General features: G+C 33.5%; 13 protein-coding genes, 1 long non-coding RNA gene and 3 pseudogenes across 23 annotated transcripts; 9 read left to right on the forward strand and 8 right to left on the reverse strand.

Annotated features, from left to right (window-relative positions):
- Positions 1–4,662: 4,662 nt before the first annotated feature.
- Positions 4,663–11,603, forward strand: LOC111022768 (non-specific phospholipase C3). The gene is made up of 4 exons (XM_022300012.2): positions 4,663–5,461; positions 7,878–8,287; positions 8,357–8,527; positions 11,078–11,603. The coding sequence occupies exons 1-4, from the start codon at positions 4,803–4,805 to the stop codon at positions 11,416–11,418; spliced, it is 1,581 nt and encodes a 526-aa protein (XP_022155704.1). The 5' UTR covers positions 4,663–4,802; the 3' UTR covers positions 11,419–11,603.
- A 1,638-nt stretch (positions 11,604–13,241) lies between these two features.
- LOC111022786 (AMP-dependent synthetase and ligase family protein) lies at positions 13,242–25,381 on the forward strand. Of its 7 annotated transcripts, none has more exons than XM_022300043.2 (18): positions 13,246–13,716; positions 13,938–14,396; positions 14,921–15,117; positions 16,659–16,862; positions 17,484–18,197; positions 18,332–19,050; positions 19,608–19,683; positions 19,803–19,889; positions 20,166–20,209; positions 20,413–20,521; positions 21,865–21,924; positions 22,556–22,640; positions 23,427–23,491; positions 23,604–23,663; positions 23,909–23,953; positions 24,371–24,480; positions 24,694–24,931; positions 25,114–25,381. In XM_022300043.2, the coding sequence occupies exons 1-17, from the start codon at positions 13,434–13,436 to the stop codon at positions 24,923–24,925; spliced, it is 3,549 nt and encodes a 1,182-aa protein (XP_022155735.1). In that variant the 5' UTR covers positions 13,246–13,433; the 3' UTR covers positions 24,926–24,931; positions 25,114–25,381. The 7 variants fall into 7 exon arrangements, 6 of the variants coding, with proteins under 6 accessions (XP_022155736.1, XP_022155735.1, XP_022155734.1 ...); XM_022300042.2 differs by having other exon boundaries at positions 25,119–25,381; XM_022300041.2 differs by having other exon boundaries at positions 24,694–24,921.
- Positions 25,382–27,606: 2,225 nt separating this feature from the next.
- LOC111022772 (COMPLEX 1 LYR-like protein) lies at positions 27,607–29,174 on the forward strand. 2 transcript variants are annotated; one of them, XM_022300018.2, is made up of 3 exons: positions 27,607–27,962; positions 28,142–28,296; positions 28,378–29,174. In XM_022300018.2, exon 3 carries the CDS (start codon positions 28,386–28,388, stop codon positions 28,656–28,658), a length of 273 nt encoding a protein of 90 aa, XP_022155710.1. In that variant the 5' UTR covers positions 27,607–27,962; positions 28,142–28,296; positions 28,378–28,385; the 3' UTR covers positions 28,659–29,174. The 2 variants fall into 2 exon arrangements, with proteins under 2 accessions (XP_022155710.1, XP_022155709.1); XM_022300017.2 differs by having other exon boundaries at positions 27,626–27,962; positions 28,142–28,286.
- Positions 29,175–31,457: 2,283 nt separating this feature from the next.
- LOC111022828 (transcription factor bHLH91) lies at positions 31,458–35,300 on the reverse strand. Its single transcript, XM_022300101.2, has 4 exons — positions 35,031–35,300; positions 33,860–34,919; positions 32,767–33,201; positions 31,458–31,685 (listed from the first exon to the last, which is right to left on the reverse strand). Exons 2-4 carry the CDS (start codon positions 34,883–34,885, stop codon positions 31,605–31,607), a joined length of 1,542 nt encoding a protein of 513 aa, XP_022155793.1. The 5' UTR covers positions 34,886–34,919; positions 35,031–35,300; the 3' UTR covers positions 31,458–31,604.
- A 3,180-nt stretch (positions 35,301–38,480) lies between these two features.
- LOC111022797 (large ribosomal subunit protein eL43) lies at positions 38,481–40,479 on the reverse strand. The gene is made up of 5 exons (XM_022300058.2): positions 40,357–40,479; positions 39,387–39,426; positions 38,993–39,081; positions 38,810–38,892; positions 38,481–38,733 (listed from the first exon to the last, which is right to left on the reverse strand). Exons 1-5 carry the CDS (start codon positions 40,357–40,359, stop codon positions 38,670–38,672), a joined length of 279 nt encoding a protein of 92 aa, XP_022155750.1. The 5' UTR covers positions 40,360–40,479; the 3' UTR covers positions 38,481–38,669.
- A 2,791-nt stretch (positions 40,480–43,270) lies between these two features.
- Positions 43,271–47,034, reverse strand: LOC111022798 (uncharacterized). Its single transcript, XM_022300059.2, has 3 exons — positions 45,692–47,034; positions 43,981–44,242; positions 43,271–43,866 (listed from the first exon to the last, which is right to left on the reverse strand). The coding sequence occupies exons 1-3, from the start codon at positions 46,795–46,797 to the stop codon at positions 43,684–43,686; spliced, it is 1,551 nt and encodes a 516-aa protein (XP_022155751.1). The 5' UTR covers positions 46,798–47,034; the 3' UTR covers positions 43,271–43,683.
- Positions 47,035–52,411: 5,377 nt separating this feature from the next.
- Positions 52,412–56,619, reverse strand: CKB4 (casein kinase II beta subunit 4). Its single transcript, XM_022300060.2, has 5 exons — positions 55,981–56,619; positions 55,515–55,733; positions 54,815–54,924; positions 54,576–54,741; positions 52,412–52,876 (listed from the first exon to the last, which is right to left on the reverse strand). Exons 1-5 carry the CDS (start codon positions 56,249–56,251, stop codon positions 52,746–52,748), a joined length of 897 nt encoding a protein of 298 aa, XP_022155752.1. The 5' UTR covers positions 56,252–56,619; the 3' UTR covers positions 52,412–52,745.
- Positions 56,620–62,050: 5,431 nt separating this feature from the next.
- Positions 62,051–65,089, forward strand: LOC111022794 (cytochrome P450 714C2-like; annotated as a pseudogene). Its single transcript, XR_015792132.1, has 5 exons — positions 62,051–62,595; positions 62,670–62,895; positions 63,532–63,748; positions 63,968–64,332; positions 64,658–65,089. The product of XR_015792132.1 is annotated as a cytochrome P450 714C2-like (transcript).
- A 3,901-nt stretch (positions 65,090–68,990) lies between these two features.
- On the forward strand, positions 68,991–72,663 carry LOC111022789 (cytochrome P450 714C2). 2 transcript variants are annotated; one of them, XM_022300050.2, is made up of 5 exons: positions 68,991–69,446; positions 69,538–69,764; positions 71,007–71,248; positions 71,461–71,770; positions 72,100–72,663. In XM_022300050.2, the coding sequence occupies exons 1-5, from the start codon at positions 69,152–69,154 to the stop codon at positions 72,535–72,537; spliced, it is 1,512 nt and encodes a 503-aa protein (XP_022155742.1). In that variant the 5' UTR covers positions 68,991–69,151; the 3' UTR covers positions 72,538–72,663. The 2 variants fall into 2 exon arrangements, with proteins under 2 accessions (XP_022155742.1, XP_022155741.1); XM_022300049.2 differs by having other exon boundaries at positions 68,995–69,446; positions 71,461–71,830.
- Positions 72,664–73,175: 512 nt separating this feature from the next.
- LOC111022795 (agamous-like MADS-box protein AGL29 pseudogene) lies at positions 73,176–74,137 on the reverse strand (annotated as a pseudogene).
- A 5,217-nt stretch (positions 74,138–79,354) lies between these two features.
- On the forward strand, positions 79,355–81,637 carry LOC111022796 (uncharacterized protein At1g28695-like). The gene is made up of 3 exons (XM_088126683.1): positions 79,355–79,589; positions 80,143–80,544; positions 81,058–81,637. The coding sequence occupies exons 1-3, from the start codon at positions 79,434–79,436 to the stop codon at positions 81,571–81,573; spliced, it is 1,074 nt and encodes a 357-aa protein (XP_087982809.1). The 5' UTR covers positions 79,355–79,433; the 3' UTR covers positions 81,574–81,637.
- A 2,478-nt stretch (positions 81,638–84,115) lies between these two features.
- Positions 84,116–84,793, reverse strand: LOC148210473 (L-type lectin-domain containing receptor kinase VII.1 pseudogene; annotated as a pseudogene).
- Positions 84,794–88,944: 4,151 nt separating this feature from the next.
- LOC111022771 (uncharacterized protein At1g28695) lies at positions 88,945–92,771 on the forward strand. The gene is made up of 3 exons (XM_022300016.2): positions 88,945–89,286; positions 89,775–90,179; positions 92,185–92,771. Exons 1-3 carry the CDS (start codon positions 89,131–89,133, stop codon positions 92,698–92,700), a joined length of 1,077 nt encoding a protein of 358 aa, XP_022155708.2. The 5' UTR covers positions 88,945–89,130; the 3' UTR covers positions 92,701–92,771.
- LOC148210474 (uncharacterized) lies at positions 92,084–93,190 on the reverse strand. The gene is made up of 2 exons (XR_015792217.1): positions 93,062–93,190; positions 92,084–92,687 (listed from the first exon to the last, which is right to left on the reverse strand). It is a non-coding gene; the product is annotated as an uncharacterized LOC148210474 (long non-coding RNA).
- Positions 93,191–93,554: 364 nt separating this feature from the next.
- Positions 93,555–95,848, reverse strand: LOC111022788 (adenosylhomocysteinase). Its single transcript, XM_022300048.2, has 2 exons — positions 95,033–95,848; positions 93,555–94,526 (listed from the first exon to the last, which is right to left on the reverse strand). Exons 1-2 carry the CDS (start codon positions 95,741–95,743, stop codon positions 93,780–93,782), a joined length of 1,458 nt encoding a protein of 485 aa, XP_022155740.1. The 5' UTR covers positions 95,744–95,848; the 3' UTR covers positions 93,555–93,779.
- Positions 95,849–115,547: 19,699 nt separating this feature from the next.
- SHM4 (serine hydroxymethyltransferase 4) lies at positions 115,548–118,086 on the forward strand. Its single transcript, XM_022282906.2, has 4 exons — positions 115,548–116,321; positions 116,966–117,356; positions 117,451–117,552; positions 117,650–118,086. The coding sequence occupies exons 1-4, from the start codon at positions 115,644–115,646 to the stop codon at positions 117,892–117,894; spliced, it is 1,416 nt and encodes a 471-aa protein (XP_022138598.1). The 5' UTR covers positions 115,548–115,643; the 3' UTR covers positions 117,895–118,086.
- A 16,499-nt stretch (positions 118,087–134,585) lies between these two features.
- GAE6 (UDP-D-glucuronate 4-epimerase 6) lies at positions 134,586–136,456 on the forward strand. The gene has a single exon (XM_088126697.1). The coding sequence runs from the start codon at positions 134,704–134,706 to the stop codon at positions 136,084–136,086; it is 1,383 nt and encodes a 460-aa protein (XP_087982823.1). The 5' UTR covers positions 134,586–134,703; the 3' UTR covers positions 136,087–136,456.
- The last annotated feature ends 5,763 nt before the right edge of the window (positions 136,457–142,219 follow it).

A 142,219-nucleotide genomic window follows, 5' to 3' on the forward strand; every position in this document is an offset into this window, starting at 1 on the left:
ATAAAATATAAAATTATAGTTTTGACACGTGCAAGATAGACTTAATAAATTTAGAATTTTAATTTATAAAACTATCAACTAAGATTTTAATTGGCTTGGAACCTTATTTGCATAAATTGAATTTATTTTTTAATAAAAATTTGATTTGTTTCCAAACTATAGTTTTTTAAAATAATGAATCGGGACATTTGGAATGGAAGGCACGAGCAGGTCGACGTCAAAGCACGCGCCTGAGAGTACAAAAATACCAATACTCGCTGTGGAGGCAATATAAACCGAATAAAGGACGGCCGGATGACGACAGTCACGATCACTACCAAACTCTCAAGTCTCATGTCCAATTATTGGAGGCATTTTTAATATTACAGAAATTTATGATTTGCCACGTGTTGGCAAGCCAATAAACTGATTAGAAATTGATCTATTTGCATAAAATAAAAATATCCTTTCTTCTTGATCTTTCTTTTCATCTCAGATTGACGGATCTTCTTCATCGAAAGATCCATTAGTCAGAGGCGAATCCATTCATGGTCCTTGGGACCAACAACTGTTAGTGAAAATAAATAGAATTACATACTTAATCTCATCTATTAGAAGTTCTCTGACGATCCCAAATGAAGCTTCCAAAAGTGACGGGTATGTTTTGCCTTTTTTTTTTTTTGGCAAAATACACTTTTAGTTCTTGAAATATGAAGTATGCGTCTATTTGGTTCCTGAACATTTTAAAATGAATACTTTTACTCACTGAAGTTGGTAAAATAGTTCTAAATAGTCTCTGAGATGCTTTTGATCGTTAGTTGACTAACTTTATTATGACTTGATTGTTAAATTGCTTACTCTAATAATTAGTTTAGCAAAATATATTAATTTAATATTGTATTATGTTTATTGGACTATCTTCTCCTACTTCTCATCCCCTTCTCCGATAGACTTCAATGTCAGTTGCTGATCGCTCGTCCACGTCTCCTCTCGCTGCCGCTCGGCGTGGTTCAAGCATGGGCGTTGTATGGTATTGTCCAATGTTCCATTTTTGTTTCTGGGCCAAAGTTTGCTCAAATAATTGCCCCAAAATCAAATTCAGATTCGATTTCTTTCCCCCTTTTCTGCTTCTTTAACAAAATCAAGACATGGGTGTCATAGAAATCTCAAGAACTTAGAGAAGGGGAAAGAGAAAGATAGAAGCTCGTCCATTAAATCTAATCTAACCAGTTGCATTCTGACTTGATTCAGTGATGTAAATTACAATTCCAATTAAAGAAAGGAAAAAAAAAACTAGGTATGAGAGGAATTTGAAATTAGGAATATCATAATCTTCTCTACGACCCATAAATTTTGTTGAGGGGGCTTTCATACTACTTACAGGTGATAATTCATAAAAGTAATTTTGAATTTAGTAAGAATTGCCAATAATTTTTCTAAATTTTATGTAAAATATCTATCGAACGTTAATTTTTTTAGTATAATAAGTGAGAGTAGAAGCTTCAGACTCACCACCTCTTGATCGGAGATAAGTTTCACATGATGTTGACTTTACAAGAACATTAATAATAGTAAGATTAAAAATTAATTTTCAAATAGTGAAACTAATAATATATAAAATGTAAAGATAAAATGTACCTTTGGCATAATTAAAATTGACAATTTCTATTAAAACTTATATATAAAATAAGAAGAGTTGAATATAAAAAATGATGATTTAAAGAGGAAAGAAATATATTAGTAGAAGAATTTATAAAAAAATTATTACCCATCTGACAACAACAATGTATAAATAAAAAAAGAAAAAAGCATTTGAATTGTCAGCTGCAATTAAATCATAAAGGTCCCACCAACTTTTATATATATATATTTTACATATTTGATTGTCCAAAAAAATTTGACATAGGAAATTTACAATTTCTCTTAATTTTTCATTTTTTTTAAATTGACCTAATCTATTGATTTCTTTTTCTTGTTCAAAAATAAAATTGATGATTTTATTTTCTTTCATAAAACCCACGGCAATATTGGAGACTAAGAAATACAAAAGACACGTATATGTTGGGGGTAGCTAAAAAGTTGGAGGGGGCTCAAGTCCCCTCGGGCCCTACGTAGCTCCATCTCTGATTCAAAGCAAGCATTGATTTAGCACCTGATGTAGGAATTTCGTCCCACATATAGGCTAAAATTATGGATGGCAACAAGGTGGGGCGGGACCGAGAGGGTATCCTCATCCCTATCCTTGTCTCCGAAAATTTAGGGGTGGGGAATCCCCGATCGGGGATGGGTCCCCGACCTAACTTTATTATTTTTATTTTTTTAAAGATTTATTAATAGTTTATTGGACTTGAGACGTTGAGCTTCTTTTAAAACAAATTATAAAAGTTAATATCTTAATATATATATATATTATAAATTAATTTATTCTTATTATTACTTTATTATATATAAAAATATAAATACTAATCCCGACTCCGATCAAACCTGGGAATCTCCAACCTGATTAGGTCGGATACTAAAATTGTTCATCATATATCTTCCCTTTGGTTAGTTACTCTTCAATCAACTCAAATTTGGATCTTAGAAGCAAAGTTATTATTCTTGGCTTTCAAATTTTGTTATAAAAATAAGATTTCGCATTTAAAGTCATCTCAAATCATGAACATCTTTCTCTAATACTTTAATAATTTGCCTACTAATTCATGATAGTCAACAAGATAAAAAGAACAATCATTTTAGTGACTTGTGTATCTTTTCAAAATCGACCATCATTTGCCATTTGGCATATATTTCCACATGTTAGGTATGATTTCTTTTTCCCAAAACTTGCACATAAATTTGTAATCTCAAAAAAAAAAAAAAAATTATGAGAAATTCCACGATGTTTTTTAGTACAACATGTGGGTGGAGATCAATTCCACAACCTTTTAATTTGAAATATATGTCAATTACCACTGAACTTCCTGACCGATTTTTGTTATTTAAAGTGACTAATAATACTGAATATTAAATAATATCAATCCATTTGTTTTTACTTTTTTTGGTAATTAATAATTGACCTAAACCCTAAAGGTGTGGATTAAAAATATATATATATATATATATATATATATTTTAGTTCTACAATATCATATAGTTTATGCTATATTGATAATAACTCTTATTTTTCGTCATTTTCTACATCAGTAATGAGTTCATTTTAATTATCTTAATAGTAAGGTTTTTGTACTTTATGCTATATTTGTAATCGACTTTCGCTTTTCGTCATTTTCTATATTGGTAATGAGTTAATTTTATCCTATTTGAAAAAGTAAGGTTTTTTCTTTCTTTAATAAGATGGAATTGTTGATAAAACTCCATTTTCTCTCTATTAAAAAACAACAACATAGAAATACGAAATATTATTCAATTAGTTTTTTTTTATTTCAAATTTTGTTAAGGCCATTAAAAAATATGTTTTGAATGCTGGTTAATTAACTGTCAATCGGTTAGTTATGAATTTTGATGACTTGAAAACGTACGTGAGTTATTTTGCCATTAATATATATATATAATTATCGAAGGAATAAATAGACATCTTAAATTATTTAGAAAATTATAATAGTAAAAAATATAGATGGTACGCATTAATGTGAAAAAAAAGCAATTACTTAAATGGAAGGAAAGGCACGCAGTATTAGATTATATATTTAACATTACTCTATTTTTGGTCACAAAGTTTTAAGTCTATTTATATTTTGGTTTATACACTTTCAAAGAATCTATTTTTGTTTTCAACTTTATAAAAGTAATTATTTTAATCTTTTTATCTTTATTTTGTTTTCAACAAATTGATATGTAATTTTCAGTATTTATATTAGTTCACGTGTTAATATAAACATATATTCAAACTACATTAGTTAGAAGCATTAGTTAGAAGTTAGAAGGGAGCGTTGGATAATTCAATGACATAATAATATAAACAAAATAAAATTTTGAAAGTTTAGATTAAAATAATATACATTTTAAAAGTTTAAGATTAAAATGGAACGACTTGGAAATTCATGATCTTTCCTTTGAAAGGATGACATATGCTCTCTTAGGGGTGGATTTCATGGAGAGCTAAAAAAAACTACTCCTTACCCACTTCTTTGACATCGGTAAAAAAATATTTTGTTTGAATAATAATATTAAGGTTTTTTAAAGTAAGCTAACAAATAACTTTTTTAGCTAACTTGAATATAGCTCACCTGTTTAAGACACTTATTTCAAAAAAAAAATAAAAAATAAAAATAGTGAGTTCGACCATTCTTATGTTGTACTAAAAATAATACTTTTTTTGGTTGACGATATTAATCTATAAATTACTAAGAGAAATAATTCTAACCTATGTTGTTTAGAGCGTAAACAACAAAAATAATTTTGATTACATCACCAGGGTTGTTATATAAACGATCTATTAAGGTGCGGGTGAGAGATCTATATATATACCAATTATTGCTGAGTATGTTCATTTTAACTTTTAAAAAATAAATTTGAATATAATTCAACGAGTTAAAACATATATTATTTTCTGAACAAATTTCTCCCGCATGCCACATCACAGGTTGAATTATATATTTTGTTAAATTAAAAACTTAAAATACGTAATATTATTAATAAAGAAAATTATTTTTATATAACTTCAAATTCAGTATCCAAAAGCAACATTTTTGTGTGATTACTTTTTGCTCATACGCATAACCTCTCCAAGAAGTCCCTCTCTCTCAAAAAGATCATGAAAATCTCTCGCCAGTGAAGCTCACGTACGGCGCTTCTTCTTCCTCTCTTTCTCTCTCTTCGAAATGGCTCCGGAGATCGGCGGCAGCGACGGCGGCGACGCCAAATCCGCATCGAATCCGATCAAGACGATCGTGGTTCTAGTTCAAGAGAATCGATCCTTCGACCACATGATCGGCTGGATGAAGACTCTAAATCCAGAAATCGACGGTGTCTCCGACGAAACTCAATTCTCGAACCCTATCTCCACCTCCGATCCAAATTCCCCCTCTCTCCACTTCGGAAACGCCTCCGCCTTCGTCGATCCCGATCCCGGCCACTCAATCCAAGACATCTTCGAGCAGATCTTCGGCCAGCCGTGGTCCGCCGCCGCCGCCGCCCAATCATCGAGCGCGACGATGCGCGGATTCGCACAGAACGCCGAGCGGATCGGGAAGGGAATGTCGGCGACGGTGATGAACGGATTCCGACCGGAGGCGGTGCCGGTGTTCAAGGAGTTGGTGTCGGAGTTCGGATTGTGCGACCGGTGGTTCGCGGCGGTGCCGGCGTCGACGCAGCCGAATCGGCTGTACGTCCACTCGGCGACGTCGTTTGGACTGAGTAGTAACGATACGAAGCAGCTGATCGGAGGACTTCCGCAGAAGACGATCTTCGAATCGTTGGATGAGGAAGGATTCAGTTTCGGGATTTACTATCAGTATCTTCCGACCACTCTCTTTTACCGGTATGTTCGCTCTTTTTATTTATTTATTTATTTATTTTAAATCACTTTTTTCTCACGGTGCTTTCTTTTGGACTTGTTCTACTTCTTCCGTCGTAGCAGTTTGAAATATATAGAATTTGGAAGTAATGTTTTATAAAAGAGATTTTTTTTCAAAATAGTTTTGGATCGAAAAAAATTAATAGATACAATTTTAACATTCTGACATTTAATTTATTATTTTTATAAACTACTTATCTGTCAAGCTCAATTTATTAAATAACTTTAAAAAAAAGCTTAAATACTATTTTGATCATTTGATTTTTTTTTTAATCTTATTTCTTTCCATTACAATTCTATAATAATATTTCACTCACAAAATTTGTATTAAAGGGATTAAAATATACCTTTTGAGGGTAAAAGGATATTTAAACCAAAATAATAATAATGGCAAGAGAGGTATAATATTTTTAGGCTAAATATATGTCTTTTTGGGACAAACCTGTGGACTGAATATATTTTTTAATTTCTAATGAATTTAGTCACTTGTTGAAGATTTTATGATAAACTTAATTACATAACATGAATTTTAGTGTGAGTTGGCATAAATTTTGAAGAGAAATTAAGTTAGAAGGAATTTTCTAATAAATCTCTCCTTTAAAAATTCAAATTTTGATCTTTTATTTCTTATGTAACTTAATTCATTCTAGTAAATACATTCATCAATATGATGATTGAAAAAAATATTAAAATGACAAAATTTGAACCATTTGAAAACATTAGGGACTAATTAAATTGAAAAGAACGCTTAACCTTTAGGTAGTTTTTTTCCCCCTTAAACGACCTTTAGGGTAGTACTAAAACTTTATTTAGCTAAATTTTTATTATGTTTATAAATATGTTTTTTATATAAGTAATTACAAATATAACGCATATAATGATATAATATAGTAGTTGTTTAACCTAAATCGACAAATACTATAGGTATTTATTAATATATAGCCATAACAATTTATGAATAAAATCACTGTATATATGCTCTGATTTTTGTACTTTTGTTTTTATTTTTTTTAAACTAGATTTTTGTTTTAAATTTTATAATATCTTATTAGAGTATATGATAATTTGTAAATACATAATTAAACCACATTTATTTTTCAATCATGATTAAGTAAAAAATTTCCACGTGTTAAAAGTGTGGCAAAATTTCACAACTAGGTGTCAAGTGGAATCTAATTAGGATATGTTTCTTTGCCACAGTGCAAAAAGTACATACATATCCGTACAATTTATAAAATAAAGTTTTAATTACAATAATGTTGTTCTCATCAGATAATTCCACGTAAGGTAAGAGATAACGTATAATTAAAGTGAAGAATTATTCAAAAGAAAATTAAATTAAAGTGAAGACGCTAACTTAAACCTAATTTAAGTAGTCAAATCATTGATAACTTTTCTAAAAAGAAATTTGTTAGTACATTTAAATCTTCACCAATTTTTTAAACTTGGAAAATGACACAACATATTTGATCTATAATAGTATAAATTAGGATAACTATTCAATTTTGCTGTATTGGTAAAATGTACAAATTAGGAGAAAAAGGTATATCATCTTTTTATCTATAATGAGTAAAAATTATTAATGTAATACAAAATATATATATATATATTTAGATAGTGATGATCAATCCTTAGATTTAGATATCTATTGTTGGACATCATTAAACTTTTGACGAATAAGAGAAATATAAATACAAATATTTTAGTAAGTATCAAATTTTTAATAGTGATAATGTATTAGCATTTAGGTATTAATTATTATTCTTAAGACCAATTAAAAAGTAGAGTTTGAATCAAATTCCTCTAATGAGGGATGCATACCAAAACCTCCCTGCCATTGAAATGTTGAAAAGAAAAAACTTTCATACCTAATGTCTTGATTCATAATTTATAAACTTTGAAATGATTTGTTTGTATTTTTTAACGGTTTAGATTTTGGTTCTTAAATTTTTATGGTTTTAATTTTTGATTTACTCTTTAAACTATAGAATATTTTATATTTCGTCTTTCGATTTTTAATGTTTATTCTATTTTTGTCCTTATAATTATGTCTTAATCTCAAAACTATGCGAACACGATTTTAGTCCCCACGTTAATTTTCACTAATTATTTAATATAAATCAAAACAAAATTTAAAATGGTCTTAAATACACCTTTTAAAATCCAATTCATGTTTTTTTTTTGAAGAGAAATCCACTCCATCATAAAAATGAATAAAACGTGTGCTTTGCTAGAATTTTATCGAATAATTTATATTAACAAAATTAATAATCATAATCCAAATGATTTTTATACAAAATTATGTACTAGACTAAAATTCTTTTCTGTAGTTTATAAATTTAAACCATTCGGAAATGGAAATGACTTTTGGTTTTGATAGGAATCTAAGGAAATTGAAGTACGCGAAGAACTTCCACCAATTCGACATCGATTTCAAGAGCCATTGCAGAGAAGGAAAGCTCCCAAATTACGTAGTGATAGAACAGAGGTACTTCGATTTGGCCTCAATTCCCGGAAACGACGACCATCCTTCTCACGACGTTTCAGAAGGCCAAAAATTCATCAAACAAGTCTACGAAGCTCTGCGATCCAGCCCTCAGTGGAACCATATCCTGTTCCTCATCACCTACGACGAGCACGGCGGTTTCTTCGACCACGTCCCGCCGCCGCTCGCCGGCGTCCCCAATCCCGACGGCCTCGTCGGTCCTCCGCCGTACAATTTCAACTTCGATCGCCTCGGAGTTAGGGTTCCGACTCTGTTTATTTCGCCCTGGATCGAACCGGGAACTGGTAGGTAAATTGATCAAATTTGGGATGGGTTTGCGATCGAGTGTAATTTAATTTTGTGGAAAATTGCAGTGTTGCATAGGGCGGAAGGGCCGGATCGGACGTCGGAGTTCGAGCATTCGTCGATTGCTGCGACGGTGAAGAAGATTTTCGGTCTGAAGCAGTTCTTGACGAAGCGCGACGAGTGGGCGGGCACTTTTGAGATTGTTCTTAATCGGCAGAGTCCAAGAACAGATTGTCCAGGTCAGAATATTCTTTTCCCAAAGTCTTACTCTCATCAAATGAAAATATATCCAGAATGTTTTCAATTAAATAGTTTTAGGCCATTTTAGTTTTCGGTTTTTTATTTTTGTTTGTTTTTAGTTTTTGGTCTTCTGTTTTTAAAAAACAAAAACCATATATGTCAGAGAAAATTAGAGAAAATTTTATGTAGAATAGAGATGATGTGAGTGCGAGTAAGGATGCTCTCCCCCATTATCAAACTCGTGAAAATTTTTAGTCTCCGTCTCCATCTAGTTTTTGGATTCAAGAGATGTTCTCGAGAAAAATTATCGGTTTTATAATTGTTTTTAATTATTTTTAGAATTTAAATATTAAAAAGTGTAATAAATATATATTAATTATTTAAAAAATGGAATCGGGGACGGGACGGGGTTGAGACATGCATTTTCTATTTTTGGGACCCAACCCTAAGGGAAATCTTTGTCTTCTCCTATGAAAACAGAGATGTTGAGAAAAGTTAAAGACAAAAAGCGAAAAATTTTGGAGAAAAAAATAAAATCGAGAGGAAAAGATATGTTAAAGAAAAAAAAATTATAAAGAAAGACAAAAATTATGGTGGAAACATAAAAAACAAAATTCAAAATATAATTTTTATATAAAATAAATAAAAACAAAGATAAATAAAAGTTACCGTGAAAGAAAATTGAACGAGAAAATAAAATATAATTTTTAAAAGAAAAAATAGATTACAGCGAGACAGAAAAGTTATAAATATGAAATTTTTGAGAGAAAAAAGTTAGGAAAAATATTAATTTTTTAGAGAGAGAAGTGAAACTGATATGTTAGAAAAAAACAAAAATACAGAAAACGTTGGAGATGGGCAAATACTGTTTGTAGAGAAAAATTTAGAAATAAAAAAAATTTAGAGTGAAAAATAAATTTTTTAGGGATAAATATGAGAAAAAAAAGTTGAGTATTAGAAGAAGGAATTTTTGAAAATGGCTGTTTTTTTTTATTTTTGAAATTTACCTAAAATTTTAAAATAATTTTTGAAAAACAAAAATCAAAAAATTGAATTGGTTTTAAAAAAACTAAAAACCAAAAACGAAAAACGAAATCGTAATCAAACGGGTCCTTAGTTTTTTTTTTAAATATCTTTTTTAATTATGATTTGAGCACAACATTATAAATAATCCAATAAATTTCTTGAAATATATGCTTGAATTTCACCCAAAATTATAAAGTATATGGACCACAAACTTGGAATTATTTAATTCTCATCTCTAAACCTTTTGGATATTTTGTTTTAAATTATTCATTTTAAAACGTTATATTATCATCTCTCTCTATTTTTTTTGTTCAAAACTATTTAAATTATATAAATTTAGGTTTATAAATTACTATGTCTTTTTAGGTTTGATTCGTTTCGATTCTCACCGTATACTTTCAAAATGTCTATTTGATCTATGTACTTTTAACTTTTGTTCATTTTAATTATTGTATTTTCAAAACGTCCAATTTGATTATTGTATTTTTCAAAATGGACTATTTTGGTTCATTTATTTTCATAGTTATCTCATTTTTTCTATTACAATTTAGCTATGACATTTCACCGATTAAATTTTTTGAAATAGTCATAAATTTTGTATTAAAGAGTTTTTATTGCATAGAGACCAAATTGTTCGTCACTATTTAAAAGTATATAGACCAAAATTGATGTTGTGAAAATATAAGAATTAAAACAAACAAAAGCTGAAATTTCATAAAGTAAAATGAAAATTTTGAAAATAAAAACTAAAATGGATTGAATTGAATTGTTCATGGACCAAAATAGTATATTTAAACCTAAATTTTACTACATATCATAAATTTTATAAATTTAATATGAATTATAATAAATGTTATATTTTTAATAAACATGATATTTAGACCTTTTTTAGTGGGTTTAAAATTAAATTTGAGTTTTTTTTTTACATTTAATAACATTTTAGTTTGAGTTTGGTTTGGATTAGGTTATTTTTGTAATTTTTGGTTATATTTAAAAATACATATTTATTTTAAGCTATCTTTATAATAAATGCCCCTTAAATAATAAATATTGTTAATCTTCTTTATCAATAACATATTAAAAACATTGAATATATTTCAAAACTAACGACACTGACCTTCAATCCTTTGTTCATTGGGAGGCAAAAAAGAAAAAGTCAATCGGCTAATTGACTTATGATCATTAGTAACATCCTTAAAAATTTATAAGTTGAAAATAAAATTCTAGTATTTAGTCTATAGATTTTGATAATCAATAAAAGTACTCAACAATACCAACCTTTTTTCAATCCTAGCTAATTGAACACATTCTCAACTAATTATCATATAAAACATATTATTTTAACTTTTTACCTCATATATGCATATACAATTTCATATTAAGATTCATAGGATTCCATTTTGAAATCAATTGACAATAAGAGGAGTAGTCCATAATGGAAGGTCCCTTCTTTTATCAATGTGGAATCCTTAACATTTCATTGTTAAGATATGCAAGTGAGGTTCTATTTTTGGTGATGACAGTGACGTTAAACGACGCGGTGAAATTACGGGACGTTGGGGCGAATGAGACGAGGCAGATCAGCGAGTTCCAGGAGGAGATAGTACAGTTAGCAGCAGTACTGAAAGGAGATGCCGATAAGGAAATATATCCCTATAAACTGGTGGAGAAAATGTCAGTTTCTGAGGCAGCTTCTTACTGTGAAAATGCAATGAAGAGTTTCTTGAGAGAGTGTGAGAAAGCCAAGGAAAATGGAGCTGATGAGTCTCAGATTGTTGTCTGTGGAAGCCAACCTCAGCTTTCTAATCACAAGCCCAAATCTTTTGCTCGTAAGTTGGTTTCCTGCTTGGCCTGCCATCATTAGATTGAAAAATATTGTTCATTTTTTGGTTGTTTTGGAAAGTTAATGCACCATATTTTGGTTTGATTTTTGTTGGTTGGTTGATTGTTTTTAATTATAGGTTGGATAGGTTGTGTGTGTGTGTTTTTTTAATTTAAAAAAACAAGTTTGATAATTTAATGTATATTTCGATATTTATCTTGTGTTCATCTTAATCTGATTTTAGAATGATACTTAGTATTTTTTACAAATAAGGAAAAACGAATGCAAGAAAGAGGGAGGAGAGATACTTTTAAAAGAAAAAAAATTTGTCGAGTTTTTAACGGTGGTTAGTAGGAAGACTTTTTTTAGTTGCTAGGTACTATTCTTGATTTTCGTTATTGGTTTCATGCTTGTCATAGCAAATGATGGAGTTTTTTTTTTTTTTTTTAATTTTTAATTTGTTCAAGGCACTACCTTACAAAAGATTCGAAGTTCGAATATTCCCTTGCTTGAACTTGAAGAAAAAAAGATGAAATTTTTGTATATATTAAAAGTAAATTTGAAACTTTTTTACTTAGAACAAATTTAGTATTTCCAAGAGATAACCTTATTGATAAGTGTTTGCAAAAAGTTTGGAGATACCTCTAAAGTTTTGAGTTTCAGCTTTTTGAGTTTCAGCTTTAGTAGAAAATGTAGGTACGATAATGATTTGGTTTTAATTTTTACCTTCTTAGAAATTATGCTTAATTTCTTTAATAAACAATAACATGTGACGGTAGAAATTCGCACCCACCAACTTTTGGCTAGAGATAAATTAACCAGTTGAATTAAGTTAAAGTTAGTGAAATCGAAATTACTTTCTTACTATTTATTTCATAGGTTTTCACGTCTCTAAATCTTTGCTAAACTTCAAAACTAAAAATAAGTTTTCAAAAATCTTTTTTTTTTTTAATTTTCAAACTTTTGCTTAAAATTACCTCTAAAAGCAGATATAAAAAACAAAAAATAAAAATAAAAATGGTATTTATAAGTTTAATCGATAAATAAAAAATAAAATAATTATGAAATAAGAACTTTTTTTTTAGAACAAATAAGAACTTAATAACTTAAAAAGTACTTGTGTCTCTTCAAATTGGTTGAAGATAATTTTTGTTATAAGCTTTTGATTTGAACAAGAAGTAAACGTGCTGGTAAATATATTTATGTAAACAACATTGTATATGTTTGAAGCTAAAAGGGACCACAAATCCATTCGACATCCAAATAAGTTTTTAAATTAACCTCACAAATTAAAAAAAAAGACTTATTGTAGTAATATTGTTTTTTTTATTAAACAAATTAAACACGTGAGATTATTTTTTAACGCTCCAGATGAAATCTAACTCAACCAATGTTTTAAATGTCGATGTTGATGGAGATATCAACGTCTCAATTTCATGAAAATATTGATAAAATGTCAATGTCCATGGATATTTCTATAAAAGTTAGAGAAATTAAAAAATCGTAAAAAATATTTAAACTAACACATAAATATTTTCTTATTTCTAAATAAATTAAAAATAATTAATATTAATATTATGTATATATTAATGTGATTTTGTTGATATTTTTTATATTTTGTCGATTTTTTTATACTATGGTAGAAATATCGATTTACTTCTTACGTCGATGTTGAATCTATAAAAACATGGACATGTCGATAGAAACGTCCATCCAATTGAAGGCGAGTTCGAATATTTATAACCATGAACTCAAATAGTTAAAGTATTTATTTTGTTCCAATCTCCGTCCATCCAATTGCAAAATTTATGTAACCTAAAATTATGATTCATGAAATTGAAATTTTACCCACGGGATTTTCCCTTTCTAACTTTTCATTATAATTTACAATTTTCGCGCGAAACGAGGAAGAATTTCCATTTCTTTTTCTTCGTTGCCAGAACGAAACAATTATTGAAGCAATGAATCCAGAAGCAGCAATGGTAGATTTGAGGTAAACTTGTGAGCCGCTGCAGCAGCACTGCTACTGCTATGGTTCAACTTCAACGAAAGAGACCATGAAGCAGCCTCCTTGCTGCATATTCCACGAGTTTCAGAGAGTTTCATCAGCTCATCCTCACAAAATCGCAGTGATTCACGCCTCTGGCGGAGTCCAACTTTTCCGGCAGTTACATGGCGGCGGCGGCGACAGCAACATTATCTCCGGCGACGGAGCCGATAATTTCTTCAAGGAGCGGGCCATATCGGCTTTCCCCTCGATGTACGAAGGCGACCGGTTCTTCACTTACTCGCACTTGCTGGCCTCCGTTGATTCTCTCAGCTCCCGTCTTCTTATTCGAGGTTACTGCTTCAATTTGAACCATTCCCTATCTCAATTGATTATCAGTTTAACAAGGAAGCTTTTAGAGTTAGCTGCAAGATTAATAGAGAAATAATTTGAAGACGAATCAGAAGCTAAATATTCCTATGATTCTGTAAATTAGCGTACTGTCTTCGTGTTACTACATGAGGGAATCAATGGGCGCTCTAATTAATTGGGCAATTGAACTCCAATTTTGCAGCGAATGATGGGAACGGATTTTCTGAAGGCTCCTCAACTGGGCTTGAGGGTGCTAATATACCAAAAATTTTTGGAATATATATGCCACCTTCAGTTGAATACATAGTTGCTGTTCTTTCTGTACTGAGATGCGGAGGGGCTTTTATGCCCTTGGACCCTGCATGGCCAAAGAGTAGGATTCTGTCTGTTGTTTCGTCTTCGAAAGTTGAACTTATTATCTACTCTGGATCTTCATTTTGTGAAGATGGCTATCACCTGTCTGATGGATTACATTGGCTCTTGCAAAGCAGTGGCTGTCCAACCTTTTGTTTTAATATGGAAGAAAGTTTCATTCAAGAGCATAATAGTTCAGTTGATTTAGTTTTTCCTTGTGAACATGGGAAAGGGAGGTTGTTCTGTTATGTCATGTATACATCTGGATCTACTGGAAAGCCTAAAGGCATATGTGGCACCGAACAAGGTACGCTATTACCAAGATTAGATTATCTAGTCAATGGAAACATCAAGTTCTCAATCTTGTAGAAATATCGATATCAAACAAATGTTCTTGAAAACTAAGAAACTTGTAAAAATTTATTTCAATTAATATAGAGTTTTTTTTCACTTCTTAAATAAGTTTTTCTTTTCACTGTGCTAGTGTGCTCTTCATAATCACAGTGATTTTTTATATCAACCTTGATTGGAGATGCTTTATAATAGTATTTTCTTGGTGGGGTTTTCTTACCCCCAACCATTAGGTTGTTCATCTTTTTGGGCTTTTTGAACATATTTCATTCCTTATAAAAAAATCTGGTTAATTGTTTAGGTAACTCACAGTTTCCTTTCTTGGTCATCTAATAGGGTGATCTATTTGAAAATTTTCTTCTTTCCCACGTGAGTATAATATAAAGTAAGATCTATGGCTTCTTCACTCCTCTTCATAATATCACTCACAAAAATGATTGGGGTGTTATTTCTTTAACAAAATTGGTTTAAATTTTGTAGGTCTTCTAAATCGCTTTCAATGGATGCAAGAATTATTTCCATGTAGTGGAGAGGAACTTTTATTGTTCAAGACACCTATTAGCTTTATTGATCACATTCAAGAATTTCTTAGTGCCATACTAACATCTTCTGCCTTGGTTATACCTCCAATGAAAGAGCTAAAAGAAACTTTATGTTCTGTTGTCAATTTTATCCAGGTAGGCTGATGTAGAGTTTTTAATCAGATGATTGGTCCATCCTGCCTTTTATTCTGTTCAATTTTAAATTACACATATGAACCGAGATTAAACGCTCGTACAAGGTACAAGGAAAACAAGTCTAAATATGTTCTTTCTAGTTTTGAATATTCATATTAGTAGCTATGGATATTTTTCTCTGGTCATTACTTCTTTCTTCGTGTGAAAATGAAGCTTGCAGATAGATTCAATGGATTATACTAACTGTTGTTTGGAAAATAAATCTTTATTTATTAGATTAAGTAGTGAGTCAAGGGTTTTTTTGATTGAGATTGAAGAGAAAAGAAAATCGTCATCTTTTTGCATTGGGCTGCAATGGAAGAACTGAGATGGTTGGAACAAGTGTTGGTGAAGATTCTCCAAAATCCTCTGATTCTCAAGAGCTTCAAGAATGATGATGGAACTTATTGGGTGCAGAAGAATTAAAATTAGAAGGGTGGTTCGTAGAACTTAGTTCATTATCAAATGAAGTGAAGAGGTGTATCAAAGTTCTAGCAGGTGCTAGTTAGGGGCTGGAGGGTATTTAGGGAAAGGGAGATAGAAAAACAAGAGAAAGGAAGATGAAAGGAGTTTAAATCTTGAACTTACTAACAAGAAAGAGAATAGATCCTTTATTCAAGTAGTTAAAGAAGAAAAAGGACAAATATATTGGTCGGTTCAAGAAAGTTTTGAGAGGAAGAAAAGAAAGCAGAAAGTGATGCTGAAAAGGAAGCTGAATTCGTTGAGATACTTGGGATCTAGGATAGAATCCAAAGAAGAAAATGAAATTGTATTGGTAGCTTGCAGAACAAGAAAATTTAGAAATATATCTCAATGGCGCCTCCCTCTTGAGCAAACTGAAGCCTAAACAACCAAACATTTGCTTCTCATCACCTTTCTTCCTCACTCTATGACTAAAATATACCATTTCTACCCTAATAATATTTGTAACATCTATCCCTATGATGTTCCTAAGAATCAAACCATGTCTTGTGGCACAAATATACTAGCATTGTCCTCCTTTCCATGGGGCTGGGTCTTTGGTATGGTTTGCTTAATTATCATGCTCGGAGTCATTTGGCACGGTTTGACTTATATGTATATATATTGTAATTTGTCAGTTTGGTTTCAATTCGGGGTTATACAATGACCCAATCCAAGTCACCGACACCCCTACTGCACATCTTAGTATTCATAATAGTAACATCAGCTTTAACATTATAGAGTTTCTCAACTATCTATTCTTTTGTACTTGCTCACCTAATTCTCTCGGTTATATCTTCCTTGCTTTACTTCCCTCAAGTAAAAGAGATATTTAAGTATATAATCAACATGAACACTTTTGGTTTTGAATTCTGGATTCTACATTAGGATGTTTCATGTAGTTTCTTTACTTTAAGCTATTGCTGCCTCTTACTGCACTGTGGCAAGAAAATGTTCTACTCTGTTTAGTCGATATCAGCTCATTATTCATGCTACATTCTTATTTAATGGATGACAAAATTTAATCTCTTTTTGTGAAGGCATATTCCATTAGTAAACTTACCGCTGTTCCATCACTAATGAGGGCGGTCCTTCCTGCATTCCAAAGACTGTATGTGATGCAGAACAGATGTTCCCTAAGATTGTTAATTCTGAGTGGTGAAATTCTGTCAATACAATTATGGAAGGCGCTCCTCAAGTTATTACCAGAGACCACTATTTTGAATTTATATGGTAGTACAGAGGTTGGGATTTAAAAGTTAACAGCATTATGCACTCAATTTATGCACTCAATTTATGCAAAACATTTTCACTTCTTTATATTTTCATTTTGGAATGTCGTTTCACTTTTCCCGTTCCTTTTGTCTGCGTAGCATCACATTCTATTCATGATGCTAATCTATGACTGAATAATTTAAGGAAAGATGCTTGGACTTGTTTTTTTCTTTAGCTCCGTCTCTGCAGTCTCTCATCATCCTTAATTTTTGTTGAATGCAGTGCATTAATTTTGCCAGTGAATGATGGCTATTGAATTTAAAAAAGCTTGATCATGTTGTGTATTATACAAACCTTAATATTGTTCAATAATGAAAATTCTTTTTGTGGAAAACATTGAAATTCATCTTCTCTCTTATCCTTCTTCTCCTTTTTTTTTTCCTTTTTATAAATAAAATTAAAGTTGCAGCTCCCTTTTCATGCTTGGTATGTGTTTCATAATTTAACTTATTTAAGTTCACATCAAGATAGTGGTTAAAGATGTCACTATTCACTTGTATATGATACCCTCATTGGAACATATTGAGCCACCTTTTGCCTCATCACTCATATTTATTGGCTAACAACATCTCAAATTTCTGAATAAAAAGGTGTCTGGTGATTGTACATATTTTGATTGCAAGAGGATGCCAAGGATTTTGGAGACAGAAGCAATCAATACTGTTCCTATTGGTGTGCCGATTTCTCACTGTGATGTTGTGGTTGTTGGTGAAAATGATGCACCGAACCAGGGAGAACTGTGTGTTGGTGGTCCCTGTGTATGTAGTGGATATTATTCAGATTCTACTTTTCTCCCTTTGGATGGTACAAAATTATCTCAAGGCCTTGTTAATGGAGGTTCATTGAATGAAAATTGTAAAATTTATATCAGGACTGGTGATTTTGTCAGACGGCTTCAAAGTGGTGACTTGGTTTTCTTGGGGAGAAAAGATCGTAGTATCAAAGTTAATGGGCAACGTATTGCTTTAGAAGAGATTGAGGATGCTTTAATGGAACATCCGGATGTAGTAAATGCAGCTGCAGTTTCCAGTAGAAGTGACAGGGAACTTGAATATCTAGTAGCTTTTCTAGTTTTAAAGGATAACAAGAAAAGTGAAGTATTCAAATCAGTCAGAAGTTGGATGGTCGACAAAGTTCCACTGGCTATGATTCCTAACAGATTTATCTGCGTCGATTCAATTCCTATGTCATCCAGTGGAAAAGTTGATTATGAGCTTGTAATGCATTCATATCCTCTTTGGGAGCATGTGCATGAAAATTTTGATGAAACTCAGGAAAATGACTTCATGCAAGTCATAAAAAAGGTCTGATCCTCATCATCTCGATATTTCAGGCCCTGTTGCTTCGTTTTTGGTAGCTTGTAAAATGGATAATGGAATACGTTACCTATATTACATATTCTGCACACTTTTTCAACATCTATTCTCTTGCATTGCAGGTTTTTTCTGATGTTTTAATGGTTGAAGAGGTCTCCAGTAATGATGACTTCTTCATGATGGGTGGTAACTCTATAACTGCAGCGCATGTCTCACATAAATTAGGGGTTGATATAAGATGGCTGTATCACTATCCAAGTCCAGCTAAGCTTCTAACGGCTCTTCTAGAAAAGAAAGGATCAGATATCATAGATATTAGTAGAGATGTTGACTCAAGAAAGAACCTGAGAACTGATAAGTGGAACAAATTTTCTTTTGAGGGTTCTGAGATACTGAACCCTTTTGATCTTAAAGAGGGTGGGAATTTTGGAAAAAGGAAACAAGTCCAGTCAAATGAAACTTTGTCAAGGGTAGCCATACCAAGGAATGACAATTCTTCTATCTCAAAACACTATAAGGCAGTTTCTGATTTTTCTGTCAATTTGGAACACATAAGTCAAGTTGGTGGGCACCTGTGGAATTCTCTTTTAACATCCATGTCATGTGCATTCAGTCGATGCAACAAGGTTGTGTATGAACACAAGTACATTGGTAATAACGAATGTGCAGAAACTTTGTCAGTGAAGTCTCAAAGAGGCGAATATGGTTCTATGAAAAAATTTTGGCAAGTTCATATGGAGTCCTGCGTTGACGCTTCACCACTTCTTGTGTTTAAACACCCCTGTATCTACTTATTTATTGGTTCTCACTCACAGAAGTTTGTCTGTGTGGATGCAAAAACGTAAGCAGCATTAAGTATTCAGAACATGTGTATTACTTTTCTCTCTAATTCTAATTAGCCAGATTATTCCTTCTGCGTTGTCCTAAACATTTTCTTTCTTTATGTTATGCATATAGGTGTTTTTTTTTTAATTCGATAGACTTTTATCTCAGGCCCATTATCACTATTTTTCTTATTTTAGGTGGAAATATGTATATGTTAAATGTTCCTTTTTAACTTGGTAAGAAACCAAGCTTAAAAGTATCCTAGGAATGCATGCAACTTATCTTCCTTGACCGAAAAGCAAACCTACTAGTTGAAGAGAATGTACCGAGGAAGTATCCTCCCGAACAAAAGCCAAGGACATTACCACCAAAAAAAAAAAGTTTGAAGAAGAAAACTCCAAAGTGGCTAGAATAAAAAAAAAAATCTGTCAACTCTTTGGGTTGTGGGAGGGGAGCTTCCTTTTTCTTTAATTTTAATTTTAATTTTTTACTTTTAAATGTACACTCAATAATTACTAATTCATTTCTATTTGATTTACTGAAGTTCTACTTTTATTGCATGACTTTCTGTAGCGCTTCTCTTCAATGGGAAATAAGGCTTGAAGGACGAATTGAATGTTCCACGGCAATTGTTGGAGACTTTTCTCAGGTTATCTCATTATTGTGATGCACTTGGCATGACATTTGATTAACTATTTGTCTTAGATATATTTATTTACCATTCTTGGAAGCTAGATATATTTACTTACCATTCTTGGGAACTTATAGGTTGTAGTAGGTTGCTACGAAGGGAAGATATATTTTCTGGAGTTTTCCACTGGCATTATCCATTGGACATTCCAAACGTGTGGAGAGGTAAAGCTATTTGTTTATTAACAAATTGGTCAATGATCAAGCACGAAAGTTCTGTTGAATGTATTAAAAGGGGAATGAGAATTACATCTACCTCATACCTTTTGATTTGTGTCTATTTAGTTCGTACCAAAGCACTGTATGTTAAAGAAAGGAAACAAAATTGCACATGATCTCAGATTGTCATATTTGATACAGATTATTCAACTGCCAATGTTTAAAACATGTTTTACTCATCAGCTTCTCCTAATTAGTAAAGATTTCATTTTTAAAATGAAGGTTAAATCACAGCCAGTGGTTGACTCACAGAGAAATTTGATCTGGTATGGTTTTACTTCTGTACTTTAGCCTACTGCTTGTTCATTCTCCTCCTTTAGGATGTTTTTGAATTTTAATTACCTGTTGGGAGTTTTTTTTGTAGAAAACATTGCTCATTCCCTCGACTGTAAAAGGAAATGTATTGTTTAAATAGATCATTTCATGGTACACCAAATTTTTAGCTTATGATTTATAAATTATCATGCAGGTGTGGATCATATGACCATAACTTATATGCACTTGACTATGTGAGGCATACTTGTGTTTATAAACTTCCATGCGGAGGAAGTATATATGGATCACCTGCAATTGACGGGGTAAACTCTGTCAGTCAATTTTTTTTCCTGTACTTTGCAGAATGACTGATCAATAGTTAACATGATTATTTCAAGTTACCTTTTTATTTTTATTTTTAAAACTTTTATTTGTCTGGTGTTCGTTTTTCAAATGAGAGCATGGATAAATGGTTTTCGAGATTCATTCATGAGGAACTAGCTTTGTGGAGGAGGATCATTAGAAGTTATATGGTTTAGATGGCCACGCCAGGCTCACAAATGTTCCTAATGCGAACAAGGAGGGCTGCCCTTGGCCCAACATTACTAAAAATAGTGAGTTGTCTGGTCACCTCGTCATATGTAAGCTGGAAAATGGGCAGGAAATAAGATTTTGGGAGGATAGTTGATGTGATTTCTCCCGTTTGAATCTCTGCTTTCATGATATTTATGCCTCTCTAACCAAAAAGGTTGTATAGTCAATAATTGTTGGAACACATAGTATGTCAACTTGGGCTCTGGGCTTAGGAGGAACTTGTTGAAAGAGAAAATAATGGTTGGGTTCACCTCAAAGAAAGGTATTAGACTAGGTTTGAACAAAAACAAAGTCATTTGGTCCATAGACAAATTAGGCGCCTTCTCTTGTAAATCTGCCCATCTGAAGCTTGTAACTAGAGCCTCAAGGTTGATTTTTCTCCTTGTAGAGCTAGTTTGGGATGGTAAGGTGCCTGAGAAAGTATATTTCTCTTTTAGTCTCTTGCCTATAGGAGTAGGAGCTTAATACTCAAGATAGATTACAGGAAAAGAATCCTCATTGGGCTATCTCTCCCCGTGGTTGCTGCTTATGTTTTGAGGATAGAGTCTAGATCGTTCATTCCTCCATTGTTCTTTTGTGGCTAATGGGTGGGCCTTCATTCGGGAAATGTTTGGTTTAGCTTTCTGTTATCTCTTTGAAGAATTATAATTGGCTTCATAAAACCTCTTAGGTTGGTAGTTAAACAAACAGGCTAGGGTTTTGAGAAGAGACCCAAGAAAGCAAATAATCCATTTTACTTTTTGTATTTTTTTCCTTCTATTTTATTATATTCTTTTTATTTTTAGTTCATATTCAGCTCGTTTTGATGTGTACAAGTCTGTACCTACAATAGAAGAGGAGAGGGGATATAGGATTATGATATATGCACCTTCAACAGGCGCTCAAAAAGACATAAATATTTGAAGAATGTTCACTTTTACAGTTACATTGAATTGACTTAATTTTGAGTAATGGAAATTCTCGTTTCAATATTGCCTCTATTGCACATTGTAAAATAAAGAAGCAATAAGTTAGGAGTATTGAAGTTTTTCTATTATTAACTTGATTAAATGTAACTTTACCCTTTCTGTAGGTGCAACATAGACTTTATGTGGCTTCAACAAGTGGACGAATCAGTGCTCTTTTGATAAAGGCAATGGCAACTACTAGCATATGTTTAGCTCCTTTTGATGGACTATCTTTCCGTATATGCTCTTTTGTTTTCTTTCATTCTTTCAATGAAAGCATGACTTTTATTTTGTTTAGCTCTTCAGATATTGCCTGCGTACTGTTTGAAATGTGATTTGTTTAAAATATTCATGCATTAGAGTCACCTAGGTTGGCAAAAGGCAAGTATTGAATGGAAAGATATTAGGTGAAAAGATAATATCAAGGACCAAAATATTAAAATTTGGGAGTTATTAGACTAAAATAAACCTTTTGAAAGTTCAAGGGCCAAAATGAGATTTAAAGCTAAAAAATACTAGCTATTGATTCTAGAGGGATGCCATGGGTAACAAACGCAATGTATCATGTAGCTTTCTGCACTGTCTGGTTTCATCTCTTTCCTTCTTCTAGGAACTTTCAATTGAGCGCTTAGTTCCACCTTTTATATATTCGCATCTCCTTTGCTCTCCAAATCCTCCAACTTGCATTGTCAGCATTCCGTTCTTGTTAAAATTTCATGGAAGTTAGAGATGCCTTAGCTGTCTCCAATATAATATTCTACGATTCCAAAGCCATGTAACTGCCTGTTGACTATTTGCTTGTCTTAATAATTTCAGGCTTTTCCTTTCGGTACTTTCTGGCATTATGATCTAGAGGCACCAGTCTTCGGGTCCCTTGTGATTGATCCACTTAATAGAAATGGTATGTCTTTGTGATCTGTGTTTCGTGTTTTCTGTAAGTAAATCTTTCCTTCCACACATTTTCCATGTATGGTAAGTAAAATTTTTGTAGACAAATGATCTATGTGGTCTGAATTTTGGAAAACATTAGAAGTCTGGAATAAGGAAGTTTAACTCACTCTGCATCGGTTGGAGACAGGCTACTGAAGTTTTTCACTTTTAAGTAACTCAAGTATGGAACAAATGTTTTGGTTGCAAAAAGGAAAAAAAAAAACAACGTTCTTTACTTTTGACGGTTTTGCTGCAATTTTGTATGTTGAGTATCTCACTTTCTGAAAATTTGTTGTGTTTCTTCTATTTCTCTCAGGTATCTGACAATCTTCCTATACTCTTTTCGGGCATTAGTTTCACTTTGATTAAAAAAAAAAATGCTACATCCTTTTGTCCTTGTATTTCCATCTTCCATCTTGGTTGAACACCTCTGCTTTGCTTTTGTGCAATTCTCTAAGATAATTTAATTTACTTGCTTTTCTTGATGTTTCTCTAATAAGAAATTAGCCCAAGCTACGTTTGCCATCTATATTCATCTCATTTGCCCAATCTGCGTTTTTGATTAATTTAGGTCCAACTGAAAGTCCCTTGTACTGAAGCGGAAGTTTGTGAATTTAAACAGCCTCAGCAGTTTTCTGTATACAAAATTTAGTGCCTGCTAAAAACTTTAATTTTTTTGAATCTGTGGATTTATGATGTTGGAATACAGATTTGCTCAGATAATACTTTTCTAAATTTCTTGATTACCTATCTGTAGTTATTTGTTGTCTGGTGAACGGTCACGTTGTTGCATTGGATTCAAGTGGATCTGTTTTATGGAGGGTATAGTTCATTAGATCTTCTGTTCTTACAGTTGCATTCATTTTCTCTCAGTGTATTGTAAATTCTATGCAAATTTTTTCATTTTGTGCTCATCAACAATTATATCATTCAGTGCAAAACTGGTGGTCCTATATTTGCTGGAGCCTGCATTTCCTCTGCCTTCCCTTTACAGGTATATTTTTGCAATACCCTCGTAAGTCTTTATAAACTATTTCTCATATCTTTTTTTTTTGTTTTATTTTATAACTTCCTCTTGATCTAGCTTTCATTTTTCTTCCATATCTATTTCAGCACATCATGTATTGATGGTTATAATTATTTTCTTTCATTCTTTATCTATGAAAGTGTGATTTGATCTACGACCCTATACTCTGTTTTAAAGTAAGAATTATGCTTATTATAAATCTTGTGTTCCAGGTGCTCATATGTTCCAGAAATGGAAGCATTTATTCTTTTGAACTGGTAAATGCCACTGTAATTACTTTTTAAAGCTTATTTCCGGCCTCTTCATTTTCAAGTACTTCTCACTGGCATAATCCCCTATTTGTCCCTACTCCAGCAAAATTTTGGTACAATATCTTCATGGGAACCAAATAGATATTCATATTGAGACTAGGAAAATATTACAAGATTGAGTAGAAATTCAAGATCCCTCCCCACTCTTCCAATTGTAGTCTACTCGGAATACTCATTCAATAGTTACCCATCCTTTACTCTTTTTCCTTTTTTAATAAGAAACCGAGCTTTTAAAAGAAAATAAATCCCTGCGACACAAGAAACTTTTTGCATCTTATATTCAAATCCACACTTATATGCTGCTAAATCACTATTACTTGAAACTAATCTTGAAATGGTCTGTTCTCTCTTGGTTTTACTCAGGAAAGTGGAAATCTAGTGTGGGAGTACAACATTGGCAATCCAATAACAGCATCCGCTTGCGTTGACGAGCACCTGCAACTTGTTTCTGAAACTTCTGTCTCATCGGACAGGTACGAGGAAACAAAATTGAAATGATACACGAATCTACGCTAAACTTGTTAATAATATTTGTTGACATGGATGTAATGAAAATTTGTCTTTACCATCATGGCCATGGGGTATTCATCGAGTAATCGGGGATTCTGTTTCATTGAACTACCTGCAATTACTTTCTAATATGGACGAAAGCGGTTTCTGAGGGAAAAAACAATGCATTGTTCCAGGCTGATTTGTGTTTGCTCCAGTTCTGGAGCCATACATTTGCTTCGAGTTAGCTCAAGCACGACGCAGGAGGGAGGTTACCGAAATACAAACGTGGAAGAATTTGCTAGAATGGATCTTGAAGGAGACATATTCTCCTCACCTGTTATGATAGGTGGACGTATTTTCGTCGGTTGCCGAGATGATTACGTGCACTGCGTCGTGATTGGAAACCTTAACAGCATGAGAGAGTAATATATTGTAATTGAAAATTCATCATTTCTATTGCTGTTTTCATTCCCTCTCCTCACTCTCTCTCTCTCTTACTGTGATGTTAAATCAGAGAAAAGTTGTACATGTAAACTGTTAGTTATATCAATGTAAACAGTTGTACATTATATATCAATAATTCAACCCTTTTGTCTTGGTGGATTTTGGTATAGATCAGATTTGAGAAGCTCAGCATTGTGAGATATTTGATGGAAGAAAAGGAGATGCAAGAATTGTCATTATCTTCGGGTTGATCTTTCTTTTCATTGTTCGACGGTCTTGTTCTCTGCCTCTACTTCTTCCTCCCTCGATCAGAATCCAAAGATTGCTATTCGATTGTCCAGATCATTTTAGTTTTTGGTTTATTTGTATAATTGAAGATAGGTACATTAATCAGTTGGGTTATGCTCGGTTTAGCGATGTTTATTTGGAATTTGAGTATGAATATCCTTTAAAATTGATAACCATTTGTATCTTCAATTTTGAAGGTAAAATGTAAATAATATATACATATATATATATATATATATATTATGTGTGTATATATATAGTAGTAGTAATAATAATAATAAGCTGATCTAAAAACTTCTTCAGACCTCAGGCAATCGATAATCACCTATAATTTTTTTTGTTCTGATTCAATTTTGCTAACTTAAATGGTAATAATTTAGTTCTTAGACTTTAATAGATAACAATTTAGTCTTTATAGTTTAAAATTTCTTGTAGATCGATAACATGGTAAGGACCAAAATGTCTGTTTATAAACTTCAATGACTAAATCATTACATAACACTTAATTTAATTAAACCTTCTAGAACCAAAAAGTATGAGTTTAACATATATTATAACTGTCAACATGTTTTTAACTCAAAGATAACTGACATCTGAATGTCTCCGATCCCACTTGTACTTGTTATATTATAAGTTAGGAAATTGATAATTTGTATAGTTGTAATTGGCAATTTACAAGGTGGAGAGAAGGCCTATATCTCTTGTACAATGCAACTATGAGCTCTATAAATAGGTTATGCGATTCCAAAGGAAGTTTTACAAAATTTTCTCTCAACATTTGTGAAGAAGGTTTGATTTCGGGCATGAAGAAGAAGAAAGTGTTTGATGCGTGGATCGCCATGGATGAATAAGCAGCTGCAGATCTGAGGACTTTTTTGCAGCATGACATATTTGATGGAAGAAAGAAAAGGAGATGCAAGAATTCTAATAATCTCCGGGGTGATCTTCCTCTGCATTATCTCCGGCGGTCTCCTCCTCGGCCTCTACCTTTATCTCCCGCAATCGGAATCCACCGATTGGTATCCGATCGTCGGGATCGTACTCGTCGCTACTCCTTGGATCTTCTGGCTTCTTGTTTATTTGTATCATTGCTTCAAACCCGCTGCTCAGCCTCAGCCTCCTCGATTCAATGCCTTCAATTCCTCTACCAATCGGGCGCCGCCCGCTGCCAATCCATCGGGGGCAGAATCTCCAAATTGTGATTCTCCCGGCGGCGGGAAGCGTCGGGTGCATTTCGGAACAACCAGGGAAGAGGGTATGGATTCAAATACCAATGGAGGAAACAATCATGAAAAGTGCCCTAGGGAAAGTGAATTGCCATTAAGTCCCTCCATCTCGTCTTCGTAGTATTGGGTTGGAACAATGTATTTCGAACAGAAGCAGATAGATTTCAAACATGCATTTGAGGGGTCAACTACATTGTGATTCCCAAAGATTGTTGTACCGTGATGGGCCGAGGAACGTCGAACCATGGATTGGTACATATTTTTGCAACAATAAACGGGGAGGAGCAAAAAAGGTGAGTAAATGTGATGATCTACAAAGGAAAATTACCATAAAATTTTAAGCATCATGAGATTGATATTGTTTGCAACTTAGATACTACAAACATGAGAGGAAATAGGTAGGTTAAGGACTCGGATTGACTTTGTTTGTTTGTGATTCATATGTATTTCTCGATCGAGAGAGGAATATATATACATGTTTGATTAGTGTTGAATGATCTTCTTTGTTTATATTTTAAGTAGACATACTTAATTATTTTTACAACATTTCATGTTCTTTTCCTTTAAAAAAAAGTTCTTCTCTAATATTGATATTTGAGTTCTTCAATTTTGAAGAATATCTGTGAAAATTTTGCTCCATTTAAACAGCATTAATGCAAATCTTAAAATCCCTTTGTACATTTGTATTGTTATATTAAAAAGAAATTTTGTGTAAACATAATCATAAAAATATTCAAACTAGTGCACAAAATCAAACTGGTGAACAAGTGTTTAGATGGTAGATAACCATAAATCTTTGAGAAATGAGAATTTAACTAATTAGAAATACTAACCTTGTTATTTAGTCAAAAAGTTTAATTTAATAAAATTAAAAGTGTGAAGTTAAAATTTAGGTCAAATAACAAGTAATTCACCTTAAAAGTATATCGTGATTCTTGAATTCTTAATACTATTTTAGTAGCTGTATTTTCAACTTTTATTCATTTTAGTCAATATACTTTTAAAAAGTTTGTTTTGGTCAGTGTCATTTGATTCTTATTTACAAAATTTTAGCACAAATTCTATAAATATCAAAATGATTTAATATAAAATCATAGTTACATTTCAGAATAAGATTAAAAGTAAAATAAAAGTACGAGAATCAAAATAGTATTTTAACTTGTTTTTTTAATACTATGGAGCTTATTCACACAAAAATTTTAAATTTGACCTTTTAATTTTGTGTCTATAATAGGTTTGCATTTTAAAAATATTTAAATAAAATTGAGAATCCAAAAGGCTTATGAGACATTTTTAAATTTAAAAACTGAGTTCGTAAGTTTATGACTAAATTTGTAATGGAGTTGAAAATAAATAATTAAATTCAATTTAATTTTAAAAAGAAGAAAGAAAAAAAGGGTACCTCCTGAGGCTCTCCGCTCTGGGTAACTCCATTGTCATCCTTCTTCATTCGTGGATCCGCTCGCCCAGTGCTTCTTCGGCATCGCATTCTTCCGCACGCCAAGGTAAGCAAAAAGCCCATATCCTTAATTTCTTTTTAGTTTTTACTGCTAATCTTGTGAATGGGAATACACTGTGGTTGGCTTGGTGTTTTGATCCTCGATAAATTCCCAAAATCTTTAAGAATTTGGCATCGCTCTAATTTGTATTCTTGCGTTGTTTCTCCTACTGATGAAACGAGTAGTAATTACTGAAGCTTGAGAGAGGTTCGGCTAGATCAGTGACATGGGCACCACCTGTTTGATGAAATGCCACCAAGAACTTGACCTCTGATTGGCAACGGTCAAATCACCATTCATCAAGAAATTTGAGCCCACGGGTTAGATAAGGTCCTAACAGGTGACCATCAATGTTAATTTGACAGGAAAATGACATTACATAGGTTCTGACGTCTTGAGTTTTCTTACTTTTTATTTCCAGTGTGAGAAATGGCGAAAGGTATGATATGGGCAACAGCAGAGGATTTAGCGAGGAACAGAGGGCGCGTTCTATCACTTTATCGCCAAATATTGAGGAGCCTCAACTCCCCAATGTTGCCTCTCAGCTTCGCAGCAAGGTTAGCAAAGAAGGCAGAAGTTCGTGGCATTTTCTTGCTTGCTTCTGAAGAACGATCTCTTCACAATATTGAAGACCTCATTGATACTGCTGAGTACTCTCTCTCCCTTTTAAGAAAGGGAGAAATTCCCAAATATATTCAATGAGTAACTCTTTCTTCTTCTGTTTTGTCAATTTCTTTATTTTTGCAAAGGCTCTTTTGTCTATTTCACTAGTGAGTTTCTGAGTGATTCATACTTGTGCTTGCTCTTGGGCCACATTTCTACAATTTAGCTATTGGGTTCTGTTATAATATATGTTTGGCCCTTTTTACTTTCAAATGTTTTGTTTTAGTCATCAAACTTTCATAAATAGCTGTTTAGATTGTTGTGGTTAACTGTAGTGTATTTGACAAAATTCTTTGGCCACCTATTTCTGAGTTTGATGTTGAATTCAATACATGGTAGCTTAGAATTCAACTCTGCATGATACTACTCCAAAATTATATTATATCTAATATGGAGATTTTAGCAACAATCATTAAAACAAATTGTGTAAAGTTTAGAGATGAAAACAAAAACATTTGAAAGTATAAGAATGGAACCAAAATGAAAAAATGTAAGAGAGTTTCGAAACCTATGCAATCCAAACTTTTTACTGCAAACTCAAAAGGTTTTTTTTTTCACCTCTCTTTTTCTGGAATTCGGTGTCTTGAAATTTTATTTGTTGGAAATATTACATTGTAATAATGGTAGTAGAAGATTTTTCCATTATCATGGTGGATAGGGGCATGGGAACAGCAACAAACTTACTGGAGATGGGCTGCTAAAATTATAGGGAAAGTAACAGAGAATACTCAGTGGTTGCCTCCAAAAACAGGTAATATTACTGCTACAAACAATCTTATATGGCTGCCTGTTTTGGCCTTCCTTTTTGTATGTGGTAAGCTTCTTACTCTGCATTTGGGGCCACATATAAAGTCAATTATTAGGAGGAGCTCAGGGGAAAGGAGACAACTGACTTTTACTCTTGTTTCCTGTTTGCTTGATTTTTGAATAGTTCTGTTGTTATATATTCATTAGCAAAGAAATGAAATAACAATATTCTTTCCTGTCTCCTTTCATTTCCTTATTTGAGTTGTTTCTCCATCCAATTTTTATGATTCAAGCTCAAACAGCATATCTTAATTCCTACATTATTTAGATCTAAATGGTCCTTTTTAGGAGTAATTATTGTTTTATTGGGTTTTAGTTACATAGTGGAATGACCCTCGAGGGGTTTGGTCATACATGCTTTGAGGTTTTAAGATCGAACCTTCGAATCAGCTTGATACAAAAAAAACTTTGATGTCTCTTGAATCTGGACCTTGGGGCAGGTGCGGGCACCCCAAGTATAGGGGAGCAAGTTATGACTCTCAATTATTAAAAAAATGTTACATAGTGGAATGAATACCATAGTGTTGTTATTTAGAGAATATAACCTGCATTTTTTTGGCTTGGCAGTGTCGAAAACTGAGGAATATTATGAAAGATGTATTTATTTAATTATTTTTACATCTCCGTATAAAAAAAATGACTGAATTCAGGTAAGTTCCTTCCAAATGGCAATGGATTCTTGCCTTTCAGGTATAAAAGAATTACTCTGATATATGTACATATTCTACCATGAGATATTTAGTGCCCAAGATGATATTTTTTTAATTTTTTTTTACCATTTAACTGTAGACATTTGCTTTTGTTCCATTCACTTTGATTGTGACATAGGAGTTGGAGACTTCATCTGAAGTATAAAAGAATTACCATGGTATTCTACTTCTTCTATCCTGAGATATTATCTTTTTTGTTCAGAATCTTCTCGATCAGGAGGGACCTATAATTTCTTGGCTCGGTTAAAATATCGCTCGAACTCGGTCTGAATTTTTTCTCTAAGAGATAATTAGCGTACAAGGAACCTATCGGGGGTTCAAAAATTCCAATTCCAATTCTCTTTAGATTACAAGTTCAGTTCATAAAATTTAAAAGGTGTTTAATAGGTCGCTAACATGTCGCTGAGTGAGTAATAAATTCATAAACTTTCAATATTGTATCTAATAAGTTCTTGAACTTTCAATTTTATAATAAATAAGTCTTCAATTTTTTTTTTTTAATTCACAGACCTATTAGATACAAAAATTGAATTTTGTATTTAATAGGATCCTCAACGTCCTCTTATGTGTCTAATATGTTCTTGTATTTTAAAAAACGTTTTATAGATCAAAGATCTATTAGACATAAAATTGAAAGTTTACAAGTTTATTAGAAGTTTTTTTCTAAGTTCAGAGACTTGTTAAATACAACTTTTAAATTTTAGAGACCAAACTTGTAATTTTTTAAAAATGAAAAAGAAATATTCTTAATGTTAAATGATACATGACAATACGACCATGACAAATCGTTGGTAGACTTGTTCTAAACTAGAATACATGGTCCAAGAATTATTTTCCATCTTGCTTTGTTTCCTCACTACTTTTTTTTAGCTTTATCAAAGGTTTAATCAATGCATGAGCTTCCCTTAAATCAAGAGATTTATACATATCTAGCTTACATTTAGGAAATATATGTTTACAACAAATTTTCTAAAAATAGGTGGATAAGATATTATTACCCTCTTAGAGGTAACACGTACTTTACCTTACTTTCAACATGTCCAATCTAACCACCTAAACCAACTATCCGTCTCAAATTTAACTCGACCTTAACATTATAATGTCAACGATCCATAGAGGACACAATCAAAACTACTTGTAGAGTTTCATATAATCAAACAGATCCAATGTTGTAAGTAGAAGATTGAAATTCATTATTTTGAGCATTGAAATATTAGGGAAAAAAAAGTCCCAAACTTTGAGGTTCAAACTAGAATTAAGCAACAACTAAGAGAGAGAGAGAGAGAGGGAGAGAGAGATTGTGTGATGTAATATATGTAAGTGAAGAGTGAAGATGGGAAATTAAATTAAAAGTTGTTGGAATTAAAGAGTTTGTGTTTTTATTTAGAAAAAAAAAAGAGTAGTTAAGTTAAAGATAAAGAAATGAAGAATTAGGAGGGTAGGAATGTAAAATCATCAAACCTAATAGCTATTGGTGTGGGTGTCTGTCCACTGCCTCTATCACCTTGCTGGCTATGGCGCTTGCATACACTGATGAACCTTCATATATCTGATCCAAATTATCATCCAAAAATACACAAAACTTAGATTATTGTTGTATCATTTCATGACTAATTAGTAGTAGATATCATAAATTTAGCAAACTTCTCGTGCTAATTAAAATTCTACTGGTTAAGACATGTATTCTCGACTAAACGATCAGAAGTTCGAATCTTAACTCGTACATTTTGTTGAACTCAAAAGAAGAAAGAAGAATTTCAAAGCTAATTTAAACATAGCTTTATTGTTAAAGCATCTCCCACGTGTCCTCATATTTATCGTGTAATAAAAACTAAAAGAAACTACCAATCCAAAATATGAATGGACAAAGATATGATTACCAAATAAAAATCAAAATTTTGAAAACATTTTTATGGTAAAACAAATAAAGCAAACTGTTGAAGAAAATTTAAAAATGCTTCATGGGACCCATTTTTTAGAACTTTGAAGCCTTAAGGTTTGAAGGGGAAACAAAGAAAGATATCATCCTTTCTCTATTTAAAATAAACCAGTTAAAATTCAATTTTTTTGTCCTTGTATTTGAGATTTACTCTACGTAATTAAGTTCCTATACTTTTAAATAAACAAATTTATGTACAAAAAAAATATAAATAAATAAATAAATTTAATTATTGTACTTCCAATAAATCCTAAAATTAAAATAATCACCATCTAAAAGAAAATAAAAATAAAAATAAAATAAAATAAAAAACCTCCCTCCAAGGGAAGGACATAAAGGTGATCATGTCTCAAACTTCTCAAAGAAAATATGTATGGTGACTAGATTTTTTACTATTTTCAGTCCCTATCAGTATTTTTATTGGCTAAAATTTTTAATTAAAAATAGATGATCAGGTGAATAAGTATTTCATGCATCTTACCATTATCAAATTTTTAATGGTGGTTAGTAGAAAAATACTCGTCGGTACCTAAATTCATCCGATATGACTAAGAAGCACCTAAATATTTTTATTGTATTTTAACGAAAGAAATGAGTATTTAAGAGTAACCCAGGTCTATTGTTCTTTTCGGGATCCTTAACGTTCTACCAAACAAAAAAAAGAAAAGATTGTAGTTAGAAATAGAATTACCTTGGTATTGAACAAGAAGCTGTAGTAATCGCCGATGTGGCCGCCGGCGACATGGTGGAGATCAAGGTGAAGGTCGTCGAGCAATTTGGAGACAATCAACAAGCAGTTGAGTTTGCGTTGAACAAGTTTTATGGTCACTTCATCGTCAATTATTCTCACATCTACTTCTGTGTCTTTGGTCTTCCTCTGCAGCCACGAGCTCCTCAAGTTGTAGCTCTGGTCCTCTGCACCTGCAGCCTCCGCCGCCACCGCCTTCCCGTTCGAGCTCTCTACGTCCCACGCCCCGCCCCCCTCCTCCTCCGCCGTCGTCCGGTGCCTCTTGCTCCTCTCCCTGCTGCACCTCTTCTTCTCCACCAGAAGCTTCAGTTCCTTCACTGTTCTCAGAAGCTCTTTTATGTACTCTATGGCGTCCCCCACTATGGATGCTCTATCAGTCTGTGGTTTTCACAAAGAAAATGCATTTTCAAATGCAATTTTACACAAAATATAGCATAATCTAAATCAACCTAGGAACTTAAAAGTACGAAGCCATTCGACGGCCTATCCAACTGCTTATCGATCGGCACTCATTTTGTTTTGATCACCAATAAAAATTGGACAGTTTTGAAAAATATAAACAATATTGCTTTTTCTGCATTTATCTATCTTTATCAAAATTTTGATGGTAGTAAACAAAAAAGGGGTGCTGATGGTAAATGTCAAGTATTTTTCTATCTATATGTGAAGGGAGAGAGAAGAAAAATGGTGGGTCAGAGAGAGAGAGTTTGATTTATCCAAACTCAGAAAGCAAATTAAAGTTATATCCTCCCTTATGAACAGTCCAATTTGTTCTTTGAGATCAAAGAGAGAGAAAGATGGTGGGTAGATAAGAGAGAAATTGCTTAATTCAGCCACACCCAGAAAGAAAATTTATGTGAAAAATAGTGAACTAATCAGTCTAGTTTCTTGTCCAAGATCAAAGGAAATAGAGGAAAAAGACTGGCAGTTCATAGAGAGATGAATTAGAGGTTGATTCAGCCACACCCAGAAAGCAAAATCAAAATCAAAGTTCAAAAAACAGCGATGAATTTAAGTGAAGAAATATTATGTAAACCTTAGTAGGGTTAGGAACCAAACTCCTTAGAGCTTTGTATTTGTCATTCAATTGAACTCTCCTCTGTCGTTCAGTGGCAAAATGTTTGGTCATTTTCCCATCTCTCCCTTTCCCCATACAATCCGCCATATCCCTTGTGAACTCCAAAACTCCACTCCCGTCGCCGTCCTCATAAACGCCGGCGGTTCCCTCTCTCTCCATCTCTCCCTCCGGGAACAGGCTCCCTCCCCGCCCTCTGGAACTCGCCGCAGGCAGACCGTACCCGTGTGGCAGAGAATGAAACAGCTCCCTAAACAATGGCGGCTGCGGCGGCAGATTCAGGTGGAACAGAGGATCGTACAGTATAGAGAGCGAGGTCGAAGATGGGTTTCCACTGTCGACCCCGCCGGCGGGAAGGTCTGTGAGAAAGCCTCCCATGGCGGAGGAGTGGAGATTGGAGAAGGAGATGGAGGAATTGGGAAGAACAGGGGAGGAATTCGAGCATCTGGCCGCCGGCAGGTTGAAGAAGTTCAAGAGGTCCGGAGCTTGAGTACTGTAGGCGGCCATGGCGGAATCAGGAAATTGCTGCTGCTCTTGAGATTGAATCTGATGATGGTGATGATTAAACCCTAATCCCATTTCTTGAATTTGATTCCCAACCCAATTGGACTGATCAAAACACACCATCCGATTCGAATCACCAGTCCCTTGATCTTGAGCAAAATTGGGGTTAATAATGTTAATCCCACCATCATGAGTGCTGTTATCAAACCCCACAGCCGCGGCCGATTGCTGCTGAAACTCAAGTTCCATGGCATCGCCACCGCCACCGCCGCGGTGGTGATAGGAGAGCTCCTCCATGGAAAGATTGAGATTCTCTTCAAACCCGGCGTCATTTTCCTGGCTACCACCGGCGATGAGCGGCGGAGGAAACGAAGGCAAAGCGGCGATATGCACCATGGTTTGTGGAAACCCATTTTCTGAAACTTCTCGTACAGCTTCCGCTGACATGGAGTTAGGATCAGAACAGCCAGTTTCTTCATACATCTTACTTTTTCGTACCGAAACTCTGCTCCTTCTTCTGCCATTATATTAAACCAATCCAAAATCAAAACAACCAAACATGTCAGAACAAAAAGAAACCCTAAAAAAAGAAACCTACACGGATGAAGAAGAACAAAGCAAAACAAACCAGAATAATCCCTCAAACGGCCATGGAGTCTCCCAAATCCGCAGCAGAGCAGAAGAAACGGCTCTAGGGTTTTTCAGGGAATGAAGTTGAATGGGAAATTGAGGAAGAAAAATTTGTAGTGAAGGAGAAATGGCGATTTTATATATAGGGATGGGAGAGAAGAAGAAGAACTGGCCATGGCGGAATGGTTGCTTGTTGTGTAAGTAAAGTTCTGTTGAGGGGGAGGAGAGAGAAAGAGAGGAGAGAGAGAGAGTTTGTTAGTGAGATTCCCGTCGGTGGGGCCCACTCATAATCTCCGTATTTTCTGATACAGAGCTGCGTGATCTGTACTGTCACTCTACTCCCTTCGCTTTCTGTTTTTTCCCTCACCTTTTTCTCTATAATTACTAATATGCCATTCTTCTTCTTCTTCTTCTTTTTTTTTTCCATAATTTTAGGAATAATGCCATTCAAAAAAAAAAAAAATTACAAAATGTAACTTTCAGAGTAATAACAAAAAATGTAAATTAAATAAGAGAGATTATTGATGGTTGATGCATGTAGGTGTTGAGTTATGTTTGAATTACCTTCACAGCTACATGATACGTAAATTCAATTGAGCTGAATATTTTTTTAAAAAATTGTCATTGTGATATCTAACATGTGCTACTTTTAAATTTGTTCGCTAACTTAAACATGATATATTTTATTTAAATGTAATAAAGAGCCGGGAAAGTAAAAATAGTTAGAGGATGAGGGTTCAAATCATGATTATGTGAAGTTGTGAGGGGGTGTATATGGTAACGGGCTTGACCTAAAAGTTTATGGAGTTATCCTCTTTCCTAAGTAAGGGAAAAGATCTTACCTTTTTTTTTCCGAAGATGTCAGGATCAAAGCAAAGCAACTCTCTCAAAACTCTATTTTTCCAAGTTGCAGGTCCCGTCAATTCCTTTGAGTTTTGGTCTTACGACCGTAGTCCTCAGGCGGAGTGTTTCACACGTTAGCTGGGTCCCTGATCTGCGTAGACCAAGGGCGAACACTCATCGTACGACATGTACTACCAGGGTATCTAATCCCGTTCACTCCCCATGCTTTCGCACCCCAGCGTCGGTAGGGACCCAAAGGAGTATGGGGACAGTGTGCATACCTCCTAGGCATAGAGACAAAAAAGGTCAAAGGATCACCGACTCCTAGATAAAAAAAAAAATTGTTTCTCATAGAATTATTACAATAAACTTTCACTTAAACTTCCAAGACTTGACTTTTCTTTTTTTGTTAATACAAAATCGGAAGAACTTGCAATCATTGTGAAATTTTATTTGTCTACGCTGAGCAAGAAGTATCTCGATCAAAAAGAGAACAAAGAAGTAAGAGGGAAGGAAGATTTAAGAAAGACGTGAGACTCATAAAATAAAGTAATATATATTACTTAAATATGTATTTTTTCTATTATAATATGTGGGGTTGAGATATCGAATTCACACCGACCAATCACTATTGAACTATATTCGCTTTGACATTACTTTAATAGGAACTCTCGAAGTGTACTAAAAAACTTCCGAAGAAGGTAAGAGCGTTGTTTGTAAACCATACAATAATCAAGAAGTAGATAATATCCTTAAGTGGGGCCCACATTTGGGTGGGTTGTCCATGCAATCAGCTAATCCAAACTAATCCTATCCCAAAATGCAACTGTTTTATTACCCAAATTCCCACCGCCTTTGTTTTTCCCTTTCCTAATAATAAAAAATGTTTGGTTAAATAATAAAATGATTTTTAAAAATCCAAACTTAATCTATATGATTTGCCTCAAAACTTCCCGATTTCACACGTTGTCTAATAACATATAAACAAATGAATTTTCTAATTTTATATAATTTCTATGTGATCCACTTCTCTATATAATGCTGGACCACATAGAAATTCAAGAGGAACTCCATCGAAATTTTTTGATTAATTAACAGTCATTTACTAATCTTCTTGTTTCTTCTAAAACTTTTGATAACAAATTAAAGTTTAATGTTTTCGGTTTCTTTTTTTTGGTTTGAATTAGTCCATTCTCTTTTTCTAAAACATAGATAAAACTTACTTTTTGTAATATAATATTCTAGAGATCAATAAGCAATAAATTGTTAGGAAACATGTTTATGTTCTTTTAATTACAAATGCGGTTATGTTTTTTTTATTATTATAAAAGATGAGAAATCCACCTAACACGTCCATAGACATTTAAAGGGAAACTTTAATGCATAAGAATATTTAAAGACAAATTTGAAAATTATTAAGAACTAAATTGAAATCGAGTACAAACTATTTGAAATGAATACGATAATTTGGCCTAATCCAAACCTTAATTTGAAATGGAAAAAAAAATATTATATATATATATATATAGGTAAATTAGGAAGAGAGAGATGTAGAAGTAATTAGTGATATAATAAAAGGAAACATAAGAAGACGTTAGAGACAAATTCTCCTGTTGTTTGCTATTGCCATTCATCGAAAGTTGGTGTTCCTTTTCTTCCTTTTTCTTTTACGTCTAAATTGCCCTTTTCTCTCTCTTTTCTTTTGCAAAATACAACACAATAAATAAAAATGATTATAGAGATTGCGAATTTTCCTCCTCTAAAATGAACAAATACCATCTAATTACAACATTCTCACATTTTAACCAGATTTTTGTAAGATTCTAATAAAAATTTAAAACTATTGTTCAAAAATAAAAAATTTAAAATTTAAAATTATATAATTAACTAGTGAAAAAATTGAGGCCCAAAACAAGTTTCTTGAGGTTAGAACTACCCATTATATTTTTCTTCAATAAGAAAAAAACAAAAAATAGGAACAAATTGTGGTGAGAGATTTAGTTGCACTTCTTCTTTTGAAAATACATAGAAATCTTGAAAGCAATTCTACGGCCATATCGCCCTAAAAGCAACTTATAGTTTCTGAAAATTGAATAGACCCATTTGAAAAAAAGAGTAAAAAGAGAGTAAATTTGTAGGACAAATTGATCCTTATTGTAACAATCACTATAGTTCAATAGCTTTTACAATTTTCTTTAAAAGAAAATTATTATTTCAAATTAATTTCATATTCAAGATGAATTGTATCTTTTCATTAAAAAAAAATTGTATCGACACAAATTCATTCATAAATGATAAAACCATTAAGCAGGGTACAAGCCAAAAATATACTGTCAATCAAAATTCAAATTTCATAATTTTAGACCAAAAATATATCAATCTATTCAATTTTGATCAATCGAATAATCAATTCAATCTTCAAACCAGATTTGTAAACCATCAACACTTCACACACATCCAGAGGTTTGATCCATGCGACGGGTTGAGTTAGGTTGGGTTGGAGAGATTTACGATAAGGAATCAAAACATAAACAACCACCACCTCAGCTACAATATATAGAGAATTACTAGCTTATAATAAATATTAAACTGAAATTCGAACTCGTAAAATAAATATCCCTCATTCATTCAAGTCAATGATAGTTTCAACAAACCGATTAATTTCAGAACTTTTGTTTGAAGAGAAGATACAAATTCGGCCAAAATGTATGAAATTAAAGACAATTCAAGTACCTCGACAAAATCATTCCGCTCAATCTCATTGAAACATGGAATGACAAATCTAGCAGGTAATTTAGCTCTCTGTCTGCTCCCTCAACCTTCTTATGGTACTCCTCACAGTGACGGCACTTGCAGTACTGCATAATGAAATTAAAACATTGAGGAAAACTTGATGACAGAAAAGAAAATCGAGAGAAATTCAGATGTCCTTACTTCAAGGTGTAAGCGCCTCCTGCTTTCACTTTACCACAATCTTTGCAGCCCCATATTCCGACCGCCTTCCTCTTTACGGCATACTGAAAGGATACATATATTGTTCAAATATTTCAAATTCCCAGATTCAAATGACCTTCAGTCACGAAAAATGCAAGGAAATTCATTTAAAAATTAGAATACCTTTCCGCAAAACTCGCAGAAGTACTTGCTGTGCTGACTTACTTCCATCTTCTTGATTTGTTTCCTCAAACTAGCACCATATCGAGTGCCTGTAATCAAGAAAGCAATTTAACATGTTTGTAATAATGATAAGAAGGGAACAAGAGTCAGGATAAAGTTTTAACAGAAAGAGAACAATTTTTTCTTCTGAAGGTGGAGGCTGGGATGGGGGTTTTCAGCAAACATACTAGAAAATGGCTCAATGATATATGAGAACTAATGCAAATTTGGAATAAATTAATAAAATATCTCTTTATCCTTCTCAGTGCAATCATCGGGATATTCTCCACTATGAAAATCTTCAACCAAATTCTCTCAATCGTATAGTAGTAATATGTATGAAAGAAGCACATACCGTACTTGCCAACAATGCCAGCCTTCTTAGTTCTCTTTGTCTACACAACATCAAAAAAGGTGACGTGAAAGTTAGGCATCCAACCATAAAAAGAAAAGAAGAATCTACAAACATGATGAAAAAAATTGCATCCTGTGATTCCTAAATCTCCATTTATGAGTTCAAGACAGAAAACATAATCTACAACAACAAAAAAGTCTTTAGGAAGGATGTAATCTTCTAGCTAGACAATGTTAACAGCTCAAACTCTGGGTTCAAAAGGAGGATGAGCGAAAATGCACGGTACCTATATAAAATCCGGCTTCTTTTTTAATGAGAAGTCAAGCTTTCATTGAGAAAGCTGAAAGAAGCTACAAGGGCATACAAAAAACCAGCCCATCGAAAGGAGTCCGAACTAACAAATAGACTCCAATTCAATTAGTAACCGAACCCAATTAAATCTAAGTCCAAAAGACACGTTTGATCTCGGATTTATCATTCCTACAAAATAACCAACACTAACTGGATGAATTGAAAAGATTATTTTTATTAGTTTGAATAACAATATCAGAGTCAATTAAAGAATCAAAATGTAGAACAGGATCGATCATGTTTAATGATTTACTACAGCATTAGCATAAATCTTCTAGATGCTAAATCAAATAACAAAGTTTGGTACACATTGCAAAAAACCAATATCCTACAAACATCTAAATAAGGGAACTGCATTTTTTATATTAACAAGGCTGAGAAAATACGAAAACCATCGCGCCAAATTGAAAAATCGGTCAACCACATTCATGAAATCTTACATTAATCTAATCTCTTCAAGTTTTGCTGGAAACAGAATTAATTTGACCGCTTAACAGAAAAAATAAAACCAAACGTCGAAGAAAACCATGAATATAAAACATAATATCAAAGGATTTTCCGGTTACGAACATGAAGATGAAATTCAAACCAAATTATGAACAATAGGCAAAGGGATTACCATTTTGGCGAATTAGTGGGAGAGAGCAGAAACCCTAGAAATCTTGAGAACTTCCCTTCGCGGCTGGACGAAGGCTCTGGTCGTTTATTGGTTTTATAGGAGTGGCTAAAGGAACCTAAAAATCGTTATTTGCCCGACTTTAGGGCTGCAATAGAAAAGCCCAATAGGCCCAATAGGCCCAATAGAAAAAGATTCAATTTTTACCGTAAAATATATCAATTTCCACTCTAAATTTCAATTTCATCTAATGCGCTCTTTTTACCTTTTAATCAGACACAAGTATCACCAGTCAAATTAAGCTCGTGTTGACTCATCTAATTATACTTTTAACCTAATAAATATTACAATCTTTACCTTGAATTTGAATAAGTACTATAATTTTAAAATTCTGATAAGTTTTCGTTAAAAAAAGTACCCTCCCTCCTGTTGTCAACATTATGAAACATATGTTATTGGACTTTAAATTATTTTTTTATAGTCAATATTGTAGTTCTAAATTTTTTTAGAGTTTAGGTACGTTTTGATAAGTATTTTATTTTTTATTTTTTAGTTTTGAAAATTAAGCTTATAAATATTACTTTTACCTATATGTTCATGTATTTTGTTGCCTAATTTTTAAAAAACACTTTCAAAATCTAGGTTGAATTTTAAACAACAAAATAAGTTTTTAAAAGCGTACTTTTTTCAAAACTTGACTTTGATTTCAAAGCGTTTGAAAAAATATAGATAACAAGACGAATAAATAAATAGGTAAAAAATGTATTTGTAAGGTTAATTTTCAAAAACGTAAAATAAAAAACAAAATAATTAATATCAAATGGTGCATACACTTTTGTCATTGTCAAAATCAATTCATTTTCCATTGATTTTAAGGTTGAGATTTAAGAATAATTGATTTTCTAAAATTATCACCAAATGGTACATTCAAAATCAATTTTAAGTGATTTTATGTTTTCCTAAAATTAACCAAACAAATCAATGGAAAATGGAAGTGATTTTAATCACGCTCAAACACATCCTCAATATTCTTTTTTCAAAATTATTAATTCTATCCTCACTCCTAAACACACTCTTACTTGTGATTATGATAGCTTACAATTCAAAAGTAGTCCTTCACATGTGCCCTAATTTTATATAACCAAAGGTATACGAGGAAAAAAACTAATTATTAATTAATTTTGATTTAATAACACTTGTATTAACAAAAATATTAAAATTTCCTGATTAAATACGATTAAGATAATACTTTGCGATATGATTTGAGATTACTTGGAAGTTAAGTTTGAAACAAAACAAAGCAATCTTTTGCTTTCTCAAAAAAAAAAAATTTTGAATAAATGTTTTTTAAAAGCTATTTTTCTTAAGTTGTTCTGAGGGATGAAAGTAATTGAAAATATAACATTATTTTAAAAAGAAAATAAATATAAAAATGGCAATTTTTTTAAAACCAGTAACTTCTTTATTAAATATTTTTTTTAGTATAACAAATATGAAGATGAGAGATTGCTTTTTGAGTTCTTCTTCCATTAAAAAAATGCATTTGGACACTGTTTTTTTTTTAATGTTATTAAGAAAAACAGAAACATAATCCATATGCAACTTCAAGACACCTATCTTTTGATTGTAAGTATTGAGTTCAAATATAAAATTTTATTTTTTAGATTAAATAACAATTTTATCTATGTTTTGAGGGAAAAAAACAATAACTCAAAACAGGAATAAAAAAGAAGGGTAAATTGCAAAAATCACCCTAAACTATGGTGATAGTTACAATTTTACCCATAAATTTTCAATAGTAAAAATTAAACTCGTAAATTTTTTTAAAAAGGAAAATATTATACTAAAAAACTTTTAATAGCAGAAATTAAACCCTTAAATAAAAAAAATGAAAAAATTGGATCATAAACTTTTAATCGGTAAAAATTAAACTCTCAAATTAAAAAAAAAATATAGTGACTCTGTTTTAAAATTCACCCTCAAATTAAGGAAGATTCTGCAACTAGTTGGAATCATCATTAGAAATCAGACAACCATCGATTAAAGTAATTAATTAACTTCAATGTGAATTGTTGCTTTTTAACTTATTTGTTTATTTCTCAGAGAAAAGTATTAATTTTCGGTGTAATTTTTAGAATTTAAAGTTTATTGGTATAATAAAGGTTTAATTTTTACTATTAAAAGTTTAGGAACCTAATTTTTCATTTATAATGGGTTTGATTTTTACAAATGAAAATTTATGGGTGAAATTTTTACAACTAACATAGTTTAAGGGTGGTTTGTACAATTTATCCAAAAAAAGAATTTGAAACGTTAGCCCAAATTAACTAATATAGATATTAACTAACATATATATTAATATAGATATTAAGCTACCTATACATTGATGACCATTATAATTTTTCTATATTTTAATTTGACACTGCCAAATTTTAAAGCAAGATAGAACATACCAATATCAGCATAGCTAAACGTTAAACCATAAATTATCTCTCATTTTCTGCAGGTTAGAAGTTCAAATCCCTTTTTTTCAAAATTATCTTTTTCTTTTTGTTAATTAATTCATCCTTCACAGAATCACAAGTCACATAATTCTAACTGCCCAACGACCTCTTTTATCTCCCCATTTTTTTCCCAAGAAAAACAAAACTAAAACCAAACAGACCATCAAATCCATAGACCTATTTTTATATTTAAGAAGAAAAAAAACCAAACCAAACTAACCAACAGAGATAGTTTAAACAGATGAAACCAATTCGATTCAGTCAGTTATGTCGGTTATTTTTTTCGATTTCATAGCAAGTATATATAGGGATTGTATGAAAAATTTTCCGGTCGTCGCTGGTGGACCTCAGGACCTAAATTGCTACATTCACAGATAATGGGTAGATTTGTAAGCAAAGAGAAGAGGCAGATATAGTGTAACCTATAAACAATTTTATGATAGTGAAGAAGAACAATTCCAACAAACACAAATACAACATGGCTTTTGGGATGACACCTTCATCCATTTCCAGCACTGATTTTCATTCCCTTCATCTTACCTTCCTTTCCTCTCATCTTTACAAAAATGGAACAAAGTGTAAAATTAGTTTACCATATGCATATTTTATCCTCTCTCTCTCTCTCTCTCTCTCTCTCTCATTAGGCAATGTTAATGCAGTTCAATCCTAGCTATTTCAGCTCCTTTTCAGTTTCCCATATCCAATCCCTCTTCTCAACACACGAGCTAAAAAGTAAGGCGAGACAAACGAAACTGAACAGAAACTGGACGAACCTTCCTACGAGGTTATTAACCGATGAACTGCTCCTGCAGATATTCAGACAAACTCAGACAATTGGAACTGGAATGTTGTCGTGGTTGTTTCTGCCACGGTGCATTTGCTTTTGTACTGCTTTGACTGCTGCTACTCTAGCTGCATTGGCCGATCTATTTGCCGCTGCTACTGCCCGATTCACCCTTTCATCCACTTTGCCCACATCGTAGGCTTTCTCAGCTGCTCGTCTTGCTTCCTGTAGATAATGCAAATTATAAAGCAATCAGAAAACCATCTCTATTGAAGAAGAATGGAAGAGGACTGAATGACACGAGATGACTCGACACCTTGTAGGAAAGAAGAATTTTACCTGCACTGCATTCAGCACTTTGGAATGGTAAACAGCAACAGGGGATACTGGATAAGTGGAGTTCTGAGTGCTTGGAATGTCGAGAATCCCGTTGTGCCAGTGACCGGATTGGGTTTCTCCATTTCTATATGTATACATTCCAAGTCCTTGCCTACTGCCTTCGTGCCAGGCCCCCTCATACCGATGTCCATTGGCAAACTGATAGACCCCAAATCCATGCATTTTGTCCGCAAAATATTCACCAGCATATGTATCCCCATTTCTAAAAGTTTTGAAGAAGTTTCAATATCAATATAATAGGGAAGATAGATCAAATTAGTTTCAAAGAACCAGTATACAACAACGGAAGAGCAAGATTATAGTCTATAACGATGTGAGAAAAGATCAAAGATTGCTATAAAATGTACACGTTAGCATACAAAGGTTGTATCTGATGCCCTGTAAGGTCGAATTTCAATGCAGCACATGAAGGGAAAGTCTTCTCAGCTCTAGGCGGAAGAACTATTATCCTAAGTCTATCAGCATATGAAATATGTTTCAATAAATGACTGATAATAGAGCTTAAACTATATGCACATTCTGAACAGAGCTGCACACATCCTTACCAAAGCTAACACTACTATCTCAAGAGACAATCCGGAGTAAATCAAACTGAGGTCCATTCTTGTCCCGTGTTCATCGGGCACTTTTTTAGTGTGGTTTATCTAATACTTTAACTCATCTCAAGACATGAACCACTTATCAGTCACATCCAAATCCCCTACACAAGGTGTTCTTGGTCAAACGAAAGCCCAGTTCACGATAAACTAAGGGGTTGGCCTGGTAAGGCCTTAAATGTTGGGAGATACCCTCCTAGATCCTAGGTTCAAGCCTCCAAGTGAAAAAAAAACTTAATAATGGATTAGATTACAAGTTTAGTTCCAATGTTGCATCTAATATATCCTTAAACTTTAAAAAGTGTTTGATAGACTAACTTTCAATATTATGTAAACATTTTTTAAAACTTAAGAACCTATAAGATACAAAATTACCTATTGGATAAAACCGTGAAAGTTAAAGGATCAAACCTGTCATCTAACCTTAATATTTTATTACCCTAGTTGTCTTCTAGACCTGCCCTTGTTGTGGGCAAAACCTCCAAAGAGAGATTGGTAACATGGGCCATGAGCATAATGGAAGGAGTGGGTCCTCAATAAGTCAATATAATAGAAAATTAATTAGGATTTAATATTCAAACCAAATAAGTCCATGTAAATCAGCCAATGATATCACGCCTACTTCAAAACACAAACTAACCGAAAGAAGAAATGTATGCATTTAAGTGGTTCCTTTACAAATCGAAGCAGGCAACACTCAGCAGTACCTATATTGATGCCTATCACTTCATTTGAAGTTTAAACAAATGTGTGGGATTAAAGACCGGAACTAAAAAAACTAGAAGCAAATTAAATGAAACATTGCCATTAGACATCTTTGTTTATAAGAGCCTCAGCAATCCAGTAAACATTCAGTGACCAAACAAACCTCATCATGAAAGCCACAACTCATCCAAGTGATACTTACTCACTCACAGATTTCAATCAACACCCAATGCATATTGTATAATTTGATAAAACAGTTATGAAAGATGGAAACTATTGGAGAAAAACAGCAATGCGTAATTGGATTCTATTTTAAGAGTTAGAAACCTTTTGAGAAACACCTCAGATACCTGAAATGGTAATGGCCAAGCCCATGTTTGACACCCCACTTGAATTCCCCGACGAATCGGCTCCCATCATCGCAGGTATGAACTCCACACCCATGGCTCTGCCCGTTGGACCATTCGCCGGCGTAAACATCTCCGGTGTAAAACCTATACATCCCGAATCCATGCCGGAGGCCCTGCCTGTACTGTCCACGGTATCGGCTTCCTTTGGCCCATGTCTCAACTCCATATCCATCATACTTCCCATCAACCCAATCTCCTTCATATCTACCACTCATATAGTAATAATAAACTCCACTCCCTGAGCACTTCCCCTTATGAAACTCACCTTCATAAACGTCCCCATCGCTGTAGACCTGAACCCAACAACCGGAATTCAATCTCTTCTCGGATTTTGACCGAGACCCAATTGACCAGAAAACCGGCACATGCGTTCTAGTTGTTGAAGACGACGAAATGAGCTTCACCGGGAAAGAGCGGGCGAGGAACAAGCGTATGGAAGGAAGCCGAGGGACGGCGAGATTAAGAGAGAACAATAAAGCAGAAGAGAAAGCAAAAGCCGAAAGGAAATCGAGGAAAAAAGAATGGGTTGGATGGGAAACCAAGAAATAGAAAAACGGAAGAGAAAACAAAAGAATCAACCGCAAATGAACGCGGAGCCGGCGAAGCTGCTTGAGCCGCCGGAGCAACCGGAAAGCAGCACTCCGAACGGCCAAAGAGACGGAAAAGAAAGAGGGATTGATGGAATTGAATTGAGGGGTGGAAGGGAGACGATACAGAGTCGGTGATTTAGTGAGAGAGGAGTGATTATGGGTCAAGAGGGGTCTCTTATAAGGCGCAGTAGACGAAGAAGACGACGGCGAGGGAACAATCGGGTCATGATTCGGCGGGGTTTCAACAAGAATTTGAGGGGTCGTGAAAGACGTATAAGGAACAAAAGATTGATCCACCAATTGCTCCGATTGATGGGATTGCGAGTGCGATTGCGGTGGGTGTTTCTGATGAATCGAAATTGAAGACGGGAAAAACAGAGGAGGGGTTGGATTGAAATCGGAAGAGACGCCGCTGCTTTCTTTTCCGATCTGAACTTCCGATTTCTTCTGATGCATTACATAAGAAATAAACCCAAATAAACGAAATCGAAATCGAAATCAAATTGGAAAAAATCTCCCCTGGTAAAACTTCCAAATAAGATTCGTTTCTTGTTCTTCGTATGGTGGGTTATTGCGCTTATATCTTCGAATTCTGCGGAGAAAAACTGGACGATTTGAGAGCGAAGGAGGGAGGAGTGAGAAACGGAGGAGAGAGAGAGGGGAGCGGCGTGTTCGTAGAATTTATGGTATGAGAAAATTTCTGATCAATTCGAAACCCAAAAAAGCAACTCTGGTGGGGAAGGGAGCTGGTCTTTTACTATAATGCCCCTAACTTCTTACATAATTACTAAAATACCCTTTCTCGTATGCGTTGGTTTTAATTACTTGCACGGGCGAAGGGCATCTGCCGTCAATGGAATAACTTCTTTATTTTAATTCTCTTCGTAATTTTTTCTCATTTTTAATTAATTAAATTACAAATTTAATATATAATCTTTTTATTCTGTGTTTAATAGAATTTACTGAACGCAAAATTAAAATTGTATAGACTTATTGACATTTGTCAACATAAATCACGAACTCCTCCACAATCGTACATTTGTCGAGCTCGAAAAGGAAATGTTAGAATACTATTTTTGTCAATGTAGTTTCGACTCTAGTTCATTGTAGTTAGTATATTTTCAAAACGTCTATTTTGGTTTATGTGCTTTGAATTTTTTTTGTTTATTTTAGTTCACGTACTTTCAAAATATCGTTTTGGTCTCGATATTTCAAAAAGTGACCACTTTTATTTTTACCTCGTTTTTTCGATTAAAATTTTAGCATGACACTTCATTCATTAAATTTCTTGAAATATACCATATATTTTTGTATTGAGTGATTTCTATCATGTATAAAAATTTGTGTTGGAATTTTTCAAAATATTATCTTAATATAATTTCAATCCTACCAAATCATATCATAAACTAAAATAAATTAACTGGTCATTTTTCTAAGTTCAAAAGCTTATTAAATCTGTAATTTAACATTTTAATTTCAATAAATTGGATTTTAGAGTGAGACCACGTCTCTTAATTATTTTTCCCCCTCTTTTGAAAATAAATTAATAAGAACAATTAAAACGCATTAATGGAACTGCCAGGTTACATAGTGTCTTAACTTAATGTCTAATAATTAAAATTTTAATGTTGATTATGCAGAATATTCCCAGTGGTATTATTAAATAATCATCTTAGTTTTAAAAGATAAAATAAAATAAACGTATATAAAACTACAAAAATTACTTGGTAATTATCGAGCATTTTTAATTTTGACCTATTCTTTTATTTATTATACCTTTTGAGCTTGATTGTTAAAAATTCGAAAAGTGTTTTAAAGTTTAATTCTATATAAACATCAGAATCAAAGTACTAAATTTATAATTTAATCTATAAAGTAGAACGTTGAATTGTTTTTATTTTAATAAATATGTGAAAAATAGATTTAAATTTTGTTGAATTAAGAAAAAAATCCTCTACTTCTGATCGATTTTGTTTCAAACTACGATTTTCTATAGTCCGTTTAGGACTCGACTTTCATGAATTTTAGTTATCTTTATTATCGAAATTATGTCTCACTACGAGAAAATACTTGATAAACCAGCGCGGTACAGCTGTATTTGTGTAATTAGGGTAGAATATCGACTCTTCCCTTCTTAAAACACTAAATTTTCAAGTCTTTTTTTGTGGCATTTTTTAAAATTGCGTCAAAGGTATTAATTTAATAAATACCAAAAGAAAAAAAAAGGAACTTTAATTGAAATGAAATATAATATTTTTAAATGAATAATACTTGGAGAGGAAGAAATGAAAGAAATAGCATTTGAAGGGGAACAAAAAAATGGGAAACTTGATGCAATATAAGACTAAGCTCACAATTTTGACACAAAGTTTTTCAAAGCTTTGAAATTGTCAAACAAAAAGCTTCACATTTAAATAATGTAATGACTCAAAAACCCAACCACTTAAGGAAAAAGGGGATGGAAGAAAGTGATGGTTTAGGGCCCTATTGCCTGAAAGAATTGCCTTGAAATGAAAGGACTTTTGCTTTCAAACAGGGTCACGAGCAACGATTTAAATGTCAGCGTCGATTAAAATATCGAGATCACAACTTTGTGAAGATGTCAATAAAAGTATGTATTTCAAAAATCATTTTAGTTCGCATTACAATATTACATATTTTTGTATTTAGTTTAGAAATATACCTAGTTAACTATCAAAATACTGAATAGATAAAACATATTTTGAGAGTTTAAGAGCTAAGAATGTGTTTGGGAGTGATAGTAGAACGAGTGATTTTGAAAAAACAGATTTAAGTATAATGGATTTTTCAAAATCACGATATCTTAAAAATTAATTTTAAGTGATTTTAAATTTTCTTAAAACTTTTTTTTTTTAATTTGTCAAATATGATCAATGGAAATGGAAGTAATTTTGATAATGCCAAATTGACTCGATCATGTCAAAATCACTCTCAAACACACCTTAAATCATACGTTTTGAAAACTTATAACTTTTAACTCAAGGGATAAAACTATAATTTATCTTTTTTTTTTATTGACAATTTCATAAATTTTGTTGACATTTTTATTTATATTGAAACTATTGATTGAACTTAATGTCAATGTAAAACCTTTTCGTTCATTGAGATATAAATATGCGATACATTTTTTTTATTATATATTCATAAGATATATATGATCCTATTTTACAATTAAATAAATGTCATCATTCTCGAGATTGTAGTATGTTTACGATGTTATCATTAAGTGGGAATGGTACATTTATACTAATTATATCATGATTATTTAATTGAATAGAATCGAGCTCAAGTAATTCACCAATCTCTTAACAATATTAAGATTATTGATGATTAAATATGTCTTCTAATCACATAATCTATAATCGATGCAATATTTATTAGAGATGAAGATACGATAAATTAGTGATGTTGCGCACCCATACATTAATATTTTACATTGTTTCAAACTATATTTAAACAAAAAGAAAAAAACATTTGAAAGGATTAGTTGTGAGAATTTTGATGTAATGTTTGAAAATCTGTCACACTTACTTAAGAGGGAATGTTAATGTGGTTTTGTTGGAAGTCAAGACAAAGACAATTCAAACAAAATGTTTACTCATTATGCATTGAATTGGAACCAAATCTTGACTGAATTTTGCCTTTTTATCATACATATTTCATTTTGAATAAATCAGTTAAGTTGTTTGAATTAAAAATATAGATATCTCGAGATTTTGCTTTCGAGTTGCAGTTTTTTATTTTGTCTTTGTTATGTTTCTCTTGTCTTTAAGCCTTCTTACGATGTCGTTGACTGTTTCTTAGTCTGTCTTTAATTCTTAAATGGTAAGTTTGTAACTTGATTTGAAAATATAAGATAATTTCTATTACTATATACATTAATTTACTTATATATTCCAATTCTCAATCAATTGAAATATGATATATTTATTTAAAAACCAATTTGAATATTAAAATTTGGTGAAAAGATCAGAAGTGTCCTTGCAACAAATTGTTACTGAGAGTTTAAAAATTAAAGAAGCAAAATGAAAGGTAAATAAAAATTAAGAGACCAAATCGAATTAAAGACCATAATTGAGAAGTACATATAAGAAAATAAATATGAAAAATCAGATTTTATTCTTAATTTCTGTCATTTTAACAAATTTCTATAATATCAAATAATTCAAAAATATAGTTATTATGCCATTAAATTTCTACATTTAATAAAACCAACAACGGTCCCAAATTCCTATTTTGCCCCTTCAAACCATCTGAAAGAATAATAATACTAGCTACTGGTTACCAACAGAGTTTAGCTCAACGGTTTAGCATCTAACTCTTTCTCTAGAGGTTGGCGGTTCAATCTCTATCCTCACATTTGTTGTACTTACAAAAAAAACATCCACAAAGTATATTTCTTAATACAATCATTATAAATTCAACTAAATAGGCTAAACCTAGGCCAATAAAATTCAATTTTGTAGTTTAGAAATATAAATAAGTTAGTTCAAGTGTATTTAATACCATAATTTTTTTACATAATATCATAAATATTTACAATTTCATATTAATTTTTCATCTATATATATTTTTAAGTTTAGCTAGGTATGGTGAATATTTGAACCTGTAACATTTTAGTCGATAATATATGTCTTAACCAATTAACAATGATCAATATTAAATATAACAAAATACTCAAACACCCTAGCATACGCTACTTGTTCACCTATATCATTTTAGGATACGATCACTTCACAAGGAAAATCGCCCTCCCAATTCGGCCATGACAACAATCGCGGTTATAAATAAACTAACGATTATGTCAATCTCTCAAGATCAAAAGACGACAGCTCCTACGGTTAGGAATGACAAAATATTCAAAAACTAAAGTGCACCCTTATCAATAATCAAATATAGATTGTCATGATGCTAGTTTGGTTACATGGTCCTTTAATTCTCAATATTGATAACAGTCATTAAGATTAATAAATTAAAATACAGAAGAAAATTTTAATTGTTATAAATTTTAGGGACGAAATTATTATTAAGATCTATTTTCAAATTTATGCAACTTTCAGTCATAAAACTTGTTCATGCCTGGATACCTTCCAAATAATTCTGTGCAACTTAACATCTTACTGGTTACTACTTACTAGTAATTTCACACGTAGTTCAAATTATTATTATATAAATATTTAATCATTTATTCTTATTTATATTTTTAATATAATTTTTTAATTTAAAGTTAGAGTTATATGGTAGTGACTAATTAAACTGCATATTAAAAACATAAAAATAAATACGTAGATTGAATTCTAAATTTAATTTTAAATATTTACAATCATTTATCAAATTGTCAAATTTTTAAGTAAATTTTCAGTAGTTCTATATTATACTCACTGCTTTCAATGAGTTAGATTATTAGAACGTAATTATAGTATAATTTAGCATTCCTGTAAGAAAAAAAAAACACATTCATGGCAATATTTTAATTAACAATTTTAACTAACAATTTCATGGCAATATATAAAGAATGAATTTAAAAACTAAATTAATTTAAAGAAAATTACGGGTAAGAAAATTGAACAAAAGTATCAGCAAGCAGAACTTAAACTAAATAATCACTATTCATAATTAATTCATATGAGCAAAAAGAATGTGGTATATGAACAATACATATGCAACTCCAATTTCATAATCCAACATTATCATAAGAATCAATCACATTAAGAAAACCAAGCGTATACAATAATAACACTGCATATGCAAATATAAAGTGCTATACAAAAATACCGAGAATTTCGAGAGCATTTGGCAAAGCCATTAAAGTTACGTCTTTGATAACTATTTCTTTTCTAAATCACAACCAAACACATGTTATACAAACTCAAATCGTCAATCCAGAACTTCAATAAACTCAAACTTACTAAAACCACGAACTAAACATCCCAAGCACACAATCGCAACTAAACTTCAGGGGGTTTTGACTATTTATTACAAGTTAGAAATGGTAGCATGGGCCATAAAAACTAACGTGTATAAATGAAAGAAAAAGAATCAAGTACAATAACTTTAACAGCAAATAATTTGATTATCAACCCCATAAAGAGAAATAAACTTACAAACACCATTTTAATTCATGAAACGGAAGAAAATAAGAAAAGAAGACATGTTCTGCTACCATGACAAATTATGACAACTTATGCATTGTGAACATTTTTCTTTAATAATCATTTTGATACTTTTTGAACAACAACTGCTTTTTACCTTGATGGTTAGAACCATGAGTAAGCACGGATCAGCAGCATCGTGCATGTATTAGAAGTACGCACCGGGCAGTGCATTTGAAAATGGATGAATATCGAAGATCTCGACCCAACATTAATCTTTCCAACTCTCAATCATGCTTTGTGAAGCTTGAAGCCGAAAACTCTGGGAACATAGCCCTGTGTCGCCTTTTGTGGCTTAAGGTGTCCGTATGTCATCAAAAACAAGTGCGGGAATGTCGTTCCGAAATATGCTCCATCAATATCTTATGAGAGTGAAGGAAAACTCTTGAAAGAACAGAAGAAACTGAGAGGTGTACACAACCAAAGCAAGAAAAATTGAATGGATGCTTCATAAATAGACCATTTAGCAAGCATTCAATTGCAAAGGAGACAATAATGTGCCTAAGTCTGCAACATTGGCATGAGAGAACCAACCACAATTCCAGATTCATTGCGAAAAATAATTGAAAAAACAATCATTTCCAGCCCTTTAAGAGCCAGATATGTGTTCATGCAAGCTTTATAATTATGTTCCATATTGTCAAAACTACAAGACTAATTAATCTAAAGCCTCGAACATCTGAAATTACTGTTATAACTTAATAGCACATCTGGGAAAGTAAAAATTACTGATAATCAGAGACTGACTGCAGATTCAACATAACACTAAACAAAGAATTGAAACAAAAGTGGCAAATGACCATCATTTCAACGAGAAATTTCACTCTGTAGCATAAATTTAATATATATCTTTGAAGAATCTCAGAACTCATCATTTTCAAATATAGCACAAGTGCTATTCATATAAATGCCTCTTTTATTTTATGGCAATTGTAAAATACAACTTAGCCTGTTTATTCCACGAGCTTATAGAACCAAAAAGGATCAATTATCCAAGAATGCAGTGACCATAATGTAGCAATAAGGGACGACCTCCTTTGCAACGGTTCTAGTGTACAACTTCGAAATAATCAGAAACTACAGACGGCTACTAGACCAAAGAAAAATATTCGCTAATGTTCTACACATTAGCAACAAAAGATTATCAATCCCTTGCAACAACTTTTTTAATTATTCATTTTCTTATATATGTGATTAATAAAATAAAGAGGCATTTATATCAATAACATAACATAAAATAAGTTAAGTAGAAAGTCTGAAGTTTTACAAAAGTAACAAAATATGAATTAAATTCAAACTCAATTGTACATTAAAACACTAAAGTTCTACACATCGGAAACAAAAGATTATCATTTCCTTCCCACAACTCGTTTATATATTAACTTTCATATATTCGCCAGCTCGTATACACCTCAACTATCCTTACGAGACAACCACCTAACCCTACTATATTTGGTTGCCAAGGAACTAAGATAACTTGTAGAATATTGAATAGTATGTAAGTGAATAATATGGTTTGAACTCATTCCCTCTCAGCCTTTTGTTGTTTTACATAGGCCTTTATTGACCACTACGCCAACACATGATGGTGTTTTTTACAACAACTGCATTAACAATTGACAATAACAATATGCCATAACTGTGGTTCAATTTTATTCAAAATATGAACTCAAGTTGTAATCACGATTCAACAATATGCCATAACTGTGGTTCAATTTTATTCAAAATATGAACTCAAGTTGTAATCACAAAGAAGAATCGCATGGAAAAAAAATCACTGGAAGAATTGAATAAACCATAATTTTATTCAAAAAATTTCATCTTAATTTTCGATAGGAAAAACATAAAAAATCAAAATTAATTAAATATTAAAATATGCTTCTTGGAAAAATAAAGCACAGCCAAAAGAAACATAACAAAAATTTGGTCATGCTTCACTTTGATATCATTAACAAGCAGGTAAAGGTGCAGCAAGAATCAAAACAATTATATATGAGAGTAATGTTGAAACCAGGAAGGGGAAAAGAAAGCAGTAGACATGATAGATTATAAAAAGGATACTGCCTTGATACTTTGAACGGGGGTAATATATGTCTTCACATTTTGGGCAGTATATCTTTACAGTGCTCGACCGGGGAATATCTGACTGCCCAACTGGAAGACATGGTTGTCCACAGCAATAAACTCTCGGGCACCTCCCGAAGTCATAGTTTTTATACTTCTCCAGCTGTATTTTGCTAATTAGAAATTTAAACAAAGGGAGAAATTAAGCAGTTAAAGAAACCTGTATAGGAAATTACCATTGCAGATATTCCTTTGCCAGTGAGTATGTATCTGACATGAATAAGACCATACAGCATCTCAGCAGCTGACTCAACGAGTTCATTCTGTTCTTCGGTGAACATGTCTCCTGCAAAGGCCCATACACAGAAAATAGAAGGTCGAACACATTGTACGAAACAGCAAAAAGCATGTTGCAAAACCAAATTAAAGAAAAATAAAGATGGGAATCTTCAGCATTATTCATCATTGTATCAATAGTATCATTCTTATAAAGCAGAAGTAAACAGGGGGCTGAAACTGGTTAATGGGTAGAAAAAATATATGTCCTTGAGCCTCTTTTTAATGGTAGTGTAGACTAAGGCTAACTAGCTGCAAGGCGCATGTTAAATTGACATCACTGAAATAAGAGGAAAACAAAGTAACAAAAAGTAAAATTTTCACTAACTATTCCAAATTCAATCAATTAGAAAAAGAAATACTTTAGAAGGAACTCTAAACTTTCTAACACTAGATTCTAATGTCACTCAACCATCTTATCAATTGAAAATCAACCAGAATTCTTCTAGACAATAATTATAGCTCAGAAGTTAAATTCGTACACATACATTGAACTTTCAATTGAAATTATGAAATTCAGGAAGCTTTGAGGGCAGAATTATTAATTATTAAAACACAAAAGAAATAAAACCTCGGCGTGAGAGGACAAGAGAACCTCACCATGGGAAGATTCAACATCCAAAATAAGATCAAGTGCATAGTCGTAGTATGGAACTTGACTGCTCAAGCCACAAAGATTAAAATCATCTTGTATGTACTCGTCATCAACTTCACAAAAAAATTCATTTCCCCTCAAATTGCAAAACCACGAAATCCACGACGTATCGTCTCCGTCTGAACCACTGACATCTGACTCTTCGCTGTCTGTTTCAGATTCCTCTGCCATTAATGGAAATTAGTCAGATACACAAAACCAAAATTAATGACCAAGAGGAAGAAGAAGAAGAAAAACGAATCAAAAGTAAGAACATTCAGAATACAAAATGTAATTCCCAGTTCATTTCAGGACACAGATCACGTGTATATTAAAAGTAGAGCTCAAAGCTCTTCCAAATTAAAAAAAAGAAGAAGGTAGAAAAATGGCGAAATTTTCAAAACTGATTAAAGAGAAAAGAAAGACACTGACCATCGGAACATTTATTCTTAGATAGAGACGCGGAACGATGATCGAGCTGCGATTTACCAGCCGAAGTCGACGGCACAGAGAGCCTCTCCTTCTCCTTACTATGAAGACCTCTTGGAGTAGAAGGAGAAGTCTTCTCAAGGTGCTTATCGAGAGCATCGTTGATGCGCTTCCGATCCAAGGTACCACCTACGATCTCCGATTTCGACGAACCACCAATCCCCCCTCCCCCTCCTCCTCCTCCTCCTCCTCCTCCTCCGCGATCCCTATACATATCTCGGACGAATTAAACCACCTCGTGAATTCGGAATTCCACCCAGTGATGGAGGACGAGCAGGACCCCCAAATCCTGGATTCGGGAGGCTAAGAAGAAAGGGGAGATTAGGGTTTTTCCGTTTCAGGCGGGGGAATCAGATGAAGTCATTCAGATGAGGGAATTAGACGAGAGGAATGGTGAAGGTGAAACAATGGCGGAGGAGGAGAAGCGGGGGAAAAACGAACAGTAGGGTTTGGTTTGTTGGAGGAAAGAAAGATCGAAAAGAGGTCTAGGGTTTGAAGAAGTGTGGAAGATAACAGTTCTCTCTCTTCCTTGGCTTTCTTTTTTCGTTTCTTTTTTTTTTCCCTCAACGAAAATGAAGAGTACGGCAAAAGGCTTGCTTGAAAAAGGACGAGATTCAGACTAAAAATTATTGTATTATTGATTTTTGTTTTTTTATAAATACTTCTAGTCGTCGTAGTCTGGATAATAACGATTTAGTTCTTGAATTTTAATAGATAATAATTTAGTTCTTGTAATTTAAAGTTTATACTTACTGCTTATCGTGATTCTTTTTGTTAGGTTATATATATATATAGATTGATAAACTAAAGATAGACTAAATATGTTTATAGATTAGAAAGATTAAATTGTTATATGGGAAAATTTTACACTTCATTTGAATAAATTTTTTTACGAGAAATAATAAATTGTTACATAGACTAAATTGTTGTAAGCTAAGTTTATGGACTAGATCGTTACTTTAGTGAAATTACAAAAACCAAATGCATTTTTTAACCATAATTGTAAGCTGAGTCTCTCTCCCCAAAACTTTTTAAGCATAGGTTTGTATGTTAAATTTAGAATAGATTTTCAATTCGATGATGGTCACCTATTTTATGAGTTAATTGACAACGGTACCCCTAGTACCCACGTATATCCACAATGGTATGATATTTTGTCCGCTTTGAGCATAACTCTCACGGTTTTGCTTTTGGTTTCACCCAAAAGGTCTCGAAGATAATTGCCCCCTCTTATATACCCATGATCATTCTTTTCCCTATTCAAGGTGAGATTTTGTTTGTAATCACCTCACAAATCCAGCCATCCTTACGTGTAGAGGCAAACAATTGTTTCATGAGATTAGTCTAAGTGTGTGTAACTTGTTCGGACATGAATATGAAAATTATTAATAATAAAAACAAAGAATAAATTTGAAATATTAAATTTTAGTGGACACGTCCATTCGAAAAATGCAGAAGGGACATTTTTAAGGTGATTTGTATTTAGTTATTTCTAAAAATTTGTACACATCTCTCTCACTTTTAGTTTTGTGGGATTTGTTTTAATATTACTAATTTATGAATACAATAATATATAGAGACGCGCGAACTCTTGATTCCTTAACCAATTCAACTTTACTACTATTACTAAATTTTAAATTTATTTTTAAAATAATATATATCTCAAACCTATTTTAAGAATAATGCTCGAAGAATTGTCTTAACTATTACCTATAATACTTCGGCAACAATATGAGACAACCTACTTACGTGACATCGTAATATTAAATATAAGTTTGAAAATTATGCCTTTATTCTTAAAATAAGTCTCAGATATATATTATTTTGAAAATTAGTAGTTTTTTTTTAAATCCTAATTTTGCATCTTATATGGCAAAACATTTTGGCTAGACCGGAAAATCCCCCTACCCCGTCCCAATTTATTGCTCCATCTCAATTTTAAAACATTATATTTATATTTATTTATTTACCCTTCCAATTAAATTATTAATAGAAAAAACATGAAATATTTTCAAAACCATATATATTCTACTAAATATATATATATATATATTATATGTTTTTTTAATTAAATTTACATTTCTCTTCTTCTTTTAAGTCCGAGGTTCAATCATTCATCACCTGATTTGTTGTATTCAAAAGAAAATTTGATATAAAAATAATAAATGGGACGATAATTCCCACCCATCACCATCCTCGAGCAAGAAATCCCCACCCTCACCCTGATTTCCCAAATCGGATAATAGGTCTATGACAAAGATTAAAAACTCTTATATTCTTGTCTTTTTCCCTTGTATTTATCTCCCACTCTATTGGGAAAAAAAATTTATTTGATATTGTAAAAAAAAAGAAAAACATGAACATTAACTAACGGATTAAACACATATATTAAATCTAACATGTGATGAATTTGAACCTCTACCTCACGTTTGTAATAAAAAGATAGTTTGTGGCCAAATGATTTAAAACAAATTTAGTATTTTCTTGTAGAAAATTATTTGGTAACTATGTCAATTACCGTTTCAACTATGTATTTGAGTTATGCTTGTTTTGACTAATAAAAACGACTTAAATAATTATCTTTGATGCAAAACTAATAAATTAAAATAAACATATCAAAAAGCTTAGAAACAAAATTACGGGAAATTTGGAAAAAGAAGCGTTTTCCACACATGTTTTAGTTTTTTAATCATCATTTTCAAAACATAAGTTTTCTAGACATTTGATTTGATGATGTCAGTTTTTTGTGAAATGATGTATTTACCATTCTTCACTTTACCCCTCTTATCATTATTATTTCTCTTTTCCATTCTTCAACTTCTTCTCTCTCTATCTTTCTTCCCCGTGCCCCCTCCCCAATCTTTCTCCTCTTCCCATTTTTTTCTCTCCACCATCTCCCTCGTTTAGGTTTTTTTTTTCAATTTTTTGGTTTGTATTATACATAACTTTCATCTTCTTCTCAATTTTATGAAAAAAAAAATACTTTTTCGAATCTTCCATCTTTTCTTTTTCCGGTTGGTTTTACAAAAAAAAAAAAAAAAACATTCCTCTCAGATCAGCTCTCTCTTTCTCTCTCGCTCTTTGTTTCTGCTCTCAATTCCTGTTCTTTTCCCCTTTTCGATCCATTTTTTTCTTTTTTCCTTTTCTCTTTCTACTTGATGTGGAAAGTCAAATTGAGGGAAAATAATTAAAATTGAAGATCGTGCAATGGTAGGTTTTTTAACGTAATTTTAAGATGTGATCTTATTTTTTATTTTGAGTTTGCTGGAGTTTTATTAATTTAGAAAATGAAAGGAGAGATTTTAAGGAAGAAAAAAAATCATGAACAAATTTGATTTAAATTTCAAATTTGAATATGATTGAACTCAAATTAAGGAGAATGAGATTCTATTTTCCTTAATTCTAATTTTCAAATTTTTAATTAAAAAAAATTAAAAATCTTTAATATTATTTGTTAATCATTTTGAATTTGTATTTGACCCAATATTTTATTTATTTATATTTAATTTTGTTTATGTTTTCCGGTAAATTAACCAAATTTTATTAATAATTAATTCAATAATTTATGAAATTTATTCAATAATTATTCATTCTATAAATAGATTTTAAGTAATTAAATTAAGTTAGCAATTCAATTCTCTCTCTTCCCTCTCTCGCTCTCTCCCGTTCTTCCCTCTCTCCCTCATCTCTCGCTCTCTCCCGTTCTTCCCTCTCCCCCTCTGTCTTCCAGGCGTTTGGTGATATTCTTCTTCGACGGTGGGTCTCATGTTTGCGCCAGCAACATCTCCTCCCTCGTCATCGTCTTCTTTGAGATTTACTAAATATTTTGAAAAATCTAAACTTCTCAACTGGGATTTTGAGAAAAAGATAAATGAAAATCAAGGAGGTGGGAGGGAAGAAGAAAATTATGAAAAGAGAGGGAGGGAATAAGAAAGTGACATATTCCGTATAATTTTAGAGAAGAAGAATGGGGGAGGGGCACGAGGAAGAAAGATAGAGAGAGAAGTTGATCTTGAAGAATGAGAAAGAGAAAAATGAGGAGAAGAATAAACACATAATTTCACAAATATCATCAAATGCCTAGAAAACTTATATTTTGAAAAAGGTGATTAAAAAACTAAAAAAACCTGTGAAAAACGCTTTTTTTCCAAATTTCCCCCATATATTTTAGACACAAAGGATGTAGTTCAAATAATTCAATTTGAGTAGAGTGCATAAATGTTCAATCCTCCAACTCAATTTTTATTATATTAAAAAATTAATTAATTTTATAGGATGTATGGGATAACCTTACCATTTCTAGTTTTGAAGAACTATAAACATTCTAACTATTCCTATTTCTTATTTTCAAGAAACATTTTTTAATTGTGTATACATTTTAAAAATAACAAATCCAAATTTCATTGTTTTTTTTTGTTCATAGCTTTTTCATTTAAGTTAAATAAAAACATTATGTTGTACTTATAAAATACATAATAATAAAACAAATAGCTAACATAAAAAATTTGAATACTTAATATTAATTTTCACATAAATTTTGTATTTTTCTAATTAAAAAATTTGAAAAAACACGAACTAAAAATTAATTACCAAACATATATTTTTTCGTAATTCTATTTTTTATTATATATATAACTTATTTTTTTAACAAGTAAATTATGTACTTCATTCAACTAATTTCAAGTTTAGAATCGCATGTCGTGTTTGCTGACTCTAAAGATCCATCAAAATCTACCGCTCATTGGTTGGAAAAACTCATAATAGGAGAAATGGAAACCACTTTTTTTGAACTTATGTTTTCGAAAATAGATTGCGATTGTCTAATCAAATTGATCGAGTCATGTAGGAATAAAGTTCAAGTCTACTAGTCCGTTGATCGCACACTTGAACGGCCATAATCTTTTCTATTAAATTTGGGTCAAATCCATGAACACTTTTGACAGAATGCAACAATAGATGCACCTAGTATTTTGAATTATAAGGGAGGCAGCCCGCCTCCTCCTATCGACGGAATATCCCCTAAGGTGATAATCTTGCTGCTCTCATTGACGCAATCCATATTTGCAGAGGCGATAATTTTATTGCTCCCGCAGACGAAATCCCTCTCCGCAAAGGCGATAATGATAATGTCATTGTTCCTGCTGACGAAATCTCTCTATGCGAAGGTGACAATCTTGCTGCTCTCGTAAATAAATATATTTGGATATTTTTTCATACTATATATATTTAACAAGAAATTTAGGTACTCCATTCGACTAGTTTCGGGTTTAAAATCACAGGGTCGACATGGTGACCCTAAAGAAATGAGTTCAACCATTTAAGGATTTTCTTTTGCAACACTCCATCAAAATCTGTGTCTCATTACTTGGAAAACTGATAGAAGAGAAAAAATGGAAACCACATTTTTCATATTTCTGAAAATGGATTGCTAGTACCTAAAATGTGGTTCAGTGGATAAATTTATTTTAAAGTTTTAGTAAAAATGACTTAAATAATTATCTTTGATGCAAAACTACTCAATTAAAACAGAAATATCAAAAACCTTTAGAAACAAAATTACATGAACCAAACTAACATAGAATCAATACATTTTAGACTTGAAAATATTATTCAAGCAATTTCAATATATTTTAGACTTGAAAATATTTTTCAAGCAATTCCATTGGAGTGGAGTCCATATAAAGGTTGAATCCTCCAACTCAATCTTTATTATATTAAAAGAATAATTATTTTTTTAAGGCCTCGATTTCTAGTTTGGAGAAACATAAACATTTGGGTTCATATTTCTTATTTTTAAGAACCATTTCATATTAATTTTAAAAGTAACAACAAAGATCTAACATAAAAACGTGAGTATTTAATATTTAATATTAATTTTTGCATAAAATTTTGAAAAAACAAGAACCAAAAAATAATTTCCATACATGTTCTTTTTTTTTCTTCTTCTGTAGTTCTATTTTCTTATTAAAAGGAGGGAACGAGATGAAAAATAAAATAAAATAAAAAATAGTAACATTACAATAAACATAATAATCTTTGACAATAAAAAAAAAACATACATCTTTTATTAAAAAAAAATATATTCATCCGAATTTCATGCGAAAGATCTCTCTGAAATGAAAAAACAATAAATTTCAGTCTCTACAAATTCTAGATATCATTTAATATTAAAGAAGACGCGAAGAAGTCCGTGGAAGTTGGAACACATGCATTTTCAGTCGGAATCGAAGTCAAAATCGAGAGCGAGCAAAATCACAATTGCGATGGAAGCAGAACTCGGAGCAGGAGCAACAATGGCGCCACTCTATCTTCTGACGCCAGTTTTCTTCTCAATTTCTCTGCATCTCTTCGAATCGTTTTCATGGAAGCCGAAAAGACTAAGATCGAAGCTCCGGAGACAAGGAATCGACGGTCCTCCGCCCTCTTTTCTCCACGGAAGCCTCTCCGAAATCAAGAACATCCGAGCCCTAACTTCGAGAATCGCAGAGGCCGGATCAATCTCCCACGCCTGGCCTTCGAATCTCTTCCCGCATCTGGAGCAGTGGCGGAATCGATACGGTAATCGAGCGGAATCGGATCCGATTTTTCGATTTCTGATTCGGTTTTTTGCAGAAATTTGGGGATTTTTTTAGGGCCGATGTTCGTGTGTTCGAGCGGGACGATTCAGTTTCTGTGCGTAACGGAGATGGAGACGGTGAAGGAAATTAGTCTGTGAGTTCGCTGAGTTTGGGGAAGGATCGTGGGCCCTTATTGGGCCTGGGTATTTAGGCCTCGAGCGGCCCAATTTGGGTTCATCAAAGGAAGGTCATTGCTCCTCAACTCTACCTTGACAAAGTTAAGGTAATTTACCAAAGCTTGGTTTATTTTATTCATGTTTCGTATTTAAAAAATGTGTAGATTATAATTTTAGTCTCTGTGGTCGTTAGTTTAAATATTATTTTGATTCATATATTTTAAAAAATATTTATTTTGATCTTTGTATTTTCAATTTTTATTTATTCTGATCTTTGTATTTTCAAAACATCGGTTTTGGTTTCAATACCTTTTTTTTTTAAGTGACTAATTTGGTCCTTCCTTGCACAATTTTAACACAAATTTTATACCCAATAGAAATCTTTGAGTACAAAGTTCTGGCTACATTTCAAGAAATTTAGTGGGCGAATTGTCATGTTAAAATTATGATCGGAAAAAATGAGATAAAAATGAAAACGTAGGAACCAAAAGAGTTGTATTTTATAAATATATAGACCAAAATAAAAATTTTGAACGTACATGAACGAAATTGAACCAAAATTGAAAGTATTTGGACATGCTTTGAGAGTACAAAGATCCTAAAGAATCATAGTTGAATATACATAGATTAAAATAATATTTAAATTTTGGTAATATTATTAGAGCTCACTATTTACTCAAAGTCTATGTCCCAGAGCTCACTATTTACTCAAAGTCTATGTCGTTGCAATTCATGTCGGTAGTAAACAACATAAGTTCGAGTTGGAATTCAAGAAATTATATCTTAATGTAAGGGAAAAAAACGATGGAGGACGATCAGAAATCAACATCGATGCTGATTTGAGAGCCTTGTCTACCGATATAATCTCTAAAAAGCCTGTTTCGGAAGCGGTTATTTTGAAGGGAAAGAAATATTCCTAAAACTCAATGCTCTTCAAGTCTTCATGTCCAAAGAGAGCATCAGTGTCCTCGGTTTTAGGTATGGGGTGATGTGAACGATATCCGTAATCGTTTAGGCACAATGTGTTAATCTATTAGAAATTTGAGTCTATGTGTTTATACTTTAGAAACATGATCATGTCTATGAATATTCGTATAAATATATATCGTTTGTTAGAAATTTAATATATCATGTTTTTGATGAGTAATGTGGTACTAAGAACATTCTACGGCGTTGGATTAACTCTTTATCTTTCAGGTACATCCCCACCAAAAACAATAGGGACATATGGAAGTTAGATAAGGAAATCGAGTCGATGGTTTTAAAAGTTGTGAACCAACGAATCGAGCACTCCTCACATGATGAAGATTTACTGCAGATGATCTTAAGGGTGCCGATAGTCTTGACAAAGACGACAAGTCGTTGAATATATCTCGAGACAAGTTTATTGTAGATAACTGCAAGAATATCTACTTTGCTGGTTATGAGACGACTGCAATAACAGCATCATGGTGCTTGATGTTACTGGCAGCGTACCCGGATTGGCAAGCTCGAGCTCATTCTGAGGTGCTTCAATGTTTTCAAGATAGGCCTATCGATGTCGATACCGTTAAGAACATGAAGACTGTATTCCTCCCTTTTATTGCTACTAATGTCAAATTTCTGAATTGTTGGTTTAAAAATCTTGTTAAATCACTAGACTGATGAGGTTTGAAAGACTGAATTAATTACAAGGTTGGTCCATGAAGTTTGAGGATTGCATTTATTGAGCTTTTTTAAATTTTAGTCTAGTGCTTAGTAAGTCCTTAAACTCCTAAGTTCTAACTTATATCTTAAATTTTTCATTGTGTGTCCAATAAATTGTTGTCTTATGAGATAAGATTGAAAGTTTAAGAATCTAAACTGGGATGAAAGATATATTCACTTTTGCTATTTTTATGGTTGCCTACGGCTAACAATGGTGATTCAAGAGACACTAAGGCTCTACACACCTGTAGTTTTCGTCACCAGACAAGCATTGGAAGACATAAGATTAAAGAACATGACAATTCTGAGAGGAACATTCAAATCCCGATCCTAATGCTACAACAGGACTTCGATCTTTGGGGACCCAACGCACGCTCGTTTGATCCACAGAGGTTCGGCAACGGCGTGCTTAGAGCTTGCAAGAATCCGCTAGCTTACATGCCATTCAGGGTCGGATCGTGGGTTTGTGCAGGACAACACTTTGCAATGGTAGAGTTGAAAATGATAGTGAGCCTTATTCTATCAAGATTTGAGCTGTGTGTTTCACCTTGTTAGAAGCATTCCCCTACTTTCAGGTTGGTTGTAGAGCCAGAGAATGGAGTTGTTCTCCATTTAAGGAAGCTCTCTAATTAATGTCTAATGGATAAAATTCTTTTTTAATGTTGTCTTGCGGTCGAAAATCTTAAAAAGTTGAGTTATAATAATAGGGACAATGGAAATGGAATACAATGTGTTATTTAATCCACTGGCCACATATTAATTGAACTTAGACTCGTAATCTTACGTTTGGGAGAGGTGGTTGAGAGTTGAGATTCATAACTAAAAGAGTTTTAAGATTGAGAGATTTAGAATTCCTTTAAAGGTCGTTAACAGACTTATTCGTCAAGGTCTTTACTTGTTACAAAAACTACATAGAGATATTGGTTTCGTATTTAGTAAGAAAACTTCGCTTGCGCTCGGGAGAGGCAGTTGGGATTTGAGAGTTATCGTCCTATAGAATCGATAATTTGTTCAATTTTGATTAATTAAATAATTGGTCTATAGATTCATGATGAAATCTATTCCTTAGGATATGTGGCCCATTGAATTTACATTATTTAATAGTTTATGTTAATTTACCTTAATCATATTACAAAATTCCAATTTGATTTTCTAAATAAAAGAAGGTAAAAGTATTGTGGTACTTGAATGATCTAGAAACTCAATCCAGAGGACGATATCAATATTAACTTACAACTTTATTAAAACTTTACCCGTACACTTGCGATTAGCAATTTTTGTCATAAGTCTGCATGTTGGCCAGCATATCCAGATTTGCGGCTGGCACAAACTTCTTTGTGCTAGCCTTCTTAGCGGCCTCCTCCTCTCCTGGGTAGAGTAGGTAGGCACGCGAGCTAGAATGGGTGGGTAGGTTGTAGGTGAACGGGACTGGTTTTCCCAAAGGGCCGAAGTTAACTTAGGGGCAAGTCTAGAGGCACCCTCTTGGTGAGGATTGGGCCCAATTCTATTTATCTTCAACTCGATTGCTTGAGGTGTGTGATTTGGTGTTCATCATAGTATGACGGGTAGTAATGACTTAAAATGTCATTTCCCACAAATGACGTCAAATGTTTGTGCAACAAAATGAATCAAGGTCCAACTTGATCAGATGTATAAAATCAATTTCACTTGCTACGATCAAACATTCACGCACAACAACAATTTCGACCGCATCTACATTGATGTCATGTGGAATCATCTCCATTAAGGCATGCATAATTTCACCCCATAATTCGAAAAATAACTCCTATTCACCTTTTCTTTGATAACACGAATGACATCATCAGTATTAATTTTAATTTTCACTCTTTTTTTTTTTTCCTTTTTTAGTTTAAAAAATATCATTTTTTAGAGTTTGAAATCGATGTATTGTAAACCTAACATTAATTTCGAGGTCTATTCTCATCCTTCCCTTAATTTTCCACATTTATTTTTTGGGTAAATTGCAAAAACCACCCCTAAACTATAATAGTTGTTGCAAATACACCCACAAACTTTTAATTGCAAAAATTAAACCCTCCAACTTAAAATAATGGTTTAAATTAAACCTATGTTAGTTAGGTTAACCTTCCGTTAAGTTCTCATCTAAAAAACAAATTGATATTTTAAAAAATAAAATAAAACCCTTCATTAGGTTACATAATCATGCATAACAAACACAATCTTTTCGACAGGGGAGAGAGTTTTCATGATTTCTAGAAGAACACAAACGCAAAATCGATTTTAAACAAGATCACTACTTGAATTCTAGATTCGATCATAATATATATGCTCGACTTGGGAGTGTCCCCTAGTAAGTAATCAACTTGAACAACAAGAATCGTGCGTAAACAATGTCGTGACGTCGATAAACAAAAACTAATTTTGTGAGGTTTCTTCTATAAAAATTATATAAAAAAAACAGTAGTTTCATCTACTTCCACATATGAACCTCCATAAGTGAACGCACAAAAAAAATTCAGCAACCTTCCATCTCCATTTTTGCTATAATATCATGTGACTTAACAATAAAATTTAGAAGGAAAAGATAAAAACTCGGCCACGTTCAAAACTCTACCACCAAACTTATGAAAAGGGGATGATACTCCGATTCTGTATTATCCGAAGCGACAATACATATTATTATTGAAACTGGAATCCAAAAGAAATCTTCAAAAAAAAAAAAAGATTTTTGTTTGTCAGTGATTTTGTAACTGAAGGGCTTTATTTTATTTTTTAAAACATCAGTTTGTTTTTTAAAGGAGAACTTAACGGAATGTTAACTAACTACGAGAGAGAGGTTTAATTTAAACCACTATTTAAGTTGGAGGGTTTAATTTTTACCATTAAAAGTTCGTTGGTGTATTTGCAACAACTATTATAATTTAGGGGTGATTTTTGCAATTTACCCTTATTTTTTAATCGTTGCATATGAAACTATTTCGGCCTTTATTGGAAATTTTCGATTATCATTTAATAAAAGTTTTAAACATTTTTAAATAATTCCCATACCTAACCTAACATGTGCCCGCAATCAATTATTTGTGTATAAATGTAATGATCAAATAAAAAAAACATGGTTTTATTAAGTTAAATATTTTATTAAAAAACTAATAACAACAACTAATATAAAAAATAAAAAAAACTAAAAGTTGAGATTGGGGTAATGCCAAATAATTTTAAATTAAATAATAACATCCTCAAAACTTTCCATTTTGCATCTAATAGGTTTTATTTAAGTACATTTTGCATTTAATAGATTACTAAACTAAAAAAAATGTCTAATAAACGGTAGATTGTTAAATATATAATTAAAAAATTAAAAACTTACTAAATACAAAATAAAGGATTAAATGAGAGGTTAGGCACCATATTAAAGATTATTTTTAAGATTTATAAACCATTTAATCAACTATTTGATATATTTACCTTTCACAGTCAATTAGACGAAATCTAGAAATTTGGGCATTTGCTATTCAATCTCTTTATTATTTTTAGAATAATGAATTTAGTGAATATTGTTTTCTAAAACTGTTTTCCAACTTGTGATACAAATGGAATTTCTAAAAACAAAAATGGAATTTCTAAAAACAAAATTTTTATAGTTGTAACAAGTATTTTGCAAATTTGAAATTTGAAACTTTAAGGTAAAACTACATTAATTTTTTCTTTTGATAAATATACTATTTTAGATTATAAATTCAATTTATTTTTGTTGACATTAAAAGATATAAAATATAATATATTATAACTTACATAATATTGTAAAATAATAATCGAGATATTTTACGCTCTCAGAGCCAATCCCAGTAGAATTGTGAAGGTTCGATTCTCCAACTCCAGTTTTATTTTTTATTAAAAAAATTCAGTTTTTGTAACGTTTCTACTTTTTTTTATTTTTTGTTTTCAGTTTTGGAAAAACGTAAGTATTTGATAATTGTTCATATTTCACTCTCAAGAAACGTTTTCAAAATTGTGTATAAATTTTAAAAATAACAAAATAAAATTTATTGTTTTAGGTCTTATTTTTATCATTGTTGGTTGCATAAAAATTAAATTTCACATAAATTTTTATTTTTTAATTCGAAGTCTAAGATAAAGAAAAGAGATAAGATCAGTTACCCAACAATTTTTTTTAATTTTTATTTTGCAAGAAAAAGTATTAAACAAGAAATTGAAAGAAAAAAGAATATGAAAGAACGAAGAAATGTTACCTTAATATATTCAAGATTTTAAATATCGATGTCATGGAAACATTCAAATCTCAATTTCATGGAAATATCCATAAAATATTGACGTTGATAGATAGTTAAAGAAATAAAAAAATAGTAAACACTATTTAAATTAACAAATAAATATTTTTATATTTTTAAATAAATCTTTTGTATTTTATTGATTCTTTTATAGAAGGGTTGTGACCGTTTAAGTTGATGTTGAACAATGGATATGATTATCAACAAATATATATATTTTAAATAATCTTTTGACAAGAGACAAAAAATAAAAATAAAAAATAAAAAATCCATCGGAATTTCATGCAATGGATCATATCTCCTAAAACAAAAGTCCAATTTCAGTCTCCAAATCCATCCGACAACAGGAACACATGCATTCGCAGACGCTAAACAGAAATCGAAGTCAAAACCGAGTGCCAGAGAGAGCAAAATCACAATCGCCATGGAAGCAGAGCTCGGAGCAGGAGCAACAATGGCGGCACTCTCTCTTGCGGCGCTACTTCTCTTCTCGATTTCTCTTCATCTGTTCGAATCGTTTCTATGGAATCCGAAAAGACGAAGATCGAAGCTCCGCAAGCAAGGAATCGACGGTCCTCCGCCGTCTTTCCTCCTCGGAAACCTCTCCGAAATCAAGAACATCCGAGCCCTAACTTCGGGAATCGCAGAGGACGGATCCATCTCCCACGCCTGGCCTTCGAATCTCTTCCCGCATCTGGAGCAGTGGCGGAATCGATACGGTAATCGCGCGGAATCGGATCCGATTTGGCGAATTTTGATTCGGATTTAGGGAATTGAAAATTGATGACGAAAATTTGGGGGTTTTTTCAGGGGCGATGTTCGTGTATTGGAGCGGGACGATTCAGATTCTGTGCGTGACGGAGATGGAGACGGTGAAGGAAATTTGTCTTTCGACTTCGTTGAGTTTGGGGAAGCCGGCGCACCTGTCGAAGGATCGTGGGCCGTTATTGGGCCTCGGGATTTTGGCCTCGAGCGGCCCAATTTGGGTTCATCAAAGGAAGATCATTGCTCCTTCACTATACCTTGACAAAGTTAAGGTAATTTAATTTATTATTTACCAATTCTTACAAATCTCAAAGGAAAAAAAACAATAATAATATGGATTGATTTTAACTTGGTATAATTAACCATGTTTATTCATGTTTTGTATTTGAAAAATGTGCAGTGGTTAATTTTGAGCTCCATGTTTAGAATAGATTTGGTTGGTGATCTGAAAACATAAATTTGAAAATTAGAAAAACTTAAAACTTGTTTAGTTTAGTAATATATTTGTAAATTAGTTGGAGCTACTAACTAAATATTTAAGTTAATCTAAAATAACATTAATTAGTTTATTAACATTTTTTGTTATAGATTTTGTAGAATTGTTATTTTACAATATTGTTTAATTTATAATATATTATATTTCACATGTTTATAAAAAAATTAAATAAGTTTATAACATGAAAAGGCATATCTATCCAAGTTTTAGATTCAAAATTTTAAAAACACTAGAAACAGAAAAATTTTGTTTTCAGAATGAATCACATAATTTGAAAATAGTTTTAAAAATAAATCTACCAGCAAATATTCACCAAGAAATAGAATTCAGATGGCCAACCAAACATGCACTTATTTTTTGTTCTGGTTTTTTCAAATTTTTATTTTATTTTAATCATCTTATTTTCGAAACGTTGGTTCTAGTCTAGCAAAAATTTTAACACAAATTTCATTCACAATAGGAATCTTTGAATACAAATTTATGTTAAAATTATGGATCAAACGAAATAAGAAAAAATTGTTTTGAATGGACTAAAATGATTACTTTTTAAAAGTAAAGTATATGGACCAAAAGTGACGTTTTGAAAGTACATGCACTAACATAAACAAACACCGAAACTATGAGAGCTAAAACGAACATTTTGGAAATACATAAAATAGAATGAATCAAGGTTGAAAAACTTGAAAGTATAGACGTGGGTAACATTGGTAAGATTACTTATGAAATTAAGATTGAAAACATGAAAAAATAGCCGAGAAGTCTTATTTAAATATTTAATTCAAATTAAATAAGAATGATATTTATACAATTTTCATTTGATATAGCAATGTAATTAGTAAGTTGTCTATATTAATGAATGATAATTGAAAGAGATTAGGAATTATAAGTTTAGATAAGTAAGTAGGAAAAGAAAAAGTAATTTGATGGTCTAACAAGGTACTCGATTGATAGAGGGAACTAAATTTTTGGTCCTAAGTATTGAACGAAAAGGTAAAGTGGGCAAGTCTTGAATTTGCAGGGCATGACAAGTCTAATGGTGGAATCTACCAGCTCCATGCTAAGATCATGGGAAAGTAGAGTTGAAAATGACGGAGGACGATCTGAAATCAACGTCGATGGCGATTTGAGAGCCTTGTCTGCAGATATAATCTCGAAGGCCTGTTTTGGAAGCAATTATTCCGAAGGGAAAGAGATATTCCTAAAACTCAGAGCTCTTCAAGTTGTCATGTCCAAAGGAAGCATCGGTGTTCCCGGTTTCAGGTATGGGTGATTTGAACGATAACCGTAATCCTTTACGAGCAATGTGTTACTTCGTGATCATTTTACATCTCATTATGTGTTGATATTTTAGAAATATATCTGGGTGGATAGGAATTGTGTGTATCATGTTCTTAATGAATAATGTGGTACTGCTACTAAGAACATTTTTATTTCTCCTGTCTATGGCTGTGGATTGGCTTCTTATCTTTTAGGTACATCCCCACCAAAAACAATAGAGAAATGTGGAAGTTAGAGAAGGAAATCGAGTCGATGGTTTTAAAAGTTGTGAATGAACGAATCGAGCACTCCTCACATGATCAAGATTTGTTGCAGATGATTCTTGAGGGTGCTGAAAGTCTTGGTAAAGACGACAAGTCGTTGAATATTTCCCGAGACAAGTTCATCGTAGATAACTGCAAGAATATCTACTTTGCTGGTCACGAGACGACTGCAATAACAGCATCATGGTGCTTGATGTTACTGGCAGCACACCCGGATTGGCAAGCTCGAGCTCGTTCTGAGGTGCTTCAATGTTGTCAAGATAGGCCCATCGATGCCGATACCGTTAAGAACATGAAAACGGTTTTCCTCCCTTTTTTATTGCTACTGATCAAATTTCTGAATTGCTTGGTTAAGAATATGTTAAATCACCAGATTGATAATGTTTGAAAGTCTAAATGATTATAAAGTTTAGTCATCAAGTTTAAGGATTGTGTTTATTGAGCTTTTTGAACTTTAAAAAGTGTGTTTTTAGGTCCTTAAACTTACAAAAGTTGGAACCAAAGTTAATTTTAGAGTTTGAAATTTGTATAAAAGAGTTTCATTCTTACTTTCTTTCTGATGGCCTACAGCTAACAATGGTGATTCAAGAGACGCTGAGGCTCTACCCACCTGCAGCTTTTGTCACAAGAGAAGCATTGGAAGACATAAGATTAAAAAGCCTAACAATCCCGAAAGGAACGAATGTCCAAATCCCGATCCCAATGCTACAACAAGACTTCGATCTCTGGGGACCTGACGCCTGCTCATTCGATCCACAGAGGTTCAGCAATGGCATTCTTAGAGCTTGCAAGAATCCGCTAGCTTACATTCCCTTCGGGGTCGGACCACGGGTTTGCGCGGGGCAACACTTTGCAATGGTAGAGCTGAAAGTGATAGTGAGCCTTGTTCTGTCGAGATTTGAGCTAAGTGTTTCCCCTTGTTATAAGCATTCCCCTGCATTCAGGTTGGTCGTGGAGCCAGAGAATGGAGTTGTTCTTCATTTAACGAAGCTCTCTAATCTTAATTAGTGCTAATGGATCATTTTTCTATGTTGTTTTGTGGTTGAAAATCTTGAAGAAGTTTTGATATAATAATACATACAATGGAATATGATGTGTTATTTTGATAAAAGAAAATGAATCATATTATGTATATATTGTGTGTATACGTATATTTGGAAATATATTATTTTGAGCCAACAGGTAAATTACTCATTTACTTGTAGTCAAAAGTTGAAATATTCACCCACCCTTTCATTCATACTACTAAAAAAAAGTGTTATTTTGATTGTTAAGATGTGTCTAGTTAAGGTGTGTCTAGCTTAACGATAAAGATCGAGATTCATTTCTTTCCATTTATATCTCCAATTTCATTCCCTCTTAAGTTTTACGTGTTAAATCTTCCAACTCCATTTTTAATTTAGGCACGATTATTTAAACTTGTAATAAAATATTATCCACTATGATATGAAACCGAAGGCACTCGACAATCTTTAAAAATCAACCACAGACATTGATATTTTATCGGTACTTTCATTTACATGACTACAAGAAATAAGGTCCCAAGTCAACATTTTCGTCAACATTTCTCAATTATGAATTTTACATGTATAAAAGCCCAAAATTAAATGGATTTAACTAAAATAATCCTAAAAAGAAAAAAGAAAAATGATTCAACTAAAAGAATCCTACAAACAGATAATAATTCCTTATTTTTCCCGAACAGATTCTATAAACATTTAAAAATTATGGAAATTTTTATTAATCAAAATCATCTAACCAGAACTAACTTTAATCTAGAAAAATCCTAACCCACCAGCCAAATGAAACGGCGTCGTCTGGCTTCCCGCCACAGGAAACGACGACGTTGCAGTCAGCGGGAATTGGTGGTTTCCAGCGAGATTAAACGACGTCGTAGGCGGCGGAAATTGGTGGTTTTGAAACGACGACGTCGCAGGCGGCGGAGGCAGCGCCGGCAACGGAGGACCGCCGATTCTCGCCGCCGTCAATTTCTCCACTCTCTCCGCCACTTTTGCTCTCAAATCCTGCAACGCCGACCGGAACTCCTTCAATTCCTCCACTCTCATCCCTTCAATCTCCTCCTCCCACCAGAATCCGCCGCCGCTCCTCCACTCCTCCGCAGCCCTAATCACCTCCGCCGCCCGCCGCTTTTCCGCCTCCAATTCCCTCACCGCATCGGCAAATTCGCGATTCAACTGCGCCACCGGCACATAACTCTCCGCCGGCTTCGGCGGCGCCGAATTCCCCGTCAGAAACCGATCCAAAAGCAAATCCACATTCGGATGACCGAAGCAAAAAACCTTATCGTTGGGAGAAAAAACGATGATCGCCACCTCCGCCCCGCACAGAACAGAGAGCTCGCTGGCCTTCTTGAAAAGTCCGGTCCGGCGCTTCGAAAACGTCACTTGCTTGCTGCTCTTCTTCTCCAGTTTCTTGATTTCGATCTTCTGTCGGCCTTGAGTTTTCTTCATCGCACTCGATTTTCTCTGCATCTTCGGTTCCTCTGTTTTTTCCGCCATTGGAGATGAAGCGGAAGCTTTTTATAAACTTAAACGTTGAGAGTTCTTGTTATTTTATTATTATTTTTCAATTGTTTTGGGGGTTAATTTTGGGAAGTGAGGAATGTAATAATAATCCACATAACGAATTTTATGATTTTCCAGATTTCGTTGGCTGATTGATTGGTCGGAAAATATTTTGAAATAAATTTGATGGTGTGTGGTTTTGAATAATATAATAAAATAATATAGTTTCCTTCTACATTGTTTCTTAATGTTCCCCAAATTCCACACATTTTATGTTGTAATTTTTGTCTGTCTTTCTACATTCAAAAACTTTTCTAAGTTTATGATGCAACGGAGGTAAATTTTGGAGTTATTCGCGAGTTATATTGCATTGCGTCGGGTTAGAAGGGGTTTTGGGATCCACTCGAATTTCGAGTTGGCCATATATAGAAACGTCGGATTTGAACTGGATGGTCAACTCAACCCAACAAAATATTTTTGGGTTGGGTCAGGTTGGGTTGTCGGATATTTTTTTTTTAATTTTTAATTACCACAATGACGGGAAATTAGGATTAAAATTACATAGACAGCTAAGGAGATAATATGAAAAGCTTAAATAAAAGATTAGAATTAAAACTAAATGGATGATTGACATGAAAGATAAAAACTATATATATAAAACTAAAAAAAATACGCAAACATGCATAAATTCGGGTTGGATTGGGTTGACCTGATTTTTTAAAAGTTGAACCTGAGACCAAATCCAACCCGATCGAATTGAAAAAAATCATAACCCTAATCTTTATAGTTTGGGTTAGCTTCGTCGGGTTGTCGGATTTTTTTGAACACCTATAATAAATTTGAACTTTTCTTCAAGGAAAAAAAATCGAAAAGAAGAAATTTCCTTACAAACTATGATCATCAATAGAAAAAGAATTACTATCGATGAAATAGTCATTGGCAAAAGTCTTCTTTACAATTCGCATCGGCAATGGTCTCTCCCAATGACCCTATGTTGACAAATTTCCCGTGCAAAATTTTGTATCCGAAAAATTTCTTTCCGATGATTTTTATTTTTAAGGATGGAGGATTCGAACTCATGATCTCTTAGTCAAATAGATATATCATTTTAATTCTAAACTACGCTCAATTTAGTTAAGCTAAACAAAGCTAATTAAAAGTTTTCGTTATCAAAAGAAAAATAAAAAAGTTAACAGTTTCAACTTTCTAAAAGCATTAAAAGTTTAAATTTAATTCATGTAGTTCGTCGAAAATTCTTATCATTACTGTACATTCACAACATTTACCGATCTCTACCGTGTGTGTATATTTCATCCGAACCTGAAAGTTTTAAGAGACGGTTACAAATTTAACATTATTTAGGTAAGAAAAATATATATATTACAAAAATAGTAACTAGAAAATAATTATAATGTTTGTAAATATAAAAAGTTAGAATAGATGTAGATCAGTAATTCTTGTTAACCAATTAATTACCGTAACCAATATATAAGTTATAATTAATCAATATTATTTAGTCAATATTAACACACTTTACAATTACTAATTTTTCAGATGACAATGTTCGTGATTTGATAAGGTTGTTTTCTTTAATTTTTTCTAAAAAATAACTATAATTAAAATTGAGTAGCTATTTATTTAAAAATTAATGTTTTAGAAACCAACGTGAACATAATTAACGTTAATTGACACCTACTCCTACCCTTAAAATTCGTGATTCAATTTTGGACCTTGCGATTTTTATTTCCTTCCATTTAATTTTGAGAAGTATTTATTTTTATAGTACAGCATGTAAGGTAGGAATTCGAAATCACGCTTTTTTAATCAGTACCTTAACCAATCGACCTATACTCGAGGAAGTATTTGTTAAGTCCAAAATTAAAGGAATGTAGTAATTAAATCGGAGATTTTTCGAAAGGAATTAAATTGGAGATTTGATTGGCAACTATGGCATGAAATTTAGACGAGAATATTCGTATTTAATGAGGCTGTTTACTTTAATTTAAAAATTAATTTAACTAAATTAAAAGTGTGTCAGATATTTATTGTTTTGTTGATAGAAAAGGAAAGAATATAAACGAATCTCAATCAATTTGGTAATAAAAATTTTGTATGATTTTCCAGATTTTTATTGCTAATTGATATGTTGATTGGTCTGAAAATATTTTGGTAATAATTTTGACATTGTGTCTTGTTTTTTAAATGTATAATTAAATCAATATTTTATTGCACGTTTTTTTTTTTTTGACATTGTGTCTCGTTTTGAAATGTATAATAAAATTAATATTATTATATTTTTGTTAAGAAAAAAACTCAAAAGGAATACAAACAATTAACAAGAAGAAAGTCCATTAAAAGAAAAGGCAAAACAAAAACAATCAACCAGAATTTGATAGATTTCCAAAAGGTCACACGATTCAAATGTCAAACCAAATATATCTCAGTCAATTTATGCATTACCGTCTCATCGAATGAAACTGAAAGAAACTGAACTTAACCAAACACAATGTGATACCCGAGAGAAGGCAACTCACCTTCGAACGATCATCTCCATCCTGAATCAGAAGCCAAAGCAACCTAGAGAATCAATTTCTGTCAATAGAGGCCGAAATCCTCGACTGCGAGTCATAGCTAAACCTTCCTGAATGGCTGAAGATTCAGCCACATCAACAAAAAAATAGTGAGGAAAAAAAACAAAATATTACAAATAAAAATATATTTATTAAGACTAAAGTAGTGTCTCATATGACAGGGTAATCTCAAGTGGGATATCTCTATGTTTCGTGAATATTGAAGAAACTTTTCGGTACTATAGGAGTATGAATACTCCCTGCCATTCTTTGTCTACTATGTCAGCATCATATTAAAAATCATGTGAGATCCACCAAAATTACAAACTAATTTATAAATGCAAAATCATAGTGGAGTACTATAAATTTTCCTAACATATTGCGAGTTACTTGCACAAATCGATTGGTAGAGCTGTGGCTAACTTTCTAAGGTAGGATATCTTATTATTGACTAATTTTTATTTATTTATTTTTTTTGTAAATATAATTCGCATGTTAAATACAATAGAAATAGACCAATAAAAATATGCCACATGGGAAAACTACTGCATGTACGGGCAATTTATGGTTTATAGTTGGGTTAATTCTCTTGAATAGTTGTTATTGCTATTTTTTATATTTTTGACACTTTTATTTTGATGTGTCAACTCATTAGGAGATTATTGTAAATCTAACCTCATATAATATATTACATAAACGATAAATAATCATAAATATAAATAAATGAAAAAAACAAAAAATATATGTACCAATTTGTAAATTATGATTATTTCAGTTAATTAATTAATATCTAAGTTAATAAGTGGCTACATTTTAGTTTATCCCTTGGAGATTTGATTGAAAAGTATTGCATAAAATTTTGACAATCCTCGTGATTGGATGAGGCTTTTTTATTTAATTAAATTAATTTACCTAAAATTAAAATCGAGTCAACTATTTATTTAAAATTAATGTTTAAAAAAAAGGAAACAATATAAACAAATTTCTGACCGTAACGTAAAATAAAAAAACAAATAAATTTTAAAATTCTTTAGTATCATAGTGAAAATTATTTCGTGGTTCAAAACTTATAAAAGGAACTGACACATGTATAGGTAGATGTAGACATGGATAGGTTTTGGACGAACAATTTTTAAGAGAGGTTATTATAATAATGACTATATTAACTAAATTAAGTTGGTTAAAATATCTTGAAAAGTCGACAATGATTGAGTACATGAGAAGTTAATAAGGATAGGTTTATGGCCGACATGACAAGACCCTGACTGTCTATCACTTTTATCGCTTTGGAATCTATTTTATGAAAAATAAAGACAAAACGCAACCGATAAGATAGGACAAGACCCTTATGTTAACTTAAAAGATTAAATCTTAGATCAACCATTTAGTTAATTAGTTATCACATCACAGTTAACAAATATAAGACAATTTATTTATTTGATTTGTTTCTATATTTAAAAAAATAAAAGTTTATTATTTGATTGTTAGCAAAGTTTTAAGAATGGAAACAAACTTTGAAACTTATTTTATTTTATTTTATTTTATCTAGATTTTGAAAACCTATTTAAAGAATAGATAGTAAAATATAAAAAAAGTGAAAGCAGCGCCGTAAAAAAAAAATAGAAAATTTAAAATAAAATAATTGTAAAATGGACCTAAGTTAATTAGTGGTTACAATTAATTAATATTTTTTAGCCAGTATTAACATAATTTAGTGGTGAGTGGACTTTTACCTTCCCTAATTAAAAAAAAAAAAATCAATCATTCACCTCTACATTTATTGAATTAAAAAAAGGTTAATTATCAATTTAATTTAAGCAATGATTATCCTATAAAATAAAAACATACTAATTTACTTTTATTCCGGCTTATTAAAATTAGTGAGCTACTTTTTTAAAATAGAAATTAACTTTTAGAAAAATTATCATGGTTCGTTCTCAAAAGAAGGGGAAAAACTACTTTTCTTAAAAACAAAAACAAAAACAAAAACAAAAGCAAAAGCAAAAACAAGGAAACAAAAAACATGTGTTGTTTAAAAAAACCTATATATATAAATAAATATAAAAGTCAGTACATATCAATAATTCTGTTGTCGTCCAGCGGTTAGGATATCTGGCTTTCACCCAACGGAATTTTTAGAAATTTATTTTAGTACAAATTTACTAAAATTTAAAATTGTCAAGGTTTGTATGCTCACCGATCACTTCTTTTTGTTATTTATTAATCGTATCCTCACAAATTAATTAATTCTTATCTGGTGGGCCTACAACCTTATTAAATTAATGATCATAATATAAATAAATTAAAAATATAAAATTGGAAGCTAAATTTACAATTAAACTAAAATTTAATTACTCAAAGACTTGTAATCTCTCACAATAAAATTGGAGGCAAAAAAAAAGCTCTTATTAATTGTGATAGTGACAAAACTACATAAAATCATACTTTAGAATTTACTTTAACCATTACATTAGATTATATATATATATATATATGTAGGTATGTTTTGGCAGTAGAATGTGGAGACAAATTATAATTTATTTATAGTATATAAACTACATTAACGTGAATACTTTTTAGTCTATAGTTATAATTATCTTATGAATGATATGTAATTGGGGAAAAAAAACCTAAAACTCTCTGGCTTTGATAAAAATTTGCAGCGCTCAAGTTGACCTTCAACTCTCTCTCTCTCTCTTTTAACTTTTAAGAATGGGAATGTGCGAGAGATTTGTTAGTGTTTTTTTAGTTTCCAGACAAAATCCTAAAACAACCTGCATTCTTCTTGTTGTTCATCCACCGCATTTCCATGGATTTCCCGAAGAATTCCGTCGCAAATTATGTCATTCCGTCTTCCTTACTCCTCGGAATGCTCCTCTTTACCATCTGGTATTCCTCCGTCTCGATTCCTTTCGCTCTTCTCTCCGACGGTCCCCAATGCAGCCGCTACAAGTTTCAAAATCAGGTTTCCCATCGAATTTTCTCCATCTCACTCTGTTTTCTTTTGTGTAATTTTAGAATTGATTACGAATTCGTCCTGGATTAATTGTTGTGGAATACTAGAATAGTACTTGTGATTTTGATTTTGATTCTGTGTTGAACCGTGAGACGCGCTTATGAAGTTGTTCGATCGTCTTCTACATTTTTGTGTATTTTACAATTGATTGTGAAACTGTTCTGGATAATTGTTGCAGAGAAATAGTCGCGATTTTGATTCTGTTCCACCGCAAATCGAGCTTACGAAGTCGTCTATCTCTGACATTTTTGTGTGATTTAGAAATTGATTATGAATTTGTTCTGGATTAATCGCTGCAGAATAGTACTAGTGATTTTGATTCTATTCGTCTATCTCTGACATTTTTGCGTAACTGAGGATTGATTGATCATGAATTCGTTCAGAAATAGTAGTGATTTTGATTCGGTTGAACGCGAGATGAGAATATGAAGTCGTATATCTCTGACATTTTTGTGCAATTTCGAATTGATTATGAATTCGTTTTCTGGATTGATCGTTGCAGAGACATAGTAGCGATTTTTTTTCTGCCTCACCTCGAGACGAGCTTGAATCGGCTCTGGCCGGAGCTTCAATGGCGAACAAGACATTGATAATCGCCGTCGTGAACAAGGCCTACGCCGATCAAGAAACCGGCGGTACAACAATGCTGGACGTGTTTCTTCATAGCTTCTGGCTCGGAGAAGGCACTCGGCCTCTGGTGAAACACCTTCTGATCGTCGCCGTCGATCAGACGGCGTACGATCGCTGCCGGTTCCTTCGCCTGAACTGCTTCCGGCTGACGACGGACGGCGTCGATTTCGGCGGAGAGAAGCCTTACATGTCGGATGATTTCATCAAGATGATGTGGAGAAGAACAGAGTTCCTCTTGGAAGTTCTCAAACGCGGCTACAACTTCATCTTCACGGTACGTTCCCTCCTTTCCAGAATTTTTTGTTTATTTCTTTCTTCTTCTTCTTCTTCTTCTTCTTCTTCTTCTTCTTTTTTTGGGAGAAAATATATGAAGATCATATATTAAACAAAAAAAAAAGACAAAATTTTAGTTTTTATATATAGTATGAAATTGATAGAATTTAGACAAGAATATGTTAGAGGGGTTTTTTTTTTTACTTCTTTTTAAGTTTTGGCAAAATTATATTAGTAAATAAATTAGTAGAAATTGCAACTTTTTTTAGTTTTATTTTATTTTTTCTTAAAATAAAATTAAGAAAGAATCTTCTATTTGGTTCCTAAATTTAAAATTATGACAATTTTGATTTATGGTTCTAAAAAGGTTTTAGAGTCAAACTTCAATGAGCATCATCCGGTGAATTTTTCCAAAAACTTTTACGTAATTGTCACTTTGTTTCAGGTTCTGTCCATTTTTATTTACTGTTCTTGTTCTTGTTCTTGATTCTCATTACAAATTTACAATTTGCAGGACACAGACGTGATGTGGCTTCGAAACCCATTCCTGAAACTAAGTCCCAACAGAACGGAGGATCTCCAAATCAGTACCGATGGCTTCTCCGGCAACCCATGGGGGGAGGAGAACTTAATAAACACCGGATTCTACTTCGTCCGATCAAACAACAAGACGGTGGCCTTGTTCCAGAGTTGGTACGACCTCAAGGAAAACTCCACTGGGAAGAAGGAGCAGGACGTTCTTCTGGAGCTCATCCATGGCGGAATCATCGGAAAACTCGGTCTCAGAGTCCGATTCCTAGACACTCTATACTTCAGCGGCTTCTGTGAGGACAGCCAGGACCTCCGACAGGTGGTAACAGTGCACGCCAACTGCTGTCGGAGCATCGTCGCCAAGGTCGCCGATCTTCGGACGGTGCTTGTTGAATGGAAGAAGTTCATAAAGTTGAGTGAATATAAGGGACTGGAGAATGCCACAACGACGTTTCAGTGGTCGCCGCACTGGAGCTGTATCAATTCATGGAAGCAGTAGTTTTTAAACTATATATTGTAATCAAAATCATAAATTTGAAATTATTTGTAAGGTTGGGTAGTTTTAAACTTTTAACTCATTTTTTATCTGTTACTATCCCTTGTTAACAAAGGGATTTTCTCTTAGTAATTACTAAAATTATAACTATCTTTTAAAATATTTCAAATTCCAAATGGTTTAGAACATATTTAAGCATCAAAATTAACCAACATGATATCTATCCCTCTCGTTGAAAGATCACGAGTTCAAATTCCTACCCGAATGATTGTACTCAGAAAAAAAAAGTAGAACATATTTAACAGTAAAAAATTACCAAGAAACGTCCGTGCAAGAAATTAGGACCACTCTATATTCTTTTTAAAGATAAGAAATTAGGGCCATTCTGTAATCTTTTTAAAGACAAGGATCAATGTGTTGGGAAAAGTCTTTATGAAAATATGATTATTTATTTATTTATTATTTTTTGCCTTTGAAAGATAACATGATTTGTTTTGTTGTACAATTTCCTTTCAAAAAGACAAAAAACGAAGGAAGGCAGTAATTTCCTTTTCATTTTTGTGTTTCTACCAGTTTTACCGATGAAAACGATGATACAAATACAGTAAAAAGTTTAAACAATGTATTTTTAATTTGCGAAAAATATTTAACAAATTATTAAAAGCGACGGTCTCAATGTATTTTTATGTTTATCTTTTTAAAAATATAATATTATAAATATATGAGAAGAAACTTGTTGTTATAAACTCACGGGAGGAGACACTAATACTCTGTTTTCTTTTCTCTCACTCTAATGAAATATTCATTTCGGAAGCCTTTTTAGAAATAAGTTAATTAGAGTTCGTTTGGTAACGTTTCTATTTCTTGTTTCTATTTCTTTATTTTAGTGAAGAAAAATGTGTTGCATGGTTTCAACCTCCAAGAATTCAAGTAGGATAAAACAATGTTTTTTATTTATGTTTTGGAACAAATTGGAAATGAAAACAAGAAAAGAGAAACTTGTTTTGATTGTTCCCATAATTTCTATACAATTGTGAATGTTCCCAAAAAAAGGAGAAACAAGAAAGAGAGCTAGTTGTAAAATACTTGGATTTCTTAAGAAAATTGGAAACTAGAAACAAGAAACGGGAACGTTACCAAACGAGCCCTTAATTGCTTCATTGCTTTATAATTTTTCAAACTGCTATTCGTGAAGAATTCACATCAGAGAACAACTCGAATTAATAAACTTGTATTGTATTTATGCATGTAGTGTACAATCTATATATATGATCTTTTAATGTTTTCTCTCGAAGGAAAACTTTAATTCAAATATCAGCCTGTGAACTTGTTTTCGAATCAATGAGGTTGACAGTTTAGGCTTCTAGTTTTTTAAAGGTCTTCGACCTTGAGCTTGTTGAAAACTTCGACTTTTGATAAAGCTGTCTTATACATGTAGCTTAATGAAGTTCTTCGATTATGTAGTGTGATGAAGTCCTTCAACTATGGAGTTTGATAAAGTTCTTCGGCTATTTAACTTGATGAAGAGTTCTCCGGCTTGTAGTTTGTGAAGAGTTATTCGGCTTATAGCTTGATGAAATCTTCGGTTTTGTAGCTTGACGATGCAAAGTCTTCGACTTGTTGCTGACTAAGAGATGATTCAGTATTCTTGGAGTCTTAAGCTTTCAATACTTATAATGATTTTGAATGCTTTTGTGGCTCTGAATCTCTACTTCTCAATGTTTATGAATCTTTCTTAATCATTGTGAATGCATTCTCCTTCGAATAAGAAGTGACCCCATGGGCTTAATGGACGTGGGCCCAATCTCCTTATGGATTGATTCTATTAGCTTATGTGACGCTCGATTAGAGAGGATTGGTACATGAATGAATTGATACCACATTCAAATGAGAGAGATCCTGGACCATGGATGCATGGTTAAGAAATGCTCAAAAGAATTGATAGTTACTACCTATACCAACATGGTATAGGTAACTCAATCGTAAGAACTCAATTGTAACTCAATCGTAAGAACTCTAAAGTTAAACGTGTTTCACTTGGAGATTTATTAGACATTTTTTAAAGTTTAAAGATGTATTAGACGCAACATTAAAGTTTAGGGATCTATTACACACTTTTTAAAGTTAAAAACCCTCACAAGACAAAAACCTTAAATATTTAGTAACTAAATTTGTAAATTAACCAAATTAAAAATAATAATATAAAATCATTATCATTTTTCGTTTTTAATTACAATTTAATTACACAATTAATCTTGAAAAATGGAAGGATTCATGTAAAAACGAATTATTTAAGAAGTCTAAAATGTGTGCCAGAGTTGTTAAGGGACCTATCTTTGACTAAAAACTCATTAGTTCAAACCCTCACTTGTACGTGTTGTACTCATAAAAAAGAAAGAAAGAAGAAGTCTAAAATGAGTTTTTTTTTTTATTAATATTATTGTAAATCAAACTTATTTTAAAAATATTGTAGTTTAATTAAAAATATTAAAAGTATGGTAGGTTTTGAAATTTCTGGCTCTGGCTCTCCTCCGGTGCCCGACGATCAAAATCCACGAAATCGCTGCAAGGAAACAAAGGATGAGGAAATGTTGACTATCACACTGGCGATGAACCACTTCGATTTGGTGATCGGGTCTCTTGGGAGGACGAAGGAGGGAAAACCAGTGGTGATCAAACTCTCCCTTAACCAAAAATTGGTGTTACTGAAACTCCAGACCAAAATTTTGTGGTTCTGTACCAACTGCCCGGTGGCGCTCGTGAACCCCACAAACATTTCGTCCATGAAAATTTCAGAGAGATTGACAGAGACATTAAACAACAGCCGCCGCGACCTTCTCATCCCCGCCGGCGCCATGGTGACGTTCATGAGAAAATCGGAATAGTCGATCCAAACTTGGTAATTTTCGCCGCTATTAAGCTTGAGTCTATTGAACGAATCCCCTCCACTCCAGCCGCCGTCCGACCAAAACCCAGCCTCTTCGGTGGAGTTCATGGTCAGAGAATTAAAGTTGATTCCCACATGAGTGTCGTTGGGGTCCTTGAATTCTTGATTGGCAAACACATCGAATTTAATTCCAAAGACGTGGTTGTTGGGGTTCCCATTGAACGTAAATTTGAGAAAATCCAGATTCGGGGCAGAGCTAGTCCCTTCGATTCCCGCCGTTGGGACGAAGATGAAAACGAGGCCATGACCGGGCAGAATGTCATTGTAGGGAGCCATGGCGAAGACGAAGGAGATGGAGAAGGGGTAAACGCGAGAAGAATTGGGGTCCTTGGTGGAACATTTTTTTGATTTAGCCAAATTGTAAGAAGCAAACTAAAACTCTTAAAATATATACAATAATAAAATTAAACTAAACTCAAATGATATGAAACACAATTGTAACTTAACTTTTTACCCCTTTAAAATACAACTTATAAGATCCAAATATACGACTCAAATTATTAAAATTGCACCATCAAACTTTTTATTTGATCAATTAACCCTAAAATTATGAATAATTTCAATTTTAAGCCCTACTATTATTACTTAATTAGTGGTGCAACATAGTCTAGGGGTAAGTTTGCACATGTTTTTTTTTCTTTTTTAAGATTATAACTGTTATGGGATCGGAATTAGCCAAAGAAATGAGTCTCTACAGACTAGAGAGGCCCAACCAAGCAACGACAAAGGGAAGACCGAGCCGACAGGGCTCGGTCCCGACCCCTGCTCGGCCTGGGTCAAGCCCATCTTCCCTACTCTCTCGTTGGTTGACGTGCCCTGATCCATGAGTCCCTATGATCCAACAACAACAAATTAGATGGGCTCAACAATAAGGTTCTAGAAGACATAATTCTTATAAATAGAACTACCAGCTAAACCCTAGAGGTAAGCGAACATACCCTAATTACTTTACTGAGTAATTCTCCTATAGCTAACTTAATCATCGGATCCTGTATGATTGAAGTCACACCGATTTAGGGCTGCTCGATTTTGCAGGTATCCAGTCCCGTGATCATCAAGTTTGGTGGGTATTTGACAAGAACCAAGGAAGCCAAAATCCTAGCCTGAACGATAACATTATACAAAATTGAACCACATTTTTCAAATTAAAATTAATGAAATTATGACAATATGATTCAATTACAATTTATTTAATAAGTCAGAAAGAGTAATTGCTTAATTGAATTAGTTTTTTTTTAGTATAAAAATAAAATGTCACGCAGATTTAGAGAGCAGCCAGATCAAATTTAAAAATTATTAACCATTAAAATAACTCGAATGCTACAATGACTAACTGGTGATTTTTTAACCAATATAAAAATCTACATTTATTTAATTATTCGAACAATTACGGTGCAATAAGAAATAAAATAACAAGTAAACACCTATTTATGTTTTTATGTACTACAACGAAAAATACTTTTTTATGTTAAAATGATATAGATAATTAAATCGATGTGGTATGTCAACCGATTAGTAATATAAAAATATTCTCAATATATGTGTATTGAAGGTTCTAGAAATTCAGGTCGGGAGGGATTAATTCATATAAATATAACAGAAAATATCAATCTTAACGCTGAACTCGGTAATGTTTATCCTCAACTTTCAATTTCGTCGAATTGCACCTTGTACTTAGATAATTGTTGATATCTTAAGTTTTAAGTTATGTAGTAAATTTTACTCCATAATAAATTTTTATTTAAAAATTGGTTTGAAAAAAATATTCTCATATGTACCAAATTAGTTCTAAAAACATATATTTAGTATAAATTTATATGATTTAGACAAAATCGATAATAGAGTTGATTTTTTTTTTTTAATTTACAAGTTATGACAAAGTTATTTAATTATAAATTTTATACCTTGGATCAATTTAACGTGAGAAAAGCTTGATTTGATCATAACAAAACTCAAAGTATTTAGTAAAGTTTTTTAATTCAATTAACTTTTTATATAAATAGTTTAAAAAAGAAAGTAAAATAAAAACTATTATATGAGGGATGACTTTCAACTTATTATGGCCTCCTGTATAAACTTACTAGATATAAAAGTATAAATTATTTTAGAGGAAAAAAAGTACATTATTTAATTTAAAATGAAAAAAAGAAAATTTTAAAAGAAAGAGAAAATAAATAAATAAATAAACTATACAATGTAACGAAAGTGTCAGTAAATTAGCTCAGTTTTAAATTAATAAAATTTTCAAATAAATGACAGAACACAAATTCTCATTAATCGAAGTATTTTTTTTTTAATTTTGTTATTTTCATTTATAAAAAAAAATTGTTATTATCATTGTTGTTGTTGGTCAAGAAAAGGCACTTCATTGACTTTTTCAATAAAGACAACACAAATTCTCAAATGAAATTTCTCCATTCCATAACATCCAATTCTATGGACGGCTCAAAAGGATGGCAAGAGCATAAAGATTTATTGCAGTTCATTTATAGTTCGCCACGTGTTTATGCTACATCTTTTGGATTAATGCAAATCCTAACAGATCGATAGATGATAATCGAACCGAGCTACATATTATCTTTTGACCGACCTATACCAGGTACGAATCGATCTTGAAGAACATCTGTGGGCACGAAGGCAACGAGGATGTTGTTCGACAACACGCTGCATTTTCTGGGATGTCGAAAAGTCGTTGGAGTGCTTCAGAAGTCCTGTCGGGAATTCATTTATAAAAAGAGATTCATGCCTCCCACGCAAGGTACGCGAAACTATTTTCTCTAAGAACAATAGATCGGATTATGTACTAACTAAATCGTCTGAGTGCTAACTTTGTCTTGCAAGTACTTCAAACTTCAGTACACATCTTCCATGCTTCGCGGATCCAAGCTTGATCAATTTCACGATCAAACAAGGTAGTTGAAGGCCGAAATACAACTCCTCGGATTTTGAACTTGATGAATATCACTTCAGCAGTTCACTAAATCTCCAGTCTTGAAAAAGGCCGAGTCGAGGTAAATCGTGAAAATGCCCCTCAATTGCCATGCACAACCACAAGTCTCATGTCAAGAATCTCGAAGTCGAGCTAAGTAGCTTGGTGAGTGGGAGCCCACCAATCGGCGCCTATAACTCCAGATATAGCTTCCAAACACAGATACTCATAATCTAATTGTTTGTCCTCAAACAAATACTTCGAGCTCTTATTGACTCGAGGGTCGAAACTATTTTCTTTCTATGTGCAAGTTCCTTTGAAATTCTCTAAGTTTGTTTGTATTCTAAGGATGCAAAATTCGATAACAACACAATTCATCCATGGTATACAAATTCTTAATCATTTTCTCTTTATTTCCAATCAACGAAAGAAAATTCTTCAATTTAGAAAAGATGAAGTCAATGTAGTGGGTAAGAATTTTATTGAATCAAGAGATAAATATTATTCTATCGTACGTGTCAGTTTATTTTTTGAGTGTCCATTACGCTGAAATTTCTTAGTATTACTAGAGATATAGTATAAATCATCATTAATATTATTGAGTCACGTAATTAGTATGTATGTTGTTTTATTATATAGAGTTTACACTATTTGATTATTTTAGTCGGAGATAATATATAGTACAATATTGAAATTCTTTCCTCACTTATTTTTGTCACTTGTTCATGTTGCAATCTCATTCAAATGAAAGACTCAAAATGATACCATAATTCAAAATTCATAAACATAAATATATATTTTTTTCAATTCAAAAACCAACTTAACATAATGATCAAAGTTTGAGACTAAATTTCTAATTAAACTACGCAAAGACTTATAATCTCTTAAAACTTAGTTAAGTTGAATTTCAATTCTCTTTTTAAACTATGAAATTAGTAATAAGTAGAAAAATAAAATCTCTAACAAACGGTGATAACGACAAAACTACAGAAAATCATACTTTAAAATTTAAAATTTAAAAACTGATAAAGCTTACAGTTATTTAAGATTAATGGAGGTACACACAAGCTGGTCCAGACTCTCACGGCTATTAAAAAACATATTAGACTACATTAACGAGGACTACTTTTTATATATACTAGTATTTTTAAAAAGTTGAATATTTATCAAATATCATAGTCATTTATATATAAAACTAATAATATAAATAATAAATTACTTGAATTTTATATTTAAAAGTAATTTAATCATGGTTGTCCAAATAAATAGCTTAGCATTTAGCTAATTATTATTTTTTAAGGTAATTTAGTCATAGTTGTCAAAATAAATAGCCTACCATTTAGCTCTTTGAAAGGTAAGTCGTTTACATGTGTGTGTTTTGTAACAAGAATGACAAAAGTGGAGACAAATTATAATTTAATATATAAATTATATTAATGTAAATACTTTTTTAATTATAATTATCTTATAAATGATGTATAATTAAGGGGAAAAAAAAACTAAAACTCTTTAGCTTTGATAAAACTTGCAGCGTTCAGTTGACCTTAAATTCTCACTATATCTCTGAAGAATGGGAATGTTTAAGAGAATTTGGTAGTTTTTTCTTTTTCTTGCAAAAATCGAAAGATGAATTCCTGAAAAAACCTTCGTTCTTGTTCTTGTTCATTTCATCCACCGCATTTCCATGGATTTCCCGAAGAATTCCGTCGTAAATTATGTGATTCCGTCTTTCTTCCTTGCCGGAATTCTCTTTTTTACCATCTGGTTTTCCGCTGTCACGAATCCTTTCGGTCTTGTCTCCGACGGACGCCATTGCAGCCGCACCAAGCTTCAAAATCAGGTTACGATCGCATTTTCTCCATCTCTCTCTGTTTTAGGATTTTTTTCTCTGTGAAATTTGTCGGTCTTGATTAATCGCTGCCGAATAGTACTAGTGATTTTGGTTCTATTCGTCCATCTCTGACATTTTTGTGTAGTTTACAATTGATTGCGAAATCGTTCTGGATTAATTGTTGAAGAGCAATCGCAGTGATTTTGATTCTGTTGAACCACGAAACGAGATTACGAAGTCCTCTATCTCTGACATTTTTGTGTAATTTACAATTGAGTGCGAAATCAGAGCAATAGCAGTGATTTTGCTTCGGTTGAACACGAGACGAGATTATGAAGTCGTCTATCTCTGACATTTTTGTGCGATTTAGAATTGATTACGAATTCGTTCTCGATTAAATCGCTGCAGAATAGAACTAGTGATTTTGATTCTATTCCTCTATCTCTGAAATTTTTGTGCAAATTGATTATGAATTCGTTCTGGACCGATTGTTGCAGAGAAATAGTAGCGAATTTCTTTCTGTTTCGCCCCGAGACGAGCTTGAATCGGTTCTGGCCGGGGCTTCAATGGCGAACAAGACATTGATAATCGCCGTCGTGAACAAGGCGTACGCCGATCAAGAAACCGGCGCCGTAACCACAATGCTCGACGTGTTTCTCGATAGCTTCTGGCTCGGAGAAGGCACTCGGCCTCTGGTGAAACACCTTCTGATCGTCGCCGTCGATCAGACGGCGTACGATCGCTGCCGGTTTCTTCGCCTGAACTGCTTCCGGCTGACGACGGACGGCGTCGATTTCGGCGGCGAGAAGCTTTACATGTCGGCGGATTTCATCAAGATGATGTGGAGAAGAACAGAGTTTCTCTTGGAAGTTCTCAAACGGGGCTACAACTTCATCTTCACGGTACGTTCCCTTTTTTCGAGCAAATTTTTATTTGTTTGTTGAGATTTGATCGCTTATTTAGAAAATTATTAAGTTAGTTATATTGGTTAAGAGTAAATTGATTTTTTCTTTCTGAAAAATCAACAATTTGAAATTTCGTAGGGTCTTCACTTGGATGTGAAACTTAACCTACCAACTTGAGTTTAGGATAAAATATATGAACATGTATTAGACAAGAAAAAAAAATTCAAAATTATGGAAATATTTAGACTTATGTCATTTCAACCAAAAAAAGCTACTTAACTCATCATCACAATCTCTTAATTGGAGGTATATGTCAATTACTTCTTTGACTTTTCTTCTTTTTTTTTAATTTTGTTAGTTTTGGCAAAGTTATATGATGGTTTCAAACTTTTTTTTTTTCTAAAGCTTTATTTTCATTAAATTATTGAATTTTTTACATTGTTTTTTATTTAAAATTAATCAATGAATTAGTAGAAATTTTACACTAAGACAAGTTAATTTTTTGCAAAATTTGATTTTTGTAGTCAAGATTTATGGTGATGAAGTTGGAAGTTTAGGGTGAAAACTCAACTTGCTAGATTAATGGGTAAAATATGTGTGTGTGTACTGTATATATATTGTGATTTATTATGTTACTATGTTTTTACTTTTCGTAGCTACTATTTCTGAAGGTAGCACCCACCCCATAAACACCTTGAATTTTAGCCATTTGCAGAAGTTATCCCTTTTTAATTTAATATGAAATTAATTTTAAGACAAAAATATATATATATTAAAAACTGGTAAATTTATTGATATAAAAATGGTCAAATATAAAACCAAACCAGAACAGTAGACCCGAGAAAATTTAAGTAATGTTAATGAAAAAAAAAAAAGAAAAAAAGAAAAGAAGGATTGAATTTGAGGATAGATTTTAATTTGGTACCTAAATTTCAAAAAGTGATAGTTTGATCTCAAATCTTTAAAAAATAATTCTAAAAAGTCCTTGGGTAAGTGATACACTAACGGGATGTTCCGACAGTTGTGACTGTGAATTTAATTTTAAGTTGGTTTCAATTCTCTCTCTCGTTTCTCGAAATGTGGCGAAATCGTTTCAGGTCCTTGCTTTTTTTTGAGTTATTGTTTGGGATTGGGAAGCTTTCACAGAGAAATATAAAACTCTCCTTATGGTAAACAAAGCAACAGGGTATAAATCAATAAAGGTTGAGTTCTAATACATCTCTTTATCCTGCAAATTTCATTTTAGTACTCTCTCCAGCATCAAACAGGGAAAAAAAACTCAAAATTGCATCAGAAACTGGAGAAAGCAATACGAATTGAAACCAACTTAAAATTGAATTCACAAATTGAAGTGATGGAAGGATATTTTTGTAGGGAGATAATGAGAGATAGTAGGAGGGAAAATGAACGAAGAAGGGGAAGAGAGAGAGGAAAATCAATAAAAAAAAATTCATATAATTAAAAAATAATATAAAATTTATAAAATATCACACTCACCACTATCACGTCATCGTTCCGTTAGTATCGTTAACAAAAATTTGTCTCTAGTGACGTTTTAGAAGACGTGGACCATCACTTTTTGAAACTTATGGACCAAATTAAACTTATTCTCAAAATTTAAGAGACAAAAAATTGTATTTTACCTAAAAGAAGAACTCTTTTTTAGTTAAAACAGAGACTCTTGATATGATAATTTAAAATTATAAAAGAAAAAAAATCATATTTTGTAATTATTTTTCTTTTTAATTCTTAATTTCTTGTATAAGATATAACTTTTGTCCCTAAATTTGTATGTAAGCTTCTATTTAGTGATTAAATTTAGAAAATTGACAATTTGATTTCCGATTTTTAAGAAATGGTTCTAGAAAGTTGTTAGAGTCAAAACTTGGACAAGCATCATCTACAAAATTTTCCAACAAGCTTTCACGTAAGTGTGATGCCGTTCAAGATTCTGCACATTTTCCCTTGTTCTTGTTCTTGATTCCCATTAACAAATTTACAGGACACAGACGTGATGTGGCTGCGAAACCCATTCCTGAAACTAAGCCCCAACAAAACGGAGGATCTCCAAATCAGCACCGATGGCTTCTCCGGCAACCCATGGGGGGAGGAGAACTTCATAAACACCGGATTCTACTTCGTCCGATCAAACAACAAGACGGTGGCACTGTTCCAGAGCTGGTACGACCTCAAGGACAACTCCACTGGGAAGAAGGAGCAGGACGTTCTTTTGGAGCTTATCCATGGCGGAATAGCCAGAAAGCTCGCCCTCAGAATCCGATTCTTGGACACTCTGTACTTCAGCGGCTTCTGCCAGAACAGCCGAGACCTCCGACAGGTGGCAACAGTGCATGCCAACTGTTGTCGGAGCATCACCGCCAAAGTCACCGATCTCGGAACGGTACTCGTTGATTGGAAGAAGTTCAGGAAGTTGAGTGCGTATAAGAGGGTGGAGAATGCCACGGCGACGTTCCGATGGTCGCCGCATTTGGGCTGTATTAATTCCTGGAAGCAGTAATTGTAATCAAAATCGTAAATTTGAAACTATTTGTAAAATTTTTGTAGTTCTAAAGTCATCTTACTGATCTATTCATTGCATTTACTCTACTCACTCGAGAACCAACGGCATACACAATTTAATTAACCTTTTGAGAAGTGAGTATTCTAGTGAAAAAATGACGATCGTGGGCCACTTTTTTTACCCGATTTCTCCACACCAGAACTACCATAATTTTCTTATTTTATAAGATTATTATTTTTTCCCTAATTGCTTAAAATAAGTACAATATTTTTTAAAAAGTTATTTTTTAAGCAATTAAAAAGTATTATTAAGATATATAACACTAATAAAAACAATCTTTCTGTCTCATCTTTCCAACCTTGAGATTCATATCTTCATACCCGCAGTAGGTCGACTCTTCGTCCATATTAGCAAAGTAGTTTGGAAATGGTAGAAGATGACATACCAATTTTTAATTCTTAAAACACGTGGTTGCATTCCATCTTTGGTTATCAATTGAATTCAATTTCCTCAATTTCCTACCATAAAAAAATAGTATTATTTTTAAAATAAGTTTAAATATTAAAAGAAAAAAAAAACTAATGAATGACGCAACATCATTCAACTAACCCCAACAAGGAACAAATAAGTTAAGAAAATATCATGATTAGAGCATGTTTAACATTAAAAAATTACAAGAAATATCGTTCAAGAAAAATTATAGCCACTCAATAATCATTTTAAAGATGAGGATCAAATCAATGTGGTTGGAAAAGTCTTTTAGCAATATGATTTGTTCTTTTTTCGTTTTTCTCTTTCTACTAGTTTCACCGATGAAAACGATGACACAAATACAGTAAAAAAAATAAAACTGCAACAAAAACGGGTAAAATATTTTTTTCACACAACCAAATCTAACCTTCCTTATTCAACCCAAACATTTGGGTCTTTTCTTCAACAACAGACCCATCTCCCCTTTCAAACCACTAAACCCCAAAGACTTCCAAAAAAACAGCCTTAAATCTTTCCTAACACAAATCACTGAGTTGTGAAAAACACGCCTCCTGAATTGATCGCAATCGATGTCGATTCTTCTCTCAGTACCTGTAGTGAGCAGGCTTGTATGGACCCTCGACGGGCACGTTGATGTAGTCAGCTTGGTCCTTGGAGAGCTTGGTGAGCTTGGCACCGAGTTTGCCGAGGTGAAGAGCGGCGACTTTCTCGTCGAGGTGCTTTGGCAACACATAAACCTTCTTCTCGTACTTCCCGGATGCCCTCTCGTTCCAGAGCTCGAGCTGTGCGATCACTTGGTTGGTGAAAGAGCAGGACATCACGAAGCTGGGGTGGCCAGTGGCACAACCCAAGTTCATGAGTCGCCCCTCGGCCAACACGATGATGCCTGAGTTGGTTTCGGGGAAGACCCACCTGTCTGTTTGAGGCTTGATGGTGATGCGCTTCACGCCGGGGTATGATTCGAGTCCGAGCATGTCGATCTCATTGTCGAAGTGACCAATGTTGCAGACAATGGCATTGTTCTTCATCTTCCTCATGTGGTCAACCATGATGATATCCTTGTTACCGGTGGTGGTGACAAAGATATCGGCCTCAGCGAGGGCATCTTCCAGGGTGAGAACTTGAAGGCCTTCCATGAGAGCCTGAAGGGCACAAATTGGATCGATCTCGGTCACGATCACACGAGCTCCAGCTTGCTTGAGGGCAGCAGCACAACCCTTTCCAACATCTCCATAACCACACACAACGGCAACCTTACCGGCGATCATGACATCAGTAGCTCTCATCAAACCATCAGGAAGAGAGTGTCGGCATCCATACAAGTTGTCAAACTGGAAACAACATCGAAGAAAAACCCAACTCTCAGCATTTTCACTTCTTAAAATGTTAAGAAACAAATCTAATCAGAAATCACACAGAAGTTTGTAGCTCAAAATTAACAAAGAAACGTAACAATGGCTGAAGCTGCGGCGAAATTACAAGTTATCAAACGCGAAATCTAAGCGTAAGCTTGATTATTAGTTAATTTCCACAAAACAGGGTAACTGAAACGACTTCAGTAGACCAGAAAGAAGAAAGAACAATGGTCAATAACAACGAACTAACTCATCAGTTTGTTTCAGTCCACTAAGAGATGGAAAAAGCAAATCCAGAACATTATGCACACAGTACAAGCACAAGAAAGTGAAAGTGAAGGGCATGGATGAACAATTTGTTACTAGATCTGACGCCTACGGATTTGAGCTGAAAAATGAACATACTAATCGGATCTGCAGCAACATATAACTCGTACAGAGAACAGAATTCCAGATCTAAAACGAAGGGACCGAGAAAATACCTTGCTCTTGGTGACAGAGTCATTGACATTAATGGCGGGGAACAACAAGGTTCCACTGGACTGCATCTGGTAAAGCCTCTTAACACCAGTGGTAGTTTCCTCAGAAACTCCAACCAATCTCTCCTTCATCTTGTGGTACCTCTTAGGGTCAGACTTCAATCCATCTCTGATAATCGTCAACACGATCTGGAACTCCGCGTTGTCAGTAGACGACGGATCCGGAAGAGCACCGGTCTTCTCATAAATCTCCTCGGCCTTAACTCCCTCATGAATCAAGAGAGTAGCATCACCGCCATCGTCCACGATCAGATCCGGACCACCGCCGGGGCCCCAGTCCAGGGCGCGCTCAGTGCACCACCAGTACTCCTGGAGAGTCTCGCCCTTCCAGGCGAACACGGCGGCGCTGTCGCGCGCAATCGCGGCGGCGGCGTGGTCCTGAGTGGAGAAAATGTTGCAGGAACACCAACGGACCTCGGCACCAAGAGCGGTGAGGGTTTCGATCAGCACCGCCGTCTGAATCGTCATGTGGAGCGAGCCGGTGATCCGAGCTCCCTTGAATGGCTGCGAGGAGCCGAATTCGGCGCGGCAAGCCATGAGACCGGGCATCTCGACCTCGGCGAGCTCGATCTCGAGGCGGCCGAAGTCGGCCTGAGACATGTCCTTCACCTTGTACTCCCGGCCGCCGGCGGTCTTCTCGACGATCAGAGACATTGTGAGAGGATTTAGGAAGAAGAAGAAGAACACAGAACCCTCAGTTTTCTGCGAACAACAAGAAATTCGCAGAACAATGAGAGAAATGTGAGCGACGAAGGATAGAGCGGAGCGAAGGCTCTATAAATAGGATCGAATCGGAAATGGACGGTCCAGATTCCGGGGTGGGAAATCTCAGATTAGGGATTTGAGATCGTGATTTTTTCGGGTCTGGTTCTTTAAACGGGTTCGGGTCCGGGTTTTTGGACCGGGTTTGGGTTGGTCGGTAGATCTGATTAATGGAAGTGCCAGAAAGTTGAGGGATGTGGTAATAATGATAAAATATAATTCTTTTTTTTTCTTTTTCGTTTTTGAGGTCATTTAATTTTGATTATATATATATATTTTTTTAATGGAAGAAACAACCAAGAGGAACTAAACCAAAGAAACAGCAAAATCAGAAAGAATAATCTTCCAAATGGCCAGAGGCACTCCTTTGATCCAAGCGATGCAAAAATGCAAGACTAGATGAATAGCACCGTTGTCTTCTCGACGACTGAAACCAAAACGAGCATTAATCGATCTGCAAGCAATGCTGGCGGAGATTCGACAGAAGTTTACATACTTCCGAAAGATCTTCCATACCATGCTCGAGTATTGTTTTCATTTAACGTTAATGTCATATCAATAACAAATTGTAATGATCACATTTGTTTATAGGATAGTGGATTGTACTAGTAGAGGTCGATTATCTAGATGTAGAGGAATATAAAAAATTGTTTAGATTGTATTTATATCTCATATTTTGAGAACTTAACTTTAGAATTTTTGGTGGTGTCTATCTTCCGACCTCGATTATTTAACATCTCGTTTAGAGTAATATTTGTTGATGCAAGAATTTGACTAAAAATCAGGTCGGGTACCCACTTAAATATTTACCATCCAATATATAAATTGCATCTTGATTAAATTAAAAAAAAAATCAATGCAAGTTATTAAAATAAGATAGACCATCAGAGTAGGGATAAATGTGGTTGAGTGGGCAAATGACTATATTACGTTATAATTAGTGTTTTAATTTTTAAATCAATAATATTTACACATACTTATAACATTTGAATATTCACATTTATTTATTTATTTATTAATGTTGTCAAAGTGAGCATAGCTCATCGGTAATTATTGTATGATACTTTTGACGATGCGACAAACGAAATGAAATACGATATCTTGTGGCATAACATTCTATGTAGAAGATGAGATCTCTTATTTCAAAGGGTTGAGAATTGAATTTTTCATTGCATTGGATAGTGCTTACTAAAAGTCTAAAAGCCTGAAATATAGGACTTGGTTCGATTAGTATACCAACCTCAAACTCTATAATCATTCTCTACGATAACAATCTTAATAGAATTCCTCTATAGAAAACTTTATAATAATTACAAGAAGAAGAAGAAGAAAAAAGACTTCACCAAATCTATTTTCATCCTTGATATGCGAGTCTCACACTTTTTTTGGTACAACATAGGAGGGTCGTAAAATTCATGTTGAATACATATACCTTAACCGACTTACCTATATTTTGGTGGGCAAGTCTCACACAATTTTCACTCCTTACTTTACAAGTTTTATCATATGCGATGAGCTTTTCATATTAATTATTTTACCATTTTACTCGTTTGTTTATTTATTCTACCAATACATTTTGTTCGGATAAAAATAAATGTATTCTACTAATATATTTTTTTTCAGTACATGTGATTTCTTTTTAATAAAACCATGAATTTCGATTTCATTAGTTAACTATTTAATTGTAACTGGTTATTTTTTATTATTTAATCTGTTAAAAAAACTATTATTATTACATAGCATATTAATCTATATTTTCATTAACAATTTTACTATAATAAAACATTATATTAACTTTTTAGTTGAAAAAATGATTAAAATAAAAAATTTATTATCAAATAAAATAGTAATAAGTTAAAACAAAATTATTATTATCTAAATTAAAATAATATCACACAATATTAGATAAAATATTTACCATTGTCATTCATCTGATTTTTATTTAAATTGCAGACCATTTTAGTACATCCGTAGATTTCGAATTTTAATTTTAATAAATCTAAAACAACATCACATTTTTTTAATTAGTTTTCATTTTTATTCTTAATCATTCCGATTCATCGTAAACAAAGGGATCTAAAATTTTATTTCTTTTATCATTACTTGTAATATAATTTATCCGTGTTGGAATTTTGAAATGTGTGGCGGTGGAGCCACGCGGCACCGACAATTTGACGGTTGGGATGGGTGCGTGATCTTACTATTTCCTAATCAGACGTGGCTTTTGTCGGAGATCTGAGATGTTCGGTAGAAGATTAGAGTTCCCTGTACCCGAGACTACGAAAATTATAATAGTTCTCAGCTACTAATTGCCACAGCTGCGACTTCAGTACCACGCTCGAGAGTGACGGTAAAACGAGTTATTTTAATAAAAGATATTTAAATATAATTGATTTTTCAAAATTATTATTCCGTTGATACCTTAAAGATCGATTTAAAGTGATTTAAACTTTCCTTAGATCATTTTTTTTTAATTTGTCAAATGTGATAAATAGAGAGAGAAATGATTTTGACAATGTCAAAAAGCCAAAAATCACTCCTAAACACACCAGACAGGTAGGTTTCATTCAATGTGTTTGGGGAAGAGAATACCCTGGACACGTGGAGGACCCCTATTGGTGCTCCAAGATTGCTCATGAGTCATGCCCAGCTCGGATAGCCGAGATGGCCGCCACTAACGTCGACAAATGCTAAGTATGAGGGCCGAGGTGAACCTGGCCCAGGTCTGACCTGCCGGGGAGCTCGGTAGGGGCTGATGTGAGCAACTGTCTGCGGCGCGATTATCGGGCGTAACCGTCGGTCCCGAGATTACCGAATGTAACCGTCGCGAGATTAGCGGGACTACCACCCATAAGTAGAGGACCTCACTCCCCGATCAGGTACGACGATTTCTGGCCTCGAACTAAACTTGGAATCCGACCTATACTGACTTGATCGTCGGAGTGCTCACCTTTTTGTGCAGGTCCGCCCAAGTGTTCAGGTCGGTCCGGAGGCCGAGTTCGAGCTACAATCTGAAACACACTGTTGTGCATATCCTTGCATAAACATTTGGCGCCGTCTGTGGGGAAGACAATCTAAGTCACCCCAGTTCTTTTAAACCAACACGCGAGCGAACATGGTTCAACCAGCGAACTCGACCAATACGACAGATCGAAGGACTCTAGCTGCCAGCGATGCCCACCAGAGGGAGGTCGGAGCAGCAGCGGTAGAGGGGCAAGGTCACGACGGCCTAGTAACGGAACCCCTCCGCAGGTCGGCACGGATCACCGCGCCTGCCCTACCGCCTGCGCACCCGAGGACGTCCAAGGCCACCCGTGGCCGAGGTGGGACCTCTAAGAAGGGCGCCCGGGGTCCAGCCCCGGATCCAACAAGCGAGAACTTTGATGCGCTCAAGAGAGAGATGGAGGCAATGCGCACACAAATGCGCTCCATGGAGGAAATGTATAACGAAATGATGCTAGCTGCAGGCGTATGGTCCCGATCTGAAAATCGAGACACGCGCGTGGACGTACGCGAGCAAAGGGGTTCCCACCTCGGCCCGGCCGAGGAGGAACGTCCCGAAGACAACGAGAGCGAGGGGTACACTCGCCAGAGGGGAGACCTCCGTGAGCATCTCAACAGAAAGAGAGGCTCGTCTCTCCGAAAAGGGCAGTCACCATTCCGCTCACACAGGAGCTCCAACCAGCAGGCTGAATCTTCTCACAATCCCGCAGGGATAATCACAAGGGAGGAGTTCGACCAGCTGAGGGGGGAGCTCGATGCTCAGGTGGAGGCCTTAAAGGCCAAATGTGAGCAGAAAGACGATTCACTGAACGATGGCGACTTGGGAGAATCGCCTTTCACCTCGGACGTTTTGGAAGCACCAATCCCTCCGAAGTTCAAAGCTCCTACCGTGAAGCCTTATGACGGGACGAAGGACCCCAAGGACTATGTTGAGGTCTTTGAAGGCCTCATGGACTTCCAAGCGGCATCAGACGCAATAAGTGTCGCGCCTTTCAGATCGCGCTTACTGGCAGCGCGCGATTGTGGTATCGGAGATTGCCAGCCAGGTCGATCTCAACCTACTCTCAGCTGAGAAGGGAGTTCCTCGCCCAGTTTTCTTCTCGGCACTACGACAAAAAGACAGCGACCCATCTCGCCATCATCAGGCAGAAGGAGGGTGAGACGCTGCGAGAATATGTCACCAGATTCCAGGAGGAGCAGTTGAAGGTTGCACACTGCTCCGATGACTCGGCCATGTGCTATTTCCTCACCGGTCTAGCCGACGAAGCCCTCACGGTGAAACTGGAGAGGAGGCCCCGGCCACCTTCGCCGAGGTGCTTCAGAAGGCGAAGAAAGTCATCGATGGACAGGAGCTTCTCCGAACCAAAACCGGCCGACCGGAGCGAAAGATCGGCCGGGGCAGAAGTGGGAAAGATGTAGAAAGGGCAGATCCCAAGTCCAAGGACAAGGGATCCTTTTCCAGCGGCCGAGCTGAGTATCGAAGGGCGGAGAACGGACCTACCAGGAGCCGACCTTATGAGCGCCTCACCCCGACCACGATTCCAATTTCCGAGATCCTAACAAACATCGAGGAATCTGGAATGGAAAAACTACTCAAGCGTCCTGAGAAGCTTCGGGGAGCCCCTGAGAGGCGCAGTAAGGACAAGTATTGCCGCTTCTATCGGGAGCACGGCCATAACACGTCAGACTGCTGGGAGTTGAAGCGCCAAATTGAGGATCTAATTCAAGATGGCTACTTCAAGAAATTTGTGGGAAAGCCCAGGACCAGCTCAGCAGAGAAAAAGGAAGAGCGAAAGCGTTCAAGGACACCGCCCCGGCGCACTGACCGACCTGCGGTCATCAATACCATTTTTGGAGGGCCAAGCGGGGGTCAGTCTAGACAAAAAAGAAAGGAGTTAGCCCGTGCAGCCAGGCGCGAGGTGTGCATCATCAGGGAGCAGGGGCCGACCTGCCCAATCACCTTCGACGATGCAGACTTGGAGGAGGTCCACCTGCCCCACAATGATGCACTTGTGATTGCTCCCTTGATTGATCATGTGGTGGTCAGGAGAGTGCTGGTAGACGGGGGCACATCCGCTAACATCCTGTCCTTACCGACCTACCTCGCCTTGGGATGGACGAGGTCGCAATTGAAGAGAAGCCCGACACCGCTGGTTGGGTTCTCTGGAGAATCCGTCATCCCAGAGGGTTGCATCGACTTGCCGGTCACGCTGGGGCAGGACCGAACTCGGGTCACTCAAATGGTCGAGTTCGTGGTAATTGACGGTAGATCGGCCTATAACGCCATCTTTGGGAGACCCATCATCCACTCATTTCGGGTCATTCCCTCAACACTTCATCAAGTTTTGAAGTATCCCACCCCCAATGGCGTGGGCACGGTCCGAGGAGAACAGACCGCTTCGAGGGAGTGTTATGCCTCCGCACTCAAAGGCTCATCGGTCTGCGCCCTCGAAACTTTCGCCGGTAGGGATGGGACGCTCGAGTTCGAGGTCGACCTGCCGAGGAAGGAGTTTGCCGCACCCACTAAGGAGCTCGAGCTTGTTCTACTGCTTAGTCCCGAAAAGCAGGTAAGCATAGGAACCAAGCTGGGGGCCACCGACAGAGAGGAGCTAATCCACTTCCTCAGATCCAACTCGGACGTCTTTGCGTGGTCCCATGAGGACATGCCTGGCATAAACCCGCGAATTATGACGCATCGCCTCAGCATAGATCCATCATTCCGACCTGTGAAACAAAAGAGAAGACCTATAAACAAGGAGAGAAGTGATGTAATTGTTGAGGAAGTTAACAAACTTTTGAAAGCTGAATACATATGAGAAATTTCGTATCCCGAGTGGCTCTCCAATGTTGTATTAGTTAAAAAATCTAACGGCAAGTGGAGAATGTGCGTAGATTTTACGAACTTAAATAAGGCATGCCCGAAAGATTGCTTCCCACTGCCGAGGATTGATCAGCTCGTGGACGCCACAGCCGGGCACGAACTGCTCACCTTCATGGACGCCTACTCTGGGTACAACCAAATCAAGATGCATGTCCCAGATGAAGGTCATACCGCTTTCATAACAGACCAAGGTCTGTACTGCTACAAGGTCATGCCCTTCGGGTTAAAGAACGCAGGAGCGACCTACCAGAGAATGGTGAACAAAATGTTCGCCAACCAGATCGGCCGGAATATGGAAGTGTATGTGGACGACATGCTTGTCAAGAGCAAGCAGTCTAAGTCGCATCTCTCCGACCTGACCGAAGCCTTCGAGGTCTTGAGGGCATATCAAATGAAGCTCAACCTGGCTAAATGTGCCTTTGGAGTCTCTTCGGAAAAATTCCTTGGCTTCATGGTGAACAACCGGGGAATCGAGGCCAACCCCGAAAAGATTAAAGCCGTGATCGAGATGGAGGCACCTAAAACGCTGAAGCAGCTTCAGCGCCTCAATGGCAGGATTGCGGCCCTGAACCGGTTTGTTTCAAGGTCGACAGATAAGTGCCTTCCTTTCTTCAAAGTCCTACGAAAGAAAGGGCCGTTTGAATGGACAGCGGAGTGCGAGTAAGCGTTCCAGCAATTGAAGAGCTACCTCTGTTCGGCACCTTTGCTCGCCAAGCCCATGCCGGGGGACAAGCTCCAATTGTACTTAGCAGTGTCTGACAGTGCCGTCAGCTCGGCCCTAATCAGGCAAGAGGAAGCGCGGCAAAACCCGGTCTACTACACAAGCAAGGCTATGACCGAAGCCGAGACTAGATACCCTCAGATGGAGAAGTTGGCTCTCGCTTTGGTCACCTCGGCCCGACGACTTAGACCATACTTCCAAGCCCATACGGTGGTGGTGCTCACTAACTTGCCCCTAAAAAGTATCTTCCATAAGCCGGAAGCTTCTGGACACCTAATGAAGTGGGCAATAGAGCTAAGTGAGTACGACATCCAGTTCGAACCCAAAACTGCGTTGAAAGGACAAGCAGCGGCAGATTTCATAGCCGAGCTCACACCACCCTCCGAGCTGCGCGAGTCCGACCTACCTTGGACAGTCTATGTCGACGGATCCTCCAATGAGAAGGGGTGCGGAGCCCGGGTCCTCTTGCTCGGACCAGGAGGCGAGCGATTTGAGTACGCCTTGCGGTTCGGCTTCCAGACTTCTAACAACGAGGCTGAGTATGAAGCATTTATTGCCGGCCTGCGAATCGCTAGAGCATTGGGGGCCTCTTGTGTTAAGGTTTTCAGTGACTCCCAGCTGGTTGTGAGCCAGATCAAGAACGAGTACCAAGCCAAAGACACCCGAATGGAGAAGTACTTGGGCACGGTCAGATCGTACCTCGCCCAGTTTCGAACTTACGAAGTAAGCCGGATTCCGCGAGCAGAAAATTCTAATGCTGACGCCTTGGCCAAGTTAGCATCGGCGTACGAGACCGACCTGGCCAGGTCGGTCCCCATCGAGATCTTAGATAATCCCTCGATCTCGGAGCCAGATCTGATGGAGATCGGCGCTCCAGAATCCTCATGGATGGACCCGATCGCGGACTTCATTAAGGGCAACTCACCACAAGACCCCAAGGAGCGCAGAAAGTTGGCAAGGCGGGCAGCTCGGTTCGTGGTTCGAGATGGGGCATTGTACCGACGTGGCTTTTCCCTGCCTCTATTGAGATGCCTAACCCCTGAAGAGGGCTGTACGTCCTCAGAGAGATCCACGAAGGAGTGTGCGGCAATCACTCAGGCGCCCGGTCGCTGTCAGCCAAAGTGATCCGACAAGGATACTATTGGCCGACCCTCAGCCAGGACGCCAAGAAGTTCGTTAGAACTTGCGACAATTGCCAACGCTACGGAACCATAATCCACCAACCTCCCGAGCTGCTCACCCCCATCTCGGCCCCGTGGCCATTCGCGCAGTGGGGGGTAGATATCATTGGTCCTTTCCCTTTGGGCAAGGGCCAGACCAAGTTCGCTGTGATCGCTGTGGATTACTTCACCAAGTGGGCCGAGGCCGAAGCGCTCTCCCACATAACGGAATCCAGGGTCACGTCCTTCGTATGGACGAATATCATATGTCGCTTTGGTATACCGCAGGCCATAGTGACAGACAATGGGAAGCAGTTTGACAACGCCAAGTTCAAAGACTTTTGCAGCAAACTGGGCATAAGTCATCTTAGCTCGTCCCCCGCACATCCGCAAGCAAATGGGCAGGTGGAGGCAGTCAACAAGATCATCAAGCGAGGCATCAAACTTAGACTGGACTCCAAGAAAGGCAGGTGGGCCGAGGAGCTACCAGAGGTTCTATGGTCGTACCAGACCACCCAACGAGAGTCGACGGGTGAGACCCCGTTCTCCCTGGCCTTCGGCTCCGAAGCTGTAGTCCCGGTTGAGATCGGCATGCCATCTGACAGAGTAGAGCATTACGAGCCTACGACAAATGAGGAAGAGCTGCTCCTCAACCTCGACTTGTTGGAAGAAAGAAGAGCAATGGCCCAGCTACGCCTGGCGGAATATCAGGGCAGAATGGCCAGACATTACAATGCCCGCGTTCGACCTCGGGCCTTTCAGGTCGGACATCTGGTCTTAAGGAGGGTCCAAACGCATGTGGGTGCCCTTGATCCGGCCTGGGAGGGCCCGTTTGAGATCAAGGGCATAGTCCGACCTGGGACGTACACATTGGCCGATCTGAAAGGAGACGTCCTCGCGCACCCGTGGAACGCGGAGCACCCAAAGCGTTATTATCCTTGAAATGCCAAAAGGATTTTCAATGAATCTGTAAAGACTGTTCCAAAAGAATTATGATCGGAACAAATGTGATGACTTAATTTCATGCTTCCGAGCTCGACCAGAAATTAAATGGGGGCCACGGACTCCCACGCGATCACATTCTGGCAGTTGGTTCAAATTCAATCCTCCGAAGCCTAAGGGTACGAGGTGCGATGCCAAAACCACTGATGAACTTAAAATTCAAACCTTCAAGGCAAAGGGGCGATGTGAAAAGTTCAAAATGATCAAGCCTCCGAACTTGGGGGTACGAGGAACGATATGAAGAATAGCTACGGACTTAGGATTTTAGCCTTTTAACCTTTTTTAAGTTAAGGGTGAAATGTTAAAAATCCAGAGTTGGTGCAATGTATTGAACATTAAGAGATTCAAACTCAAACTTACAACTATTTTAACTGAAGGCGCGACCTCAAAGGTAAGAGGTGCGAGGTGACATTGGCTGCAGTTCAAGGAAAAAGCAAAGAAAAGAGGTTGCCAACAACAAAGTAGAAACAAATGGGAGCCTCTTTATTAAATGAAGAGCAGAGCCAAGGCTTATAGACCTTGCAGCTCTGCCCTGACACTTACAAACAAAAAAGAAAAGGGAGGAAGAACAGCGAAAAGCCTCGTGAAGGGTGGTCGCCTAAGAGCCTGCTTGAGGAGCGCCCTCTTGAGTGGAGCCGACCTGGTCCTCTTCGGGATCGGAGTAGTCAGAGTCCAGATCTCTGACATACTGATCCACCAACGCTTGGGGGCCAGGGGTGCCGCCAGGCCCAGACGCCCACTTCTCGGCATACCTCCTTTTCAGACCGCTGAGATCGATCTGAAGGTCGGGCATGTCGGAAGCAATGCCCTTCATGAGGAACTTGAAGCCCGCGTCAGAAAAGTCTTTGGCAAATCCATCGAAGTCAGGATGTTGCCTAAACGATTCCTCCAATAGGACTCCATTGCTGAGGCACTCTTTCGCCGTCTCCAGCTCGGCAGTCGCATGCTCCAGCTCCTTATCCTTCGCTTCAAGCGCCTGGAGCATGTCATCCTTCTCCTTCAGGAGCTGGAACTTCTCCTTCTCCAAGCCCCTGGTGATAGCGTGGGCAGCTCGGAGTTGGGCCTTGCACATGTCCTCTTCCTTCTTCAGCAGCTCGGCCTGGGACTCCACCTCGGCCTTCAAAATCTCCACCTCAGAGTGAGCCTTCAGCAGCTCATCCTTCATGGTGGAGGAAGCAGCCTCCAAGGCAGCAGAGAACTCCTCTTTCTCCCTCACTGCCAGAACTTCCCTCCCATCCAGCTCGACCTTTACAGCCAGAGCCGATTGAATGGAAGCAACGAACGCCTGAGAAACAGTACAAGGAAAAAGTTAGACCGAACTACCTGTTGGGCGAAATTAAGCAAAAATGGGGACACTAGTCTTACCTCGGCGGCGTAATCGATGGTCCTCTGCAGAACGGACCCAGGGTCGCTCACAAATTTGGACGCCCTCCTTAGGCAGCGGTCCAAACTTGCAGCTGAGATGCGGGACACCTGGTCCCTCACCCCGGAACTTGACGGCTCAACTCTGAACCGTGCCGTCACGTCGGACGTCCCGCCCATCCTGGCCGCAGGATCGTCCACCCGATCTGCGAAACTTGCAGGCAAGACCCTGCAAGCTCCGACCTCCGAGGGGGAGATCGCCTTCTTTTTCTTCCTACTTCGCTTCAGAGGGGCTTCCTCCCTCACCTCCTCGCCCAAAGGCAGGGCGTCCACCGCCTCGGTCTGGGCGTCCACCGCCTCGGTCTGATCCCTGGGGCGCTTCTCCCTCGAGGGACCCCCAGAAGACTCCAGCTCGATCACTACGGCTGGATCTTCCGAGGCAGGCCCTGCCACGGCAGGGGTGGCAGGTTTCTAACTCTGGGCGGCCTCAAGAGCATGGGCTCGGCCCTTGGACTTGCGCTTCACGCTGCTTGCAAATCCGTAAACCATGGCTGCGAAATGAAAACAGGGGTCAATACAAGGTTAGAGGAAAAAGGGGGGAGGCAAGCTCGGCATACCAAGTTCAGAGTTCGGCCTTGAGGATTCAATGGGACGAACTGCAGGGTTGTAATCTAGCAGCCCGGACTCAAGCAGCAGCTCGTCGGTCACCAGGGTTCCGACCTTCCTACCCCTCGGAAAGCGCTCCTTGTAGTATTTCAGCGTGTCGAAGGAGGCTTGCGTAAGCTCGGGGACTGGACGGATTGAAACTGCACGAAGACAAAATCCGAGTTAGACCTGAACGACAGAAAAGAAAATTACGAAAAGCAAGAACTACTCCGTACCTAGGTTCCCAAACCTAGTGGGGACGTCAAAGAAGGAACGACCTGACTCGTCCTTTGCGAGCCATTCCCCGGAAGCGTAGAACCACTTCCTCACCCATCCCTTGATGGAGGTCGGCCCCTTAACTATACCGCCTACGCCTTTCCTTGCGCACATATAGAACCGACCAGGCTTCTTAGCTATCCTTTTCGCTTCGAAGCACGCGAGGAGCTGGTCTACGTCCAACAGCTCGGCCTCCTCACTATCTCGAGCTCGTAGCCAAAAGAGGATGGCCAAAGCGAAAATGACACCCCACCCATTGGGGGCCACTTGAGCCGGAGCCAATCCAGTCCGGAAGAGAAATTCTTGGACAAAAGGGTGAAGGGGAAGTCTGAGGCCGTACTCAAACATTTTGAAGTAGAGAGTGACCCATCCCTCTGAAGGATTGTCAGCTCTCTCCCCCTCCTCCGGAAGCCTGAGGAGGATGTTCTCAGGGATAGCGAACCCCCTACGAAGGGATCCGAGGTAGTGCTCAGGTATCCTAGAAGGGTATTCCAAACCCTGACCTGAAGTGGAGGCGTCACTATCCTCCCCGTCATCGGAGAGTCTAAAGTTTTCTATCTCCTCGAGCTCGGACTCTAACCTACGAGCTAAATCGGATCCTAAGTTGCTGCTAAAAGAGGACGACATGGTAACTACGTTCGAAAGAGAGAGGGAAGAGACCGACCTACCAAGGGTTCGAGCTGCCTTCAGATCGAACTCCAAGAATTCAGGGAACGTAAGGTATGACCTGAAGGATTGGGGGCATTTATAGCCCGTCGGAAGAATTTCCCCACCGTACACGTGTAATCAACGAGCGGCTAGGATCCTCCTTGAGATCCGAAGCGTCGGAATATTTGAATATTCCGACGATAAATCTTCCGCGACGGTTGTATTTTCCCACGAATAGGAAGTCGCCACGTGTCCAAAGCAAGTCGAATGAACTTCTCTGCCAGGTCGAGATCGGACCAGACAGAGAGGGGGCCAATGTTTGGGGAAGAGAATACCCTGGACACGTGGAGGACCCCTATTGGTGCTCCAAGATTGCTCATGAGTCATGCCCAGCTCGGATAGCCGAGATGGCCGCCACTAACGTCGACAAATGCTAAGTATGAGGGCGGAGGTGAACCTGGCCCAGGTCTGACCTGCCGGGGAGCTCGGTAGGGGCTGATGTGAGCAACTGTCTGCGGCGCGATTATCGGGCATAACTGTCGGTCCCGAGATTACCGAATGTAACCGTCACGAGATTAGCGGGACTACCACCCATAAGTAGAGGACCTCACTCCCCGATCAGGTACGACGATTTCTGGCCTCGAACTAAACTTGGAATCCGACCTATACTGACTTGATCGTCGGAGTGCTCACCTTTTTGTGCAGGTCCGCCCAAGTGTTCAGGTCGATCCGGAGGCCGAGTTCGAGCTACAATCTGGAACACACTGTTGTGCATATCCTTGCATAAACACAATGGATAATACCTCATAAAATTTTATAGTACCGCTTCTAATATATTTAAAATACTATTTTGGTATTTTGGTTTTTATATTCTTAGTTTGGATTCATTTTGATTGTTTTATAGTTGTACTTTCAAAATATTCATTTTAATTTTTGTATTTCAAAAAAATGTTTGTTTTGGTCACTGTAAGTAGCCATTTTGATCCATTGATTTTATTTTTTTATTTTAATTTTTTAATCAAATTTCAATATGACACCATTCAAATATATTTCTTGAAGGTAAACCATGACTTTATGTTAATGGGTTTCTATTATGTATAGAATTTGTATTGAAATTTTGCAAATAGGGACTAAATTGTTGCTTTTTAAAAGTACAGGGATTGAAACGAACATTTTAAAAGTACGAAATTAAAATGAACTAAAGTTTAAAATATATTGACCAAAATGAACATTCTAAAAGTACGCAAACTAAAGTGAAGCCAAAGCTGAAAATAAATGAACCATAATGATATTTTAAGCTACTATTCTGGATTCAAAAAACAATATTTAAGAATGAGTGGATAAATTAAATAAATATAATATATTCATTAATCATGTGTCATGATGTGAATGAAAGGAGTAGGTACTATGTTAATTCTAGAAATGTTCCCATAGGAGTACTACATCCTTCCATTCACATCTTAAGAGATGTCATTAATTAATGCATTATTTTATTGTCAACACGAACTTAACTTAACGGTAATTGATATCTATCTTTGATCAAAAAGTCATGTGTTCGAAAAAAATGCATTATTTTATTTGCCAACACGAGTATCCAAGTGGTTAAGGTAACTTATTGGTTAAGAATCTCAAATCTGAGATAAATAGCTGTTAAATTTTTGGGGGGTTAATCAGAAGATTTTGACTGACGTGACGAGAAGGGAGTATTATTTTGGAAAAAAAAAAAGCAATTACACAGCAATTTAAGTTTCCTAAAAAGATTTTTGTTGTTTATAGGATTCAAGAAAAGATAATGTATATATAACTAATGAAATTATGCCCCACGTAGAATTTAATGTCAAACTCAAACATAATTCAATGGATAAGATAAATTTAGAGGGGGGTTTCTATTTGGATTTAGTATTTTCAATAATTTAAATTTTACCTAAAATTTTCCAAACTATGTAATAACCCTTTTGTTTTTTAAAATTACGTTGATTTACTCGTAATTTTACCTAAAATTAACAAAAGTTAAATACAGTAATCAAAATAACGTTATTAAAGTACAAATAATAAAATTAATCATGTTTGATAAGAGAATGACCAAGTCTCCAAGCTTCAGATCGGTCAGGGCGAGCTAAACAAAGATCTCCAGATGCCGTGCAGAAGACCTGCAAAACAGAGTAGGAATTCCGATGCTAAAGTCAGTGAGTGTCCAAGTCAACTCGAGAGAGAATTAGATTGTTTGCGTACCTTAAAACGGAGTGAAATGGTCATATTTATAGGCAAAGTCCTCGACAACGTTCCCGAAAAGGCCTCAACGGCTTTTTAAAGTTACCGTGATGTCGCGGAATCTGTCGGAGAATAGGCTGAGCCGAAGTGGTCAAAGTAAGGTAATTGGTCGACTCGATTGTCCACGAGGGTCAGCTCGACATGAGGAATCATGACCGAGGAAACTACGCAATAACGAGAGGCGACACGTATACATTGAACAGCCAACCATAGCACGTCACGTGTAGGCTGAGGATTCACCTCCAACAAATTAAATAAAAAATACAAGAAACAAAATAGTATTTACATAATATATATATATATATATATATATATATATTTTATCAATACAATTTTTTTATCCAATATTTCCCAATTATTGCAAAATATCCGACGAGAAATATAAAGGGAAAAGGGGCAAGGGTGGCAAGATCCAGATCTGGCCTGAGCAATATTTATTTTGAATAAATAATTAAAATTTAAGGCCAAACGTGCTTTCCATTTCAAATCAATATTCCAAAATAGTCTATTAATTACAAATTTTGACTTTATGCCTTATTCTTCCACTTTCATAAAAGTATGAATAAAATATCGATTTAGATAGATGTTGTTAAAATAAATTATGGATATATATATATATATATATACATAATTCAATTAATAAATAAATATTGATCCCTCTTAGATGAGTTGTGAATCTTATTATTAGAATTTATATGTATTTATAAAAAATAATCATTGTTCCATAATATTAATCTTTTGATTTGTAGTAGGTAAGGGAATTTGTAATGTAAATATTAGTTGGTGAAAATAATGTTAAGAATTCAAATCATGATTATTAGTATACTTTGGAAACCACTTTTAAAAACAATATTATTTCCAATAAAAAAAACTCTATTTAACACCTCCCCTACAAAAAGAGAGGGTAAATGAAATCATCACATTAGTACTAGTAAAAATATTACATCATTATGTTAATATATTAACCTTTTAAAAATATGAAATTTTAATATGATGGAATGAGTTGGAAAAATTAGATGGCATAAGGTCATATAATTAGTCAAAGCCACAAATATCAAAATTCAAGAAGAAAAAAAAAGGTTCATAGAGGAAGGTTAGTGGAGTTGGTGACAGATCACCAACCCCAAATCTATATATTTCGTACCATTTTTTTAAATGGTATTTTTAAATGAGAAATAGTTAGATGCTTATGGGTTGACACCACTTTTAAATTTTTGGTAAATTAAAAAATATAGAGAAGTGCATGAAAAAAGAAAATATTTTTTAAATATTTTACAAAAATAAAAAACTGTCAAATATTTAGTTGTAATCAACGGAAATACGAGGATTGATTGGTTAATACATAGATATTACTTTTTCTAAATTTCACTATCAAACTGGTGTGTAATTTCTCAAAGTCTTACCTAGTTTTGGAATACATAAGCCAACTACATAGATCTCCCACCAAACTTGTTTGGTAACTAGGAAAATGACCCCCTTAGTTTTCCTAGACAAGAAAATTGATAGGAAAAGTAAATTTGTTTTTCTTGTGTTATGATCACACATAAATTTTGAGAAAAAAAAAAGGATTATTTGTACCAACGTTCATCAAATAAAAGAGAAGAATCGAACCTACAATTTTTAAATATTTGAACTATGTTACATTTGAGTTGGCCGCATCAGTTAAATTTTGATAATTAAATTGTGACATGGATTTATGGTTTTAAAAAATGTTGATGAAAATCTTAGTTAAATTTTAAAAAACATAAATGGAGATTTGATGATTTTAAAATATTGAGAAAGAAACAAAAAAATAAAAGATTTTTTTTTCCTTTCAAATAATAAAATTGAAAGATCCAAAATAATTTTATGAGTCCCACAAAAGTAGGAATGGGAAGCAAAAGCAAGAGAGTTATTTTATTGCAAAGAGGTTGGTGAAACGAAATGACTAAATTGCCCTCAACTACTCCCAGGTCCCTACCCGATCCACCCACCATATTCGTCTTTTTAGTTTCCTCCACCAATACCATAAAGCTACTGTCGACCAAACGCAGCGTTTTGAAGCTTTCCTATTTCTCATATTCTTTCAACGAAAGCTTGAAAATTAAACGACATGACGAACACGTACAAGAGTCATCATGTCGTCCTACGTCATTATTGGGGATAATCAGTATTCAAAATGTAGATGTCGATGAAAATATCGATGTCCCGATTTTACGGACATGTCGATGGATATGTTGATATCGATGAATATTTTGAGAAAAATAATGGAAATTGTGGAAATGGATGGAAATTTTTTGAATTAGCAAATAAACTTAATGGTAGCTTAATTAGCCTATAATTGATCACTTTTAACCATTAAATGTAAGAATATGACCATTTTAATTATGAAAATGTCGATGTCGATGAAAATATCGAAAAAATATTTTTTTTCCTTTAATGAAGATCGATGGAAATTATTTGAATATGTAAAATAAACTTTAATTGTAAACTTTTGACTACTTTTTTAGTGTTTTTCATAATAAGATTGAATTACCGACTTGATTTCCAAACATATTTCTAAATTCTAATTAACTCGTACTTGTTTACTTTTTACTTACTTCTCTTTTTAAATTTGAAGTTACCCATTTTTCAAACACATTTTCAAATCAATCATCAATCCAACTTTCCAATCAAATTTACACAGTTTTCAACACTCTCAACTTCGTGATTGTGTCATTTTTCCAACGTATCTACCAATGGGATCCATATGTGCTTCATATTCTACTCATTTGAGCAACTACTTTCACTCTAGGATGACCGGAGAGAACTATTGTAATTTATATCAAAGTTATCAAGATAGTGCACTAGATCCTCCGAGATCATCTTTTTGGTATTAATTAAGTTACCTATTTCACTTCATGTTTCACCACTATCTGTATATAATGATATTTTTATTTTTTAAAAATTCTAAGATTATTTCAATCTTTATATATGTCAATATTTCACATATATTGTTTAATTGTGTAAGTAAGGACTAGATTGGATTAAAAATTATCAATAAAGCAAATTCGAAATATTATTAGTTATACTTTATTACAGTATTAAAATTCGAATCATTGAATAGACTAAGATTACAATCATCGAGGTTGTGAGAAATTATAGACTGTAGTGGTATAGTAAGAAGAGGATAAAAAATAAAACAATCTTAAAGAAAAATAGAAAAAAAAAAGACATGTTGACGACATGGGGGGGAATCGACTTTTCTCTCCTATGTCTATGTCGACATGCTCGACACGTCGACATGTCCAGCGACATGTCGGCATGTCTCTCGACATTTTGACCCCTGGGCGAATCTGTCCAGCCTAGTTAATAATAATGAATAGAAAGGTAATAATTGTTACTCCCATATTTAATTTAGTAAGTTAATCTCAACTTTAAATTAAATATTAAACTTGAATATGCGTTGTTTATTAATAATTTCTCGAAATTAAATTTAATAATGACTCACTAATCAATTAATATATAATAGAAGTATATAAATCCAACGATGAAATACTCGAACTTAGTCACATAATTAAATTAGTAAAAAGATGTATGAACTCAACGATAAATTTTAAAATCTAACTAAAAATTTATACACAATTAGAATAAATAATACTCATAAAGATAGTTTTTATAGTTACATAACTATAAATCAAAAAAAGAACCTAAAATGTAACTAGATAAGGATTTTACTCATAACTAATTTGATGAAATAAAAAGTTTAAAGTTAAAACTGCGAGAGAACGACATAGAGGGAGGAGTGATCTCCGTGCTAGGATTTCCATTAAGTAATTCGAGTCGTGGATTGTTACTAATTTGACTCTCGAAGAATGGCTTAACCCTTTAATAGGTGCACGCATGAATTGTATAAGTTATTAGTTTGTCTTAGATAATGGAAGCCTACATATAACAATATTGGGATGAGTGAAAATAATTGGAACACAATGAAGAACTATCTTAGCGTATTTTCTATTCGTTGGGATCAAGCTTTTCCTCTACAAATGCCTTGTGTAGTGGAATTAATAGCCTACAAGCTTACACCCGAGCGAAGTTGGAATAATCTCTAGTGCACCTTCATCTTTATCTTCAATAATAAAAAAAAATTGGTTAAATTACGATTTTATCTTTATGTGGTTTAGGTTCAACTTAAATTTGATATTTCTGATTTTAAAAGTTTCAATTTGGTTCTAGTCTCAATTTGATTTCTATGGTTATTAAAGTTTCAATGATTTTGTTAAACTTAACCAACTGTCTCTAAACGATTTTTTACCCACTTGAAAAGCAATTCATTTCCCCCTATTTTTTAATCATACTTAACCATTTTTTACCCACTCGAAAAGCAATTCATTTCCCCCTATTTTTTAATCATACTTAACGTGAGCCAATATAGCGAATTCAAATCATATTATGCTATTTGTGTAAAAATTAAGCTTACTGCTTTTTCTTTTAAATAAATATTTTTATTTTATTGTTTATGTAATTACCTAAAAAATTTGACAACTCTACTAAGGGGAAATTGGGCTGAATAAATAAGCTAGACCGTTTTATATTCTCTAAATGATTGATGGTAAATAAAATAATATAAATATAAATAGAATGAGAGAGAGAAAGGCTTTTTTTTTTCCTTTTCTTATGTCGTACTTCATTAAGTACTCTTGAGTTTGTGATCCTTTTATTTTATTTTTATTTCTATTTTTTTTTAATTATCAATGAATCTGAACCTTTTTAAAACATATTATATTTTAAAACCACCTAATTTTATTTTTGATCTTTCAATATTTTTTAGTATAATAAATGTGTTATTAAAATTTGAACATCCGTTCCTGAAAGATAGTACATTTGTCTTGATTACTGAAATGTTGGCCTAACTTCCATTTTCGAATTTTTGTTAAAATATATAAATTTTACATTAAAAATTTATTTTAATTTTTACTGTTAAATAAAAATCTAAATTCATTTGAAAATCCATCTACTAATCTATTAGATATGACTTTAAACACTTTGTATTTAAATATGGACAAAATTTCTTTCTTGAAGATTCAGGAGGCCTCCTGAATTTCTGCATCGTTCAGTAGCATATAGACAAGTGGACCACGCATGAATTATATATAAGAAAAAAACATTTGTCTATATGTTATTGGACAACACAGAAATTGAGAAGGAGCCTCATCCTCGATCTTTAGGGGGAGTTTTTTTTTTTTAAATTAGTAAACGTGAAAAATATATATATATATGTTTGTTCAAATTTCTACAAAACAATTTATTGAGAAATTAATAATAGTGACTAAAATAATTTCTTATCTAAACTTTAATATTAATATAAACTTTTAAAAGTCTAAAATTAACATTATTAATTTGTTCACTTAGGCATAAATTCTAATATTGTTAGGCACACTCGATAAGATGAAAAACTTGCTTATTACCAGGTAAATTAAAAATGTGCCATGTATTAACTTTGTGAAAACTTTTCAAACTATAGAAATCGAAATACAAGAAGGTGTATTTTTTAATGTTAAAAAAAATCACAATAAAAAATAGTTGTGAAAATCATAAATTCATCTAATGTAAAAAAAATAAATAATAATTTAAAAAAAAAATCAACTGTGGTGTGGAGCTAATGTCGACACCTAGACAACTTTAATAAAAAAAAAAACCCCCAAAAAAATGGTAAAGGCTATTTTCGTAAATTCAGCCTATCAGAAGCCCCCTTTAAAACCCCACAAATTCTCTCATCTGCAACTGCATTGCCCCCATTTTCAGCTTCTTCTTCTTCTTCTTCATCTCCAAATCTGTGTTTCAATTCTCTCACTCTCATCCGCCATGGAACCCGTCAATGCTTGGGGCAACACTCCTCTCAAGGCCGTCGATCCTGAGATCTTCGATCTGATTGAGAAGGAGAAGCGCCGTCAATGCCGAGGAATCGAGCTCATTGCCTCCGAGAATTTCACCTCCTTCGCCGTAATCGAGGCCCTCGGCAGCGCCTTAACCAACAAGTACTCCGAGGGCATGCCGGGGAACCGCTACTACGGCGGCAATGAATTCATCGACGAGATCGAGAATCTCTGCCGTTCTCGAGCTCTCGAGGCGTTTCATGCCGATCCTGCTAAGTGGGGGGTAAATGTCCAGCCCTACTCTGGCTCGCCGGCCAACTTCGCCGCCTACACCGCGCTGCTTCAGCCGCATGACCGGATTATGGGGCTGGATCTTCCGTCTGGTGGCCATTTGACGCATGGTTACTACACCTCCGGCGGGAAGAAGATCTCGGCTACCTCGATTTACTTCGAGAGTTTGCCTTACAAGGTCGATTCGGCGACTGGATATATTGATTACGATAAGCTGGAGGAGAAGGCCTTGGATTTCAGACCCAAGTTGATCATCTGCGGTGGCAGTGCGTATCCTAGGGACTGGGATTACGCCAGATTCAGGGCAATTGCCGACAAATGCGGTGCCCTCCTGCTCTGTGATATGGCTCACATTAGTGGACTCGTTGCTGCACAGGTATATTAAAGAAAGAAATATAAGAATCTGGTCGTTGAGTTCAGATCCTTTAGTAATTCTTGCACGTTATTCTTTTCCGTGCGAGTGTTAATTATTGTCTGTTGTTTTACATTTCCGGATTTGAGATCTGTTGATATTTGTAGCTAACATTCTTAGGGTGTTCATAATATCTTTCGTACATCTGTGTTTCATTGCATTAATTAAGAAATGGAACAGGGTTCTAGATCCATTATTGTTTGAGCATCTTGTTAAGCAGGATCTGGATTTTGGTAAATCGTAGTTAATACTGAATTATCCATGCTGCATTGCTTCTTTGTAACGGAAGATAAATTATGTTCTTTTGATTGGCAAAACTGTTATGATTTTCGTTGTCTTTAGCTAATATTTTATATTCCTCGTCTTTTCTATAAGATTCCGCTTTAAATGCTGAAATTAAGATCAACTCAGGGGAAATGTGGACGTTTCTGCTTCTAGTTGAATTCTGTTCCAATGTAAAACAAATCCTGTATTTAATATTTCAATTATCCTTTTGTTTTTAATTCCCATTACGATTGTTTATGATCTCTGTTTCTATCCTTGCAACTTTAAGTGATTTGGGTCTGGGCTGGTATTGCAAAATATTAATGTCAGATAATTGTTTGTAGGAAGCTGCGAACCCGTTCGAGTATTGTGATGTCGTGACGACCACAACTCACAAGAGTTTGAGGGGTCCAAGGGCTGGTATGATCTTCTATAGGAAGGGTCCAAAGCCACCTAAGAAGGGTCAGCCTGAGGATGCTGTTTATGACTTTGAAGACAAGATCAACTTCTCTGTCTTCCCCGCCCTTCAGGGTGGCCCTCACAATCACCAAATTGGTGCTTTAGCTGTGGCCTTGAAGCAAGCTATGTCCCCTGGGTTCAAGGCCTATGCCAAACAAGTTAAGGCCAATGCCGTAGCCCTCGGGAATTACCTGATGAACAAGGGCTACAAGCTCGTCACCGGAGGAACTGAGAACCACCTCGTTCTCTGGGATCTTCGTCCTTTGGGATTGACTGGTAAATCCATGCCAATCAACTTAAGAGAACTAGGAGAATGGTTGTAATGTTCTGTTCTTTTCGTATATTGATTTTGTGGTAATTCCTTTGGCAGGCAACAAGGTTGAGAAGCTTTGCGACTTGTGCAACATCACTGTGAACAAAAATGCTGTGTTCGGCGACAGCAGTGCACTGGCTCCCGGAGGCGTTCGGATCGGTAAGAACAAGATCATTAGAAGATTATTCCATCATCAACGGTCCTTTAACTTGTTTACATGCGATCAATTGACGAAATATGTCTTGTGTGATGATAGGTGCTCCTGCCATGACTTCGAGAGGTTTGGTCGAGAAAGACTTCGAACAGATTGCCGAGTTCCTGCACCGTGCCGTGACCATCACCTTGAACATCCAGAAGGAATATGGAAAGCTGTTGAAGGACTTCAACAAGGGTCTGGTAAACAACAAGGACATCGAAGGACTCAAGGCTGATGTCGAGAAATTCTCTGGCTCATTCGACATGCCCGGTTTTGCCATGTCCGAGATGAAGTACAAGGATTAGAAAAAAGAAATAGCAAACGAGACGATGGTCTGGAAAACTAATAAAAGTTTTGGGTGTTTGTTGAATCCTTAATATCTTTCACTTCTTAAGTTGAAAAAGTAAAAAGGAAAGTTTGCTGTTTGTTTTTACCTTTGTATGATGTAGACTAGATTTTCCTTCTTAAATATTCATTTTTAAAATTTCTCTTAATAATTGTATCCTTTTTTTTTTCCTCTCCTTTTTAGAATACATGTTCACTTTGAACTTGAATTTGAGGAGCATATTTGAAGTTATGGGCTTTATTGATGCGGCCCAATTTCAAACTTTAACGCATATGGGCCCATAACTATAATTAGGAATCTGGGCCGCCATGGCCCAAGTTTCTGCTGTGGATTTCTTTTTCCTTTTCCTATTTCGTGCTTATTATTCTTTTAGTTGACAGTTCTTTAACTTTTCTAATCATAAAAACTATGGAAGGAGTGGTCGCATTTCATTAAACAAGATTATTAAAAATTTTAATCATATTCTACTTTTAATAATCCAATCTTTATGTCAAAGCGAACATAAATCAGTATTAATTGACATCTTTATATCAAAACGAACATAGTTCAGTATTAATTGACATATATCTCAAACTTAAGACCCGTAACATTCTATTTCTATTTTTTTTGTTTTATCTTTTATATAATTTCAGTAGAACATGTGGGTGGGAAATTCGAGTGCACGACCTCCCGAAGACATAAGTATTTTAACTAGTTGAGCTATAGTCCAGTTGTCGAGTGTAATTATTATGTCTTACAAGTTAAAAAAATAATAAAATAATGCTTTTATTCATGTTTTAAGAAAAATAATAATTATTATGTCTTACAAGTTTTTTTTAGTACATGTCTTACACGTTAAAAATAATAACAAAATAATATTTTTATTTATGTTTTGAGAAAAATAGAAATTAGAATAAGAAAGCTTATTTTATTCTTTCTAAAATCTCTATACAACTTTGGAAATATTTTTTAAAAATGAAAAACGAAGAACAGAAATAGATACCAAAAATTAGAAACAATAAACAATAAACAAAAATATTACCAAATGAACTTCGAGGACATTTCTTTATTTTAAAATAATTATATGAAAAGGTACGGTGAAGGTTTAAACATTACCATAAATTTTTGGATTTTCTTCTCCATTTCTAAAAAGAAAAAAAAAGTATTTGATATACTTTTTTCTAAAAAATAAAACAAAATCTCTAAATATATACTATCTCTTTTTAATGAACTTTTTACGTAGTTATTTTCAAGAAAGCCATAAAAGAAAAAAGCTTATAGATAGGAAAAGAAAAAGAGAGAAAAAAAATCAGTTGAAATACAAAATCTCATAATCAAAACTTCGTGGAGATTGCGTGTAACCCACGTCATCGTCGATATGACGTGTCAATTTCTCTCTCTCCTTTTTCTTCTTTGAAGTCTAATATTTAATCTCGAATTATATATATATATATGTTAGAAAAAAAAAATCAGTCATTTCCATTTTCCTATTATTATGAATTTCCACAATTCACAAATAACAAAAATTCCATTATGTCTTCAAAGAATCTCCTATTTTCGGGTCTTTTAACGAACAAAATCTCAATATTATTAATTTAATTAAACACCAACGCTTTTCCCAATTGTCAATCATCATCCTGCTCATTAAAAAATAATTATCATTTCTAAATATTTCATTTACAAAAACCATTGAATCTATTCGTCGGGACATTTAAATCATGTGACTGTACTCGTTCCTAAATGATTCACCAACCATTAATAATTTAAAATTTAAAATGTGAATTAGAAAATATATATATATATATATAGGTTTTTCCATATTCCCTCTTTAAAGCGATCAAAGTCGCACTTTTCAATAATTTTATGAAAAAAATTTGCTCTCCCAACATTCATAAATTACACCACAAACAACACAACTTAATGATTGATCAGCCCGATCACCTTCTAATGATAGTTTTTCGACGCCTTTTGTACGTTATTATTAGAATTTTTGGATGTAATGGAACAAAAGAAATTATTTTCGTTTCTATTTTAATTATAAATATACATAACCATATACTAGTATATAACAATTAATACAAGAAGTTGAAAGAAAAATCAAATCAAAATGTCAAAATCCAAGTGGGTGAGAATAGGAGAGAGAGAGAGAAAGGTGTCGGTAGCAAAAATTCACTCGGGAATTTCAACAAACACCTCGTGGGGATGAGAGAGAGAGACAAAATAGTGGAGGGAGTGAGGAAAAAAAAAGTTGGAGAGAGACATCGGTGCGAAGCAAAAAATTATTCGATGTGATTGTCTCTTGCAACCGTTGGATACAGATAATAACATAATATAGGTAAAATAGTAAAAAATATAATTTGTACGTAAAATTAGATGTTCGAATCTTCATAGAAGAAAGAAAAATCAACGTGGCGAATAAACACGAAGCTCCTTAGAACCCCTCCACCTAGTTTCATATCCATCCATATCCAATTAATAGAGATCGAGATTGGGAGTTAACCGATACTTTCTCTGATCTAATTCTTCTATCTCGTAGAATCATCAGCTACGTTGTTAAATCTTTTAATAATTTATGGAAAGAGAAAGAAAGTGGTGTGGAGAGAGATGTGAAAGGGGAAGGGGACCAATGGAATATGGTGTGTTTGTGAGAAATGATTAATAATCCCAACACACCCACATGGCTGCATTTGCCCCCTCACATGCCCACCACCACCCCTCTCTCTCATCCATTTTTCTTTGTTTCTTTCTCTTAAAAATTTTTTAATACGATAAATTTATAGATGAGAAATTGAATTTCGAACTTTTGAAAAAGGAACAAGATATCCTAACTACTAAATTATGTTCGTGTTTATTCACTTTCCAATTAAATGTGTGAGCGTGCACGTTGATCTCTAAATAGATTTTTACTGGGGATATTCATAGGTTAAGTTGGATGGGGTGGTAGTACTTTTTAGACCCAACCAATTGTAAATTTATTCGATCCAAATAACCTAAACTCAATTTAACGACCTAGAAATATTTAGATTGCGTTGGTTCGGATTAGTTAGGTCACTCACTCAACATATTATAGGATAAGAAAAAGTAAATACTAATATCATAAACACTTATTTACATATTTTCTAATATTGAATTTAAATCAATATTTATTTATAAAAATAAAATAAAATAAAAGTACCGTGGGTATATAATTTTATAGTGAGTTAAATAAATAGTTTTAAAATTAACGATAAGTTTGAGTTGGTTTGGTTCGATCCAAATTGTGAAATTTTTCTTTATTTCAACCCTATCCAACCTAAACTATATGACTTTATCGGGTTTTTTGAACACCCCTATTTTAAACTCTTATCGTATATTTTAAGAATGGTAGAGATATCTGATTTTAGATAAATTCAAATATCTGATTGCGTAAGCGTTAAACTAAGTTAGGATAAGAATCTATTAGACACAAAAATAGAAAATTTGAATCGGTCTATTAAAATCTTTTTAAAGTATAAAAATTAAATAAATTAAACTCTGCAAGTTTAAAAAACTAACCTTATAATTTAACCTATGTTACATTATGTGAGGTTGAATTATAATAGATTGAGTTAAACATTTCCATTCAAAAAAATTAAATTGTCCATCTTGTCACATGACTCAATTTGTAATAACTTACTTGCCATGTGTAATGGATTGACGTTAATGTTAAAATGTTCATCAATGTTGTTGTCACAATTGGATAAAATAAAATGATACTGCACATTAAAGGAATATGATATACCTTGCTTCGAGCATACATATTGTCACGCTCTATTTTGTACAATTATCTACTTCCTTGTGTTATTTATCTGTCACGTCATACTTAAATCACCATATGTCATATCATTATTTAGTTAAAAATGTTGACTATAGACACGGTATAAAATTACAAATAAAAATTATGGATATAAGTAGATTTTTTTTTTAAGTATTTTAGAGACTAAATTTATAGATTTTTTTAATAGACATGACGATCCAATTTTTCATACTACTTTACAACTAAACCTTTTTAATTTGAAAAAATGGCTTACACGACATCATTCATCAATAAATATCAATGGTTATATTAATTATTGTTTTGATTTAGATATAGTCATGTCGATTCGGTAGAATTTTTATTTTACCGCTAGTCATGTCAATAAGAGATATGTTTTATGTGTAATGAAATCATATGGTTCCATAAGCATTTAAAGTATGAGAGAAAAAGTTTGCAGTTGCATTAAATTACAACAATTTAATTTGAATCTTATCACAAAATTTAATTCATTCATGGCAATTATAAGAAAATTAAATTTTGAAGTAGATAGATTTTTTCTTTTTTTTAAACAATGTGTATTTTGAATCAATTACACTTTTTAATTAAGTTGACATTAATTAAGAAAACTTATCCATCCAAATTGACAACTATTATATATATTTTAATTTGATCGCATGTCTTAATCAAATTAGCAATCACTTTTGAAAGAGGAAGAAAAAAGGAACCAAACTAATGATTAAGAGGCTGGTTGAAGTTACTTTTTAAAAACAAAATTAATTGAAAAATATATTTCTAAGTTTCTAATTACTATTTCTTAAAAAAAAAAAAGAAAAAAAATCTAACTATCATTTCAAATGTCTTGTTCTCTCTCTTTCTTTTCATTTTTTAATCTATTCTCCCTAATGATTTATTTTCAAAATACTTAAATTCGTTAATTTTATCCATTTTTTAATTACAATAACTTGTTAAAATATATATCTTCAATCGTCGAAGTTCAAATTTTCACTTTCACATATATATTGTTGAACTCTAAAATTATATATATAAAATATTCTAGTAGGCTAGTATTTTGATCCCTAAACTTTAATCTTTATTTCATTTTGATCCGTAAACTTCCAAAATTTATATTTTAATCATTATATTTAACCTAAAATGAATAATTTTCCTCCCAACTTTTAAAATGGTTATTGATGCAAAATAAATGAATATTAGAAATGTTAATAACATATTTGAAGTCACACGCTGTCCATCCACTTAAACCACGAATGACAAATTTAATGGTTGGGATCAAAATAAATTATCTTTTTAAATTTTAAGAACTAAAAAAGAAAAGTTGAAAGCTAATGAAATAAATAAAATTTAATTGCAAGTTAGAGAGAGAATTATTTTGCATTAGGAAGGTTCTAGAAGGCATTTGATCATTTCCTCCAAATCACTCTACCGACATTTCCATGGGCTACAAAGTGAGAAGACCAATCTATCCAACTTTAACACATTTATTATTTCCTTTTATTTTTCTTTATAATTTTCTAATTTTGTGGCAGATTGGTAATTTGTCAAAAGATAATGACCATGTCTGCAAGCTTCCATACTTTAGAACTTGAAAATTATGATCGAAAGAAAGGGTATAGTCGTTGTTCCACGTGATCACAGTATAGTTATCAAAACTAAAAGTTCATTTTCCATCCTCGTACTTGTATTAGAAGGGGACAAAGTTGTCCGCTTGGAAGGTTAGAAGGAGAAGTATTATAAACTTTGAAATGGAAACCCTAATAAACCGTAATAGTAACTCTAACCGTCTTAAGGTAGCAAAATTTTTGTCGTCTTTGACATGGACCCGTGAAATTGAATTCTTCGTGAACGATGCAGATTCGTGTATGAGGAACACTTTAACGAATTTTGATTTGTCTCAAATATGTGTCTCTCCAGTAAAACATATATTAATATTTATGAGGTTCTGTCTCAAAACTTTTTTTTAGTACAATATGTGAGGGTGGAGTTTGAACTCATGACATTTTGGTCAAAATTAGATGCTTAACCACTTGAGCTATGCTCGGTTTGGCTTGTTTCAAAACTAATTGACAATGAGAGAATAGTCACTTATATTATAAACCTTTATTAGGTCTCTTAGGGTCCGTTTGGTAATGTTCTCGTTTCTTATTTCCGTTTCATCATTTTTAATAAAGAAAAATAGAATTTCATGGTCCCAAGACCAATGTCGATAAAAATACTTTTTTTATTTATGTTTTGGAACAAATAGGAACAAGAAACGAAAATCTTGTTCTTGTTGTTTCCAAAATTTCTATTCAATTTTTTAGAGTGTTTGTACCAAATGAGAAACAAGGAAAATAAATTGTTATCAAATATTTAGATTTCTTAATAAAATTGAAAACGAGAAACAAAGAAACGGAAACGTTACCGGACTCTAATCTAGGTGAATCATATCCCTTGTTTCGATTTAGTAAATTTCCATTAACTTTTTTTTTTTAATTTTAATATTTGTGACTACCTTTGAGATCACTCGAGTTTTCCTGGTCCATTTTTTTTTTCTTTTTTTTTTTTAAGTGAGTTTGGACGTTTTATTGTTGGATTTTTGTGTGTTTTTCTTTCCTAGGAATAAAGAGTACAAATAATTTTCTTTTCAATGACATGATTTCATTAACTTGGAACTACAAAAAAAAAAATGGACCAAAATCATTTTTTTGATAAAAGAAAAAGATCACATATGAAATTAAAATATACCATATAGTTTGGAGCAAAAAGAAAATAAATAAATAAATAGCTTCACAGCGGGACAATAATCTGAAAGGTTCGATTATTATAATTAGTTATGTAGAGGAATTACCGATATATGAGGTGGGTCTCATTAATTGATTATTATAGGTGTAAAAATTCAATACATTTATTTTTTTATTTTTTATTTATTTTTTACTACAACAAGTTGAGAGTATAGGGTTCGAACCTCCAAGCTAAGAGAAGGAGTAGTTATACTCATGTTGCATCGATAGCTTTATTTATGAGTTAGAAAAATTAAGTCAATCTGAACATATCTCAATTAATAAAAAACTTATTATCATCTTAGAGATTGATAGTTTTTTATCTCCTACTTTATCATCGTTGAACTAAAAAAATTATCGATAAAAAGAAAAAAAAGATCAGGAAAGAATAAATAAATAAATAACTCAAATTTTCAAATATTATTGATTTGATCTCACAATTTTTAGTTATTCTGTTTTATTTCCTAAATTTTGCATAAAAATGATTTAATCCCGATCATACCGTTATTAATCATTTAACAAGAGTTCAAACACTTTATTTTATAAAGACATTTATAGATCAAATAAATGAAAAAAATGAGTTTATGTCATAGTGAAATAATTCATTAAAAATTTAACAACAAAGATAGAATAAAATAATTTAAAATATAGATATTAATATGTAATAAACCATTATTTATCATTATTTGGTTGGCATTTGAATTTTGGAAGAAAGGACAATAATAATATTACAATTACATAGTGAAGTGAATAATTGGTCCAAATTCCTATGTACCATATTATAGTCTCCCAATGAAATGATGAATCCCTTTCAAGCCCATTCACCTTTTTAAGACCTACCCATTCTTTTTAAATCTATCACCTCAAAAGCCCATATTTTAGTAAATTTTATCTTAAATTTTTTAAATGTAAAAAACATGTTTCTAAAATTTAAATTTTTTTATTATATATCACAAATTGATGGGTGAGATTCGACTTTCTGGATCTAAAATAAAATATTTGAAAGTTTAAGGACTAAACTAGAAAAATGATAAAAGTCTGAAGAGACTATATTAGAATTCATACTCAAAATAAGTACGTATGTGCTAAACTTTGAAATATATAATTTTTTTTTATATGTTTCGATCTTTTATGCAGAATTCTAGTTGAGGCAACATGTTAATACTTGAGTCGAGTTGGATTTTATGTCTGTTGAGATGGTGACCTACAAATAGAACCTTACACTAGCGTGGTGCTCGCGATCATGTATACTCGAAGCTTAAGTTAGTGTTTATTCCGAGCTGTATCGAGCAGAACTTAGTTGAAGACATAGAGATATATGATGTATCTTGAGAAGACATCTTTTATAACGGAGCATTAAGAAATGTTGCTCTAGATTTATGGTGTTCGTACCTATCACCTAACAGATCTTCTACTGATTGTCATTGGATCATTTGCCCACAAAAGTGACCTCTTTGTCGACTTTCAGTGAATCTTTTACTGGCAAAATCTTCTTCTCACGACAAAACTAAGCTAAACTCTACTTTTCACATGTTCCTCCTCGTCCTCGACGTGAATGAGCTAAGATCCAAACACGTATTTCCAAACGAGAGTAACATGGAAAATAAACTATAGCTTTCAATAGGGGTGGCTTATAAATAAACAAATTAAATCAAATGTAAAAAATTCATGTAAGATTTTATTTATTTTTAAAAATGAAAATAAGAGTGGAGATTTTGATAAATTGAAATGCATCTATAAAGTCACCCCAAAGGCCATGTGATAAGAGGGGCAGATATGAATTTATGGGGCTAATAGCAAACAAGTGGGCACATTGCCCTCCAATCCCACTAAACCACCAACTTTCTCTCTCATTCATTAAAAAAAAAAAAGAGGAAATTCATTTATTTCCATTATAATCTTAGGCAATGTTTGCCCAAAATGATGATGGATCTATTTAATTATAATTTTAGTTTTAATTCCTTTCTTCTAAAATCATGTCATTTTTTTATTTGCCATGGGTAGCTAATATATTTTACCTTATTTATAAATATAGCAACAATTTTTTTAATTTTACAAATATGATAAAATATTTGAAATTTGATTTTCGTTTTTTACTTGGATAAGAATCTACAACGCACTAGAACGTCATTGTTGACGATCCTTTACTCCGACAGAATCTAGGATTCCTCGAATAATGTGATATCTCACACCAGGTAAATCCTTAACCCTTCCCCCTCTTGCTAAGACTACATAATGTTCTTGTAAATTATGGCCAATACCAGGTACATAAGCAGCGATTTCAAATCCCGAGGTTAAGCGTACTCTGACAACTTTGCGTAAGGCAGAGTTTGGTTTTTTGGGGGTGATAGTGGAAAAGTTGACAAATAAGTCACCCTATTGATTTTAGCCTTCCAGATTTTAAGATATATCAATGTTATATCAAATCAAATAAATTACCTCATATAATTATTTTCTATTTATGTTTTTAAATATCATATTTTTTTTGTTAACAATTTAGTTTCGAAGAATTTCAAAATTCTAATTAATTTCACAAGTTCCAATTAAAAAAAAAGAAGGCTTCAAAAGTAAAAAACGGAATAAAGAAATTGTTTGTAAATTTAATTCTTTAAAAGCAAAATTCGTAAAAAATAATAATGAGAATAATACTAACATATATTTTTTTTCATAACAATAATTTTTTATGCTAAATAAATATTTAAAAACATTGGTCAATAATTTTTGAAGATTTATATATATATATATATATATATCTATCTCGTGGCGCCAATATTTTATTCTCAATGCCTTTTTTCTTTTTTTTTTTTTTAAGAAATATGCTCAATACTTTTAAAGATCCACTTCTATGATGTGAAATTGATACATTTTTCAATTTTCTAAATATTCAAAGTATAATCATCCAAAATTTTTAAATATAAATTTTGGAGATAAGTAATAGTCTCCATATTTACATTAATTCCCTTAATGCTATTAGCCTTTATTTTATTTTATTTTTCCGTAGGCGACATGGTCGGCTTGCATCACTTATAGGCGACATTAAGAAGGAAAAAAGAAAAAAAATAGAAGAATTTAATTATTCAATTTAATGATCACATGATGCTTTATATAATTCCTATCATTTAACGCGCAAATTATTGATTAACCAATATTTAATTTCACGTCAAGTCAAATTATTGTTATTTTATTATTAAATTAAATAATCATACTATTTTTCACAGATTCATTTAAGTGAACTTGAACTTGAAAAAAAAAAAAGTGTTTGAAATAAAAAAAGTGTGGAGTTGATAATGACTCATGAGATATGTTTATTAGTATTTAAGCCATATACTAGTTTAGAAATATTTTTTCTTTACAACTTGTTTAATTAAAATAAATATAAATTATATATTTGATGGTGTAATTTTATAGCAGTGATTTAGTCGTTAAACTTTCAAATGTATTAATTTAGTCTTGACAATTTAAATTTTGTGACCATTTAAATTCTAATGAACTTCTTAGGTATATAAATAGATTGATCTTTTAGGGACCAAATTTATTTTTTAAGCCAACTCGAGCATATATTAACTAGTTAAAGTATTTATCTCCGATCAAAAGGTCGTGAGTTCGAATATCTACGCCTCAAATGTTGTACTAAAAAATTGTGTTTTTTAAACTAAATTGTTATATATTAAAGACCAATATTTCAAGTTGACTAGTCTTTTTCATGGTGGAGATTAAATTGTTGCAAATTTTAAACGATAGATCAGACTAAGTTGTCATGTACTAAAGTTCAATGACTAAATTATTATCATTTTAAACCATCAAAGTTAATGATCAAATGTGTTTTTTTTATCTAAAGTAAAAATATATATATATGTATATAAAGAAAACATACTCTACTCTTCTGATTTCAAATATGAGAATTTTGTTGAACTCGAAAAAAAAAACAAGAAAACAAAAGAAAATCATACGAGGTCTAGCATAACTCTTACAATCAAAATATTATTTACTTCTCTAAATTTAAATTCTCGACCTCTTATTTAAATTGATGCTCTAAAAAAGAGAGTTTATATTCTCCTTTAGTTTAGAATGGATTTGATGGGTAGATAGTGAATTGAATTTCTAAATTAGGAGACGTAGATACACATAAAATATAATACATTGAAAACTTGACTAGAGAGATCCTAAAATATTTCTATAGTCATAACCTAATTTTAAAAATAAAAATATATTTGTTAAGACATATTTTCTAAAAATTTAAATTTTTTTTTTATGAAAGTAGATTACAAGATAAAGAAAATGGTTGGTAAATAAACAAATTGGATTTTACCAAAATAGAAAACCAAAACCAAATGGATACTAAAAAGTGTCCATGATTTTAAATTATTTTTAAATAAATTCCCCAAGAAATAGGTGATAAAACAAACTTATTCTTCTACCTCCATAAAACAGGCATGCATTCTCTACAACTTTCATAAATAAATTTCTTGTTTGCTTAAAAAAAAAGAAAATATATGGCAACAAAAAAGGAAAAAAAAAAAAAAAAACTCCTCCCTCCTTAATTTTACCTTGCTTTGTTATTATTATTTTTAAATAATTTTCATATTTATAAATTACTATATTACTATTTAAAATTATAGGAACTTGCTCGGACTAAAATGAATAAAAATTAATTTTATAGGAATCAAAATAAATATTTTTCGTTATATAATTAAAGAAAAAAAAGGATAGAATCTTATACCTTTATTAGTTTATCTCTCAAATCTTTTCCAATTCCCCAAAAATGGATATTATGATAAGGACAAATAATAAAAATTCTCTTTTAATTACAAAGATGGTCGAAAAATATACCCTACTCTGATCCCGTGTCCTATACTATTATCGTCTCTAATTAATTGCTTAGCTTATAAAGGTAAATATAGAATTATTAGACCTCTTGCAATAAAGAACATAACTTTCTTTTAGTACACAATTAATTAATCAAAGTATAAATAATATTAAGAGGAGTGATTAGATTGATAAAAAGTTAATTACTAGCATGTGTAGGACGAGGAGTCCCTATTTTCTTGAGAACAAATTTATTTCCATTTTTTTTATTTAACTTACCGACTTCATTCTTCAACTTTTTATATATTTTTCGTGTAATAATATTATTATATTTATCAGTTAAAATAATAATAATAATAATAATAATAATAATAATAATAATATGTAATCTAGGGTTATAGGTTTTTTATTTGGTTAAAAAACACATTTATTTCTATATTTTCGTTAAAGTAACGATTTGGTCCATGAAGTATAGTTTCTAACGATTTAGTCCATGTACTTTTAAATTGGTAATGACTTAGTTCCTAAAGTAAAAATATATTTAGTTTCTATAATTTAAATTTTGTAACAATTTAGTTCATTTCATCAAAAGTGAGTTCCTATTGATTTAGTCTTATTAATTTATAAACACATTTGATTTGTGGCCAGTTTATTGATGTACAAATATAATAAATTTAACAAAAATTTTCACAGTATACACTAAATTATTACATATTGAAGTTCATAGATTAAATTGTTACCAATTTGAAAGTATAAGGACAAAATTATTACAAACTATAAGTTTAGTGACTAAATTATTGTCACTCCAATGAAAGTACAATGACCAAAAGTGTTTTTTTAAACGCTTTTATTTTTAAAACCAAAAAACTATGAGTACGACGGGATTGAACATTAAAATCTCTCATTCACTCCATCCCAAGCTCATTTTCTACTTTCAAAATTGTGTAAAACATTTAAAAAAAAAAAGATTGCAACCCAAAAAATTATAACACCGCGGAAGTTTGATCTTATCAGAAAACCTAAATCTTCACACAATTCTTCTTTTCCCTTGTAGCTAATTGAACCACTAAATGAAATAAATCAAACTAAGAGTTTATATATAAAATAAAATTCAAGTGATAGAGAAGAAGAGTAGAGTAAAAGCCAATTTTGGAGAGACAGAGATATCAAATTGTGAACCCTAATTTTGGATTTGGGCCCCACCCATTTGGCCTCAAATTTATTTTTGTGAGAAATTTCTTGGATTCCAAAAGTACAAATTAAGGACAATTTTATTCTCATTTTTTTTTCTTTTTTTCTTTTGGGCCTTAGCTGTTAAAATTGGATTGGATTGAGATGTTTTCTGACTTCCAGCTCATCTTTTTTTGACCACCGACGCCCCCACGGTGCCAAAAGAGGAAAATATTTTATTAATTATATTATAGCAATTTATTCATTTTTTGGCCCCAACTTTTTCAATTGTTTTCTAAAATGACCCCCTTATTTTCCCATAATTGTATTAATTAGTTTTCTAACTGATCACTTTCTTTATTATCTCTTAATTAAATTGAATCAATTTCGAGATGAGCATGAATGACTTGGATATATCTAACTCGTTAAGATGATGGTTAGTTAGTTTGCGGTTTGGAGTTGGGACGTTTGAGATTTTTTGTGTTTTGGATTGCAGTCGTGTGAATGAAAGAGTTGTAATTTGAACTTGGTGATTGTTCTTTTGTTTTTTTTTTTTAAACTTGTAATTGGTAAATTTGAGTATTTGGTATAAATAGCGAATTTGATAAATTTAGATTATTTATATAGTTGATGGCATTAACAAATTCATAGTTCCAAACAAACAAGCTCTCGTATCAAATGTAAATTCAGGTCATGAACCCCCTATCCTATAAATTTTTAAGTTTATTTAAAGTCTTTCACAATATTAAAGTTTTGAACCCATTCAATACGTCAAATGAAAATGGTATATCATGTATTCACGATAAAACAAGGGGAAAAAAAGCCATAAATGTTTTTAAAAAATTCACTTCTAATTCTTATAAAAAAAATTAATACTATTTTGTCACGTACTTTCAGCTTTGATTCATTTTGGTACTGTACTTTCAATTGTGTTTATCTAAGTCGTTATACTGAACATATATGTTTTTGTTCTTCTACTCTTAAAAAGTCATTATTTTGATCCTTACTGGCAAGAGTTTAACATAAATTTTATACATAATAGAAATCCCTTAGTACAAATTTATGGCTACATTTTAAGAAATTTTGCAGTCAGGTGTCTGTTAAAATTGTGATTAGATAAATAAGATAAGAATGAAAATGAATTAATCAAAACGGTCACTTTTTAAAAGTATATAGATTAAAATAAACAAAAATTAAAAGTACGTCAGCTAAAATAACATTTTGAAAATCCAGTGATCAAAATGAAACCAACCTGAGAGTACACAGATGAAATGACATTTAAATCTAAAAATTAGAGTTAATTAATTAGTGGAGCTAATTGTTAACATACATTATAGTAAAACTATATGTTTAAAAGATAATTTTCCAAAAGAGATAATAAAAAACTGTCAACTAGAGGACAGCGGTTTGAAATTGTTCTTCGAATTGATTATTTCAGTTCTACAAAATTCACAATTATATTATTTAAAAGACATAAAAATCCAAATTTTGCAAACCAGACATAAATAAATAAAAATCAAAACTTACTTGGCCCATCAATAAATTCTATAATTATATAATAAAATAAAATAAAATAAGTAATTGCATACCGTGGATTGGCCGTGTTTGGAACTTTGGAGGACCAAATAAAAATAATAAAATAAAATAAAAAGACAAAAAGAAAACGCGTCATTGGCTTCTTTTACTCATTTTGACTCCACAGACCTTTCCCATTCTCAATCTCTCTCTCAATTAAATTTTCCATTTTTATTTTGATTCTCTATTTTAAATATGCTATATAAATATATTCGGTTGTCCCCAATTAAGATTTTTTTTTTCATTTTTTAGTATAATATGTGAAAGTATAATATGTGAAGGTAGGGATCGAACTTACAATCTCTAAGTTGGAGATATATGTCAATTAAAACTATGTTCGTTTTGATATTATTTTTTCAATTTGATTCTAAATCTTTTAAAATTTCTAATTTCATGTTCGATGATTTAAAAATTTTCAGTTATTGATCTTATTAATCAGCCGGTCAAATTTTACTTATGGGCATGTAAGATTTCATGCGTCGACTTAATTGATAAAATTTAATTAATGAAGGGTAAATTTAAGAATTTATAAAATATTGCGGACTCAATTGAGAATTGATTACAAAAATATATATCATTTTGTATATTGAGCCTTTTAATTATTTTTAAATATTTTTTAAAATTAAATAAAATATAGAATTTAATATGGAGTGCTTGTTAGTTGGGCCTTAAAACGGTAGAGCAAGAGTTCATATCTGGACACGTGTCGATCACGTGCACTTGAATAGAGAGCTGGCAGAAAAAAAAAATTATATCTCTATTTTCTTTTAATTATTGACTGTTCTTATCTCTTTATTTTTCTTCCTATCTTATATTAAAATTTAAAACTTTGTTTATATACTTCCTAACATTGAAAATAATTATGATGGAGTTTTTTTTTTATCCATGGACTATTATTTTATTTTGTATTATGAATAATATGTTGTAATCCTTGGACGTTGGATGGATATAAAAAAATTAAAAAAAAAATCTTAAACTATCAATCTAAGTTTAGCTAAACGGTAATTAGTACATATTTCTACTCAAGAGGTTTGAGTTTGAATTTCCCCACCACTTGTTGTACTAAAAATCTCGAACTTTACATGAAAAAATCTTTGTAATTGTTGCCATTGAATTTCTAATAAATTATTTGAAAGAAAAATATGAGATATAATCAATTGATAATTTAACGGATCAATAAATGCATACATAAATAAGTGCTTGAAATCATAAGTTAGGTATCGAGTTTCACAAGGACTAAAATAAGAGCATAACTCGAGTTTCATAAGGACGAACATAATTCAGCACATGTGTCCAATTATGAGATTGAGAGTTCGAATACTCACTCCAACATACTGTACTAAAAACGAAGTGTAAATACAAAATATTCATCAAAAAATCAAACTAGAGTACACATTTTAATTCGTAGATATGCAAACATATAAGTTATAATTGAATAATTAATGATAAGAACTTTTTTTCTTACAAAAGTCAGAAACTACATATAAATAAAAACATTTAAAAGTTGAAGAACTAAAGCATATTATTTTAAAATCTATCAAAGTTTAACGACTCATGCGCCTAAGTGGCGAAAGTTTACTCTTATAGCATTTTACATTTTATATATACAATCATTCGATTCTAAAAATCTATCAAACACCGCAAGATTTTCAAGTTTTGACGACGATAAGTTTTGTTGCTAAAGGCTCCAAATTCGTTGCCAAAAGCCTTTAACGACAAAAAAATTTCGTCGTCATGTTAAAGATAGAACTATAAAATTTTAAGTTTTTGGAAAAATTTTCCTACATCCTTCTCTACTCTCCCAGGACTGAAATAAGATTTAAATAACTTAAATTATGTTATAAGTTTAGTTCTTGAATTCTCGATTTTTTGTCTAATAAATTTATTAATTTTAAAAAGATAGCTAATATAGCAGGTAGGTTATTGAACTTTTGATTTTACAACCTTTTTAATAATTAGCACATCTCATTATATCTAATAAGACCTTAAAATCTCAGATTTAAGTTTGTTTAATAAGTTTATAAATTAAGAAAGAATACTAAACATGTTAATGACACAAAGTTTAAGCACTTTTTCTAAGTTTTTTTCCTCTAAGAGAAACACTAGGTTTAATATGTTAATATCGATAGAAATATTAAGGTTTCAATATCGATAAAATATTTTTAAAAAGTTAGAGAAATTAAAAAATAGTAAAAGATATTTAAATTAATAAATAAATATTTTTCTATTTCCAAATAAGTAAAAAATGATTAATATTAATATTATGTATATATTAGACATATTTTGTTCATACCTTATCTATTTTTTTTAATAGTAATATAATAGAAATGTCAATAGACGACTTATCAACCAATATTTAATACTACTAATATAAATAATATTTTAATTAATTAATTTTTTTTAAAATATAGATGAATGGGAAAGGACAAAAAAAAGTAATATAAAGAAAAACGGAGGGTATTTTGGGAAGGGTCTGTTATATGCCACTTTCCATCTGTAAGAATAACGAAGATTGAAAGAGATAGAGAAGAGAAAAGAAAAGAAAAAAAGTTGTCATTAACCAATAGCCTCTCTCTCTCTCTCCTCTTCCCGGGCCCCACTTCTCTCTCCTCCCTATATTAATCTCTCCACCGCCCCCTCAGTTTCAGAGCTCCACTCCAACCTCCGAGCTCCACTCCGATCAACAATGGCGTCTCCGCCGGACACCAGCAAAACCCTCAAGCTCGAGCGCTACAACAGCTATCTCCGCAAAGTCAACAGCACCAAGCTCCTCAACGCCTCCTCCAAGCTCCTCTTCCGCGCCACCCTCCTCGTCGCTCTCGTCCTCGTCTTCCTCTTCACTCTCAACTACCCGCCGCTGTCCGGCGACAACGGCGCCGGAGGTCAGCACCATTTCCACACTCACCGGAATTTCCTCTCCTCCGCGTTCTACGGAGGGAGCGGCCACGGCGGCGCGGCCTGGGAGAAGCAGGTCCGGCACTCCTCCACCCCCCGCCGCCCGAACGGAATGTCGGTCCTGGTCACCGGCGCTGCCGGCTTCGTCGGGTCCCACTGCTCCATGGCTCTGAAGAAACGCGGCGATGGAGTTCTAGGGCTGGATAACTTCAACGACTATTACGATCCGTCGTTGAAACGCGCGCGGCAATCGCTGCTCCAGAAGCACCAGATTTTCATCGTGGAAGGAGATCTAAACGACGCCGCATTGCTCTCGAAGCTCTTCGATGTGGTCCCGTTCACGCACGTCCTCCACCTGGCAGCGCAGGCCGGCGTCCGTTACGCGATGAAGAATCCCCAATCCTACATCAGCTCCAACATTGCCGGTTTCGTGAACCTTCTAGAAGTCGCCAAAACCGCCGATCCTCAGCCGGCGATCGTTTGGGCCTCCTCCAGCTCCGTCTATGGATTGAACACCGAGAATCCCTTCTCCGAGATTCACCGGACCGACCAGCCGGCGAGTCTCTACGCCGCCACCAAAAAAGCCGGCGAGGAAATCGCTCATACTTATAACCACATCTACGGCCTCTCCCTCACCGGACTCCGATTCTTCACCGTCTACGGCCCCTGGGGCCGCCCCGACATGGCCTACTTCTTCTTCACCAAAGACATCCTCCACGGCAAACAAATCGACATCTACCGGACGCACGACGCGAAGGAGGTGGCGCGTGACTTCACGTACATCGACGACATCGTGAAAGGCTGCCTCGGCGCTCTCGACACGGCGGAGAAGTCCACCGGCAGCGGCGGAAAGAAGAAAGCTCCGGCGCAGCTGAGAATCTACAACCTCGGGAATACCTCGCCGGTGCCGGTCGGGAAACTGGTGGCCACGCTGGAGAGTTTGCTGAACACGAAGGCGAAGAAGCGAGTAATTACGATGCCGCGAAACGGCGACGTTCCGTTCACTCACGCGAATGTTAGTTTGGCGTTTAGGGATTTCGGGTACCGGCCGTCCACGGATCTCCCCACGGGGCTCCGGAAGTTCGTGAAGTGGTACGTTGGGTATTACGGGATTCAGACGAGGGTAAAAAGGGAAAATGAGAAAAATAATCACTCTCCCGAGGAATCCGCTTGATTGATTGGCTGTCGCCGTCATCATCACATGGCCTTCGTCGTCTCTTTTTCCTTCTCTTTCTTTTTTTTTTTCCACGGAGGGGTATTTTTACTTATATTATTGTGGTCTCTGCTGTAGAGGATCGAAACTGTCCGTCCACAGCCGTTGTTCATGCTGTAGAAAAAGAAAATAGATATGAATTAAATTATATGGGAAAATAATATTTTGTAATTTGATACAGAAAAAAAAAGGGAAGGGAAATAGGAGAGAGAGATGATGTAATAATTGGATGGTGTGGGGTCTACTGGAATGGGTGTGGATCTCAGCCGTTTGATTTCGTGTTAATTACCAATCAGAAATTGTGATATCAAAAGTCATTATTGAGTTTCAATTTGATCTTTATAATTTAATTTGATTTTTATGTCTTGATCAAAATTTATAAACGGTCTTTGTTATTACCATATTGAATATGTAACACGTGTATTTGAAACGATTCATGAATTCTGACGAAATCATAAAGAATTACGGGAACAAAGTAAATTGATAATTAATATTCTTTTTCCTTTTAAATTTTTTTATTTTGGTTGAAAATTCAACTAGAGTCCACATTAATTAATAAAGAGAAGATCATATGTATATAAATAAGGTACAACATCTTTATTGGTAGGAGGTTTTTTGATGAGACTAAGAGTAAAGCACTGGGAATTATATCTAAAACGGATAATATCATCTCATTGTGAACATACTTGACTATGGTTGTCCTTAAAATGTTTTTTTCCACCCTATTGGAGACCTCCATAATCATTAAAATAAAGTTGGATGATATTGTTTTCAAATTAATAAAATGTTTTTATTTAAATTAAAATAGCAGGCTCAATCCGTCATTTTTCAAGTTCATAAAGATATTTTTAGAAGTATTTTCAATCAGTCGTCATCTGTGTAATTGGAGAAATCATCCTTTTAAATCATTTGAAAATTGACATACATCTAAATAAAATATTACATCGAAACTATTTCTTAGTTCACTTAAATCTCATTTGATGACCCTTTCAATTTTAGTTTTTCGGTTTTTTTAAATTTTTATCTGTTTGCTCACAATTTATTTTATATGTTTTTCTTTAAATGCATTTGAATTCTTAATAAAATTTTGAAATAAAAACTTTTTTTTTGTAGTTTTTAAAATTTAGATTAGATTTTGAAAATATTTTTAAGGAGTGGATAGGAAAAACAAATAAATATATGGATGAAAGTACTTACACGCTTAATTTTCAATAACAGAATATAAAATCTTAAAAAAAGAAAAGAAGATAATAATAAAACAATGAAACTTTAAAATATTTGATTATAGTAGTAGAAGATATATTGAATTTAAAGTTCTACAATGTTATTATTATCATTTAATGTTATTGATCCACTAACACGTCGGATCTCGTGTTAATATTCAAACATTGAGAGAGATGATACTGAAAATGTATTGAAAGACATTAAATTTAGATTCGAATATTATTTTCAACTATATATTTTCAATATTTTCAACTTTTGTCATTGTAATTTTGATTTCGGTTCATTTTAGTTTTTGTACTAAAATATTCATTTTGGTCTCTGATTCGGTACTTTTAAAAAGTGATAAATTTTTGTCCCTTCATTTTATTTTTAATCTCATATTTTATCATAATTTTAACATGATATTGTCTCAATATATTTCTCAAAATGTAAAAATTACTTTAACATATTTGAGGATTTTTTTTATTAGGTATAGAATTTGTGTTAAAATTTTGTAAATAGAGACTATGAATGATAATTTTTAAAAATACAGGGACTAAAATGAAGATTTTGAAAGTACAATGATCAAAACAATATTTTAATCTTAAATTTAATATAACTTGATTTTTTTGAAAAAATTAAACAATTGAATGACGATTTAATATTATGAGATAATTATTTTATACAAGTTAACTATATAATTCAAATCGAATAAGAAAGTTACAAAAGTGAATTTCAATATAAGAATACCTCGAATGAATAATAAAATCAAATGACAGGAAAAATTTTATTTAAAAAAATAGAGAAATTGATACTTTTTAAACAATATAATTTAAATTACAAAAACTGCCAAAAATAACAGACGAAAGAGGAAATACAATATAGCAAGTTTTAGCTTAAAATTAGAGAAGGTTGGTGATAATAAAATATAAAAGTCTAAAAATCATATTCCCAATTGAGTAATAGTTCCTTTCAAATAATAATAATAATAATAATAATAATAATAATAATAATAATAATAATAATAATAATAAGTAATCGTGTTACATTTTATTTTATTTTAATATATAGTTTTAATAGTACTATGTTGATTTAAGGTTGGCTTCAAAACCCAATGTGTCACGTGAACCTTAGGCATCCCTTGTGAAATATGATTTGTTTCATTTAATGCTTGCCGGAAGGAATTCATATACATTAGTATATTTTAATAAATAATGAATATATTACTTTAATTTGTGCTTACTTTTATTATTAGTTTACATAATTAATAATCATAGTATATATTTTATATACCATTAGCATCAAGAAAGATGCTAAATTTCTAGAGTGAGGTATAATTTTAAAATTGTGATAGAAAAGAATTAGGTAAAACAAAGGAAATTTTGAAGTTATGTTGATTAAAATGAACAAAAGTAAAAAGTACACTGACTGAAATAGTTATTATTTTTTTAGTTGAACAATATTTGAGAGTAGGGATTAAAACTTCTAATATTTTAGTCGAGAATATAAACGTTAACCCGCTGAACAACCGACGACGAGGATGTGGGAAAAATAAATATGTTTTTAGAGTTTTTAATGTGTATATATATTTTTAACTTTTTAGAGAGAAAAAAATCAGTAAGAAAACAGTAAATTGAAGACAGCGTTTGGCGACAGCGGAATCTAAAACGAGGATAGATGGAGTCATAATTCTGACCGAGGTAGAGGAATCCGAGGTTGAGTTCGGTCGGATTGCGGTTACCGTGTTCTGTGAACCAATCACCCCCAAAATTTTACGGAAATATTCAAATTTAATTCTACTTTTTTCTTTTAAAGTATAATTTTACTTCTAAACTTGGTGGAGTGAATTTAATTTATTTTTATTTCACCTTTTAATTTTATAAAATTCAACTTTTTTTTAATTAAATTATAAAATTCAACCTTTGCCTTAAGGTGTTGTAAAAAAAAAAAACCTCTAGATTTTGTTGGATGTGTATGTAATTTTTCTATCTTTGGTTCACTTCCGTAATATTCATGGTTATTTTCAACAAGAAAAAAATATCTCTAAACTTATTTGGCTCACTTCCGTTACATTCTCATTGTTACTTTCAAAAAAAAAAATCTCTCTAAACTTATTTATTTCAGGGAAGAATCAATCTTAAAAAGTATGAAATCTATGCACAAAATTAAGCTCGAACCAATAAATACATAAGACAGACTCGTAATATTCTAGCTCCAATGTTGTTGATTATTTAAAATTTCATCATTTCCATATTATAGATTTGTTTATTTCATTTGATACCTATGATTTTTATTCTTTTATTGTTAATGATTCTTCACATGAAGAAATTTAAAATTGTATTATTTATTTAAGTTTTCCTCAATTTGAAATCGAAGGTGTATGGTAAAAATTGATTCACTCTACCAAATTTTTCTATATTTAAATAAGTGATGAAATTAATCGATTCAAGATTTAAGTTACTTAAAAAAAAAAGATACGTGGCATTTAACATTGATTTTTATTTGAATGTAGATATTGAATTCTTTTGTAGGTATGTATGATCCACATTTTAGTGTTTTATTTGCTGAATTTTGAGTTACAATTTTTTTTTTCTATAATTTTCTAGCTTGATATTGAGAGCAATATTGATTTTATTTCATGATTCAATTTAATGAAATTAAGGGTTACTGTTAAAGTGACTCACTAAACATGGCATTTCTTTTCTTCTCAAACCTTATAACTCAATTATTTCAAACTTCTCCAATAAACGATCTTCAAATTTTTGTATAAGATAATATCCATCATTTATTTTCTTTAATTCTTACTAAAACACAATTTAATATTTGTTAGGGATGGAATCAAGGCTTGCTACATAAACCACTCGTGAAGGAACTGGCCGTGTCTGGGTTGAAGATGAGATGGGACAAGCAAACTCATAGACCTGAAAACAAGAATGTCACCGATGGCAAATCCATTGAACGTTAGGTACGAAGCGCTAGCATGACATGAACAACGTTTCTCAAAGCTTTCATATAAAAGGCGGAGTCCATTATTTCTCTCAAAGGTAAGCAATTTCTACATAACTTTACTAAACTCTGTTTGACACTAGCTCGAACTAAGGACTTTGCAATGTACTTGATCGAGTACCACACCGATGGAAGGTTCTGCTAACATGTCATCACCTCGATTGACTAAAAAACCACTTCATATCAAAAATCAACCCGTCACCTCATTCAAAATCCTACATCAATGCATATTTTATTAACAAAATTCAATAATTACTTGTAACGCTTCAGGCCCAGGATTTGGACCAGGATTCAACACCTATTTGACCCGGCATTATCCTGCAACCTGGCTGCGTCACCGTCTTGTTCTGAGCTACTTAGAAGAGCGTAGGAGGTCATCCAGCCGAAGATTGCTTCAAGGAGTTCTTACGATTGAGTTACCGAAAAGGAAGGTGCATATTGTTAGTATACATAGTGACTATCAATTCTTTTAAGCCTTTCTTGACCATTCTTCCATGATCTCAGGATCCATCTCGTTCTGCTGTGGTATCAATTCATTCATGTATCCCTTCTCTCTACTCAGACGTCACATTACCTTTTTATAATTACAATATTTCTTATCCGATGAAGGCTTACGAAACTAAGTAGGACCTAGTTATCATACTTCATAAAACAAATTAAAACTCCTTGATCTCTAAGCTCCTTCAAATTATTTAGAGAGATAGAGAGCTCTGTTGCATGAGGAATGTCCTAATTTTCTAGTACAAGAAACAACACATATATCTAAAAACTAGATTCTTGTCTAATTCCAAAAAATGTAAAGTTCCAATCAAATTTTGGTACATAGTCAACCATATCATATTAGAACATAAAAATTCTCTCTCCACATTTCGTCCAAATTTTCATACACTCACATCTTATGACACTTTCTGACATTATCTTAATACGACGACAAAAATATTTCAATAGCTCTTATAAAGTTGTAAATGATACGAATATCATGTCATACATTTTTTTTGCCATGGTTTATAGCTTCCTTTCTTATCATAATATTCTAGAGAGAGAAGATCATGTTCGGTACCAAATTAACAAAATTAATTAAACATATTATGTGTATGGGGACATGTATAATACACTAAGCTAAAATGATTGTGATATATATTATGCTGTCTTTGCTCCAAAGCTAAGATATTTAAACTTAAAAATAATTTGATAAGTGGGCATGTTGAGGACAATGAGTACATTGATAAAGTTTAGTAAAAATTTAAAAAAAAAAAGAAAAAAAAAACTTGTCTCTAAATTATATATATATATTTGAAACTTTCAACTCAATTCAACTATGACACTTAAATTTCTTTTTGGTTAATCTAATATTATATTTTTTTTTATAAAAATAAAATAAAACTAGATTTTTTCACTAAAAGAATTAAAGTATTTTATTTATTAAAATAAAACAAGACTTGAGTCAATAGTAGGTGAAGTTCTCACATCCTAATAATTAATGGAAAGAAAATTTAGACTCCCTCGTTAAAAAAAATGTTGAAAATTCTACTCAATTTGAGAATAAATCTTTGTAACTATGGTTTTTATTTATACTTTGTAATTTTATATATTTTGAAAAATGAAAGTGCCAGCTATTATTTTATTTCTCTTTTCCTCTAGAAAAATGCTCTTTAAATTTTTAGGCTAGGCTTTTGGAAAATTTAGGTTTTACATCTCGATTATAATTTTAAAAGCACATTTAAATAGTAGCTTGTGAAAATAATAAATATATAAACAAGTTTTTTAAGAAATAAAAACCAAAAAAAAAAAAATTTAATACAACAAACCAAGCCTTAAAAATCGAGTATTTTGATAACAGTTTTATTTCTAGCTATCTGTTTTTAAAAATTACACCTATTCAATT

The sequence above is a fragment of the Momordica charantia genome, assembly GCF_013281855.1.
Source record: "Momordica charantia cultivar OHB3-1 chromosome 7 unlocalized genomic scaffold, Mcharantia_2.0 BLBB01000007.1, whole genome shotgun sequence".
NCBI lineage: Eukaryota > Viridiplantae > Streptophyta > Magnoliopsida > Cucurbitales > Cucurbitaceae > Momordica > Momordica charantia.

What these genes read in the sequence shown, in the direction of transcription:
- LOC111022768 (XM_022300012.2), top strand. Translation starts at nt 4,803, where the DNA reads ATGGCTCCGGAGATCGGCGGCAGCGACGGCGGCGACGCCAAATCCGCA. An exon ending in CCGACCACTCTCTTTTACCG is followed by an intron (nt 5,462 to 7,877) that starts GTATGTTCGCTC and finishes TGGTTTTGATAG; the next exon opens with GAATCTAAGGAAATTGAAGT. An exon ending in TCCAAGAACAGATTGTCCAG is followed by an intron (nt 8,528 to 11,077) that starts GTCAGAATATTC and finishes TGGTGATGACAG; the next exon opens with TGACGTTAAACGACGCGGTG.
- LOC111022786 (XM_022300040.2), top strand. Translation starts at nt 13,434, where the DNA reads ATGAAGCAGCCTCCTTGCTGCATATTCCACGAGTTTCAGAGAGTTTCA. An exon ending in GTCTGTGTGGATGCAAAAAC is followed by an intron (nt 19,051 to 19,607) that starts GTAAGCAGCATT and finishes GACTTTCTGTAG; the next exon opens with CGCTTCTCTTCAATGGGAAA. An exon ending in GATCACCTGCAATTGACGGG is followed by an intron (nt 20,522 to 21,864) that starts GTAAACTCTGTC and finishes CCCTTTCTGTAG; the next exon opens with GTGCAACATAGACTTTATGT.
- LOC111022772 (XM_022300018.2), top strand. Translation starts at nt 28,386, where the DNA reads ATGGCGAAAGGTATGATATGGGCAACAGCAGAGGATTTAGCGAGGAAC.
- LOC111022828 (XM_022300101.2), bottom strand. Translation starts at nt 34,885, where the DNA reads ATGTATGAAGAAACTGGCTGTTCTGATCCTAACTCCATGTCAGCGGAA. An exon ending in TGGTTCCTAACCCTACTAAG is followed by an intron (nt 33,202 to 33,859) that starts GTTTACATAATA and finishes TGAAAACCACAG; the next exon opens with ACTGATAGAGCATCCATAGT. An exon ending in GCTTCTTGTTCAATACCAAG is followed by an intron (nt 31,686 to 32,766) that starts GTAATTCTATTT and finishes AATTTGGATCAG; the next exon opens with ATATATGAAGGTTCATCAGT.
- LOC111022797 (XM_022300058.2), bottom strand. An exon ending in TGGCATTGTTGGCAAGTACG is followed by an intron (nt 39,082 to 39,386) that starts GTATGTGCTTCT and finishes TCTTGATTACAG; the next exon opens with GCACTCGATATGGTGCTAGT. An exon ending in TCTGCGAGTTTTGCGGAAAG is followed by an intron (nt 38,893 to 38,992) that starts GTATTCTAATTT and finishes GTATCCTTTCAG; the next exon opens with TATGCCGTAAAGAGGAAGGC.
- LOC111022798 (XM_022300059.2), bottom strand. Translation starts at nt 46,797, where the DNA reads ATGCATCAGAAGAAATCGGAAGTTCAGATCGGAAAAGAAAGCAGCGGC. An exon ending in CTTGGCCATTACCATTTCAG is followed by an intron (nt 44,243 to 45,691) that starts GTATCTGAGGTG and finishes CAAAACTTTTAG; the next exon opens with AAATGGGGATACATATGCTG. An exon ending in AAGTGCTGAATGCAGTGCAG is followed by an intron (nt 43,867 to 43,980) that starts GTAAAATTCTTC and finishes CATTATCTACAG; the next exon opens with GAAGCAAGACGAGCAGCTGA.
- CKB4 (XM_022300060.2), bottom strand. Translation starts at nt 56,251, where the DNA reads ATGTATAGGGATCGCGGAGGAGGAGGAGGAGGAGGAGGAGGAGGGGGA. An exon ending in TAAGAATAAATGTTCCGATG is followed by an intron (nt 55,734 to 55,980) that starts GTCAGTGTCTTT and finishes CATTAATGGCAG; the next exon opens with AGGAATCTGAAACAGACAGC. An exon ending in CCGTTCAAAGTATCAAGGCA is followed by an intron (nt 52,877 to 54,575) that starts GTATCCTTTTTA and finishes CACTCTCATAAG; the next exon opens with ATATTGATGGAGCATATTTC.
- LOC111022789 (XM_022300049.2), top strand. Translation starts at nt 69,152, where the DNA reads ATGGAAGCAGAGCTCGGAGCAGGAGCAACAATGGCGGCACTCTCTCTT. An exon ending in ATCGGTGTTCCCGGTTTCAG is followed by an intron (nt 71,249 to 71,460) that starts GTATGGGTGATT and finishes CTTATCTTTTAG; the next exon opens with GTACATCCCCACCAAAAACA. An exon ending in CCGTTAAGAACATGAAAACG is followed by an intron (nt 71,831 to 72,099) that starts GTTTTCCTCCCT and finishes GATGGCCTACAG; the next exon opens with CTAACAATGGTGATTCAAGA.
- LOC111022796 (XM_088126683.1), top strand. Translation starts at nt 79,434, where the DNA reads ATGGATTTCCCGAAGAATTCCGTCGCAAATTATGTCATTCCGTCTTCC. An exon ending in GCTACAAGTTTCAAAATCAG is followed by an intron (nt 79,590 to 80,142) that starts GTTTCCCATCGA and finishes TGATCGTTGCAG; the next exon opens with AGACATAGTAGCGATTTTTT. An exon ending in GCTACAACTTCATCTTCACG is followed by an intron (nt 80,545 to 81,057) that starts GTACGTTCCCTC and finishes TACAATTTGCAG; the next exon opens with GACACAGACGTGATGTGGCT.
- LOC111022771 (XM_022300016.2), top strand. Translation starts at nt 89,131, where the DNA reads ATGGATTTCCCGAAGAATTCCGTCGTAAATTATGTGATTCCGTCTTTC. An exon ending in GCACCAAGCTTCAAAATCAG is followed by an intron (nt 89,287 to 89,774) that starts GTTACGATCGCA and finishes CGATTGTTGCAG; the next exon opens with AGAAATAGTAGCGAATTTCT. An exon ending in GCTACAACTTCATCTTCACG is followed by an intron (nt 90,180 to 92,184) that starts GTACGTTCCCTT and finishes ACAAATTTACAG; the next exon opens with GACACAGACGTGATGTGGCT.
- LOC111022788 (XM_022300048.2), bottom strand. Translation starts at nt 95,743, where the DNA reads ATGTCTCTGATCGTCGAGAAGACCGCCGGCGGCCGGGAGTACAAGGTG. An exon ending in ACTCTGTCACCAAGAGCAAG is followed by an intron (nt 94,527 to 95,032) that starts GTATTTTCTCGG and finishes TGTTGTTTCCAG; the next exon opens with TTTGACAACTTGTATGGATG.
- SHM4 (XM_022282906.2), top strand. Translation starts at nt 115,644, where the DNA reads ATGGAACCCGTCAATGCTTGGGGCAACACTCCTCTCAAGGCCGTCGAT. An exon ending in TCGTCCTTTGGGATTGACTG is followed by an intron (nt 117,357 to 117,450) that starts GTAAATCCATGC and finishes TTCCTTTGGCAG; the next exon opens with GCAACAAGGTTGAGAAGCTT. An exon ending in TCCCGGAGGCGTTCGGATCG is followed by an intron (nt 117,553 to 117,649) that starts GTAAGAACAAGA and finishes GTGTGATGATAG; the next exon opens with GTGCTCCTGCCATGACTTCG.
- GAE6 (XM_088126697.1), top strand. Translation starts at nt 134,704, where the DNA reads ATGGCGTCTCCGCCGGACACCAGCAAAACCCTCAAGCTCGAGCGCTAC.